This window comes from Nesoenas mayeri, assembly GCF_963082525.1.
Source record: "Nesoenas mayeri genome assembly, chromosome: 15".
NCBI lineage: Eukaryota > Metazoa > Chordata > Aves > Columbiformes > Columbidae > Nesoenas > Nesoenas mayeri.
In genome coordinates this window covers 15715264-15859442 of record NC_137559.1, presented here as the reverse complement: position 1 = coordinate 15859442, position 144179 = coordinate 15715264, and the positions used below count along the sequence as shown (strand labels likewise).

The following is a 144179-nucleotide window of genomic DNA, read 5'->3' as shown; positions in this document are numbered from 1 at the left end:
ACCATCCAGGCAAGGATGGCTCCCTCACCAATGTAACTGTTTATCACAGCTTGACATGAAGACCCCACTGCTGCTCACCTTAAAACCCATGAGTCTTCAAAGCCCTGGGACATCAAAGGCCCTGCCATTATCTCAAGAAAGAAGAGACTCAACAGCATAAATAACATTTAGACAGGAGAAGGGGTGGCAATGCCACGACAGAGCCATGCAGTGTGGCAAGGGGCTGGCTGAAGCCCCCATGCTGATGGCATGTGGTGTAGCTGCTCCCACATCGCTGGGTGCAGACTGAGTAATGATGTCCACAGCGAGCTCTCCATAAGTCTGCGGTGGGTCACAGCTCCTCTGCAAAAGCAGGTGGATCAAATGGAGTGACCAGAAAGGTGGAAGATCTGCAGGTTGGCTCTTGCTAGGCAGGGTCGCGGTGGGCTGTTAGGGATCAGCACTGAAGCGGAGGAAAGTCTCTGCTGGTTGTTGTGAGGAAAACATAAACCACTGCAGTTCAACTGGGAAACTGTGGGAGAAAGCATGGGGAGCAGGAAACCTTCTCTAAAACCTCTCATCCATGCATGCACTTAGCTTTTGGAGGCATCGCAACACCATCTGTTGGAAATGCATTAAAACTGACCATCCTGCCCTTCATGTTCTCAGCTGATGCTGAGACAGACACAGACTGACCGTGTCATGCTTACAGGCACATGCAGGCAGTTCGGGGATAGAAGCCCCAGTTCATCCTGGTGATTACCAACAGCTGGTAAATGTGTTTACCCCAGGGAAGGCAACCTCCTGAAGCCCCACCAAACCCAACATCCACCCCACACATGGGTGCTCCTTTCTGCTGCTGAACCTGGTAACTGCATCAATATGAAGACATAAATATGGTCCTCAGCAGTGAACTGTGAAACTAAGGAGACTCATGGAGAGAAGTGTCACAGAGAAGTCACTGCACCCTGAGCCCATGCTGCAAGCTGCACAGATGGCATGGCTCACGGGAAACTGCACAGCAGACAAGGATATATTTGTTCTAGGGACAAAATTTAACCTTTTGTGAGCCTTTGGGTGGTCCCAGTGCTGGACTTTACACCTGGAAATGTTGACATAGGTTAAAACGCCTGAAGGATGTATCCATTATGGCTTTCTCGCCTGCGATACAGCGCGGCAGACTGAGTGGCACAGAGCTCCATCCTCTCCCGCTAGCGGGCGCAGGGCCATTGCCCCAGCGAGGCAGTGGGGCTGCCAGAGCGAGAGCGCTACCGACAGAGAACACGCTCCAGCGGGGAAGCCAATTTGTTTGCTGACAAGGACACATGTTTGGATTTGGGCTGATCACCTGTTGCCCGCCCAGATAAATCTGAACTTTGTTTTCACTGAGAAAAACCTTTCTCAATGCTATATGCCAGCTTTGGGCATTTCAGAGCTGTGGATCCTCCCGCGGGGGCTCCGCTCCCGCAGCTAGAGCGCGCGCTCCGCTGGGCTTTCCTGCCCGTGTCCTCTGCTGTGCACACGCTGCGTCACTAGACAAGTACTAGTGCTTCTCCCACTCCTACCGCTGCAGTGGCAGAACTGGCCCCGCCGTGTGTCCGGCGGCTTGCTGGGGACATTTCTGTTGAAAACCTAATGGAAGAAACAGCTTTCCGAGGGTTGCATCTAATTAACTGGGGTGCTTCATGGCCTCATTCTCCCATAGGGCTTGCAGAGGCATTACCATATGGTTGCTGATAGCCATCCAACACGGGCTGCAGCAAGAGGATTACTGCTTCACCTGTTCCAAGTCAGCAGCACCTGAGGATTACCGGACAGGCAGAACCACAATGAACCTGGTGACCCTTCTTCTGCTTCCTTCACATCACCTGTGATGACACAGGCTCCATTGCTACAAACCGATTCCTTCTCTGCATTCATTTGCTGCCTGCCTTTCCAGTATTATCATTTTATGTAATTGGCCATGTCAGAAGAGCCCTTATGTAACCACAGCCACCCCAGGCACATGTCTTGAAACACATGCATGCCTCCACTCTCTGTCAGTTGCAATATTTTGCACATGGATGGATTCAACCCTTCTCCAGGAAATACTAAAAATAAAGAAAACATACTTGCAAGCATCAGGGACTCGCTGAGCTTGGCATATCAGTTTTTCATGGCTCTCACGGACAGTGTCTGTGTATTACAGCTCCAAGAGACATGTAAACAACAGATGTCAGTGGCAAAATAATAACTTGCTTTTCTCACAGCCACCTTCTCTGCATTCAAGCAGAGCAAGTTCTCTTAATGAAGAAGTGTTTTTCTAATCTTTGCAAGTGTACAGATCTGTGCACAAGACATCCATACAGACCAAGGACCTGTGCAGAGGCTTGAAACACTTCGGACAAAGTGATTTTAATCATCTAAGTGTTTTCATTGATTTTCCTGGGCTACTTGCATATCTAAATGAATGTGGACATTTGCATGACTGCTGCACAAAGGTTTACTGGCTAAAAGCATTGGCACAAGAGCTTCCCATGAGATCAGCTCTGTCACTGGCACAGGGAAGCATATTGACTTGCTCTCCACGCTGCTCACGCGGATCATTTGCAAGGGACAGAGGATCACTCACGGACAAAAGAAGCTGGAGCCTGTGGTGCGGTGGTGAAGTCAAGGAATGCTTTGGCACTGGCTTCAGGGAAAGCAAGATCAGGGTGCAGACAACTAAGGTCATGGTTTGTTTGCAAAGCAAAGTGACACTCATTCCACCTGATTAGTCATTGCAACCTTACTTCTGACAGCAATACTTCATTGTTTCTTTGTCTGTTCACCTCCTGACTCTGCTACTGCTCCCCATGCATCCCGGGCAGGTGTCTCTTATTGCCCCTACCATCAGTAACTGCAAAGGTACTAACTCCAAGTACATTCTAAAAGGAGCTGGGATCCAATCACATCTGTTAAACTGATTTTGGCTAAGAGCCCTCATGCACGTTCCTGAATGCTGAAGGCAAACACTTGTTTCCACCTTTTTATAGTCAGCATTTTATTTTGCAAGGCTCATTGTGACAGCTCTTCAATGCCCACGTAGGCTGCTAAAGTGTTGTCTGGCCTGAAAATCTTCCTAATTTATGAGACGATGTCAAAGTCTTGGAGCTATGAGGCTCTGCTGACATCAGTCCAGCTAATGATGGTCTTTTTGCAAGGAAATTGTTTTACTTTTCTCTTGGGCTGTGATCACAGGTTGTATTAGGGTTATTGATGGTGTCCATGGAGCCACCACGTAGAGTCCAATTGTTTACTAATCATTTATTCACATGAATGACTTGGTTGGCACAGAAATGACAGTGGTTTTCTCCTGTCCGGATGTGGGTTGAGCTGGGCTTTGGCCAGGCCTGGACACGAGCTCAGCGCCAGCCCTGCGGCACCGTTCCCCCCGACCAGCACTGGGGCCGCAGGGCCCAGCAGCTCAGGCCGTCTGGGCCAGGGGAGATACCAAGCACGTACCCCAGCAGCAATGCCAGGAGAGCAGGGACTTTTAAGACCAGGGATGTGCTGTTCTGTGCAGAGACGCTTAGTTTTGCTATTTTTAAGTTTTAAGCTAAATGGATGTCATTTGAGTAGAACTAGGTCAAAATATTTAATTTAGACTGTCCATACTAGAAAAGTCACCGCATTTGGGCAAAACTGTTGTGTTCCTGGTGGAAAAAATCAGTCAACCATGTGTTCAACACCCTGCCTCAGACACATGGATACTCAGCTTGGCACCTGTGGTTGATCTCTGGCTTCTGACTGTGCTGACATGACAATAATCCACTTCTTTGGCGTAATAAATAGCTGAGAGGAGGAATGCCTAACTCCAGCCCTGGCTGTGAGAGAATCCTCACCAGTCAGTATTTTGACAGGAAGTTTTCAGCCAGCTCTGGTGAAAAACCATGATGAAAATCCCCGTGAGCCGCACTTGGCTGTCACCTCCCTACCCCCTCCTGGCTTTTTCCCTTGGGATCGCTCACTGTATTACGAGCATTAATTAGTTAAGCTTCTCACACACTTCAAATGGTCACTGCGAGGTAAGCAGGAGAGTCTTGGATGGCTTCAGGCCCGGCTGGGCTGCAGTGGAGCACAGAACTGCTCCGAGCAGGAGGACAACACCAGGTGCCACCTGCAGCAACCTGAGACACCTCGCTGGAGCGTGGAATGATGGCGAAATTGGGGTCTGCACCCCGCTGTACATGCTGGGGAATTTGGAGACAGCTACTAGAGTTTGAGTGGGTCTAGTACCTTCCCACTTTCCCTAACCCTAAAAAGTGGACAGGCTTGTTCTAAACCAGCTGAGATTCCCAGCATGTATTTCATCTGGACATGTCTGCGACATGTCAGTGGTCTGAGATGAGAAATTTACCTGAAGCTTTAGTAGCTCATTGTTCAGGCCCAGCAGTAAGTTTGTCCGATAATATAATTCTGACAAAGTTACCTGACTTTAGAAGTTAAACTCCCTGGAGTAAGAGAACCACATTCTGAATGACTGGCAGGCTAAGCACCGACCTAAGCATCTTCTTCTACTGTTCAGACTGAGAGAAAACACATCATATGGTTTTCTTCTATATCTTTCCAAAGATAAAATTTTCTCACACTAGGTCTCAGTTAAGGCAAAGCGAATCTTGGGCAGAGCTTAAGAAGCACAATACAGTGCATGCAAAGCAAAACTCAACGCAAACTCAATCCTGCTTCTTTTCTAAAGTCTCCTGAATTCCCATCCTGAATTCCACATCTCTGCTCCCAAATGCACAGGACTGTCATGGGAATAAATGCACTGCATGCGCTGAAATGTGGTGTTGAGAAGGACTGTACGAGCAGTTGCCGTATTTACATTTGAAAAGCATAAAATCGCTGATACGAGAGAAAGTGGGGCTGGTTTATGTTCGAATAGCAGAAAAGTGAGTTGTTCTCCTACTTCTTCCTGAGGTACAATGTCAAGCACAAGCTGTGGGCTCTGTCTCAAACACGGGTCCCTCTTCAGAGAGGACTTGTCTGCACGGGGGTTCCACCAGCACAGTACATGGACACAGTTACTCGACTCTGAGTATTCTGGGGTGACATCTGGTGACATATTAGCACAGCAATGCACCAAAGCTCTTTCTACCAGAGAAGACTCCTTTCAGAGTGGAGGCTATTTAAGAAATTCATTCATTTCTGACCTCGCCACACAAGGAGTTCTAAGCAACTGAATAATTCTTACAACATCATCTCATCTGGGACCTGTTCCACTGAAATTCATAAAGACCAGATTAAGGCTCAGAAGCAGCTCTGGTGGGGATCAGCATTAGTTTAGTTTCACGGAGCTGAGGCAAGGAGCAGAGGTGCAAAGTGCCTTGTGCAGAACTTGCTGAGCAGCAAGCAAAAGGTTCTGAGCTTTTGTTTTAGGTTAAAATGTTTCATTTACATAATTTTTTGTGTGTATGTTTCAGTATGAAAAGGTCTCTTTGGGTTGAACAAAAAAAAATCACAAACAATTTAACAAACAAACCAACCATCCTTTGTGGTCACTCACCAGCTTCCCCACTTATCCCATAAACCCACCTGTTTACTCAACCCTGCTTTAAATGTTATCATGTGATTTTTCAGTCAGGATTTGGGCCATTTATTTTGATATATTTATTTACCATCTTCCTTTCCTTTCTCATGTCATTGATACCATTAGATCAAAGCATTGTGAGGCATGTTTGTGACACCAAAAGCCGGCAGATGTGCAAGTCTTCCTCAGCAAGCTTTGTCAGCTTCCCCAGCTCTGGGAAAGTAGAGCTGGGTCAAACCAACAGCACAGCTTGTTACAGCACAGAGCATCCATCTCTGAGGATAAATATGTTATGTGCATGCTTTTTCACTCTTACAGCATCATGCTCTCCAGCCAAATGTAACACTGCAAATAGTAAAGCAAAGCAACACTTTAGCCTGCTGGCTAAAGACCTTTATCTTCTGAGCTTACAATGACAAGCAACAGGGAAATGAAAATACTCTGTCTTGGTTTTGTTAAAAACAAGTTTCTCTTTTAGTGATTTTGCCTGTCAGCTAAAGCTTCATATGAGCTGCATTTTCCTGGAGAACCAGATCCATGTTTTGGTGAACATAGCAATGGAATGTGAAGTTATTGATCAGCATGGATGGACATCTCGGGAGAGGGGCGACAAGAAACAGGTGACCAAGAAACTGACCAACTGTATATAACATCCCATTCACCTGATACTTCAGATAAAAGTGGGAGATCACGAGGATCTCACCCTTTTTCCTTATGGCGACATTAGGAGAGGACCTTGCGAGTCGTCCCTGCGAACTGAGGCCAGTGACAGACTGAATCCAGCTCCGGTTGGCTGCAGAGTCCAGTCCAGGACTTCGGGTGCCGGCTCTGCAGTTGCTGAGACTTTCAAGATTGTTTTGTATATTTTGTATTATTTTCTCTATTCTTATTAGTAGCATTAGTAAAACATTGCAAATTGTTCCAACTCTCTCTGTCCTTCTTTCCCTCCTGATCGCCTGTGCTGAGTGGGAAGGGGGAGAGGGAGGGGAAAAAGGGGGAAGGGGGTGGAGGAGAGGAGGTTAACAATACATCTGCCAGGGTTTGATTGTCACCCCGCAATCTAAACCCTCGACATACTCTCACAAACCTAAACAAAATAGCGGTTAAACACAGGGGTTTTTTTCCATATGGGTATGCAAACCCACCTGCCAAATGGGAGAAGTGTAAATGTTAGTATGTACAGAGCTGCGTGCAGCACCCGGAGCTGTATTTGTAGCACAGGTGCACCTGGAGTGCTCCTGTTCAACCTCAGGAGCGGGGCCCTACCAGGGTGCAAAGTCAGAGTTTGAAAAGCCTTGAAGTGTCATGATACTTAAGAAGCTCGCTAACTAATCACAGTGCTACTTGTATACATATTTGCAAAATCAAGATATCTCAAATACACTTAGAGTTTCTGATCTACCGAATTGTGGCAGCCTGGCTCCTGCCCTAGTGCAGAGCTCCTGGTCCTGCCGAGTGACAGAGTCTGGGGCTGGGTTACAGGGGCCAAAAATGCCCCATTCCAGGGGTGCACACAGTCTGTGCACACACATCCGATTTCAACCAGAGACATTCTGCATGTGCAACCCTATTGGGATATCATTCTTTAAGTTCATGAAACTCAACTACTAGTACTTCTAAAACCTAGTATATAATTTTCTTCCTGTTCAGTTCCTTCATCTTACATCCTAAAGATGGAAAGGACGTTTTATTCCTCGCAACTGCAATATAAAACCCAAAGGAAGCTAGGAACCAGAAGGAGCCTGGAGGAACGTGGCTCGCAATGGCCAGGACTCTCAGAAACATCAGATGGCCTCCAAAGCCCTTTGTGTGGTAGCCAGGTTTCCAGCCTGCGTCTGAACCTGAACAAAATAAAATCCTCTCTGCCATGTAGGAGGAATGCCAGCTGGCCAAAGGGAGAGGGGGGGAAGAAAAAGGCCACATTTTCACAGCTATGTTTGAGAAGTAGATTGGGTAATAATAATTTAATAAATAGCCTCATGTGTGTGGTGGTACTGACTGACCCTTCAGAAGCTGCTGTCTCCTAGCAGGGCTCAGGCTCTTCACCGCCTGGCTGCGGCAGAGGACAACCTGCCCTGCCGCCACTGCAGGGGGTGAGAGCAAGGACCTGCCCCAGAGGCAGGAGGGAGCACTCTTGGGCTGCCCCTGCTCAGCAGGGTGGTGGCTCCTGTAGAGACATCCTGACAAATGAATGTCTCTGGTCTCTCACCGCCTCTGTGAGAGTGAGAGCAGTGACATCCTGCAGCGAAAAAAACGGGGATGGAACATCCAGAGCTTCGAATTCAGTACACCTAAACCTCTGCCGCGTGGTGCGATCCTGAAGAAGATCAAAAAGCTTCTGACCTTGAATAGCCAGGCTTTACCTGGAAAAAAAGAGAAAAAGAAGTCAACTTTCTTAACAAATTCAAAGTCAAACTATCAGTGAACATGCAGCCCTCTGTCTACCCTATTTCAAGGCTTGGCTGCGAGTCAGTGACTTCGTGAGCTGCAGCCAGCTGTACTTGTCCAAGTGTGTCCCTGGGGAGCCCCGGGTCCGGCTGCTCGCTTCTCTGCAGTGCCTTGATCTCTGTGCCCAAGCTGCTCTTGGGTTGTGTCCCTGTCTTCAGTCCCCTGCCCAGGTCCCAGATCTTCCCCTGAATGTGCTCAGCAGCACCCCAGGGAACACCCAATCCAGTCCCTGCCTTAAGAAACAAAAACGTCACTGGGTTAGGAAAGAAAGAAGGGCGGAAGGAAGGAAGAGAGAAAGAAAGAGAGAGAAGGAAGGGAGGAAAGGAAAAGTATACTGTTTGGCATGGAAGTTCTCCCTTTGAATCTCATGACTTCTGCGCTACACTGAAGTCCAGTCCCACTCATGATGTGAGATGGAGGTGACTCCTAACGTCAGGGTGGACACTGCTGCGCATTCCCCAGCGTGGCTGATCTTGCCCAGCAGATGCCACCTTCTTCCAAACAGCACAGCTCTGCTTGTGTGATTCCCCCCTCTCCTGCCCAGCCAAATGCAACGCTCCTGAGGGCATCTGCAAAGGACCCATCCTGCGTCCTACAGAGGTGCTTCCATAACACAAGACTCTTTCCTTCCTCAATCAAAAAGGCTTTGCTTTGACCAAATCGATTAACTGTGTCAGACCCAAGCCGTGAGCAAACATTCATCATCATCATCACGCTGAAATACAAGACCCAGGAAGGAGTCTTGACAACTCCACGACTGTTTTTTGAGGGGTGGGACAAGAGCAGGATCTGCTCTTCTCACTGTAATGGCCCTATCACCAGAAATATCACTAGGCCCAGACGAGTTTCAGGTGATGAAAACTAATGCAGCACAAGGAATTTCTTTTTGACCTTCAGTTCTCCCTTCTGCTGAGACACATCATTGCATTTCACAGCCTGAGCAGCCTCTCTTTGCTGCATCTATTTGAGACACGTAACATTTTTTGCTCAGACTCCTTCCAAAGCAGTACGATCTGCTTATGACTCAAACTTCAATGAAACACACAGCAAGGACCATTGAAGTAAATGTACATTGCAGGGATAAAATTAATAGGCTACATTTTTTAGTCTGGAATCTTTGTTTACACTCAAAAAACCAAATTAACTCATGTTATGTCTTAGTGCAGAGTAAATCTCCCAGCAAAAGAGCAGTTTTAAAGGGAATCTTTCTCCAGTGGTGAGAGAATATCTCCATGTGATCAATAAAGTGATGGAAGAGGCTGCATGATGGAGTGTCTGTGCTCCTCGGCCTCCACGGCACCTACAGACAACACTCCCCAACCATCTTCTGCCAGAATAAAGATTCCTCCAGGGAAATGACTTACTGAGAAGTGTGGGCGGATAGCAAGGGGATTGTTTTCTAGTTTTGCATTCATTAACTTCAAAAAAAACAGCATTTCAGGCAAAGTCTGGTATTCTCAACAAAGCTGGAAGGGGCTGTGGTTTCCCCACTGGTGTTTGTGAGAGCTGGTCCCAGGGTCCACCTGTGAGCCAGAGGTTCCAAGCCTCTTGACACCCAGGGGCCTTGGGCTGTTCTGCTCTTTTACACCAGTGAAGTGGGAGGTGACCCATGGGGGTGAAAGCGCCGCTGAACTGAGCCTCGCTGGCCCAAAGCGTCTCATGAAATGCATTTGCAATGTGATCCTAAATGCTTTGAAATGACCCTTTTCACTGAACTCTGGGGCATTTCACACAGACTCTAATCGCTCTGATTTGGGGTTTTTTTAAACCTGCCATTTACTTTCATATGAGACATCCAGGCAAAAGTTTGTAAGTGTCCAACCACAGGAATGAAGGGAAACAAGGTACCCATTTAACAAAAAATTCTAGTAAGAAATAAGAATATGGCCATTTTACACAAATTCAGTGCTGGGGATTGACTTGAGACATGGTCAAAAAGTGTTTCTAAAGTACATTAAATCTATTTTTTACAGATGTGAACTAAAAGGCATATGAAAATCATCCATTAAAAAAACCCATCTTATTAAAATTTCCTCTCTTTCCCTTCCCTTCCCTTCCCTTCCCTTCCCTTCCCTTCCCTTCCCTTCCCTTCCCTTCCCTTCCCTTCCCTTCCCTTCCCTTCCCTTCCCTTCCCTTCCCTTCCCTTCCCTTCCCTTCCCTTCCCTTCCCCTCAAGTGTTGGTTCCAGCTTATTTTGCTCTCGTTAAATTTACTGGAACTAGCATTTTACCCCACATCTCCACTGTGATGAGATCCTGGTTTCCTTTACATTAAAACTCCGTGAAATCTGGACATTTTATCAACAAGGAAGCTTTCTGGATTCTTGATCTAGCTCCTTTTCCAGGATTACCACCCGGGTTACAGTTAGATACAACAGGAATATCTCAGCGGTGTAATTTTCAAAGGCAAAACTGAATATTTAATCAATCAGCCTATGATTTTGTTACCGAGACCCTGGTGAGCTGCTCCATGGCCAGTAGGTGACAGTCACAACAACAAAAATCCCCCGGCAGCGCACAAAGAGAGGGTTTGTTCAATGCATTGCCATGATGTAAATGTTGTTTATTTGTTGACAAACACATAGACAGTCCATAACAGGGGGCAATATCTTTCACCAAACATGCCAATGAAGAGGAAGGCCAGCAAAGTTCTTACAAAAGCACTTACAACTCAAGCTCAGGTGAAACGGAAGTGCATTCAAGCATGACACAGTTACACTCAGTAATAACTTCAACATTTTGAGGAGGGAACAGAGTGTAGGAAATCTCCGGGCATTTTAGGTGATGGCAACGTTTTCCTTGCAGCAGCCCCAGACAGGGCTGTGTGCTTGGAGCACCAGTGCCTCCTGCAAACACAGGCAGGTGCTGGCAACACGGCTGCTGCTGATGACCGAGATGACTTTGTAGCAAAAGCTAGGAAAACATTTCCTTTGTTCATTTAGACACACACGTTTCCTTCTGGAATGGCTGCAGCTTGTTTAAAATCTAAAGGAACACAAGAACTGCTTGAATGGATCAGTCAGAACTGGGATGCGTGATTTAAGGGAAAATGAAAACCCATAGTGCATATAGAATAACAGAGCAGTTTGGGTTAAAGGACCTTCCCAGCTCCCCCAGTGCCCCCCCTGCCAAGACAGGGACATCTGCACCAGCTCAGGGTGCTCAGAGCCCCGTCCAGCCTGGCCTGAGATGTCTCCAGGGATGGTTCATCCACCACCTCTCTGGCCAACCTGGGCCAGGCTCTCACCACCCTCAGGCCAACAATTCCTTCCTCATGTCCAGCCTGAATCTCCCTCCTTTATTTTAAAACCATCACCCCTTGTCCTATCACAACAGGCCCCGCTAAAAGTCTGTCCCCATCTTTTTTATCGGCCCCTTTTAAGTCCAGAAAGGTGCACTAATGTCTCACGGAGCTTCTCTTCTGCAGCTGAACACCCCAACTCTCTCAGCCTGTCCCCAGCAGAGCTGTTCCAGCCTCGGGTCATTCCTGGGGCTCCTCTGGCCCCTCTCCAGCAGGTCCATGTGTGTCCTGTGCTGAGGACCCAGAGCTGGCCCAGCACTGCAGGGGGTCTCACCGGAGCGGGGCACAGGGGCAGGATCCCCCCAGACCTGCTGCCCACGCTGTGGGGATGCAGCCCAGGGTACAATCAGCTTCTGGGCTGCAGGTGCACATGGCGGCTCATGTGACAAAGAAATGTGTTGAGAGTGCAAACGAATATCACATTGACTGCATTGTAAATCTTGCATGCATTGCTTCTTGCTTGCCCTGGTGCTGAGCTCTGTGACTGGTAAGTGGAGAAGAGTCACTGCCTGTCCATATGGTGTTTGTCAAGACGAGTGATGGGGTGAACCGCAGAACAGGTTGTATTTATTACCAGTCCAAGATTTTTTAGTGGGTACAATGGTATAAAAGGTGTGTTCTTACCTTGTTTTGTCCAAGCTAAGTTGAAAAACAGGTATAATTTGGATTGGAACATAGATGTGACATCCAACACTCTGGATGGATGCTATCCATCCTGAGAGCACCTTTCTTTTGAGCCATAGATATTGGAAATTCTGGATTACATTTCTCCTTAATGTTTCAATAACACTTTCTTTCTCCTCCATGTATACATCTCCTTCCTGCCATCCATCTTTTGCTTCCTATTGATTTCAAGACTTTCCTTCTTCCGTTTCCCCTTCTCCCCACTAACTACATGTGGCCACTCAGACCTATTTAACTGTGGAGAGTGGACTCTGCCTTTGGCAGCACAAGGAGCAACGTGTGAAACCCTCTGCGCTTACAGAGAAATCATCTTGCAGCGCTCACACAAATCTCGGCGTCTCCTCAATGCTGCCAACCAATGGGAGCACCAGGATTTGTATCCTGCCCTGAGAAAAAGCAGGGCAAGTATTAGTCCAACTAATCATGCTGCAGGGATTTGTGTGATGAAAAGCACCTCTGCTTGGGGGGCAGAAACAGTGTAAATCAACCCGTGTGAGGAAAGGCTGAGGGAGCTGGGGCTCTGGAGCTGGAGAAGAGGAGACTGAGGGGTGACTCATTTATGGGGATCAATGTGGAAAGGGGCAGTGTCAGGAGGATGGAGCCAGGCTCTGCTGGTGACAACCAGTGACAGGACAAGGGGCAATGGGTGCGAACTGGAACACAGGAGGTTCCACTGAAAGATGAGAAGAAACTTGTTGGGGTGAGGGTGTCAGAGCCTGGCCCAGGCTGCCCAGGGGGTTGTGGAGTCTCCTTCTGTGCAGACATTCCAACCCGCCTGGACACCTTCCTGTGTAACCTCATCTGGGTGTTCCTGCTCCATGGGGGGATTGCACTGGATGAGCTTTCCAGGGCCCTCCAACCCCTGACATTCTGGAATTCTGTGTATTTCTGAAACCACACATCATCAGCTGGGCAAATCCATCCAGTAGCTATTCTCTTCTGTCGTGTTCATTATCGGGACATCTGAACACCCAGGAAGCGATGCCATAGCCTGGTCACCCTCTGATTAAGGCACGTGGTTTGTCTCAGGGTGTTCTTTGAGAGATCACTGGAAAGCAAACTGGTTTTGGGGCTGGCTCCGTCTCGCACCGCGCAGTCCCGCCTCTGCCTGCAGCCTCTGCTCCCTAATGCAAACCGGAGCAATGCTGACTTAATGATCGCTGTCACTTCCATGTGCCTACTGCTGATCTCTTAATTAATTATTCTATTTAAATTGCGCTGGCACAAGCACAGTTTCATGCTGGCAGGAGTCACAAATCAGTCTACCAAGTGAAAAGGTTCTGCAGGACCTCCATACAAGAGGAAAGCTGTTGGGGAAATACTGTTTGACAGTTTTTCTGCCTCCTCCTGCAGCAAGTGTGACACCTCCAGGCTTCCTGAAGGGAAAGAAGAGAACAGAGGATGGAAAGTGCCTTTATCTCAGGTTAGGACACAGAAAAAATTCTGAAATGAGGATGACAGTGTGTGGCTCTGTGGATTTGGCATTTGCTGATGGGTGAGTGCTCTCCACGTAGCGCTGCTGTAACACACTCTCTCTGCTGCCAAATCCTGCCAGGAATGCTGCTGCAGAAGGGGAAAAATGGTGTACGTACAGCAACACACAGCCTCTCTGTTTACCTGTTGTCATAAGCAGGACAACAAATATTGGAAAAAAAAAAAAGCTAAAAATCTGTTTAATGACCATGTGTGTGTGGTAGGAAATAGGAAGAGTAAAATAACTGAAAAGTGTTAAGTTTTTAAGTTGAGCACACCATATGCCCAGTGTAAAATAAATAGATAACATATGTATTCTCCACTATTTCGAAGATAAACAAAAGCACTGAGGTTCCATCTTTTTAAGTCATCTGCTCTGAGAAGTGTTGCACGGCATAGGCAGAGTTCTCCCTTCAGGCAGTTCAGAGATCAGAAGGTCTCCCCTCAGCTCCTGTTCTCCAGCTGAACCCCCCAGGTCCCTCAGCCGCTCCATCACACTTGTGCTCCAGCCCCTCACCAGCTCCGTTCCCTTCTCTCCACTCACTCCAGCACCTCAAGGCCTTTCCTGGTGTGAGGGGCACAAAACTGCCCCCAGGATTTGAGGTCTGGCCTCCCCAGGTCCCAGCACAGGGACGGTCACTGCTCTGTCCTGCTGGCCACACTAATCCTGATACAAGCCAGGATGCTGGTGGCTTTTTTGGCCACCTGGGCACACGCTGGCTCATGTTCAGCCGCTGTCACCAACACCCCCAGCTCCTTTTCCTCCAGGCACTCTCCAGCCGCTCTTCCCCAGCCTGCAGCGTTCATGGGGCTGTTGTGACCCAGGTGCAGGACCCGGCCCTTGGCCTTGTTGAACCTCAGACGGTTGTCCCAGCCCATCGACCCAGCCGGTCCAGATCCCTCTGTGTGGCCTTCCCACCCTCCAGCACATCAACACTCCACCCGACCTGGTGTCATCTCCAAACTTACTGAGGGTGCACTCGATCCCCTCGTCCAGACCATTGATAAAGTGATTAAACAGAACTGGCTCCAGTACTGAGCCCTGGGGAACAAACCTTGTGACCGGCCGCCAACTGGGTTGGACTCCATTCACCACAACTCTTTGGGCCCAGCCATCCAGCCAGTTCTTTCCTCAATGAAGAGTACACCTGTCCAAGCCATGAGCAGGTGGTTTCTCCAGGAGAATGCTGTGGGAAGCAGTGTCAAAGGCTTTACTGAAGTCCAGGTACACAACATCTACAGCCTTTCCCTCATCCACTATCAGGCCACCTTGTCATAGAATGAGATCGGGTTGGTCAAGCAGGACCTGCCTTTCATAAACCCATGTTGACTGTGCCTGATCGCTAGGTTGTCTTGTATGTGCCGTGTGATGGCACTCGGGATGATCTGTTCCATGACCTTCCCTGGCCCCGAGGTCAGACTGACAGGCCTGTAATTCCACAGGTCCTCCTGGCCCTTCCTGTAGGCAGGTGTCACATTTGACAGCTCCAGTCAACAGGGACCTCCCCGGTGAGCCAGGATTGCTGATAAATGATGGAAAGTGGCTTGGTCTGCACCTCTTCCAGCTCCCTCAGTACCCCTGGGTACTAAATCAGCCTTATTCGCTAATGATCCACTAGTAATGCTTGAGAGGGGCATTATATTTTCTATTCCAGCAGCAAAAGGCAAGTTGGGGAGGCCATTTCCTGTACCCGGCTTGTGTCAGAGCCACACAGAAAGATGGGGACAATGACTAAGATTTGCATTCGCTGAAGGGCTCAGTACATTGCTCCATTGTGAGCAGGCCAAGACCTCCAGCACGTGAGTTCTTGTGATTCACCCTTCCCTCTGCTCTACCTCTCTGTATCCAACATGACACAGAAAACTCTGTGTTTATTTATACACAAAAAGGTATTTGCTTGTTATTGTAGTATTTGGGTGCTTGGCTCAGGCTCCCAAGCTAGAGGAGCAATACAGATTGATCTGGTGAATCAATGTTTTTTACTCTCCTGCCAGGCCGGTGAGTGATTTTAGGCAGTTTGCAGCTGCTTCACCACTCACCACCTTAGTTTCTGTAAAATTATCCTGGTTTACTTTGAATAGCACATAGATATTGACTGATGCAAAAGTAGGGTATTATTGCTCACATGTGACTCAAATAAAGCCAATGCCTAAAACCCACAATCAACAAAGCAGAGAAATTGAGAGAGAAAAGAGCAGAAATGCAAAATTGTTCCCCTGCTTCAGCTGTTCCGCCACTCCAGCCTAAATACGGGCAATTACAGCCCAACCACACCATCCGATTTACTCCGTGTCAGCCATGCCGAGAAATTCAAACAAGCCCCTCCGGCATAATAAATGACATCTAACTAAACCCACGCGTTAGGATGAGTCTGTTTAAAGGTTACAGTTCTTCTGTGCTGAAGAGCAGAGGTTTGCCTTTGGGAGGCTCTGGACATGGAAACGTAGCCAGAAGGGCAGTGCTGTCTCACTCAGGGAGGACACGCATCAGTCGCTCCCTGCTGATAACACCATGTTAGATGTAGCTGCCCAGTTTCTCATTAGTGGTTTAAGTGAAAGCATAAAACCATGGAAGATTGTGGCAGAATAGCTGCCAGTCACAGAGGCATCACACAAATGTACTGGTTGAAAAGGCAAACAAGATTCTGCCGTTCATGAACATCATACGCTGAAGCTGACTGACTTTCCTGCCACAAATAACTCCTCCTGGAGCCTGTAGGAACCCTGTCCTGTGTGTAAGTTACAACTGCCTCAGAGTTGAACTGTGGAGAAGCTGGAAAGCAGGAGACTGGCTGCAGGTTGGGAGGCGGGAGGCAGATAGGAACGGTTCCCAGCATCGCCTTTGCTGGGCCTCATGCGCCCACAGGGCCTGCTCCTGGATTTTGCTGCATAAGCAGACCGCAAAATGTCACTTGCACAATAATGAGCCACTTAGCCTTTTTCTCTTCCAAATGTTTAGCTGCTTTCTAATGTAGCAGCAGGTTGGATGCAGGCACCCAGCATAGACTTGGTGAACATATCCAGCCCATTGCAAAATCCCTAACTGCCACAGGGCAGCAGATTTCCCAGCTCTGAAGTGCCAAGATCGGTCATCGGGGTGCATGCACAGCTAACGTGCCTGGAAGGCGTTTTCCTAACGCACACTGTCCGTGCTTCTCTCCCACTCATTTGGGCAGCACAGGAGGCACACAGAGCTGTGACCATACGTGTGTCCGACTGTGCAAGTTTACGCTTATAGAGGTGTATACGTGCCACGCTGCACATGCAGCTCTGTATGTGTGTGTGTGTGTGTCCGTACACCCTTGCCGTGTGGACGCCCTCCCCCCGGAGTGCAGAGCAGCCCTGCGCTTCCACGACCCCCTGCTGCCGAGGGTGCGCCACCCCCGGGGATACACCCGACCACACTGAGCGGTCCCGAGCCGCGCCAGGCTGTGCCGTGCCGAGCCGCGCCAGGCTGTGCCGCGCCGGGCTGTGCCGAGCCGAGCCTTGGCGGGGCGGGGCGGTGGGAGGGCGCTGACCGCCGGGCCGGAGCGCGGCGCGGCGGTGATCGCAGAGCGCGGCGGGCAGCGCACCGCACCGCACCGCACCGCACCGCAGCGGGGCCGGGCGCTCCATGATCCGCCGCGGGGGCGCTCGGCGCTGCGCTCGCTCCCCGTCGCGGGGCCGCCGCGCCGCCGGGGCCGGGATGTGACTTGCGGCGGGTGGAGGACAGAGCTGCCCCGCCACCCTCGGCAGCAGCCGCCAGCGGGTGAGTGAATGAGCGGGGGGGGGGTTGTCGACCCCCGGTCCCGGCTCCGCGAGGCTGCCCCCGGGAGGGCACAATGGAGCCGATCGCCCGGATCTGCTCCGTGCGCCGCCCGCAGAATTAGCCCGTGGCCCGTAGCAGCCACCAGGCTCGCTGTAGGACTCCGGGAGGGGGATTAAACGGGATATAGGGCAGGACGGGGGGGCTGGAGCAGAGGGCTGCGCACCGCGGGGGACGAGGGGAGGAAGAGCGGCGAGGAGGGCAGAGGAGTTGAGAGGCAGGACGGGAAAGGAAAGCGGGGCCAGGCGGAGGAGGGAGAGACTGGAAAAAAACGAAGAGAGAAACGAGCAAAGGGACAAAAGAGGCTGGAGCGGGATAGACACGGCAGGGGAGGCGGAGGTTGGAGGCGGATTAAGGGGAGGCCGGAGGGGAGGCAGCGGCAAGGAGGGGGCTGCTGCGCTCCGCACCCGCGCTCCTCCGGGGGTAGTTGCAGCAAAGCCCGGCACCTTGGTGCTGGTCTCCAGCTCGCTCCGCGGCGGGAGCTCAAGGGCAGCGGCGATGGGCTCCGGGCCGAGGGGAAGAGCCCGTTGTTGGCCCCCGGCTGCCGGTGGGAGGTGGGAGCCCCAGGCCGGGGTGCGCAGCTCCGGGGCGGTGCAGCCCGCAGCAGCTGCGCAGCGCCGGCAGTTTTCTGTCTAGTTAATAAAAAGCCCTGTCTCTGTATTACATCTCCCCAAAGCCAAACAGAGATAGGATTTAGCAGTTATGTGAACCCTTTGTTTACTCCTGACCTAAGGTTTATCCCAAGGCTAACAAGATTTTCTACGTGCTGAACCTAAACACCCAAGTTGGTTGTCGTCGCTATAGCGCCGAGTATCTATTTGTCAGTGATACGCGTGCCGCTTACCAGCAGCGAATATCAATGTTGAGGTGTTTTCTTGCTGCATCAGTAGAAATCAGGTGAAGAAAACCTATCTGTCATGACGCTATGATGAACAGAAACAGTCTGAGAATTAGCAAAGGAAAGATATTGATTGCTATCATTGATTGCTCTCAGTAGTATAATGAACATCTGGCATTATAATCAGAATCTGACCGAAGGGAATTGTAAGCACCTAAAAATTAGAAAGGTCATTTCATGTTATATTTAGCATTGCAAAGCATTTCTGAATGAAAACTACTTTTTCTGCAGGTCCTTTTTGGAGTGGGGTCTTGCATTCTGTAACTGCGAGGCTGTACATAGCATGATGTGTATTACACTAATGCAGGGGATGTCTAAGTCACTGCTGTATTTTTGCATACAAAGCACAATCGCACTATTAATTATTATTCTGGAAATACATCTCTTCACTAGTCTGATCTCGGCTTGGCTGTTGCTGCTCTGTTATCAGTCCTGAAGCTCATTCTTCAGATCTGATCAAAAGGAGCTGGCAGAGATCCCATGTTGTGATTAATTCCTCACTCACTAACATCTCTCCGCAACACTTCATGGTGGGGGCGGGTTTCTTTTGGAAATTGTACAGTGAATCAGTCTTCTGCATACATGTGGGAGAGCAGGTTACTATTTGTGCTACTATTGCTTTTATTTACAAAATTGTTTCTCTTCTCTGTGAGTGGATGCATCTTCCTGTATCAGTTGATTAACATTAGGTTGCTAAAAAGGGGAACAGATAATACATCCACCCATGAATAGCCTAACCTTAAATCTTTGTGTGGTTTCAGTTTTATCCTTTACATATAATGTCTAGCAGCATACAGCTGTAGCTTTGGACCAGGTAAGAGATACTTGCAATCTTTGGTTGGCAGACTTGAGCTATTGCAAGCCTCATTGATTTTTAACTGTGACAACTTTTTGATGAGAACTGTGAAATCTGTTTCTGCTCAGTTGTTTGTGATTGTACCTCGTACCCAGTGGTGCAGCTTTGTGTCTGCCATTGCCATGGTGATTCTACACCAGATAACATAGGGGACTTCACTCTGTGGGGTTATTGCTGTTGTCACTGAGAGCGAATTGAGGACTAAAAATTGAGGACTGGGTTTGCAAGCCGTCCTTCTAATTGTTTCCTGCTTTTGCCTGAAATGTCTAAGGCTTATTGATTCATTTTAAGTGTTTGTGATTGCTCTGCATTAGGGTACGTTAGGCTTAACTATTTGCAATGAAATATAATTTTGGAGGGGGATCTGGGAACAAAATAAAAGTTAAGTAAATCTCAAGTTGATTTTGTTCTGTGTGAACAGTTCCATTCAGCCATGCAGGGCTGTATCAGAGCTGCTCACTATATCTGTGCTGGAACGTTTCTGTGACATTTCTATATTCCTATTGCTGTGGCTCTCGGGAAATAGTAGAAGTGAAGTGCCAGTCAAACAGTGTTATTGTTACTACTGTGAGATTGCATAACTTTGCTCAGAGCTAATCTAGACACAGAGAGGTAACAATACTATTCCTCTACAGCTACTTATTTAGGGGATAGTGTGCAGATAGAACATTTTACTACAGAATCTCGAGAGACACAGGACTCTGCCATTCTACCACAGCACAGGCTTTTAGTTAAAAACCCCATATTGATACACTTTTCCAGAGCAATTTTTCTGACAAAAAGACTTTGTACTTTTCTCTTAAATTTATCAAACCTGCGGTTTCAGCTAAAGCTCTGGGGTTCCCTTGCCGAACCGGGGTGTTGTGAAGCATCATCCCTGTCTGTGCAGCTGTCTGAGCTCAGGAAGGGTTTGTGCTGGTACCATCATGGGGGTTGACCATTCACATTGCCAGTTTTTACCTAGTTGGGCAGAAACACATAGTAAGCAGGTTATGTTGATAACAGCGGTGAGGAGGAGATTCTTTCTTTGGGGGTTTCCAGCTTGCAAGCTTCAGCCAGTCTTCCTGACCTTTGGTGGAAATACAGTTCACACCACGAATACCTGTTGGCAGCCTTGGACATTCCTTGGTCAATACTGTAGCTAGCAGAGAGCTTTCTAAGAGAACCACTCTTTATTTCCATCAGTTGTCCCAAAAGTCATTCCACAAATGGAAGTAACTTGGGAAAATGCCTCTTAGTTGAACATCTCAGCATTTCCGAATATATATTTTGCCTGAATTCTCAATAGAGTTTGCCACAACTTAATTCCCTATTCCAAAAGGAGCCAATTCATGGAGGGGGAAATACTCAAAATTAATTGACCCTCCCTTACCGTGTCCCCCCCAAACACTTCCAAATAGGAAGAGGAAATAAATGATGGGCTGACAACATGACTGCTTACCCATGCAGCACCATCGCCATGGAAACAGACTGGCCTAGAATAGCTCAATCACATGAGGGTTACATGACATGAATAAAGTAACCAGAAAACTGGAAGAATATCTTAGACCTGGAGAGACTTGCGCTGAATTCATCGACCACCCAAGAGAGTAGCGCCTAAACAAAGCTGCTACTGAAGGCAGTTTAGTACAGGCATATTGTAATTTTTAAGTGTTAGGATAGTGGAAAATTAACATGATCCTCACTTGAGGGCTGTTTAGTGTTTCCAGTTTGGGAGGAGACATGTAGAATGAATTTTGAGTGATTTTCCGCATGGCCTTTTGAAGTTGGTACCAGTGGTTTGCAGCGCTGCCGTGGTAGATCCCAGTGGATTTCCTCCCTTGGCATCAGCAGCCACTGACCATTTCACACTTCTTAGGACATTTTGCATATTCTAAACAGTAAATGTGGAAGCTGGAAGTTGAAGTAGGAACTGCCTGTGCATAGAAAGAATGGCAAAATTACCATCAGAATGTTTCGTTCTAGTCAATTAGGTACTCATGAGGCAAGGAGATTTATTGAGCGTAACCATATTCAATACAAAAAAGAGTATGTTTTGCTGATGATTAGTTTTCTGTCTGTAAAGTCAGTGTTTTTAATGTGAGCGTTGTGACAGAGGCATTGAGAAACCTGTTGTACAAATCAGATATAAACAAGTAAATATGTTACCAAGTCACCAGAAAGAAAATTACAGCTAGGTAGGAAAAAAGAATCATTAGTCAAGAGCTGCAGGTCATGGCATCGTTAGAACATTGTGGCCCTTTCAACAGCGCAAGGATACTGTAATTTCTGGGGCAGGCAAAGATCATCGATTTCCCTTTTCCTGTTTGTCCTGTCCCTGATGACATTATTTGTCACACCTTCCACTTCTGAGATGAAGGTCTGTTTTAAGCTGGTTTTGTCTCTTGTATGAAAGAATACCATAAAGTCATTACACATTTATCTTAGCACGTTTGCTGTCTTGGTGCCTCTGGTAGGAAACAGCGTCATTTCCATCATCTGTCTCCTGGCAGAGGCCAAAAATGGGGACGAGTCATTGCTCAGTGAAAGGGTAGAAAGACATTAGTTTGAGGATTGAGATCCTCAAGATTGAGCTTCGATCATTACACAGCTGTAAACCCCATAGTTCTCAGCTGTAACAGATTCTGTGCTGCTTTGGACTGTCTAGCTAAATAGTTTTTGTATTGGTCACAACTGATAACAGTCAATGCAACAACAGGGCACCCTTACTCTAAACCTTTCTCAACTCTCATTAAACTTCTTGATGTTTTCACTAAATGCATTTCTGGTAATATCCTTAGCCGGGTAATCATTTAGGGCTGTTTGTCAAACTTACAGAAGCACTACCCATAGTTTCTCTGCTTCTCACTTTATACCTTCAACACGTCACGTGAGCTCTGTGACTGGCATTATTGCCTCTTTATATGGTGCTTTTCTTCCAGACAGTCATACCATACGAATGGGAGCCTTACTCCGGACATTTCGTGCCACTGAAGGTTAACAGCATCAGGTTTCGTGTCCGGTACGCGTGGTGTTTGCTGCCCTCACAGGCGGCTATCGCTGCGTCGCACTCCTCGTTGGAAGGAAACAATTTCAACAACCTCCCTTGCCCTGCTTTACGTAATAAAAGCAAATGCCATAAAGTCTGTCTTTTTAAAGCACCTAACCTGCGTTCTTTGCAAAACTTAGGTTGAGATTCTTCCCAGCTCTTGGTCCTGATGGTCCAGTGGGATGTGTTGTGCTCCTGGAGAGTTTACCGGGTTCTGGGTTTTGTTGTTTGTCTCCTTTGAATGGCTTTAGACTTGCGAAGAAACACAATGGGTCATTCATTTCTGATTAGTTGATTGATGACACTGTGTGTTTGCACCGTTGTCACACAATATGGGATTTCTCTAGCCAACTGTTCCCGTTTGTAAATGATATCTAATACCCAGACTTTGGAAGGGGGTGAATACTATAACTGTCTATTGACTGTGAACATGAAAACAAGATATTCCTTTATTTATTTAAAAAGCACAATGTTTATTTTCCTGGGACTGCTCTATCTAAAAAACAAAAACAAAAAAAAGTGGTTTTGACTCTGCCTTTATTCTAGTAAAAGGAGCAAGGCTGTGGAACAATCTAATTCTGATACGCTTGCATCATGCCCACTGCAATTTACACATACTTTAAGCACCTGAATTTGAATGATAAAGTACTGTAGATAATCTATTATTTTGCAACAGGATATGTAATTTCTTCTGGTTTTGTTTTAGGGTACTTGCATGGGCAGTGTTTGGAACCATTGTTTTCAATGAGTGTTCCTGCTCCAGCGGGGGGATTGGACTGGACGAGCTTTCCAGGTCCCTTCCATCCCTGACTTTCTGGGGTTCTGTGTGACACAGAAACGAGTCAGTTTGCATTGCAAGTCCAACGGGCGAGAACAGCTTTTGGGGAGGGCAGCGAGTGGGCTGCAAACCCAGGGGCTGTGGGCTGGTGGAACAAGCCGTTGTGAAACCCTCCAAAGGGAGCTGGAGCTAAACAAACCAATGTTTTGTTGTCTCAGACAGAAAAAATGAAAACCTACCCAGCCATCGGCTTCTTCCTCCTCCTGGTGATCAGCTACGGCTCTTCCGAGAACTCGAGCACGTCGCGGGGCTGCGGGCTGGACCTGCTCCCGCAGTATGTTCCCCTGTGCGACCTGGACGCCGTCTGGGGCATCGTGGTGGAGGCGGTGGCCGGGGCGGGCGTGCTGACCACGCTGCTGCTCATGCTGATCCTGCTGGTGAGGCTGCCCTTCATCAAGGAGAAGGAGAAGAAGAGTCCCCTGGGAACACACTTCTTGTTCCTTCTGGGGACGCTGGGACTGTTTGGGCTGACGTTCGCGTTCATCATTCAAGAAGATGAAGCGGTGTGCTCGACCCGGAGGTTTCTGTGGGGAGTTATCTTTGCTTTGTGCTTCTCGTGCTTGCTGGCTCAAGCCTGGAGACTCCACAGACTCGTTCGACACGGGAAGAGTCCCTCGGGCTGGCATCTGGCTGGTGTGGCAATCTGCCTGATGCTCGTGCAGGTCATTATTGCCACCGAGTGGTTAATCCTGACAGTCGTCAGAGATAACAAGTTGGCTTGCAGCTACGAACCGATGGATTTTGCCATGGCTTTGATTTACGTTATGTTCCTGATGGTATTTACAATGGGATTTTCTCTTTTCACTCTCTGTGGAAAGTTTAAGAAATGGAAGAAAAATGGAGTATGCCTTATTATAACACTTCTTTTCTCCATCCTGATCTGGGTAGCCTGGATGACTATGTACCTCTTTGGTAACGCTGCACTAAAGCGAAGAGACAAATGGAGGGATCCCACTCTGGCTATTGCACTGGTGTCCAGTGGCTGGGTGTTTGTTATTTTCCATGCCATCCCGGAGGTGCACTGCACCATCCTTCCATCACCGCAGGAAAACGCTCCCAATTATTTCGACACTTCACAGCCACGGATGCGTGAAACTGCTTTCGAGGAGGATATACAGCTTCCTCGGAGCTACATGGAAAATAAAGGCTTTTCAATGGATGAACATAATGCAGGTAAGAATTCATATAGAGGACTATATTTTTCTGTAGTAGCCAAGAAAACCATCTGTATGAGACATTTGTCAGGTGTTCAAAACAAGGGTCATTGCAAATGACCTTCTGGTAGTGTTCCCTTTGACAATTTTCATTAAGATATCACCTAATTGGGGGAAAAAAGGTGAACAAAATGCAATGCAGAAAAATACTTGTGCTTGGTTAAAAAGGTTCTTCTGCATGTTGTTTTTTTCACAAACAATTTCAAATGCGAAGCCAACACTGAAAGCCAAAAAATTCACTGTGGAAAAAAAAAAAAGCCTTTATTTTAAAAATAGTTTAAATGACATTTTTGTCATTATCAGTTAACAACATTTAATAAGAAATATTTTTTAAAACCCAAGAAAAAAAACCAGAAGTGCTCTTTGTTACAAAACTCAGCCTCTTGAGCCACAAAATAATTATTAACTATATTTCCATTAAAATGGGATTTAGTGCCACTTTTTGACAGTAAATAATGCAAAGTGGTGTCTGGACAAGTTCAAGGATGGTCTTTGTCCTGAAGGCTTTGACATCTGAAGTAAGTGTGCACGCAGGGCTGGGGACGGGCGCGTTCTGTGTGGCAGCTGCTGGGTGATGCGGATCTACCTGCGATGACACGTCATTACAGTTTTCAATGAGAATGTTCTCGAGTGGTTCCTGAACGGACCAGCAACAGCTGGTTCCTTGAGGGCACTAAACCCATGCTGAGTGTTTAACCTGTGTTAAGGTGCCCAGGATGTTTATGTGGGGAACCCTGGCCAGCAGGTTTCTGCAGCGTGGGCTGGGCAGGATTGTGGTGCTGGTCATGCTGCTTTTTACTCACTGGAGCTGAGGACTTTGGTGTCCCCAGCAGTGGTGGCACCTGGCTGTGGCAGTGCCCCAGGAGAAACCCCCCAGGAGAAGTTGGGGAACAAGCTGTTGGAGAGAGCAGTGTAGGGGAGAGGGACCTGGGGGTCCTGGGGACAGCAGGGTGACCATGAGCCAGCACTGGGCCCTTGTGGCCAGGAAGCCAATGGTACCTGGGGTGGGTTAGAAGGGGGTGGTCAGTAGGTCAGAGAGGTTCTCCTGCCCCTCTGCTCTGCCCTGGGGAGACCACACCTGGAATCTTGTGTCCAGCTGTGGCCCCTCAGTTCCAGCAGGACAGGGAACTGCTGGAGAGAGTCCAGCGCAGCCACCAAGATGCTGCAGGGAGTGGAGCAACTCCCGTGTGAGGAAAGGCTGAGGGAGCTGGGGCTCTGGAGCTGGACAAGAGGACACTGAGGGGGGACTCATTCATGGGGATCAATATGGAAAGGGGCAGTGTCAGGAGGATGGAGCCAGGCTCTGCTGGTGACAACCAGTGACAGGACAAGGGGCAATGGGTGCAAACTGGAGCACAGGAGGTTCCACTGAAAGATGAGAAGAAACTTGTTGGGGGTGAGGGTGTCAGAGCCTGGCCCAGGCTGCCCAGGGGGGTTGTGGAGTCTCCTTCTGTGCAGACATTCCAACCCGCCTGGACACCTTCCTGTGTAACCTCATCTGGGTGTTCCTGCTCCATGGGGGGATTGCACTGGATGGGCTTTCCAGGGCCCTCCAGCCCCTGACATTCTGGGATTCTGTGAAGCCTTGGGACGTGTTATCCAGGCACTTCATGTTCCTGATGTCTCTGGTTTCCCTGGGTTTGGTGTTTGCTCTGGCCATGGAGCAGACAAGGAGGGAACCAGCACTCCTGCTTGGCACCGGTTGGCTCGGGAAGGCGTTTTTCCTCTGTTTTAGCAGGAACTGGAAAGATCTCCTGGTATGGAAGCTTTGAGCAGAAAGGAGTTAATTCTGTGGGTGTACTATGAAGGGCAGTGTAAAACAAACGTAAAAATCACATGGATAAAAGAAAGGTTGTTTATTACTAATATTCCACTGTGTCCTCCATCCCCATTATATTAATTCCATAGTAAGATAACTGCAGTGGCTTCAGTGGAGCTTGTTTCTGACTAAGGCAGATCCAAGAACAAAATTGGATCTTTCACTCTGTATTATCCCCATTCACACATGTATTTTAAGAAAGAACTGGAAGCTCCTTTTTGATCTAATCATTCCGTAATTAAGTTTTTAGTGTAGTGGGTAGACATATGATAGCTATACAATCATTTTAGTGTGTATTACAGCACAATTTATGTTCTGTTTTAATATCTGAGTCTTATGCAGTACAACACAAAATAGATTTCCTTACCTGATGCCCTTATTAATATTTCTCTTTATAAATGCATGCCATTATTATGAATTATTTTTTCCTATGGCATGTCGGAGAAGGACACATACATTTTTAATAAATCAAAACTAATTAATTACTCCTTTTCAGCTGTTCTTAAGTACACACGTATGACAGCAGGGTTTGGAGACAAAACTTGCTAGTATGGTAGAGACTTAACGTAAATACAGGTAATAATATTCATGTTGCATATTGTGGCTCCTGAAGCATTAATTGAAGTGAGGTCAGTGCACTGATGGCTGTCAGTGGCCGGGCACCTGGAATCCATTAGCAATTGGCTCTCCGCAGGTATGTAGAGAATGTTCTCTTCTTCTATTCACTTAATTAACCTCAAGTCAAGAATTCATCACTAAGGGTCTAGAAATTAAACAAAGGGTGCTTTCTCAACGTATACTTAAGAATGATGTTTAAGAATGTAAGGGCTGCTAGTTGTAACATTTTGGAAGACATGATAACCAGAAAACACCTCTTAGTTCCTCGACTGTAATATTTGTTTTAGTAAGTAGTCAGCCTACAATAGAAACTTTTTCCATTAATTCTTGTTATTTCCATTAATAGTTGTATAAAGTAATTTAGTAATTTTGATTTTTTTAAAGATTCTAATCAGCATTTTAAGAATCTGAACAACCTTTAAATTATAGGTTCAAACAAGCGTATGTTCTCCTAGTTTCTTTCTTAGCAAAATGTAGCTCCAAGTTACACAGAACAAGAGCTGTTCAATTCCAGCAATTATCATTAAGCATTAATAAAGCAAACTGTTTTCAAGTCTGTTATTGAAACATCGTTCAAACAACACGCTAAGCTGGGATTTTAATATTCATATGATAGATGAGTTGAAATATCTGCTTAGAAGTTATTGTCACACCTGTTTCTGGTAAAGACGTTAGTAAAGTATAGCCTTATAGAGAGATTTCTTCTCTTTATGTGTACCAGCAAATACCAGTGCAATCCTTTATGTTTAACACACAATAAGAAGCCAAACAGAAAGAATGCTGTTGACCCTCAGATGGTTAAATATAATATACAAAATACCTCATCTAGTTTAGACATTTTCATCTTTTGCTCGCCGGGTCTTCCTCAAAAACACCTAATTTTAAAATACAGAGCAAGCGAGGGTCTGTGTGTATCTGAGGACAATGGGTGAGCATTTGTGGGGCTGGATTTCTAATTTCTGTACTAAATCAGCACCGTTATTCGTGTCCGTGCGCGGCTCCGGGAGAGGAGCAGCAGCATCCATTTCAGTCTCATTCCACACAGCACAACGATTTTAAATCCTGGCTTCGTCCGACTCTGTGCTCAAGTTCTTATAAACTTGAGCTCATTCACGATTCCGGCCAGAGTGCAGAATTGTAATTTGGATTCAATCGAAGAGGAATTGCTGCCGCAGGTGCCTGAACTGGCTGTGTGTGTGTTTCCCGGCTCAGGGATGAGCGTCACCCGCTGGGACGCGGCGCGGGGATAAACGGGCTCTGTTCCGCGGCCACGGCGGAGCTCAGTGGGGCCATTATTTACCCAGAAAGTGAAGAGAGAGTTTGTGCCAATCCCCACACTGGTTTAGAGAGAAACAAGTATATCCCTAACTATATGTATCTCATGTTCAGAATATACACCTTGAATCCAAACTTGCACTAAAACTAACGGAGAGACCGATGCATTTCTGGTATAAACACTTAGAAGGGCAATCAGTATCTCTTTTGCTTGAGTCATTTGCTATGTTTAAGCCATCCAAAAGCAATATTTACTTCATGTTTCTAGTTTCTCAGAGTAAATATAATCTGAAACATCTGGAAAACCCTTATCCACTGGTCATGCTGAAGTCATGCTCGGGGGGTGTGAGCATGCTTGCTGGCTCCAGCGATGGGTTGGATCTTTGTGCTCTGAGCTTGATAGGGAGCAAAATGTAGTATCATTTTACTTAACCCCCTGATAGGAAGCAAAATGTAATATCATTTGACTTAACCCCTTGATAGGAAGCAAAATGTAATATCATTTGACTTAACCCCCTGATAGGAAGCAAAATGTAATATCATTTTACTGAACCTTCTGATAGGGAGCAAAATGTAATATCATTTTACTTAACCCCACAGTACCCAGACCACTACAGTAAGCACTTTCCAAAACACGTTGCACAAGATCCATTGAAGGCTCGCTGATTGAAGACGTTGAGCTCCTATTGAAATGAGACTAAGCAAACTTCAAAGATTTGGTCCCATTCCACAGGAAACAGTTACTTTGATGTAAAACTGATTCTTCCGAGATCCCTCCCCAGCTGTGTAAGAACAGCCGCTCAAAAGCAACGGGAAAAGCAGGATGGCAGCAGGGAAGTTAGAACGGGTGGTCTCAGCAGCTGGGTGGGAAGGGAGCTGCTTGGGTGCCCTGAGGAGGTGCGGAGCGTTACTGGTGTTGCTGAGAACCGTGTCTGTTTCCCAACGCAGCGCTCCGGACGGCGGGATTCCGGAACGGCAGTTTGGGAAGCCGCCCCAGCGCTCCTTTCCGAAGCAACGTCTATCAGCCCACTGAGATGGCAGTTGTGCTGAATGGTGGGACTGTAAGTATCAAACTGTGATCGTTTGATGTGCAAACAAAGTCTGTGTTGATATATAAGCACCGCTAATTGAAAAACCTGCCTTTAGCTTATTCACAACAGGGGCAAAAGCTATAAATGAAAACTTGGGCAGCAAGTATGCATGTAATGCTTCCCTTCCCTGTAGAAAAGATGTGATTACAAAGCATTTTGCGTTTCTTTTCTTGGCTGTTGACATTTTGCAGCGTAGCTTCAGTGAACCGAGTTCTTTGGTGAGATGACATATTCAATGGCCCTTTCGAATTAAATTTGTGTTAAGGTATTTAACATAACTGAAGCGACGCAATTTCTAACCCGATTTTTTTCCAAGATGTGAGTTGCACAAATGTGTACAGGCCCATACATAACTTTAAATAAGAATCATCGTTGCAGGTAGTGGTCGTCTCTCACATATCTTCCATTTTCTTTTGAAATGTATGTAATTCTTTGTAAGTTACAAGTCTGTATGTCTCTGGGAAAGGGATTCTTAGAAGAGGGATATAGAATATTTTAGTGTTAATAGCATTGATTTTTCTCTCTTAGACAACAGTTTCGCATGCCGTTCTTTGATAGACCTGTTTTCTCCACAGCCTGGTTGTTACAAGAATGGCTTAGTGATCTGCTGCCAAACAGGCTTTCTAAGTGTTTCTCACATGCTGTGCATTTTGCACTTGAAGACATTTCATATAGCAGGCGTACTGCTGGAAAAGAGTTTTCATCCCCATATTTCTCATGCATATACATGCTGCTTAAAACATGAGCCAGAGTTGGGTTTTCTTTGTTTTGAATCATGAGCTGATTCCATAACTCAACCTCTACATTTAAAACCCAGTAACGTGAGGGCTCGTTCTGGTTTTAAATCCACAACGTTTTGGTTGATTTCAGTGAACAAGAGGGACTGAATACAAGGATTCTGCTGCCTGGGTTAGACAGTGGGAAATCAATAACTTGAATGAAATGAAAAGGCTTGTGCTTTGCTGTCCATAATGAATAACATCCTCCGAGGCTGCGATTTATGCCTGTGTTTGCTGATACCAGAATATGCAGCTCAGGGAACAGGCAGTTTAAGGATGAGATGCTAGAGAGTTTGTTTGGCTTGGTTTTGAGGTGGACGCAGAGGTTAATGCAGAACATCGGGTAGTAAAATGGGAGATGGATGTGTCATCATGCTTTTTATGGAGAGGTCAATGTACTGTGTGGGTGAAAGATGAGTTTCTCTGTATGACTTTGCTCTGGAATTACTGTCTGGAAAGCTGTCGTGTATGTGTAGCATGATAACACTGATTTCCGAACAGACTAGATCTCTCAGTTATGGGTTTATTGTCCTTATTTCCAGATACCAACTGCTCCGCCAAGTTACACCGGACGACACCTCTGGTGAGAGGCTGTAGGGAAGCAGAATCCTTGTTGCAGATGTTGTTCCCTGGCAGTGTGTCTTTGAGGGAGGAATCGTGACAGTACCAGAACAAAGCAGCAAAACATCCAGGAGCTTTCGAAATCCTACAGAGGATTTTGTCTCAATGTGAACACCACCGAACTGATAATTGCAAAACCAAAATTGTACAACTGAAGCTGAATCGAATTTAAAATAGAAGTAGGCACACCTTAAATGGGAAGGGGGGAATGTTGTATTCTGAAATGTCAGATATTCCCTTGTCTGTAACTAAGTGTGCAAGGTGAGGCTGTTTATGTTGGTTGCCAGTTGCTTGCAAAATACCCTCCTCTCACCTAAACCTACTTCACGTTGCCACGAGAAATTGCCACTATGGTGTGAAACCATGCGGGATTTCCTTCCATTCTGCTCCTTTTCCCTTCATTTCAAACGTCACGCAAAGTACCTTGTTTGCTTCATTATCGAGCCATACTGTACAGCCATGTGTGGCCAAGCACTGTCACTCTGTGGCAACTAAAATCCCATTACACTGTAGGCTGATGCTCTTCTCTTGCAAAAGCTGGTGCAGGAGATGCAGTTCTGGAGGGATGAAGGGTCTCCGCGTGCTTCACGCGCGTTGTGGAGCTCCTTGGGACAGAGGGACAAGCGCAGGCCCAGCGCAGAGGCCGCTGTCCCAGGTCTCCGGCCCCCCCGGGGCGAGCAAAGAGCCACTCGCATCTGCAGCGAAGCTTTGCAGGGACATTCTCTGCACAGCCGGAGCTGGCGAGAGCCGGGACCGGGGTTTGCTGGTTGTGATGGGGGGCGAAGGTGGGTGGGATGGTGCTGACCACCCCAGGAGATGCACAGCAGACGGGTGGACACGTCGCAGTCCCAGCCCTGGTCCCACCGCGGTCCCCTGGCCTGCAGCGGGCGTGCGTGTCGGTGCGGGCGTGCGTGTCGGTGCGGGCGTGCGTTGGAGTGCCCGGCCGGGAGAATCTCCGTGCTGGAGCTGGTTTGTTGTTGGGTTTGGCTTTTCTTTCAGGTGGTTTCTTGCCTATTCCTGCCCCTCCTCTCCTTTATTTTGAGCTGATACAAAGCTTTTTATCTTTGTTTTCTCTAGGTTATTTAAAAGGTTCCCATTGCCCATTGTTTGTGCCATGGTTTTTCGTTATGTTTAAGCAATCATTCCTTTATTTAACATTTAATACATATCGGACATTGAAAACATCATTGTATCCTCACTGTTTGGCCAGTGTTAACCATAGCTTTCCTCTATACTAAGAGCTAATAGTTTTTACTTGTGGCCATAGGAGACATATAACAATTAAACTTTACATATGCTGTAATAAAAATATATATTTTCAGACTAAAAAAAATATAGCATACAAATAACTGAATAGCTTAGTAGCTTCACAGAAAGAAGTTACTTGCTGTATAATGCAAAAGAAAGACAAACTTTTTATTTTTCAAGAGTCTTCCTGATTTTTCACGTACCTCCATTTCTACTGAATTAGGAACCTCGTCCTGCAGACTTTGCTCCCACTGACACCCGTAGGTCTACAGACAGGTACAGGCTGCAAGAGCAGTCCTGAAGTGTTGCACAGAGGTATATATGTGTATATATATAAAAATATATATACATATATATATATGGAAAAAGTATATACGGCCATTCTTGCCATGATCATCTTATGGGGTTTTATTTGAAAGCCGTTCTGTTCCCGAGGCGAGGTTTGGCTGTCACGCATGAGCAAAGGAGCGCTCCCCTGCCCTCCTGTCCTCGAGGCAAAGGAAGCACGTGCTCATTTGCCGGGTTGCTGATTCGATGCTGTAGGTAAGCAGGTAGGATAGGGATGGATATTGCATGCTATCCAGCCATTTAGAAATACATTTTGCTCGCTCGAAGCAAAGCTTTGATCAAATAAGGTAGTATTTAAGATAATGATAGTTACCCAGAAGGTGCATCATTTGGAACAATACAAACCTATTACCATCACTTTGCCTGCAGAATTTTGCTTTTAAAAAAGAATTAAAACAACATCAAACCTCCAAAGCTGTATTGTAAAAACATATAAGATGACCATGGCATAAATGGCAGGACGGCTTTCTCTTAAAAAGTTTATCATGCTACAACCAAGATTTATGAATTCTGATACACATTCTACAGACCTTGGACAAAATCTGTACAAGATATAGTCAAGAAACATTATTTTATTCTTCTAGATGTGACTGAATTGATAAATAGAGTTCCCAATCCTGATGAAGTTGTTTGGAATTTGTATATGCAAAGCTATAGGCAGATCCTACAAACTGGTCTCATTGGGTCGTTCCAAAATTTAAAACATCAGCAGGATTGGGTTTAGTTTGTGGTGGTGAAGGTGCTGGCAATAGATTAGGAGGGTCTTTATTGTCCAGCTTGATACAATTAGTAATAAGCAACTTTTTTTTTGGTAAGTCACTAATCTGTGATGTAAAATGCCCCAAATAAGACTGGAATTGAAGAAAGGCACCCTTATGTTAACTTATATTTTTGTTGCAGTAAACAAATTGTTTACTTTTGCCTTTTATAAAGTTACCTAGAACGCAGAGCATCTGTGAACAGCGTAAGCAAGCACAAGCTTTTCACAGTTCAGTTCATTCTAATTAGCTTTTATACTATAAAAGCTAGTATGTTGTCCCTTGATGGTTATGTGCTCATGGTGTTCCCACGCTAAAAAATGAAATCATAAAGCATCTGAAAAAACTCCTACCAAGCCAAGATTTATAATAACTGCCTTTTGATGAATGGCTGGAATAAAGGTCAAAGCCATACTTCCCAGGTCCTGTCCTGCTCTCGGCTGAGTTGAAGGTGTTTGGCACTTGCCAGGAAATACGTAGCATCTTCAGGAGAACACTCAATACATACAGCTGTTCCTATACACAAGGTACATGAAATACTATAGAACTAGACATTTCTGGTTTTTTGGTTGGCTTTGTTCAAGCTTGATGCCTTGGGTCTAACCAAAGGCCGTGCAAAAGGGAGCACTGTAGCTTTTATAATAAAACGATTGGATTATGCTACCAACTGACAGGATTACAAAGCAGGTGCTTTTTATTAATTGATGAGCACTAAAGCTCATTTTTCATAGATAATATATATTTATTAAATGTATTAATGCGTGTTTTATAACATACCCTTTTTTCCCCGCTGATTGTTGCATACTGGTATCGTATTAAGTACATCTTTAAAGGATTTTCAAGACAATCAATGTGTACCACGATGACTGTACATAAGTATACAAAACTACAAAGGTTGTAAAGCATGGGCAAATGTTTTATTTTCAAAATGCTGTTCTTAACAAGAATAAAGGCTTTACTATTTACTTACAATGTCTGTGTTAACTTGATGTTGAAATCCACCTGCCGTGGGGATATGGTGGGTGCAATTCTGCAATAGAAGCGACGTTAAGTGAAGGGAAATGGGCTCTTAGGGGCTGGGGCCACATTCCCACCTGCTCTGGCACCTCTCACACCCACCTTGCACCAGTAAAGGATCTGAGCAGCCCAATTCTTCATGCTGTGAGCGATACTGTTTATTCCAGTTGGCTCAGCAGTCGCCTGTGCTTGTGAAAAGGAGGGGACAGGTGACATGGCTGGGCTTGAAGAATGCAGCTCGGGAGGCTTCTCTTCAAATGGCTTGATTTTCCTGATCTGGTCCAATAATTAGCATCACCAACCAGGTTAAAAAGAGGGGTGGGCACTGGTCTAACTGCAAAGGTTGTGTAAGTGATGGGAGAAATCCACACTGAGCCCCAGCGAGAGCTGGGGGGTATCTGTGTTTCATCACGCTTTCATGCCAAACAACCAGACCTTTGTTTGGCTTGTATGGAATTAGTGGTAGAACTGCAACTATCTTCTCTAATTGTAAAATTATAAAGGCCTAAAAAGGACTATGCTTGACAAGACCGAGTTACAAAAATCATGAGGGCTCCTTAGCGGGGGGCCCAATCTGATTTTTATTCTGCTTGCACCTTATGTAAGTAAGCACACATACACAAGTTCGCTGAAAATGCCATCACTGTGCTCTTTATTTTACACTTTCTCGGCACATGTGCGAAGTGATAACAAAAGAGCCTTTGACTTGTTTTCCTGTGCAGAAATGCAGAGCGACTCTGGCTCCCATGGCCGTCAGCTGCAACCGCAGAGGCTCAGGGTGTCTGAAAATCAGACCGGTACGAGCGGAGCCGGGATTTGTGTCACAGCTCCGCACACGTCGCTGAGGATACTCCGGTTTATACTAATGAAGATTTTTTGCCTCAGGTGTAACGCTTGCATACATGTGTGTTTAGCCCCATTTATTTCCTCTGGAGTTTTGTCCCCGTCAGAAGAGCTTGCAAGGGAGCAGTCAGGAGCACACGTTAAACACAGACTCAAAAATTTTGGCTAGATGTGCACAATTCCATCTGTTCTAACAGAATTGTGCTCACTTACCCGGGACCGCGTTTTGTCTGGGCACGCTGGGTCCTTTGATTTACAACATCTCACACGTAAAACTGTTTCTAAATCAGTGCTACAAAGTTCAGTCCATGAGCGGTGTTTTGTGGGAGGGGTGAGAGTTAAAACCAAGATGCTCAGTGATTTTCTTCATGTTCTTCTGAGTCTTCCAATTTGCTTCCCACTGCAAACATACAAGATGAGACATGAAGTACTTCACTTTCCAAAGCATCCACCTAGACAAAGAAAAGCAAACATCCATACTTCCACAGCAAATGCGCTGTCGTTCAATAAATCAATAAACAGAAATCCCCACCCAACCCAAAAGATCTATTTCTTCTATGTGTGGTATTTTTGGGGGGAGTTTTGCTGAGTTGTTTGCTAGTAAGAAGTTATTGGATTGCTCAAAAAACAATGAAAGCAGCTCTTTGAGCTCTTTCCTTTGAAGAATTCTCACTGAAAGAAGTCATACACTTCACCTAGCATAGAAATGTATTTGCGTCATTTAGGACAACGAGCAAGGTCAATGAAGAATAGTTTTTCTATGTCTCGGTGGAAAGAGGAATGTTATCCATGTGATTGCAAAGGGTCTGCCAAACGGGAAAAATCAGTCGAGCAAAGAGCACAGGGTTGCTTGCTGGAGTAAACAATCCTAAGCGAACAAAAGCTCTACATAAAAGTCAATGTCCCACCCCCAGCGAAAGCTGTTTGCAAAGCTCTGTATTCTTTCAGCGTGCTGCCATACAGATTAAGCTAATGTTTTTCTTCTGCTGATACAACAGCCTGGTTCCTCAGTCTGCTGCTGTGATTTCAGCGGTTAGATTCTGTTCTTAATATTTTAATGTTCTACAAAATGCCTCTTAACTTAGCAAAATCTGTCTTTCTACTCCTTATGCTTCAGAAGGTGTTTCGGTGTGGCACACTTTTAACATCAAGCAAGTTTGTTGGGAGATTTATATATAAGAGTTGTGCTAGAGGCAAAGAAGGCCAGATGAGCCCCCCCCCCAAATCCCCTGTTGTACCTGCAGTTTCAGGAGAGCTTAGTTACCCTTCCACGGCATGCAACTGAAAACCAGCAAACAAAATCCTTTGGGTACGCAACCGGAACACCGGGCAGCAAAGGGCCCATGTGCTTGTTTAAGGTGCACGATGTGCTACCAACCTGGAAGATCTCAGCTCTTAGAAAACATGCAGGAAACTGAGGTATGATCCGAAACAGAGAAGAGCTTAGAAACCCAAAATATGACCGCGCGGGCAGGGTATGCCCCATCTTTTACAACAGTCAAGGCACAAGACGCTTCTGTTTTTTATAGGGCTGTATGGCTGGTAAGGATTAAAATCGCAGTGGATGAACTATTGCATGTGACTGAATGTCCCATATACAAAAGACCAACTACTGTGTTGGAATTTTACCGAATATTTCTTGATGTGATGGGGCTGGCCTTTGCAAATATTTCATAAAAATTGCAACGAGCTCCAAAGCCGCAGGGCTCACACACGCTGGTTCCTATTGAAACAAGTGGGTGTTTTAGGGGGCTGCTAGCAGTGCTTCTGCTCAGGAGCATCCATGTCTCATCAAAACCTGTGTTACTTAAGCATAAAGATTTCAAATCACATCACACGAGCCAGGAAGCACAGGTTGTCAGCACGAATCTGGATTTCAGGCAGTGATTTCGATAGCTTTTGACGTATGGTTGCTTCCTATGCAGACAGAAAAGATGTCCTTGGGATTCAAATAAGCTGGAAAGATGGGAAAAGAAGCTGCTTGGCTAAGGCTTTTCATGAGAAATTTCCCTTAGAAAAATGTATTTTCAGGCTGTGACACCTCAAGTTGAACTAACTAGCTTAAAATGTTTTGAAATGCCAGAGGAAGGTGTTTAGTATTAGCATAGTGCCCGTGAAGTTTAGAACAACCGATACTAGCCAGTATTATCCAGGCTGTTTCTTTCAGACAACACATACCTAAAACTGCCAATACAAACCACCAGCTTTCACCCAGGCCACTCATACGCTGGATTTTCACCACTTCAGTCATAGACGTTCTATCATTTGTTCAACAGAGCAAGAGAAAGACCCATTTCTATTGTATCATATGGGTCGGGGATGGAGGGATGGAGAGCAGGCCTGTTGGGAGGTTGGACATGACCCAGTGGTGCCCTGGGCTGCATCCCCACAGCGTGGGCAGCAGGTTTGGGGGGATCCTGCCCCTGTGCCCTGCTCTGGTGAGACCCCCTGCAGTGCTGGGCCAGCTCTGGGTCCTCAGCACAGGACACACATGGACCTGCTGGAGAGGGGCCAGAGGAGCCCCAGGAATGACCCGAGGCTGGAACAGCTCTGCTGGGGACAGGCTGAGAGAGCTGGGGTGTTCAGCTGCAGAAGAGAAGCTCTGGGAGACCTTAGTGCACCTTTCTGGACTTAAAAGGGGCCGATAAGAAGGATGGGGACAGACTTTTGAGCAGGGCCTGTTGTGACAGGACAAGGGGTGATGGTTTTAAACTAAAGGAGGAGATTCAGGCCGGACATGAGGAAGAAATTGTTGGCCCTGAGGGCGGTGAGAGCCTGGCCCAGGTTGGCCAGAGAGGTGGTGGATGAACCATCCCTGGAGACATCCCAGGCCAGGCTGGACGGGGCTCTGAGCAACCTGAGCTGGTGCAGATGTCCCTGTCATGGCAGGGGGGCACTGAGGGAGCTGAGGGGGGCCCTTCAACACAAACCATCTGTGATTCTATTTTCAGTTTCATTTTTCAAAAGTAAAGTTGAGCTTGAGCAGCGCAGCTCTCATTTTATCCACCTCTTTCCCTTGTCACTATGCACAGTTACGCTGGCAGGTTCCTACCGCTGCAGACCTGTGGTTGTGCTGTGATGGAGCCCATCTCTTGTACTTTACTCCCGCATGCCAGGGAAAGGTGCAGGGACATAACCGGGCAGGACAAACTGCCCGAGGACGCCCGTCCTGCAGCGGTGATTGCAGCGCCAGGACACACGCCCGCACAGGAGCCTGTAAACGCCTTCACTCCCAAGATGTGTGTGCAACAGAACGTGTGAACACGGTCCACAGAGAATACATAATCACTGATTTGAAGAGGTGAGATGTAAGATTTAAATAGAACGAACACAACCATGAATATTGCAAGCAGGATCACAGTCTTTCGTACAGTTTTAAAACATCGGCTCCTGTTTTTAGTCCTAAGATACAGAGCGAGGCCTTGATGTTATGGTGTTCATGTTATGATGGTGTCGTTTTAAAAAAAACCCAAAATCTCACATCTTACTTATTTCTGGTATTATGGATTCTGTCTATATAGGTCATATGGTTTCTACTGTCAGGACAGTTGAATCTGTTAGCACTATGTTTTAGTTTCATTACTCTTTTAATACAGAGCAAACCTGATTAAACTATGCTTTAGTCACACTCGTGTTCTAAATCAGAGGGCACCAACCACCACTTCAATAACAAGCGCAAGTGGAGACTGATTAATATCCTTGGAAGCGAGGTGGGGGCTGCTCTGAAGAGGTGAGCACAACTGTTAATGCCTATTTTTGACTTGCTACTCCCAGCTAGAATAAAGTTATCCATTAGTTTGTCTGCCACGTTCCTTGGAAATGCAGCTCATTTGACATAGTTTATCACGTATGTCTTGCAATGCTGAGGCACAGATGATGGCTGAAAGAAGCTCTGGCTTGGAATGCATTTGGATTTGCTATTTCAGTCAGCTCCTGGGAGTGGAATCATCAAAAATCTGCAAAATTCCTGTTAGACAACTGAGGACTGGCCTTTGTCCTATTCAGTTATGCATTAATTTCAAACATCTTTACCATCTATTTTGGATAACAGAGGCAATTTTCCCTCATCGTAAAGCACTAATACAGGAGCAGGACTGACATTCCAATTCGAGACTCGGTGGTTTCAGCAGAGCGGTGAACAAACCGTGACCTACTTTATACACTAGTGTGCAATGCAACGGGTCTGCGACAGGCGCTTATGAAAGGTTTATACCCCTGCACTCCCCACTGTGTTTATATCATAAGAACTATGACAATTACGTTTAGTAATTTAAACAGTTGAAAACAGTAATGAAAAATACCATAGACTCAGACTGCAAGATGAAAATCCATTAAAGAAAATCTATTGGAATAACTTATTAGGCTTAGAGTACTATATATATATTTAGTAAGAGTTTCACTCCAGCCTCCCAATGAAATGCCAAAGAAGCCTGAGCGGGAAACTGGAGCCACCAGCAATGTCTCTGAAATAAGAGCTGACTTTTAAAGAGACAGTTCTGTATGAAGTGTGTATAATTTTAGCCTCTTGCTATTGGAAGTCAGCATGTAGGCAAGTATTAGCGAAACCTGTCACTTCAGGAGATCTTCAGGCACTGGCCATAGGAAAATGATTTATTAAAAGAAGATCTGTTAAACAACCGAACAATAAACGGGACGTTATGTCCACAGACGTGTCCGCATGGAACGGTCAGAGGGGCACTCATCAGAAAACACTTCTGCAAAATGGATATAGAAATGTGATGGGACAAACGTTATTCTTCAAAGCAGCAATGGAGTTGGTGAAATGCTCGGTCTTCCCTCCACGACTTTAGAGAGCAAACAGTTTCAGGGTATTTTTTAATTCATTTAGGATTAGATTAGAGAAGCAAGATCTGACAGATAGGAGACACCCGAACAGCAACGTGCAGTTACAGAGATGGGAAAAAAGGGCTGAATGATCGTCAGCAGAATTAGTTTGTGCAATGCACCGTGCATTCCGTAGAGTCTGGCAGAAAGATTAAGAATTCCTTTGGATACATGTGGAGAGCATTTTTACAGTTCAAGGTGTACAAAGAGATATTGGAAGGCACAAGCCCTAGACAAGATGAACTGACATGAACAGCTGAGTTTAGGAGAGAACAGACGACACAGAATTAGATACACTGGAGACTATATTGCTGCTGATTATCCAAGGGTCCTCCAGATCACTCAGTGATCTGAGATTCATGAAGAGACACCCACAGAAACACAAGGCCCTAGACTGAGAGCAAATCCAGCATCTGATTAATGCATGTAAATAGTCAAGACAGAAAAAGAGAATGGTGAAAATAGAAAGCACTGACCAGAAATGGGTGAAATAATTCTGGAGCGCCAGGAAAAGTTCCCAGCAAAAAACATTTGGGGATTTAGAGGCAGAAGCCAACATGGGCAGAAACCCAGAACGCCAGATCTCCTTCATGACAACTACGTCTACACCCACCAGCCCCTCTCATTTCTGAAATGTTTCCTGCTTGCAAAATAGGATCGGTTTTGTAAAGCCACCAATGATATAAACCTTTACACAGACTAAAACAAATGAGCAGTTGAAAAGCAAAGGCAGTTCCATGGAAAAAGACGCCCAAGGAGTTGGAACTGGGACGAGCGGCCCCTGTGTTCTGCAATGTCACCCACCTCTTCACTGATCTCCGAATCATCATTCCAGACTAACAGTTCATGGTCTTTCTTTCCCTCCACCCCCAGCTTTGTTTTTTAAATCCAGTCTAGTTTTGCTGCAGGACGATTTGGAGCTTTGACTTTTTAACTGGTGTTAGTCTTTCCTCCAGGCTTTTCATGCATCTCACAGTTATAAAGAGAAATCTGGGATTGTGCATCTAAATGACTAACAAAAAACACCAACAGAATTTTCCAGAAAGATGCTCCCATTTTTTCCCACTGTTACCTTGAAAGAGGTTAAAAGAACTAAAAATAATAAGGCAAAACTCAGGAAGAATTTCTCCTCTCCTTTAAAGCAGAAAAACAAGCACAAAAGTTTCATGTTCATACAGTCACAGGAAAAACCAACAAACTGCAATTGTCTTGTTTCCATTACAAATCGTTATTAAAAACTGGGAGTGATGGGTAAAAGTGCAGCTTTGGTGCTGGAGGGTGAGTCCAGGTCCCTGTGTACACAGCTCAGAAGATCATGTCTTTTGTAGCTTATCCAAAATATCATCTTTCCTTTTTATTAATGTTTTCTTTTTCCCCAAACATTCCCCCCATAGCTTCAGAAATTAAACGCTACTGTCATCTTTAGACCTTTTCAAAGACGTCGGGGTCTGGGGTGTGGAGCAATAAAGCGGCATCAGCATCATGAGTCTTATGACTTTTAGTGCCACATTCTCAGCTGTTCGTGCCAAGATTAAACCTTCGGAAGCATCTCAAGCATCTTGAATGAGGCTTGATGAAAAGCACCGCATACCCGGCTATCGGCACTGCTCTCTGCTTGGGTTTTCCTTTTTTATAACAAAAAAGGTCTGTAATGTAAGCGAAGCCATATAAATGTGCTTTTAAATCAAAAGCCGTCGCATAGATAAACCCATTTTAAACCATTTTCACTGCAGTACTTTTGTCTTCAGAAAGATACAACCCACTACCTGTAAATACAGTAATGTCTAAATCAAAAAGCTGAGTCTAATTCCTTTAATTGTAGTGTCCTACTGACAGCAGGTGGCCTTCCACTTTAAACCTGCTTATATAGTTTGAAACAAAATCATTTGAGGAAATACCTTCAACATGTCAGATCTCAACATACATGTGTGTATATATAGGTTATTTAATATAACATATACATTCAAAGTGTAAAACCATGGAATCTGGGGAGGTGACCACTTACAAGAGCTTTATAATGACATTAATTGAAAAAATTAGAGATACAGTAAAAGACTAAATTAGGAACAAATCATTTTGTTAAAATCTTCCTAAAACGTGACTACTTTTCACCCACCCTTTCAAACCCAAACAAGCAAACTCTTGAATAAAACTGATGAACTCCTTACAGTTTAGAGCTGAATTTTCCTGAATAAACCACAGAGGTGCAGTCTTTAAGAAATCCATTTGCTATTCAGACTACGGCCAACATTATTACCTACATTACATTTAAAATAGATTTTTAAAGCCTCGTGTAAGACGTCCCATTTATATATACCCCGTTTTCAGTATTTTCCTTGGGAAACTACTCAAGCCTGCAAACAAGGATGCGTCTGTAACTTCCTTTCTGGCCCCATTGATAAGGATCCATTAGAGCACATGACTATACTCATGTGTTTGTTCGTTCATGGAGTGAATTCCAAGTAATTTCAGCATGTGGTCGTTTTGTTTTCTGGGAACTGAACTGAACATTTTTCCTTTCCTCAATTCACTCTGCTTTGATCTGATCTGATTGTTCGCTTCGATACGATTACATACAGCCGTCTTTCAAATGTACGCAGGCTGGACTGCCCCTGTTCAGCATACTGAGCTTTCACATCCTTCCTCATAATTCAGGTGGAGCCACATCCCAGAGCGACCGGCTGCATTTTCCTGCTTCTTGACAGTTCGCATCTGCTCCTGCTCGAGCGCTCCTCAAACACACGGCCTGTTCTCCCCTTATCTGCTGCCTCATCCATATTAGCGAGGATATCGCAGTGACAGAACGCTGAGCTCTTCAGCACGTTCCCCATTGCATCTTCCCAAGGGAAAATAGTCTATGAAAGAAGTGTTTTTAAAATCTCTCCGTATAGGTAGGAACTGCCAAAGGAGAAACACAGCTTGAAAACTGAACGGAATGTAAGGGAATATTCCCCGCTGTATCTGGAAATCATCCCCCACCTGCTCTGAAGATTATTGTCTGTCTCCATTTGCTTTAACTGGATTTTCCAGGCACCCTGTACATTCACTGTTGCTGAAGTACTTTGCAGAGCCCATGCTACGGGTGATCTGTAAGAACTTCTAGCTAATAGGGTGACAATTTTTTTCGCCATAAACCCAGGAATATCCATTTCTTTTCCTATGTTCCCTAAGAACAATGCCTTTTCAAAATTAAATTTTATGCAAGCAAGAAGAAAACAAATCCCTTAGGAAATAAAAGAGCTGCAAGTACTAGACTGTATACAGAACCAATTGTCTTTCCAGCACTGAAATCACTGTAACAGACAAAGTTTTGTTCATGTAAGCTACCAGTGAAGATTTAGGTATTTTCATTAAAAAGGTCAGCTATTCAAATTCCTTTCATTGTAGGACATACACTTTTCCATTTCCAGTGGCGTGTCATCAGTACTGCACCTACATAACGCACCGCTCAGCATCACGAAGAGCTGGGGTTTGGTCACTGCATGGAGCCACAGATCGAATTAACCAGGTCATTAACCAAAAAGCAAAGGCCTGTTTCACAAAAATATAACTGGAGCTACATGGGGTACCAGCTAGAAAACAAGAATCACAGAATCCCAGAGTGTCAGGGGTTGAAGGGCCCTGGAAAGCTCATCCAGTGCAATCCCCCCATGGAGCAGGAACACCCAGATGAGGTTACACAGGAAGGTGTCCAGGCGGGTTGGAATGTCTGCACAGAAGGAGACTCCACAGCCCCCTGGGCAGCCTGGGCCAGGCTCTGCCACCCTCACCCCAACAAGTTTCTTCTCATCTTTCAGTGGAATCTCCTGTGTTCCAGTTTGCACCCATTGCCCCTTGTCCTGTCACTAGTTGTCACCAGAAGAGCCTGGCTCCATCCTCCTGACACTGCCCCTTTCCATATTGATCCCCAGGAATGAGTCACCCCTCAGTCTCCATCACACAGCCCACTGTGGTCACAGCACCACTCCATGCTCCTGCCACCTTTGTCAAGGTGAGGAAATGACGATGCTGCTGGTGGGTTGGTGGTTGACTGATGGAAACACTTTTCCCCTTAATAAAAGCATATTTTCAGAGCATATTTTCAAAGTTAACTACTAATAAAAGTAATGCAACAGAGCTGAGATATAGTCCAGCTAGTCTATGAAGTCATCCTGCAATTTCCTTGATGATTCTGTGTTCTGTCCTACATGTTCCTGGCAGCTAACACTAAAAACTGCTTCAGCAGGACATTAATAATAGAATTATTTAGGTTGGAAAGACCCTCAGGATCATCGAGTCCAACCACAACCCACCCCAGCACTGGCCCATGTCCTGAGAACCTCATGTCCGTCTGTCCAACCCTCCAGGGATGGTGACTCCAGCACTGCCCTGGGCAGCCTGTTCCAATGCCCCACAGCCCTTTGGGGAAGAAATTGTTCCCAGATCCAACCTCAACCTCCCCTGGCGCAACTTGAGGCCGTTTCTTCTGCTCCTGGCGCTTGTTCCTGGGGAGCAGAGCCCGACCCCCCTGGCTCCAAGCTCCTTTCAGGCAGTTCAGAGATCAGAAGGTCTCCCCTCAGCTCCTGTTCTCCAGCTGAACCCCCCAGGTCCCTCAGCCGCTCCATCACACTTGTGCTCCAGCCCCTCACCAGCTCCGTTCCCTTCTCTCCACTCGCATTAATGAAAATTAGAACATCGCTATTTGTTTCAATAATAATGAACACATTTCGACATGCTTTCTGAAACCAGAAAAATAAATCAAGAATGCTTTTGGATCGTTAATTACAATCAGTTTACATTTCTAACTTCCTCTCAATACCCTTTTTAAATATCACACTGGTCAAGATTATACAAACGTAATTATACAAACATTCATAAAATTACACAGCGTTGCCTAAAACATCCCCCCGTGCAGGACAGCACACGCAGCATTGTGCTGCAAGCCACAACAAAGCCGAACCTGCCGGTCAGCTCGCAGTAAGCCAGACTTTGGCTGATCTTTTCAGGGCTGGAATGCTGATCTTTCTAGTAGTGTCAACAGAATCGCATTACTGCTCGAGTCAGCATTTCCTAAGAGCTATTTCGCAGCTCACCATTCATCCCCTACGCTGTTTACAGCATCTAATAAACAGGGTTAGAGTCATATACAGATTCAAGAGATCTGTCATTGTTATTCTTAACTTTGCAATAAGTTGCTGTATCTATTTAAAAATGTCTTCTTTTTCTTTTGATCATGAATCTCAAGGCTTTATTTGTGACATCTGAGTTTTTAGTAACAATAAATGCTTTGTCCTGCTTGCTGTGAAGAGCTCAGTGGTTTAATTAAGGGGGATTAATAGAATGAACTGAATTAATTAATTCAGTCAAACCAAATGCACAGAAAGGAAAGGTTAAGAAGCAGTTGCATTATACTATTCATTATTATGTGTGTGCTCACAAAATCCACTTCAGCGCAAAGTCAGCTGGGTTAGACTGAATCACTGGTAAAAGCAGTTTGTTGACTTCACAATGAAATCGTGTTTAACAACATTAATAAACAGCAGAATAACAACAGCATAAACAAGAGCAGCTGGAGCACTGACAAAATTAATTATGGCATCAAGATGAGATCGATAATGAAACCCCTGGACAGCGATTGTGTGAGCAGTGCAGCTGCTGCAGGAGCCATCTGCCTGTTTGATGGAGGGGTGCTCCTCAACTAACGCAGCGGAGCTCAGTTCAGGAACGACAGAAACAATGGGATAATATCAAAAGCTAATGTGATACAAGCAAGACCAACTTGCAAACTTGGAAAAAGGGCCATTTTACACCGTTCTTTGAAGCGGGGAAACAGCTGTGTGTCCAAGAGACCTCAAATAATGGATCTGATGAGAGGAAATCTCTATGAGAGGGATTTGGTTTTCATTTTGAAACAATTGGCAAAGGCGGCAAAGGAAATCTTATAGCTACATTTACTCTCCAAAACAATATAAATACAGTTGATAGAAAATAAAAATTCTCCAGAGACAGGAGTTTTTTGAATGAATTCAGCTGCCAAATAACACAGTTCACTCCACCCATGGCTCCTGCTTTCCTTAGTTTTGAAACCATTCTGAAAATACACTTGTAATTTTCACCTTAGGGGTCTTACATGCATGAATACTGTAAACTACGATAATCATATAATCATCTGATATCAGACACATCCTTTTTCACAGTCGTAGGTTGTAAATCTATAAGCTTATTTCTTAGAAATAAGCGGGAAACGTATGTATTTGTAACTCTTCACAGAATCACAGAATGGACTGGGTTGGAAAAGGCCTCAGAGCTCATCCAGTCCAACCCTTGGTCCAACTCCAGTCCATTCACTAGATCAGGGCACTAAGTGCCATGGCCAATCTCAGTTTCAAAACCTCCAGGGCCGGCGAGTCCAGCACCTCCCTGGGCAGCCATTCCAATGCCTGACCACTCTCTGCACAGAATTGCTTTCTAATCGCCAGCCTCAATTTCTCCTGGCAGAGTTGAAGCCCATGGCCCCTTGTCCTATTGCTGATGCCTGGGAGAAGAGCCCAATCCCCACCTGGCTAGAACTGCCCTTCAGGTAGTTCTTATCTTACTGGTATCGTGGGCAATGGAACATGTGAGAAAACCCGCCTTGACGAGATGCTGTAAGTGCTGACGAACTGAAAACAGAGAGTCTGAAACACAAACATTAGACTGCAATAATTTAAAACGAATTAGCAAGCCTGCTAGCTCGGCTTCCAGCATCACATTCAGGAATGCAACGTTTCAACAGTTAACACTGACAGAATTAAACACGTGTTGCCAACAGAAGAATTTGGCTTTTGATTTTTAAATTTATGATGAGATTAATTTGATCATAGTAAATTTGAATCCACTATTTTCAGATCTTCAACACCAGATCTGTTGATGTGTTCTTTTATAAAAGAGGAAGCCTACATTTTTTTGCAAAGTAAATTCCTAGTAAACCATAGTAAATAGGCTATGAAATCCCACAAAGACTTGAAGAAAACCTTGTTTGCTCTGCTAAAGTTTTTTAATGTATCAGTCAGGTCTGCTGGAAGACACCTTAAGCCTCATGGATTGTATTTCTAATCATTTTTGTACACTGTTACTAGTTACGACTTTGTTTAATCTTCTAGCTCTAAGCTACTAAAGCCAAGAATTCTGTTTCCCTTACTTCATACAAACACCCCATATATATACATACACATATAAATGCAGTTTTTCCCTGTTGTGATATATGGTTTTGCTCCTCAGAATGAAGTCTTTTCAGCTACAAAATATCCCTTAGGCAACTGCATGGGTTGGTAAATAAAATCTGAGCTTTTGAGGATTAAAATTGCAATATAAATATGAATAAATGCTTGGAAAATCTATGCAAAGCTTGTAACAAATTGCTCTCACCACTTCACTGTTTCAATGGATCTAAATAGCTACTCAAAGAAATCTATTGCTATTTGTATTAGTATCAGTACTGGGATCAATGCAGATTCCTCCTTATGACAAGAACTCTTAACACTGGGAACACTGGAACAATGTCAAGTATTTTTAAGTGTACACAGACAACCAACTAATTCTGCAAATGGAACTGGAAAAGTAGATTTATGCACTGGATATTTTCTAACGAACTCAGGGTACGTTACACATATAGTATAAATCTTGCAATGTTACAACGGCAGCAGATTTGACTGGACATGTTCTATTAAACAGCACAATGCAGCTGAAGCCAGCCGGCGAGAGCTTCATTCCAGCTCATGTATGTTCCCTACAGATCACGAAGAGTGGCTGTTGGGCACAAAAAGCACCTCCAACAGGAAAATGCTTTTCCTTGCACTTGCAAACATACAAACCACAAAATTATGCAGTAGCTGCTGGTGCAGTCACCATCTCTCGTCACAGGGAAAGCAGCAAAACAAGATGGAGCTGGAGGAGCGGCGGGAGATTTCCACACAGCTGGTGTCCCAGAGTGCATTTAAATATTGTTCCACTACACACAACAGAGGAAAAAATGTGTACAACAGCACCATGTATTGTGGTATTAAAAGATTCATACTATAGCTACTGAACCCTGCGTTCATTAGAAAACAGCCAGTGGAAATACCTACTTATCCCCTTGTGACTGCAGAATTAGTTGGTGTCAATCACTAAAATTGATGCAAGAGCTATAAAGCAGGAACAACCTTTCTGGCAGCTTCTAGCTAGACCCAACTGACCGCATGGAACTGCACCCGGACTGCAAACCCTGACTGCTCTTACATCGCTCAGGGCAGAGATCGGCCACCGAGAACACACCTGTGACAGCGCTGCGGGACTGAAGGACCACAGGAGGATGGTGACCGGTACAAGGTAATTTTTCACAGAATCCCAGAGTGTCAGGGGTTGAAGGGCCCTGGAAAGCTCATCCAGTGCAATCCCCCCATGGAGCAGGAACACCCAGATGAGGTTACACAGGAAGGTGTCCAGGCGGGTTGGAATGTCTGCACAGAAGGAGACTCCACAACCCCCTGGGCAGCCTGGGCCAGGCTCTGACACCCTCACCCCCAACAAGTTTCTTGTCATCTTTCAGTGGAACCTCCTGTGTTCCAATTTGCACCCATTGCCCCTTGTCCTGTCACTGGTTGTCACCAGCAGAGCCTGGCTCCATCCTCCTGACACTCACCCTTTCCATATTGATCCCCAGGAATGAGTCCCCCCTCAGTGTCCTCTTGTCCAGCTCCAGAGCCCCAGCTCCCTCAGCCTTTCCTCACACGGGAGATGCTCCACTCCCTGCAGCATCTTGGTGGCTGCGCTGGACTCTCTCCAGCAGTTCCCTGTCCTGCTGGAACTGAGGGGCCACAGCTGGACACAAGATTCCAGGTGTGGTCTCCCCAGGGCAGAGCAGAGGGGCAGGAGAACCTCTCTGACCTACTGACCACCCCCTTCTAACCCACCCCAGGTCCCATTGGCTTCCTGGCCACAAGGGCCCAGTGCTGGCTCATGGTCACCCTGCTGTCCCCAGGATCCCCAGGTCCCTTTCCCCTACACTGCTCTCCAACAGGTCGTTCCCCAACTTATCCTGGAACCTGGGGTTGTTCCTGCCAGATTTTTAATTTTTAAAAAAATAATTTTTCCTCTCTCTAACACATGAACAGCACAGCTGGACAGCTGTTTCCAGCCCCATCCCCAGCCTGCAGGTCACATCCCAGTCCGTCACGGCCACATCCAGCCCACAGAGGCTGTTCCAACGCAGATGGGTTGAGGAGCAGGTCAATCCTCTCCCATCAGCAGAGCAAGCGGCCGGGCAAATAATCCTAATTACACCCTCGTGCCTGAGCAATTGAATGATAACTCTGCCCCTGTCAGTAAAGCCTTGTCCACAAGCAGGGCAAAAAGGAAACATGTTACAGTGTCAATTCTTAAAGCAATGTGGCCTCATTTCCCCTGGCAATTATACAAGGTTGTTTGCATTTCCTTTCGTTGTTTTTTTTAAGAACTGTACAGGCCAACTTCTGCTATAACCAACTACATGAAAATGCCAGTAGAACTTTTACCAAATAGAGATTCCGCAGTGCAGAAATACTGTACAACAACCCGCCTGGTAAAAATCAGTATTTACATGCATAGCCAGTAGAGGTCTGATCCTGCCCTAGGAAACACAGTGCCCACATGCTGTCAGAGTCCTCTGAAATTAAGGAGCTTTGGCCCTGTATTGACTTTTTAATTGCCATGTTCAGCTATACAGGCAAATAACTTAAAGTAGTGACTGGAAAGAAACAGCCAGGCATTTCCATACATTGCCTTCTCACTCGTGATTCATGTCTTACTGTGTGTCCTATATCTTAATACAACTTGGAATACAAAAATTAAACACTTAATGGAAAAATAAAAACCATTAAAATAGATCATTTAATTCACGTACCTTTGGCTTCCTGCTTAGCCCAGAATTCTTTCACTCTTTTATTAATGTTTCTTTCCTCTCTCAACTGCTTTTGCCACTGACGTAGCTCTTGTATTTCACTATCACAGCGGACCTGGGAAAGGGAAAGCAGAAAATGCAGCTGAAATTATATATGTTCACGTTACCCAGGACGATGAGACAATTTGTTTCATGGGGCTGTGGCTGGGCAAATACATGACATCCATCCTTTTTGCAGGGCCTGGTATAAAAGTACAATCCCAGAGGTTTACAGTTTTCAACTTAAACAGATTTAAAACCCACATAATTGACAGACCACATTGAAAACATAAATATGCCAATTGAGGGATCATTTTGATTACCAAGGACTCCTGAGAACGTGATTGCAGTGAGATGCTTATTCTTTGAGTTAATTAAAATTTAAAGCATTATGCTGAAGGGTATTAGTGCCTTTAGAAAACCACAAGACTATAAAACCAACACAATAGCACAGCAGAGGAGCACCCAGGGTCATCCAGCAGGACATTTATTCCAGCAAACTGATTCACACCTGCTGCCGGCTGCAAACAGGCTCAGGGCAACCCCGGCCACACCATTTGCACAGCCAGGAGAGCCATTCATCTGTTATTTAAAGCAATTGGAATGCATTACACGACATCTATTCTTTGTCTGTCACCCCGATGAAGGACATAATTCTGCTTCTACATAAAATGACAACAGTCCCTCTATTTAAGTGGAATTCTTCTGTTATTGCTTTTGTACTGGTGTGGATCCTTCTGATATCAGAAAGAGCTAGCTTTGCATCAACAGCTTTTACCACTCTGCCACTTAGGCTTGTTCTAAGCAGGCTTTGATTAATTAGCAGCATGTTTTCTGCTCTATACCTCAGTGTTCCCACAATTACTGGCTCCAGTGCTGGGGGATCCAGAACTGCAGTGGGAAGGGGACATGCGGGTATTAAGCTGGGCATTGGGAAGTGATTACACTCTGGGAGTCACATTCAGATTACAGTAGAGTTATTAAAATACAGCTTTTATTTTTTTCTAAATGTTACGCATATAAAATGTCTTTATGTTTTAGGACTTAATGGCTAGTAATTCAGGCTGAGGTTGAATACATGGTGGAAACAAGCAGCAATAAGCTTGGTTTCTCCTGCCACATTTTTGCTTTCAGGAGGCCAACTATTCTGTTTTCTAGAAAATTTCTTATATTTATTTTATTCTAACATGATTTGGCACTCAGTTTGCTCTGTGATTTGAATTCAGTTAACTCTACTTCATCCCACTCTGGTTTTCTCCCACTTTCCTGAGATACATACAGACCAAGAGACTTATTTTTCCTCTAGTTAAGAAAAACAAACCGACACAACTTAAAGAAAATATAAATTATTTATCAGAAGTGTTCTTCCCACCCAGAACGTCTCCTCTGTAGCGCAGCTAAGAATGCAATACAGTAGCTGAGCTCCCACAGCACTTTCCAGTCCACTTAGGAGAAGACAACTTACTATATTTCAGATACCAGTGCACTGGTAGCACAGTAATACAATACAAGGTCACACGATCAATAAAGACAGGCAAGACTTTTACTCAGTGACTTGACATCAGACGCCTTTTAGGCCTCTAATAATATCCCATTATACTAATACAGTTCTGTATTATCTTATATAAAAGTCAGATAAAGTTCTTACAAGGTTGATATGAAATTTTAAACCTTAAAAAAAAAAAAAAAAAAAGTTAGTTTGTTACCAGTGATCTTCTTTGCAGCTATACAAAAAAATCTAAACTATACTAAACCATATTGAAGTGCTGGAGCAGGTCCAGAGAAGAGCAACAAGACTGGGGAAGGGACTTGAGCACAAGCCCTATGGGGAGAGGCTGAGGGAGCTGGGCTTGTTTAGTCTGGAGAAGAGGAGGCTCAGAGCTGAGCTCAGCACTCTCTAGAACTACCTGAAGGGCAGTTCTAGCCAGGTGGGGATTGGGCTCTTCTCCCAGGCATCAGCAATAGGACAAGGGCCATGGGCTTCAACTCTGCCAGGGGAAATTGAGGCTGGCGATTAGAAAGCAATTCTGTGCAGAGAGTGGTCAGGCATTGGAACGGCTGCCCAGGGAGGTGCTGGACTCACCGGCCCTGGAGGTTTTTAAACTGAGATTGGCCATGGCACTTAGTGCCATGATCTAGTGAATGGACTGGAGTTGGACCAAGGGTTGGACTGGATGAGCTCTGAGGGCTTTTCCAACCCCGTCCATTCTGTGATTCTGTGATTCTGTGATACTATACCATACAACACGATATCCAAAAATACAATATAATCCCAAACACAGGATAGTTTCTTTAAGCTTGCAAGAGAGAATAGAATCCATAATTCCCTATTACATGGAGTTGGCTTATTGGCACAGGAAAGGGTTAAGTGAATGCTTATGGGACCTATAAATGACAGCAGCAGAAAAGAGGCAGGAAGACAGAGAAATCACTTCCTCTAACTATAAAATCTGAGGAAAAATGAAGTGTCCATTTATAACTATGTAAGACATGTATTTTGGCCTGTGACAGGGCCACCGCAATCTCTGTACACTGAAAATGAAGACAGTGACTCTGAACAGTTAAAAGATAAAAGGCAAGTATAGTAGATTGTGTATACTCTCCCCAGATAAAAAACCAGTGACGGTATCGTGAAATACACAACAAAATACAGGGCTCTGAGGTAAAGGCATAGTCAGGTAGACACAAATACTCCAAAGTCCAACATTAAATCCAAGCGGTGAACATGAACTCCCAGAACAAAGTGATTTTTTAGGAAAGTGAAAGAAAAAGGAACATCACCTGCAGTAAAACAGGTAACGGGAGCTTGACAAAATACTAACAACGTGTTCCAAATATGCTTAACAGATTGTAATGTAGCATTGTGGAGATAATTTCTCAGCAAGTAATCTCTATTTTGTAATCAGAGTGCAGTCCTCCCACAGAAAGGAATATAAATTGGGATAGCAGAAGCACGCCACCTTGTAAGATATAAAGATTAACCTCATTCAATTCTGATTGAACTTTTGCTCAAACAATATTTATGTATAAAATAGCACTGAATATTTACATATTCCTGTCCAATTTAAATGCCATGATATTACAAGATTAAGTCAAAATAAACTACTATTATGCTAGGTGAGAAGACACGGCACAACAGCAGAAGGATAACACGCAAGCTTTGACCAGAGATAGAGAAAATGGTATTAATGAAAAATCCCTTCAGTCTAGACTAGTTATGCAAATTGTAAAGATTAAAAAGACCCCATAAAACAAATGGCACCGAGCACAGATTCTGCAGTAGAGGGGTGACGGAATAGATTTTCTTTTATTGGAAAAGTGCCTGGAGCATTTTTCATCAGGTACTGAATACCATCTCGGCCCACAACAGATTTTCAGAGTACTGATCAACGTCTTTGTCACAGAATCCCAGAGTGTCAGGGATTGAAGGGCCCTGGAAAGCTCATCCAGTGCAATCCCCCCATGGAGCAGGAACACCCAGATGAGGTTACACAGGAAGGTGTCCAGGCGGGTTGGAATGTCTGCACAGAAGGAGACTCCACAACCCCCTGGGCAGCCTGGGCCAGGCTCTGACACCCTCACCATGAAGAAGTTCCTTCTCATATTTAAGTGGAACCTCCTGTGTTCCAGTTTGCACCCATTGCCCCTTGTCCTGTCCCTGGTTGTCACCAGCAGAGCCTGGCTCCATCCTCCTGACACTGCCCCTTTCCATATTGATCCCCAGGAATGAGTCCCCCCTCAGTGTCCTCTTGTCCAGCTCCAGAGCCCCAGCTCCCTCAGCCTTTCCTCACATGGGAGATGCTCCACTCCCTCCAGCATCTTGGTGGCTGCGCTGGACTCTCTCCAGCAGTTCCCTGTCCTGCTGGAACTGAGGGGCCACAACTGGACACAAGATTCCAGGTGTGGTCTCCCCAGGGCAGAGCAGAGGGGCAGGAGAACCTCTCTGACCTACTGACCACCCCCTTCTAACCCACCCCAGGTACCATTGGCTTCCTGGCCACAAGGGCCCAGTGCTGGCTCATGGTCACCCTGCTGTCCCCAGGACCCCCAGGTCCCTTTCCCCTACACTGCTCTCCAACAGGTCATTCCCCAACTTATATGAACTTGTATGAAAAGACTGTAGGAAGCACTTTGTTGATGGCAGCCATTAACCAAAACAAGTATTTTTCTGAAATTTGCTTGAGATGAGGATGAATGTACCACTTTGATCATACTTCATTATCAAAAAGTTCTCATTATTCTGTACCTATAGCTTTTTTTTTCCCCTTTACACAAAACCCCTTACTGCCTGATCCACTTCTGCCGATTGCTGTGTGGGTTTGATATTGGCACACTCAGAAACAAGTCACGAAAAGACACGATGCTCAGTCAGTGAGTTCTATACCAGATCGACTCTGCTGCCCAGATCAATACGGATAACGAAACATCTCAGAAATGGTCAGAGTCCATAGGAGATGCGTCCAAGAAAAATAACTTGCTGTGATTTCTCACGCTCTGTATGACATTGTTTAAGAATAAAAATCTTATTTGATATTTGGGATAGTGTTGTTAAAGGCAAAACTATCCAGCCAGGATTTCTGATCTCTGATTTCTTCTGAAATACAACATTAAATCCAGAATCCTCCTGTCATCTTCCAGACCTGTGGCCTGAGATTGTGTGCTCTTTAAAGTGGAGCACACTGTTCCTGTAGCACCGTGCTATTCAATGTTATCACAATGTGTAAATGTTTATTTCAATAGTAGTGTTTAAAAGGTCCAAATTCTGTGAATTATAAAACAAGGTTTAATGAAAAAACATCAGGAAGGTGTTTAAAATACAGACATAATAATATCTTTAGAATGCAAAGCGTTCATTTATTACCACAATAAATCAGTGTTAGCTGACAGAGCTATTTATTTTAAAAGCAAATCATCTGAATTCTTTAGTCAATTTTCATACTATACTTTATCATTAACACAATGAAATCCCATTTAAGCTTCATGTTCTCCTAATTTACAAGCCTGAGGATAATGCGTTGCCCTATGTCTTAACTCTTTACTTCTGACTTTATATTATATTCTGATTTTAATTTTTCAACCGAATTTCTTTCAGCTCTAGCAAGCTAAAATATGCACCAACTAATTTTATAGTCTGAATTATTTTTGGCATCTCCTACTTTTTACAGCTACAGTTTCTCATGTCTGGGAACCAGTTTAGAAGGATAAATACTATTGTGAAAAATGTTAATACACAGAGCAAGGAAAGATAGTGCCCTTCAGAAGCTTTGGTGGGAGCACAAGATATCTGAGCAACCTTGCAGTGTTCAGCAAACAACCATTATTGGAGAACAGTTGCCTGTGCAATACGCCGCTGTAAGGACGCCCGCAGTGATACTGTCAGTGCTAATTACTGTTACTGTCAATGCCATCTCTGTTTAAAGAAAGAAAAAGAAAGGAAAACGAACAAGCAAAAAGCGTCGCAAAATTCTATCCATCGAGAAGATCATTTCAAGGTATTTCAGCATCTTTGGCTGCGCAGCACATTACAGCAGCCACTTGTATTCATGCTCATTAAAAGTAGTAAAGAACCTAACAGAGTGTCTTATACTGACTTCTATTTAAAGAACACCTGATGTACAGAGACATCTCACTGTCCATCACAATGAAATTACTGCTATATCTGGAGGCTATTTACAAGCTTAAATTTTGATAAAGGCAGTCAAGGACATTTCTTTGTCACCGCAGTCAAAGATATTTCTTTATCACCTAAATTTCGAGTCCACTTCTTTCCAAGGAGAGAAGGTGTTAGAGCCTTTCAGAGAAATATTTGACAAAATTTATTCAGGAATTTCAAAGTAATTTATTTCATACCCTAGGGTTAGCATGGCTGTTACCATCCAAAATAAGAGTATCAACCAATTTTCTTTGTATTTATTTTATGTGCCTTGCTTTTCCCCCTTAAATTGGGGATTGTGGTAGTGTTGTATTACCAGTATAGCTTGCAATGTCTGCTTGCCATTTTGTTTTCCCTTTCCTTGAATAACAGCCTTCGTGCCTCTCCTACATCTGCTGGCTCATTCTTGGTCTCAGTTTCTGCTCCTTCGTTTCTGTGTGTTTTTATTTCCTAACAGACCTCACCGATTTCCCTTGTGCATCCCCACGCTCACCCACACGTCCCTGCGTGAAGCAGAATAACACTCCGCCATTTAGCAACTCGCCAAAGATCAACTGAAACAATGAAAACTGCTCAGTGTTAATTGTACTTTTGAAAATCCAATTTCTGTGGGTTTTCTGCTGTTGAGGAAAACTGTGAGATTACATCAGTGTAAAAAAATCGCAGTCAGTAGGCATAAGGCAGAGCAACATCCAAAGCCAATGAACCGTGGAGGTTTCAGCAGCTATTTATAGTACCCCCTACTTAAAATTTATGTAAGGATTTTCCCTGGGGCTTTCACAGTCCTACAGTTTTCAACATCAAGCAAAATAATTATGGATTACTCTTACCCGATAACCTCTCCAGAAGGACTGAATTATTAGGCTTGCTTCTTCTTCTGATAGAAGGAGAGATAGAGGAATTGGTGGCCTAGGACTTAAAAGAAAAGGTTTTGTAAACAGACAGCCTATAAACATCAAATGTATTTTACAAAAAAGAGAGAGGTTGTTCAGGAGCTTGAAAGATACAATTTCTCATTGCTCTAAAGATAAAATGTGTAAAGAATATCTCCTTTCAAAATATATCCTGTCTTACGTATGCTACAATCACTTCTTTAAAACAATAACACGCACGCGGTGCATCAAGTGCAATAATCTTTCTTATTCTTCTACCCTGATTTCAGATTCCCATTATCATGGTAAGGCTTGAGGTGGTGGGTTTGGCATTTGTAAAGCAGAGGAGGTTTAGTGTGCATGCAACAATGAACAGACTTATGACATAAATGTTTATAACAGCTATTAAATCCACAGAATGTAAATGGATTTTAGTACATTAATTTATTTTACTTAAAATTAAAACGTACTGGAAAAAGTAATGACTATCCTATCTGCATAAGCATGGATCCATGTTTAGAAATGTCTAAACAAGTTATTAAAATGCTGAAATTTTACTTTTGATAGCATATACATGTTTTTTGGTGATAAAAGAAAGTACTATATATGTAAAGTCAACCATTTGAGACAAAATATAGAGTAATTTGGAAACATATTTGGTGATTCTGTTGTTACCAATTTTAATAGGAAACACTCTAACCTATAATTACAATTCAGCCATCATTAACAAAAACTCAAATCACTATATCAAATCTTGCTTCCCAGAAGCCGTTTTCTATGGATGTTGATTTATTTCTCTTGCATAATGAGCAGAAAGCATCCATTGGACAGGACAAGGCAAAATTAATTTCTTTTATAATAAATGTAATTTAAAACTAATGAGCTATAGGGGAATAGTGTTGCAGCTTATTAAAACAGCAGTTGTAGCCAGTAGACTTGGCACAGTGTTGGAGCCGCTCTCCCTGCGTGGCAAACAGATTGAGCACAGCTTGCACTTGGAACACCCCAAAATCGAGAATTTGGATGCAGCAATCATCTCCAGATACCTGAAAGCCCTGCAGGAACATTATTTATAATATTTATACTATAAAGACACATACATTGCAAAGACCATCAATTCACAAGCCATATCTTACTGGGTATGCTACAGTATACTTCTGAATGTAAAACAAACCAGTGTTTAATGAATGTATGAGATATTGAAAAAAGGTTCTTCACAGAATCCCAGAGTGTCACGGATGGGAAGGGCCCTGGAAAGCCCATCCAGTGCAATCCCCCCATGGAGCAGGAACACCCAGATGAGGTTACACAGGAAGGTGTCCAGGCGGGTTGGAATGTCTGCACAGAAGGAGACTCCACAACCCCCCTGGGCAGCCTGGGCCAGGCTCTGACACCCTCACCCCCAACAAGTTTCTTCTCAAATTTAAGTGGAACCTCTTGTGTTCCAGTTTGCACCCATTGCCCCTTGTCCTATCATTGGTTGTCACTGAGAAGAGCCTGACTCCATCCTCCTGACACTCACCCTTTATATATCTGTAAACATGAATGAGTCCCCCCTCAGTGTCCTCTTGTCCAGCTCCAGAGCCCCAGCTCCCTCAGCCTTTCCTCACACGGGAGATGCTCCACTCCCTGCAGCATCTTGGTGGCTGCGCTGGACTCTCTCCAGCAGTTCCCTGTCCTGCTGGAACTGAGGGGCCACAGCTGGACACAAGATTCCAGGTGTGGTCTCCCCAGGGCAGAGCAGAGGGGCAGGAGAACCTCTCTGACCTACTGACCACCCCCTTCTAACCCACCCCAGGTACCATTGGCTTCCTGGCCACAAGGGCCCAGTGCTGGCTCATGGTCACCCTGCTGTCCCCAGGACCTCCAGGTCCCTTTCCCCTACGCTGCTCTCTAATAGGTCATTCCCCAACTTACACTGGAACCTGGGGTTGTTCCTGCCCACATTCAAGACTCTACACTTGCCCTTGTTCTATTTCATTAAATGTTTCCCTGCCCAACTCTCCAGCCTGTCCAGGTCTCTGATGGCAGCACAGCTTCCAGTGTCACCCACTCCTCCCAGCTTGGTGTCATCAGCAAACTTGCTGACGGTCACTCTATTCCCTTGTCCAAATAATTGATTAATATATTGAATAACACCGGCCCCAGTACTGACCTCAGCAGTCCAGCAATGGACCTGAGAGGTCCAGCAATGACCTCAGCCAGCTCCCTCAGCACCTGCGGGTGCATTCCATCTGGACACATGGATTTATGGATGTCCAGGTTGCCTAACTGCTTCCTAACCCAGTCCTCATCAACCCAGGCAAACTCCCCCATTGTCCTGCCTTTCTCTGAGGCCTCAGCTCTACGGGGCTCCTCAGGACAGCCCCTGGCAGAGTAGACAGAGACAAAGAAGGCATTCGGTAGCTCTGCCTTCTCTGTATCTTCTGTCACCAGGGCACCCATCTCGTTCATCAGTGGCCTACATTGCCTCTGGTGTTAGTTTTATCTGCCATGTATTGGAAAGGGCTCTTCCTGTTGTCCTTGACCCCTCTCGCCAGGTTTAATTCTAAGGAGGCCTTAGCTTTCCTAGTTTCCTCCCTACACCCTCTGACAACAGCCTTATCTTCTCCCCAGGTGGCCAGCCCCTCTGTCCATGATCTATAAACTCTCCTCTTCCACTTGAGCACACCCAGCAGTTCCTGTTTAACCACGCAGGTCTCCTGGCTCCCTTCCTTGGCTTCCTACGTGTGGGGATGCTCTGATCTTGTGCTCGGCAGAAACAGTCTCTGAACACGAACCAGCTCTCTTGGGTCCCTTTATCTTCAAGCAGCCTTGCCCATGGGATTTCCCCCAGCAATTGCCTGAAAAGGCCAAAGTTTGCTCTGCTGAAATCCAGGGTTGCAATTCTGCTTGTTTTTCTGTTCCTGCCACAGGAGACCCTGAACTTCACCATCTCACGGTTGCTGCAGCCAAGGCAGCCCTCAACCTTTACCGCTTCAACCAGGCCCTCCTCGTTAGTGAGGATGAGGTCCAGCAGTGCACCTCTTCTAGTTGGCTCCTCCACCCTTTGCATCAGAAAGCTCTCGTCAAGGCACTGGAGGAACCTTCTAGACCGGCTGGCCAGCCGAGCAGTCCTGCCAACAGACATCAGGGAAGTTCAAATCCCCCATCACAACCAGGGTCTGTGACTGCGAGGCTGCTCTCAGCTGTCTGTAGGGGCCTCATCAACTTCCTCACCCTGATCTGGTGGCCTGTAATAGACGCCCACAATAGTATCACCCTTGCCAGCCTGCCCCTTAACTCTCGCCCATAGACTCTCAACTCGCTCCTCATCCCTGCCTGGACAACACTCAATGCATTGTAGTTGATCTCTCACATAAAGAGCAACTCCACCAGGACGCCTGGCTGGCCTGTCTTTCCTGACAAGGACACAGCCACCCATGAGCACATTCCAGCCATGTGAGCTGTCCCACCATGTCTCCGTAACTGCCACCAGGTCATAATCTCCTGCCTGAACACACGTTTCTAACTCCTCCTGCTTATTCCCCATGTTGCGCACATTGGTGTACAGGCATTGCAGAGAGCACGCCAGGCAAACTGATTTCACCCCAACTTCTTGTTGAAGATGTGTATGTGATTTGCTCGTGGACAGGAGCTGGGTTGCTCAATGGGCCTCCATGATCTTGCCACTAACACAGAACAAATTCTACTTGCATAATGTAATATAATTAGTAAGTCTTACATTTTCTGGCTAAAACATGCCATTTCTTTTGGAAATTTATTTTACAGTATATTATAGCTCAAGCTAGGAAGCTTGACAGCTTGCATTCCCCTTTCGCTTAATTTTGTTCATATTAATAAAGCTTCCTCTGACGAGCTTCTCTTCGGGCTCGGCTTCACCAGGGGATCATTTCGCCTTAGAGCACAATCTTAACTATCATCATCTAATGCTGCCCTGACTGCACCAGCTTAGCGCACGTACTCAGCTAAATTCATGTCAGCTGGGCTTTGGCCTACATTTATTTTAACATGAAAGAAAACCTTGGTCATTTTGGAAGAGCAGAAATCAGACAAAAATAAAAAGAAGTGTTTCCATTAAGCTGAGCAGTTTGAGCTCTGTGAGCGGTAATTAACACTTCTGCTGCTCAAGGGAAATCGTAAGTGCTGGACAAGCTTCCTGAGTTAATGGCTTCTTATAATCAGAGTTAAAACTATAAAGTTGGAGTGTGCTGGTTTGGCTGATAGGCTTTCATCCTCCCTTCTATTTTTGATCTTTTTGAGACCCAAAATTTAGAGCGAGAAAATCACAGGAAGACCTACCTATTTTACAGCAGCTATATCAAAGACATTGAACATTCTCTAAGAATGATTAATCTCCAAAGAACAAACTGAGATTTCTTGTAGCCTGCAAGGCCGACCCGAGCATTCCTTTGCTTTCATTTTCAAGTTATAAAAATGCCTGGTCTATAAAACAACTCTCAATTTGAGAAACCAATACAAAAATCAAGCAAGAACAGGACTTCATTTTCAGCATGGCAGTCAGGGGCAATATCAATCACTTCAACGGGGCAGCTTTAGAGAGGAGAAGTCATGCCAGGTCCAGTTTTGTCTGATAGAACATCCACAACGGGCTTCAGGTCAAATAAAAATAGAATCTCAGCAGCAAACGAGGATAAAAGGGAATATATCATTTGTGGCAGCAGCCAGCTGTGTGCCTCCAAGAAGGTTAAAACTGACAGCAAAACGTACACTAACTATATTCTGCTTCTTCAGCCTTTGATGATGCACAGTCTTAAAAGCCTACACATTAAATATATTGATACCTATTTTGATAGGTATGTTGTTTAAGGTCAGTTGCACCTGTAAAAGAGCATCAGTAAAATGGTTTTTAAGCACTGTATTTTACAAATAAAGCTTTACTGAGTAAAGTTAAATTCCACAAACATGTTTCTTGCTTTCTGAGCAAACTTGTATAGATCTCAATTATGTGAGACGCCTACTAATTATATTACATCATGCAAATCAAATCTGCTCTACCCATGGCTTGTTTAGAGCCGAACCAGTGAAATATCGCAGTGTGCAGAAAGCAATGCCTGTGCAAACCGGGCACATTGTGGAAAGAAAGAAATCAGTCACCCGTGCAAAATTACCCCTATTGGCCATCTGAGAACTGACAACGAAGTGAACTGGAAAGGCAGCTGAGATCAGCACATTTCACCTAATTAAAGTATTATGGGGGAGGAAGAAAAAAAATAATTAAAAAAAATCAATGTATGTATACACATATACAGATATTTGGCAAAAAGCCACGACTTCAGATTCAGTAATCATTTACAGACATATATATGGATATATTTATCTTAGCTGTCCATTTCATTAAAGCCACAATAAAGTTATTTTGTCTGTATCTGCACATTTCTTTTGGTACACACAGGTAGTTTAAACCACAAAATGTGTCCTGCAGAACTGATTGTTGGGTAAATAGCTTTATATAGAAAATGAGAAAATGCAGATAAATAAATTATTGTGAGCAAATGTTTCTTTATAAAATGTACCTCCAGCTGCTGTAAGCCCTGTAGAACATGCACACAGATGGATCTTCAACAGGCACAAAAATACTTATGCTTATTCCTAATCTAGACACATATACCATTCTCTTTTATTGGATGCAAGGGTTGAAGGTGAACTTGAACAATACCATCATTTATTAAATTCACGTGACTCTAGACTTTTATGATTATGATTCTTCAGAGCTGTGGAACTTCTTTTTTACTGTTTTCACATTTCTTTGATTAATATGCTAAAGAAAGTTGGGTAATGATACTCCCAGGATACTCAGAACAAAGACTCAGCCTGTTGATACCAAAAAATAACATTTAAGGGGGATCGGGCCATAAACAGGGATCGCTCTCTTTCCCTGTCCCTGCTTCAGGACATAGAATCTGGTTATTGCGATAGAATCATGGCTGGAAAATGCTGACAAAAGGCAACAGTGTTGCTCGTTAGCAAATTTACAGGAGTACAAAACATTCAAGGCTCTAATTCTATTTACTTGACTTGGCTCTATTAGCAGTTCTGAACGTAGCAACAGGGACATCAGTGTGTATCTCACCAAGTTTCCAGAAATTTCTGTGTCTTTCTCATTAAAAGTGTGGAAAGGCAGAGCTGCCCTTCCAGACACAGAAATGTCTTCTGTTCTCCTGGATGCAAAATGTAGATTATCAGTCGGTGTTGAGGTTCCTCCTCCTGCTTCTGAACATCAAGGATTCTTGAGGGATACAATATTTTGTCAGTGCTACAGGTAATATATTAATACAGAACCCCCTGGAAGATAAGGCACTGATACTGAGGCTTTGATTTACTGATGACACAGCAATTACTATAAATAGTAAAGCTGGAAACAAAATTCAAATTTTCCAAGCTCCTTCTGTTCAGAATGCTTTCCAAATTTAGACAAGTAACTGAAAAAGCAACACAAGAGTTTACTCCTTAAATCTGCAGCAACACTTATATTTTAACTTCTTATATTATACCACCCAACCAGTTGGGATAAGGATGTTTCCCATCACAATTTGGCCAGAGCTTTTTTGCCTATTGTCTCTTACATGTTCATAAATCCTGCTAAAAAATGAAAACTCCATTACAAATAAAAATGGAAATGACAATAAAAAGCATAGAATCAATGGCATTTTAAATGTGATATCTGGGAGGATATAATAATAAACTATTCATGACATATCCAGAAGGACATAATAATAAATTCTCTCATTTTTATTCTTATTTAATATTGCAATCTTTCACATTGCCCTAATAACGCCTACTTCATAAGCAATATTTGCCATTTTAAGATAAGTTCACAAAAAGCTGCGGTTTAATAATGATTTTAATTCTTAAAAGGCTACTGGTTTAGAGCATTTAAGAGCAAGCCTGTATCAATTTAGGTAAGACTTGGACACTTTGGTGTCCTTGTGGAGCTGGCACGACGTTATTCAGAGCAGGGGCACTAACAGAAGTTACCGGGCACTCAGGCAGTGGTATTTCTCTGGTTATTTCATGGTTATTTCTCTGGTTGGCAAAGCTGATTGCAGCAGCTCCTGCCACCACCGCTACCTCGTACCAGCTCTTTTGTTCTTGTCACCTTGCCCCGAGCCCTTCGTTTTAATCCTTTGCTTGTGCCAATACAAAGGTTTATCAGGTGAACCAGAGTGGAGAAATTATCTATATTTTATGAATAAATAGCTATACAAAGCCTCCTCGCACATGTTGGCAGAGAGATTTCCAGCTCCGAGTCAGGCTCCTGATCAGAATAACCACAGAGCCCACCAAACAGGTTTGTAGGCAGGTTGGTGTGACAAACAGGAGAGCACAGGGAACCATTTAGATCGGCTTTACTACCAGGAGAAACGTCTGTGAAACTGATCTTAGATATTAACCTTAGGTACAAACACCCATCCTCACAATTCAGTGGTCTCGAAACTGCCGTACTAACCGCTGGCTCCACAAAACGCTCCAGAAATGAGCACGACAGCCCCGCTGCCGTTCAGAACCAGCTCCAAAGGACAAAATGGGAACCTTGTTGGGAAGAGCCCAACTTTGGAGAAGGAAACTCTCACAAGTGTCCCACCGTTCACAGATGCCAAGTCGTCCATGTGTCAGAGATGCATCCCGACACCCCCGATCACGACAGGTGTTTTGAGAACAGCTGCTCACAGTTAGCACAGCAGTTTCTAGACTCTGTATCCTCAAAGATTTCTATAGTAGAAAACAGCATTGGAAACACTGCTTTGCTCCTTACGACGAAGATATTCATAATACTACCAGACTATCTGAATGCCCTGCACTACACAATTAAAATGCTTAAGAAGTCTAAGCTTATTTCTCTGTGAAAACTTCTGGTACAAAATCCCTTGTAACGAATACACCACCAAGTTAGTTCTTTGTTGCATGCACAAAAGGGCATTTAGAGGCACAATTGTAATGCATCAACGCTCTGTTACTTTTTTGGAATAGCAGGGAAAAAATAATTAAAGAAGAAAAGGTTACTCTGAGTTGTACGATAACTTACTGGTCCTTTAGCCAGTCGCTAACAAAAGGAATGGAAAAGAATTCTGTGAATGACTCGTCTTTCCTCTTCAGGTTCTTGCTGATAACAGAAAGAAAAACCAAGAAAACTCATATTAATTTAAATTTCAGCTACTCTATTTGCAAATTTTGCCTTTGAATCATTGAGTATAATTAATAGTAAAAGCCATGATTAACTTACTTGTATAACCACTCAGTTAGGAAGTCACAGGCAATAAATTTGGTCCTTTTTCTCTAAAGAGAGAAGATAGTTTCAAATTATTTATGGTCTTTGGATTGGTCACACGTTTTTACAGCTGGAATGGAACAGAAGCTGAATTGACTGCTTGCATTAAATAAAATATACATTACTTTGTCTGCTTTAATATTGCTATCACCAACAGTCAATGGCCCAGCCAAAATGTTACAAACTTTGAGAAATGCTTTCAGATCAAGTAAAAAGAGAAAATTCTACATATACTATCAATATTTGCTGCAGTATAGCTATCAGAAACGTCTCTGAATGGTGTTCTAAGTGGCAATCTATCTCATTGCAAAGAAATTAACAGAAGTCATCTGAAAATATGTTGTAAATTACTTGCCTTTTTGTTGGAAGTTCTATTATCGTACTTAAAATACTTGATCCCTTCCAAGGCACAGAAGGAACTCCAATGGAATATTGTTTCCTCCTGCATGGAACCAGCTTGAAGGTGTTGTGAATAAATACTTCAGACACATTTGTTTTGCTCAGACAAAATCCTCTGTTGGGTGGTGCAGAAAGGAAGGCAGAGCCAAGGCATGTGGTCGTGCACAACCACAGACACCATGGACATCATGGGGAATTGGGTAAAAAGGTCAAAACCTGGAGCTTTGGAGCAAAACATTTGTGCCCTTTACTCCCAATTCTCAGACTACTTCACCACCAAAGAGAATTTTGCAGAATGCTTTGCAGCGGGTTATCCTTACGGATTCGTGAAGTCAGTGCCTGTTTAGCTGCATGCTGGAAAACACGCTTTAAGTTCAAAGTTCAAAGTATGAATTTCGTTCAATACAGAATTGAGTAGGGCCTTCCTTTTCTTAGACATTTCCTCTCCACATTCCATCTCTACAGAGGGAATGTATCAATGAGAACAGGTGCTTATGCTGCTTATCACAAACCAGAGCAACCATTATGTGGAGAACATAATGTAGACTTCTGGTCGGAAAAGTGGAATCCCAGAATCCCAGACTGTCAGGGGTTGGAGGGCCCTGGAAAGCTCATCCAGTGCAATCCCCCCATGGAGCAGGAACACCCAGATGAGGTTACACAGGAAGGTGTCCAGGCGGGTTGGAATGTCTGCACAGAAGGAGACTCCACAACCCCCTGGGCAGCCTGGGCCAGGCTCTGCCACCCTCACCAGGAACAAGTTTCTTCTCATCTTTCAGTGGAGCCTCTTGTGTTCCAGTTTGCACCCATTGCCCCTTGTCCTGTCCCTGGTTGTCACCAGGTATTACTACCACTTTTTAAGAAAAATAGAATAAATACGTAATTGGAAGCTTACTGTGTGATGAACGACTTTATTCTACGCATTACCCTCACTACCTGTGTTTCTCCCTGTGCTACAATCTGATGCAAGAAGGACTGAGGAATGTGTACAGAGAGGCAGAACAAAAACCCAAAGTTCTCTGCATGGCTAATATTTTCAGTTTGGGGCACTGGCACAATCTGGTCTATAACTTCAGCTGTAGGTGAAGAAGAACAGGAACATTGGACTTGAGGTGCTGACGGATGTGAAGTTTGGAGCAAGACTGCATGGCATTCCCAGACAACACCCAGGAAAGCTTCTAATCTTATCCTCAGTACACATGGAGAGCTTTCTACAGGTATTTTAGATGTTACACGGACCGATTTTGGCTTGAACAGAACCTGAAAACAAATAGATTGTCCAGCTATTCTCAATCACTGCACAAAACTGGGTCCCTTTACTTAGTGAATTGTTTCAGAGAATAAATTCTATACCTTGACAACAAAATTCAATTTAATCTAGCAGTTGTCATTTAATCTGTTTTAAGTAAATTGCTTTTCCTTTGCAACAGAAAAAAAGAAATTAGAACAGTAGTATCAAAACAGTCATCACCAAAGGAATCAAAATTATCTTTCTTTATCCTTGTTAGATGCAGTGAACTTATAAGGGAGGAACTTGGTCAAGCTGAATATTTTCTTTATTTTGTTATTGTTTTGCCAGGAAACAGTTCACTTTGCTAGCGAATTAAATCATTACTTGCACAGCAGTCAACATTTACAGAAGGGAAAAAATGACATCAATTGACCTGCCTTTGACACATTCCTCCTGTGCTGCATGAATCAGGATAAACACAGGAAATATCTGCACAATGTGCATTGTTAATCCACAGATGTGTTTATAAACTATTTATATTCAGAATTCATTTTCCATTTTTCACTTTAAACGTGATCTGCTTGGTAATAATCATGCAGAAATACCCATGATCAGGAGATGGCAAAGTCATTAGGGGCAGGAGAACCTCTCTGACCTACTGACCACCCCCTTCTAACCCACCTCAGGTACCATTGGCTTCCTGGCCACAAGGGCCCAGTGCTGGCTCATGGTCACCCTGCTGTCCCCAGGACCCCCAGGTCCCTTCCCCCTACGCTGCTCCCTAATAAGTCATTCCCCAATTTATACTGGAACCTGGGGTTGTTCCTGCCCATCCTCGTTCTGTGGTTGCTAAGCAGAAGAAAAGTGAGAGTTATGCTAATAAAACCATTTAAAGAGTGTTCAGTTTTAATGCTGAAAAACAAATGCATTAGTAAGTTCTCATACGAGAAAAGATTAAAGAAAATAGTCACTCCCCTGGAGACATTTGACAGGATAAAGCACAGGAGAACTGCTAGGAACCTGTATCCAAACCAGCGTGGTCAGCAGGCCAAGGGCAGTGATCCTTCCCCTGTGCTCTGCATTGGGGAGGCCACACCTGGAGTGTTGTGTTCAGTTCTGGGCCCCTCAGGTCAGGAAAGAGATTGAAGTGCTGGAGCGGGTCCAGAGAAGAGCAACAAGACTGGGGAAGGGACTTGAACACAAGCCCTATGGGGAGAGGCTGAGGGAGCTGGGCTTGTTTAGTCTGGAGAAGAGGAGGCTCAGAGCTGAGCTCAGCACTCTCTAGAACTACCTGAAGGGCAGTTCCAGACAGGTGGGGATTGGGCTCTTCTCCCAGGCATCAGCAATAGGACAAGGGGCCATGGGCTTCAACTCTGCCAGGGGAAATTGAGGCTGGAGATTAGAAAGCAATTCTGTGCAGAGAGTGGTCAGGCATTGGAATGGCTGCCCAGGGAGGTGCTGGACTCGCCAAACCTGGAGGTTTTTAAACTGAGATTGGCCATGGCACTTAGTGCCATGATCTAGTGAATGGACTGGAGTTGGACCAAGGGTTGGACTGGATGATCTCTGAGGTCTTTTCCAACCCCGTCCATTCTGTGATTCTGTGAAAAAAAATCAGCAAGGGCAGCCTAATAGGTTTCTTTCATGTCCAATTTAAAAACAAAGCTTCTGCAGACTGTTCTCATCCTTATGTCAGTTTGAGGGCTGCAAATGGATCCAGCAGCTGGTGGTTTCTCTAGGTTTGGCTTTTCAGATTTTTGATGTGCACTAGACAATGCAAGAAAGACCATTTTAAATGAAGCACCTGGACAGCAGTGGAAAAGAACGCAAATATTCAGTTGTATGGCAAGCATTAAAAGCTATTGTTTTACTAGTTATTGTTCAAAAGCCGGAAGAAATGATGTCAGGGTGGAAAATGATCCTCTGACACAAGCTTGCTTTCCTGAATTGGGTTCCCTAATAGCAGGACATCTCTTCATACGACACATAAATCACTTAGTGTCTTTTATATAAGATGTGTTCATTTTTATGAAGCGTCTATACATTAGAAAATAAAGCAACACACGGACCGATATACAATCAAATTTCAGAACAGATACTTTCTAATTTACACACTATTGAAGTTCTGCAAAATTTCTCAAACTAAAAATAGACAAAGTAACCTTAGATTTGTCCTGAGTTTAAAACTGAAACGTTTCTAAGAAATCTCATATTTTTGTGTTAAGTGCTGGTTTATTGCCTTCAGAAAAAATGTAACATCTATCACGGGCTGTATTTTAAGCCAGCTGTAAGCCCTGCCTTTTTCCTATTAAAGGATATGTGCTTCCTTTAAAAAAAGGAATCAATATAGATTTCATTAAAAGTGTGATGAATAATATATATGTTCAATGTGTTCTTGGCTAGTTATTGTAAATGTGATGGCAGGAATGAAGATAATGATGTCATGCCATAACGACATGTAAATGAACCATCTTCCTATTTCACTTGTATTAATCCCGGATTATAAATATATATTCACATATCTATAAATCAATCCATTTATAGACACACACAAATCTTGTGAAGATTGGGCAAAAATTGAAATAACTTATTAAATGTACAGATCTGGATTTGCAATGTAAGTTTGGGGTACTCATGGTTAAGCTTTGTGTATTTTTACATGGACCTTTTACAAGTTGTTGTACAATGTCCGTTATCATACGTCGATGTTGTAATTGGAGAGGAGGTAGATCAAGACCTGAGATGATTAATAACCCACTAGTAACACAAAGTCCTCCTCACTTCGCTATCATTTCAATCTATAACTCCACAAACACAGACTGTATTCCTCAGATATGATCACGTAGAAAAATGGAGATACGAGATATTTTCATTGTCGTTTGTATTAATTGCTCTTTATATAATGTAGCTGCAAGTAAGAGAAGGCTCAGCTGCAGGCATAAAAATATAGAGAAGTTTTACATTGGAAAGTGTGGATGACAGGCAGAAAATAGGAAAGAAATAGAAAAATAATTACTTATACGGTTGGAGAAAATAGCAGAAAAGATGGAAGACCCCAGAGCTCCAGTATCTATTGCTGGGGGTCTGTGAGTGAGGCTCCGATGATACAATGAGCTCTATTTTGCACCGGTTCTAATGTCTTTTTAAACATTCCCTATATACAATTTACGCACACATACACTGAAAACAAATTTATGAAAATATATGACTTTTAAAATGTACCATTTTTATAAGCTCATTAATGCTTGATACCTTGCTTTCCAATTAAGTGGAATTTACACAGAATGTTAAAAAGCATCCTCTATTAGGATGCCAGATGAGCAAAAATAATGAGCAATGAAGTAAAATTCAAGTTCTTTACATCATCCTCAAATAGGTGAAGTGTATTAATCTGAAAGGAAGCCTGCTTCTCTTAAATACAACACTACTTAGGCTAGATACAACCAGATATTTACAGAGGGTTTGTTATGAGTTAGACTGTCATAATGATCAAGTGTGTGTAGCATGCAATCTGTTCTGAATTACTGGAGAAAACAACATTCAAGGCCAGATCCAAAACAACTCATGATATGTTATTTCATATTATTGTGGTTGCTTTTCTTGAAAAGACCAAATGAAGAAATAGTGCCAGTGAAAGAAAAGGCTGTGACTTCCTGAGAGTGATTTGAACTAAAGACTAAAAACTAACCTCAAAACACTTTTCCTTCTCTGCTTGATGCAGCAGCTCAGCCAGGCCGGGTAAGAGTACTGGAAATACGTAATACTCCAAGTATTCTCGAGGAGAACCTGAGCAAAACAGTCCAGCCGTCACTTACAGGTAAGCACTTAGATTTCACAAGAAGACAAATGTTACATACCATAAACTACGTCTCAGTCATTTTATCAATACCATTACAGCTTGAACTAAAGAGATTCGTTCAGTTCAGATATAGTCACAGATCTGTCTTCACTTCTCTTCAGCCAAGACAAGAAAAACTTGGGTAAATTTCACATTAAAGGTGCATCAACACAGCAGACACAGTGTGGCTCAGAGACACCAGTTTTAAATGAGGAAACTCAGATACCAGAGGCAGTTCAGCCACAGGAATGAAAAGCAACACGGACTAATTTGCCCCGACAGAAAGAGAAGTAAACTGGCCTATGCTGGACTCAGTGCTGTGACAGTGAGGCCACTTTTGGTATCTGTCCCCATGCCCTTTACAATCTGCAGGAACAGAGTTGGTCGTAAAACTGCAGATCTAGAGAGAGGGAAAAAACAAAGGTTGTATTTCAGTGGCGCTGTGATTTCTTTCTCATAATTACTTCCTACTCTCCAGATCCCTCAGGAATTTGAACGTGGCTCCATATACACAAATTTTGCACCTTGAGAGGGTGGCAGCTCTCTCTGAAGTTTGACTCCGCTTACACGAGGCCTCCTCACCCCCCTGCCCTCGGAAACGTGGGCAAAAGGAAACCTGTTTGGATCCCAGACAGTGGTTTATCGCCCGAAGTGCTGCCCTTGATTTAAAGCCAGATTGCCTGCCATTCAGCATTATTCAGGTTTGGTGTGGTCAGTAAAGCTTAAGCCATAGAAGTGTTCTCTTCTGGTAATGCTGCCGAAACATGGAATTTATTCTCAGCTTTATACCTTTAATTGGTTCATATACTGCCAGAAAATGCTGATAATTGGAAGGCCACAATATAAAAGCCAAGGGTATATAAAAGGACATGATATAAAAGCTGCTTCTGACTAGCAACAGGAATTCTTAATGAATGGAAGAGAATACAAAAAGGAGTTCTAAAATGAGTAATAAAAATACATTGCTGCTTGGTGAATTTTATAAAGTACAGACATGGATAAAAAAAGGAAGAACAAAACTTTAGAGCTCTTTCCATTGTAATTTGTAATCAGATAGTTTGAAAGCAGTTTTCAAACTCAATTGTCTCTATGTAGTCTATGGGTTCTTCATTATTAAATTAGAGGAAGAAATGCTCTCATTTCTCTGATTTTAGTGGCTAAAAAAAGTCATTTATTCAGAAGACAACAGAACTAATGTAACAGCAGGACAATGCCACCCATTTGTAATCACCAGGTGAGCTTTCTTCCCTTGGCCAAGCGGCCAAACTGGCTCCCCACGCACAGATCAGGGGACGCAGCACACAAATTCCACTTAAGAAAAGGTGTTGTAGCTGTTAATGATTTAAATGCAACAAATGAGAGAAGAAAAATCATCCCAGCAGGGTTCAAGATCATCGACTCCTACTTACACGTCTTGGGGTCGGGTGGTTCTGGGCAGGGCAGCAGCTGCTGGACAACAGGATCAGCGGCAGGGGCTGAATACGATTGTTCCATATGTGCCGGCTGCAACATTCCTGCCTCCAAAGACACCTCCTCGAGAGAAACAGAACCTATATAAATACCCCCATCAGACTGCAAAATAGCATAGATGCCAACTCAACCGGAAGAATCGTAAGGCCAACATAAAAAATACAGCATTATAATTTCTAATGTAAATATTAAATGTTTCAGTATTTTTTGAGTGTTTCAAAAGAAGGAGCTACACTTTTAAAAGTTCTGTATTTTCCAGCATAATAAAACATCCAAAACTAACAGAAGGTATGTGACTACTTTTAAAATAATATGGTGAGATACCAAAAGAATTCATTTTGCTGCTCTTAGAACTGCTGGGGACAAAGATTTAAAGTGATTTAAAGTGATTTGTCCTGGTTTTCTTTTCACCAAAATTTCCTAGATTGCATTTGTTTGGTTTTCAAACCACTCTGAACAGGTTTAATTCCACTAATTTCCTATTCACATGAATGGGAATCTCGTTTTAGGATAGTGCTACCCACGTTGCTTTAAATCAAAGGAATGATTTGGAATATTACAGTCGATGATTCACAAAAGTTATTTGCAAAATGTAGTTCTGCTTCCGTTTTATGAACAAGTCTAGTCTGTGGGTACCTATTTTTCATATTTAGTTATTTAAATGTTTCTATACCAGCCCTATGCAGATTTTTGGACTGGAATGACACTCACAGATGCACATTTTGATTCAGGAACATCTGGAAACGGAGGCTGTTCCGCTTCATACTCTGAAAGCAAAAAGAAATACAACATTTATCTAGAAGACGTTAGAAAGGCATTTATTTTTCTCCTAAACAAACATGACTTTCTAAAGGTTCTTATTCTGGTTTGAAGAAATAAAAATTAGTACCCAATATATATTTGTTTAACATGAAATCCAATGTTTTAAAACAATTGAGAACTTTAGAGCCTCTTGTCTTGGTTCAAGTCAAGCTCAAGGTGCTCAGATGCTTGTGCAGAATTAACCATTGTCTTTATTAGTATATAATAACGCTTTTCAACTTGAATTCCTCTATAATCAATGAAATCCCCTGGATGTTGCTAAGTATTACTGCCTCAAACCAACGAAAAACAACAACAAGCCGTACACAACTCACATAATGACTGAGTGAGTCAGGATATGAAAAGTAAAGGAGGAGGACGATGGACCTGATATGAAAAAACAGATTAGGGAATACAGAAGATTCATGCAGCCAAACCCAGCGGGTTTACCATTATAAATAGGGGATTTACGCGCATCGCTGTTCCCATGTGTAGTGCGGATGTCTCCACGCAGCCACGTTCAAATAAGCTACTTTATTCTCACATTAAAACCAGCCGGTTTAATGCAAAATACCTATGTGAAGGCACCGCAAAGTTCTAAGGGAGAACTGCAATGGAGCAGGAGCACCCAGGTGAGGTGACACAGGAGGGGTCCGGGCGGCTGGAATGTCCGCACAGAAGGAGACTCCACAGCCCCGTGCAGCCCGAGGCTCGGGCGCTGCTGCGGGCGCGGGACGGACACACGCACACGGCGCTGCTGTGAGATGGCAGCAACAAGTCACCAAGGCTGAGGGGCAAAGCGCGGCCGGGCCGGCGCTGCGTGCCGGGGACGTTGTTCTCCGGGCGGGCCGGCGCTGGGGCGGGAACGGAGCGGGAACGGCGGTGCAGAGCCCGCACCGGCCTGGGCCCGGGCGGCTGCGCGGGCGGCCCCGGAGAGCCGCGGTGACTGAGGCGGCGAGGACCCCGGTGACTGAGGCGGCGGGGGCGGCCCCAGGCCCTGCCCGCGGAGCTGCAGAACCCGCTTGAGGCCGGGGCCTCCCTACCCCAGCACTGGCAGCGGCGGGACGGGCGCTCCCACCTGCGCACACCTGCTCCCAGAGACGCGGCTGTCCGCCCGCCGCCATGCCCGTGTCCGTCTCCATGCCCGTCTCCATGCCCATGCCCGTGTCCATGCCCATGCCCGTGTCCATGCCCATCTCCATCTCCATGCCGACGCCGCCCCGCGTTACCGCAGCAACCGCTCCGCCAGCCCCGCGGGGCGGGGCGGCCGCGATCCCTTCCGGGTCGGCGGGCGCGGCTGCACGTGTGCCGCGGCAGGTGAGCGGGGCCGCCCCCGGGCACACCGGGATCCGCGCGTTCCATCCGGGGGAACCACCGCAGCGGGGCGGGGGGACCCGCGGGCTCCCTGCGCCGGGAGGGGGGTCCTGCCCGGCGGTTCCGACCCGGCCCGGGGGCTCCGCGGGCTCAGCAACCCCGGAGCGACCGCCCGGCCCATGGGCGCTGCTGCTGGTTGTGCAGGTTCATTGAAGGATTTTGTCAGGGTGCTGGTTGCGGTCGGGGTGGTGAATGTTTTCCTAGCAGCTGCTCCGTGGCTGTGTTTGGGATTTAGCCCAGATTCCAGTGTAAGTTGGGGAGCGACCTGTTGGAGAGCAGCGTAAGGGAAAGGGACCTGGGGGTCCTGGGGACAGCAGGGTGACCATGAGCCAGCACTGGGCCCTTGTGGCCAGGAAGCCAATGGGACCTGGGGTGGGTTAGAAGGGGGTGGTCAGTAGGTCAGAGAGGTTCTCCTGCCCCTCTGCTCTGCCCTGGGGAGACCACACCTGGAATCTTGTGTCCAGTTGTGGCCCCTCAGTTCCAGCAGGACAGGGAACTGCTGGAGAGAGTCCAGCGCAGCCACCAAGATGCTGAAGGGAGTGGAGCATCTCCCGTGTGAGGAAAGGCTGAGGGAGCTGGGGCTCTGGAGCTGGACAAGAGGACACTGAGGGGGGACTCATTCCTGGGGATCAGTATGGAAAGGGGCAGTGTCAGGAGGATGGAGCCAGGCTCTGCTGGTGACAACCAGGGACAGGACAAGGGGCAATGGGTGCAAACTGGAACACGGGAGGTTCCACTGAAAGAGGAGAAGAAACTTGTTGGGGGTGAGGGTGGCAGAGCCTGGCCCAGGCTGCCCAGGGGGTTGTGGAGTCTCCTTCTGTGCAGACATTCCAACCCGCCTGGACACCTTCCTGTGTAACCTCATCTGGGTGTTCCTGCTCCATGGGGGGATTGCACTGGATGAGCTTTCCAGGGCCCTCCAACCCCTGACACTCTGGGGTTCTGTGAAGGCCCTTCAATCCTGTGGATTTGTCATTGATTAAAATATAGAAAACCAAGTAGGAATAAATAGGTTTCTCAGCAGGGAGGTCACCATGCAGGTACCAAAGGCTTCTTTGCCGTAACATGCTCAAGGCATAAATGTCCTCAGAAAGGGAATGAACAGCAAGAATGAGAAACTGCAAATGGAATCTAATTCAAGGTAACAACTGAGGTGCCTTGAGAGGGTCTTGTAATGTTAAGCGGGCAGTAAAGTGATGTGGACTTCACTCTTAAATAAGGGAAAAGTCACACATATGTGAAAAACGACCTTAGCTATAGTTAGTGATTTATATGTGTGTATGTTTTGTCATTTGGGGGAGATTTTGAGAGGGCAGATATTTGTGTGAAAATGTCACGCTCAGCAGCTGTCAAAGAGACAAATGCAGAGCTACAAGGTAACTAGGACAGCAATAAAAGACCAAAAATCCCCCTTGACCGCTCCGGTAGGGCATTTTCTCAGTGCTGCAGGCAGCTCTGGTTCCTCCCATCGCGGAGCGCGGGTTATGAAACTGGAAAAAGGGTGTTGGGATAATGACATGGTGGGAGTGCTTTTAGAATAAACGAGGCCCCAATAGAGCAGCACTCGTGTCTCCTGCTGGAGCAGCGCGCTAACATCTTCGTTTCATTTTTCAGAATGATAATAAAGAAAAAGGGAAAAGGAGTTCCTGAGAACCCCATACAGAAAAAGAAAAGGGTGAAGAGTAGCAAGAGCCAGCCTGTCATTGAAATCAAGAAAGGTGTTCAAACTGACACTGGAACTGAGGGTGAGACAAAAACAAAGGTACGGAAAAAGGAACAATTAAAAGAAGATGAATGCTTAGACCAGTTAGAACTGAAGAAGAAGAAGAAGAAACACAAGAAAAAGAAAGTTGGCTCTAAATTACTGAAAGAAGCGCGTTCAGAAGGCTTTGTGAGTACAGAGAGCCATCCGGATTCGGAACCTCGAGAAGAATCGCAGGAACTCATTAAAATTCTCAAAAAGAAGAAAAAGAAGGCCCAGTGTCATTGTTCCTTATCGCTGGAGAACAATCAGAGCAGAGGTGTGGAGCTCTCACATCATGCCACAGCTGGTACCAAGGAAAATGAATTTGCTTTTAAACGAAGCAGACAGAACGTTGCTTGGAGTTTGGGGCTGGATGGTGAAGTAACTAAGAAAAAGAAGAAAGGCGTTTTGAGTTTTTCATTAGAGGACGGTGAACATAAACTGTGTGAAAAAGCTCATAAAAAGCCACACAAACACATTTCACCGGAAAAAGCTTTTAGGGGTGAGAACCATGGGATAGAGATTATCCAGAATGATGGGGAGAGTTACGTGAAAAGGAAGAAGAAGAAAAAGAAAGATAAGTCTGCCTCCTTTTTACCACTGACAGATAACCAGGAGGACATCAATGGAGTTCCCAATAGCCCCACGGCATTAAGTGACTTCAGAAAAAGGCCAAGAAAGAATTCCCAGGAAATTACATGGACAAATACAGAGGAAGAGGAGACTACTGGGAGTGTTAGAGAGAGCAAGAGGAAGAAGAGAAGCAAAGATGTTTGTTCCTTACCATGTGAAGGTGATCGGGACCGTGGGCACAGAGCTCCTGACAAGCAGCTCCCAGCACAGGGAGACGCTGAGTCTGAGGAAAAGGAGCTTTCTGGGAAAAAACACAGAAGGGATATCGTGGATAATAACGAAGTCATCAAGAAGAAAAAGAAGGTTCGGAAAGAGGAGGAGGAAACAACATACTCAAACGTTTCTCTAAACAGTGCATCTAAAAGCCAAAAAATAATGCTACTGGAAAGCAATAAAAAGAACAAAGAGAGGGGAATGAAGCGAGCGGAGTGTGTCACAGGGGATGGGGGAGATCAGGTGCTACGCGATAGTAATCGTGTGCTCTGTGACAGAAAAAGGAAAAGAAGAAAAAACGAAGTACTGCAGGACTTTGCTGAAGATCCAGGTTCAAAAGCAAATACACAAAAGATCGAAAGAGAAGAGGTGGGTGATGAGGCGCTGGTGAGTTGTGAAAGAGCGCGGGGTCTGTGCACCCTGAGCTGCGGCACCGGCGGCTGTTCAGGCCAGTCCCTGTTTGCGGGTGTTGTGTCTGCTCAGCATGGGGCTGCACCGGGTCAAAAGGGGCTCCTCTGGGTTTTGGGAAGCGGGATCAGCTCATCTTCATCAGCCACCAAGATGCTGAAGGGAGTGGAGCATCTCCCGTGTGAGGAAAGGCTGAGGGAGCTGGGGCTCTGGAGCTGGACAAGAGGACACTGAGGGGGGACTCATTCCTGGGGATCAATATGGAAAGGGACAGTGTCAGGAGGATGGAGCCAGGCTCTGCTGGTGACAACCAGGGACAGGACAAGGGGCAATGGGTGCAAACTGGAACACAGGAGGTTCCACTGAAAGATGAGAAGAAACTTGTTCCCGGTGAGGGTGTCAGAGCCTGGCCCAGGCTGCCCAGGGGGTTGTGGAGTCTCCTTCTGTGCAGACATTCCAACCCGCCTGGACACCTTCCTGTGTAACCTCATCTGGGTGTTCCTGCTCCATGGGGGGATTGCACTGGATGGGCTTTCCAGGGCCCTCCAACCCCTGACACTCCGGGATTCTGTGATCTATTGATTTTGACACCTCATAGTTGTGAAATGCAGCAAAGGATTGTTTAATGCCCACTGCTGTGGTCATCCAGTGTTTTGATTGTGAAAATGTCAATATTACAACTAACAGCAAGTATTCGCACAAAAAGAAAATGAGTATGTACAGTCATAGATGTTCTCCTGTCCCTCCTGCTCCTAGCAAAGCGGCAACCCTCCTAAAATATAGGATTTTAATACCATGTCATTTAACCTGAGCAGGTTGGTAACTTGAGCATCACGAGTGCATCTAAGCCTGTTTTTTATACTTCCCTTCAAGCTTTTGCTGCTGTTGCTGCTGCAGGTGCATAGTGTGAGAAACAAGAAGGAAATTTAGCCAAAATGTGGTGCTTAATTTGGATGAAGCTTCAGAGCAAATCTTAAGAATCTTCATTGCAGCCCAGGCCTAGTGCACCGATGTATACATTTTGATAGAAAAATAGCAGGGGGCAACCTAAACTCAAATTCTTACTTAAATATAAATCTCTGCAAGAAAAGAGAAACATTTGAGAGATGTGTAAATGGTAACTGAAGGTCCGGCCTGTTGAAGGGAACCCCACCCCACCCCACCCCATCTCATCCCACCCCACCCCACCCCACCCCATCTCATCCCACCCCACCCCACCCCACCCCATCTCATCCCACCCCACCCCACCCCACCCCATCCCATCCCATCCCACCCCACCCCATCCCATTGTCCTGCCTGTTGCCACTGCTGGGTGGAACAAACACAGAGTAGAAGATTCGAAATACAGAGGTTTTGTCTTTGATTTTTTTCCCCCAAAATTAGACTACTAAGATCTGGGTTTATTGCTTTTAATTTTTTTTCCTTTTTTTTTCCCAAACATTCCTTTTTTTTTTAATATATATGCTTAGGGTCATATTTTAAAGCTATTTAAGTCCCTAATGTTAGCATCTGCGTGCCCAGCCTCTGTCGTCAATAGGGGTCAAGCTTTGAGACACTCAGAAATTCAGTAATTATGCGTCTGTATATTTAGGTGCTTATACAACTTTGATAGCAGCTCATTACAAGTCATTAGCAGCTGCTTTTAATTTTCATAGGTAATGGGAAGCTGCGCTCTGGTTGGTTTTTATCCAGCAGAGGGGAGGTCTGTGGAGCGCACTTCATGGTGTGCAGTTCTTTGTTATGCACTCACATACGCAGTTTCTTCGTGTTCTGGGGAAAGCTGGCTGCTTTCTGGGCTCTAATGCTAATGATTAAGTACAGATTTTATATAAGCAGGTTCTTCAGCCTTTATGGAGATGCATATACATTGTTCTCCACAAAGCTTTGTGGTGGGATTGTCTCTGGTTGTCAGTGATTCGGTGAGCAGGTGTTTGGGGCTTTCTACTTAAGTTTTCTTCTTTTGACCTTTCAAAAGTGGTTTTATTGCTGGGATGCGTTTTCTAATTAAATTGACATTGCCCTTTTGAGACTGTTAGACATTATTTGGGTTTGCACAGCTGCTCACGTTCTGTGGAGGCGAGATAAGCCTGACGGTGACGAGTGAACTTGCAGGATGGTGGTGACAAGTTACAACAGACAGCACAGCAAATGCTGCGCAAACCATCGAGGAGAAGGGTGTAGAGTGACGTGTTAGCAATAGGACAAGGGGCCATGGGCTTCAACTCTGCCAGGGGAAATTGAGGCTGGCGATTAGAAAGCAATTCTGTGCAGAGAGTGGTCAGGCATTGGAATGGCTGCCCAGGGAGGTGCTGGACTCACCGGCCCTGGAGGTTTTTAAACTGAGACTGGACATGGCACTTAGTGCCGTGATCTAGTGAATGGACTGGAGTTGGACCAAGGGTTGGACTGGATGAGCTCTGAGGGCTTTTCCAACCCCGTCCATTCTGTGATTCTGTGTGGTTTGGTTTTCCCTCTTCAGCTCTGTCCTTTAATAATAAAAAGTAATTCATAGAAGACTGAAGATTGGAGCCATCCCAGGCCAGGCTGGACGGGCTCTGAGCAACTTGAGCTGGTGAAGAATTCCCTGTCATGGCAGGGGGGGCACTGGGGGAGCTGGGAAGGTCCTTCAACCCAAATTATTCTGCAATTCTAAGTCTGGGTGAAGCAGTTCTAGAGAAACCTCATTCTCGCCAGCCCAGAAGACACCGCTGTCGTCAATGGCTGATACTGATATTGCATTCAACTATGTTGTAGTCCTGAACCATTTTCTAGTCTTAGTGTGTCACCCATGCTGCCGTGTGCCTTGAAAACCCCTGTTGGGCTCGTGCAGCAAGCAAAAGACTCAGTTTTTAAAGAAAACGTGGAGTGATACCCACTTAATACCAACGACTGATATTTTTCCTGTTGGATGGTGTTGCATTCGGGGTGGGTGGAGTGGGGAGAAGCCAGGAATCGTTTAATTGGACACCGTCCTCCTGCCGCCGGATCCTGTCGCGATGGTTTTCCCACTGGTTTTGATAGATCTGAAAAGACAGGACCAGGCCACCTAGAAGTAAATCGGGGGTTGGTTTTAGCTTTTCCTTTTCACCCAAGAGAACGAGCTCCTGATTGCAGACGGTGTCCTCGTGGTTTTTAACGGTGCGTGTAATTGTGCGCGTGTGAAATCAGCTTATAAAAGGCAGCTCTGGAAAACAAGGTAAATCATGGAGGGCTTTAAATAAAACTAAACCCTCACAAAAGGTAACAGCCGCTTCTGCTGACAGAAGCACGTTACACATCTTTTCCTTGTCTTGGTATTCCCTGGCTATTTCATGCTTGGATTACAACGTTATAGCTCTATCCATAGATCTTCCCTTTGGCCACCTTTGCCAGGCTGGTCTAAACTTACGGCTGTAATTTATCACTGTCCTGGACTTGTCGCTGATCCCATTACGCCGGATGCTCAAAAATCTTCCTTAATGGGAAGCGTATTGGGAACCATCATCTGCTCTGCATTTGCACAGAGGGAGGGAGCACAACGCAGCTGCCTCTTGGTTGTTCTTTTTCTAAGTGGCTATTGGGATCAACATGTCTCAAGCTTGGCCTGTGGTTTCAAAGAGCCATTATCTTACCACATTTTTTTTTAAGTTTTATTTATGTCCCTTATTTCTTCCCTGGGGACAAAATCTCTCCATAGAAATACACTGGTTTAACTGGCATTTCCAGCTTAGATCAATTACTTCTCACTCCAGAACAGTACTGCTGTATTGCTTAGTATTTTTCCTACTTTAATGGTCAGAGCTGTGTAAATTCTAATTAACCAGAATGGATAAAAATACTCATACATGCTTTTTCCTGTTTTACAGGAACATGCGGATGATGTAACTATTGTGCAGGAGAAGAAAGGAAACTGTGATGAAGTTAACATAGACAAGGTATCCTTTGTCTTAATTGTGTGAGATATGAAGCAAGTCAGTATTTAATGCACGCATAGAATTTATAACAAAAATCTGCCTTGTTGCTTGTCTACACCAAGATTTCCCTAAATAGAGCTCTGCTTAAAGTGTGCGTTGCCTTCCAGGTGTGGAGTCCAAAATATATAGCCCCAATCAATATCAGAAGCTTATAGTAGTTTATAAGGTTAAATACAGGTTTCTTTGCCTCATGTCGATGTTGTCAGCTTCAGTGTAGCTGTTACCTGCATTAGAAGATTAAACATAAACCAAAGTATTAATCTAAAATACCACTTGAAAAGTCCCAGTTGTTGTGCTGAGTGTGTCAAAGGATCACGTGCAACTTTTAAATTATCCTTGCGAAAATTTGAAAAGAAAAACTTATTTTATTCTTCCCTTATCTTTTCCTTGCGAATTGAATTAACCGCGGTGTAACGGGCAGGAGATAGCGTCTTGTGCTGTTTTTCCTGTGTGCTAGGTGAGGCGGCAGGCTCTGCAAGAAGAAATTGATAGAGAATCGGGCAAAACTAAGGTTTTCAGTCCCCAAGCAGAACAGGTACGTATGAACCTGGATGTGAGGGAAATATTGTGTCCCAGAGCACGTTCGTGCAGAAATCACTGCAGTGTTTTGTATGTGGCCGAGGAAGTTGGACACAGCCACACGGTCACGCTAGAGAATGGGGTTGTGGGATCCCAGGGGCGTCTGGGAGCTGAGCAGTGAGTTCCCACAGCAGCTGGTGTTGTACGGAGCTCTAATTCCCATCATCAGGCCTCAAAAGCAACAGTTTCTCTGGAGAAGGAGCCACAACAAATTGCAACAGAAGCACTTTCTGCTTGCTGTGAAATATAAATAATTGTAGGCTGTGGGACAGCAGTCATGGGATTGTATCTGAATTCTTACCTGGGAGATTTCTCAGACATTCAGAAACGGACGCACGGGGAAAGGTGAAGGGATGACAACCGGTAACGTGTGTGATACTTACAGTCAGTCCTCTCCAAACTTTGACCTCTTCACTGCAGCCTTTGAAAGCTGATTCTTGACTCTTTGCGGCCTGCTCAGTCCGTCTCCTGACAGCTTTGCAGTTCACTTACCAAAATCACAGGGTTTGACGCGCCATCATTAATTTTGCAGCTGTGCAGATGTGTCCCGTTCCAAAGGGGGACATAAATGTATATATATGTGTGCTTGCATCTGTATCACAGACCTGGGCTTATACGGCAACTTGTCTTTGAGTCAGCTAAAAATACTCAAAGGTTATGGGTAGCTTTCTTTTAACAGCAAGTATTCTGGCCTGTAACAGTGAATGATACTCCAGCGTTGCAATATTGTGCAGCATGCCGTGTGTAGTGTTGGCAGCCCGGTGCAGAATGGTTGTTTCCATGCAAACTACAGCTGTTCAGTTGGGAGGATTTCAGCCTTACTTAACCCCACAACTAAATTCACAGTTTTTTTCCTTTGATGTAGCCAGCTCAGTCTGTTTAATTAATGATCAAACATCCTTCCATTTAATATCACCCCCCAATTTTGAAGGAAAAATGGGGAGTAGCAGTCCTGCCATAAACAGGTATAAATGACCGCAGAGCTCCTGGCTATGGCTCAGGAGCCAAATCAGATCCTGGAATAATGAAGCCTGTTGTTAGGTAAGCCAAAAGTTCAGAAACGTTGTCCTATATGCTTTGTGATGTATTTTGTGTTATCCACAGTTCTGCTTGTACTCGGACAAAAGAAAAATCCTGAAAATTGTGGAGTGAGTTATTTCAGTACCGTGCAGGGCAGTTAATGCATGGGAGGCTTTAAGCCAGACGGAACGGTGTCCCCAAAATGAACGTAGCAAGACCCTGCAGCAAACAACAGTGACCTGACCAGGCAGGAGGGAGAGGACAAGATAACAAGTGACAGGGGGAAGAAGAATTCAGTCTGACAATTGTCTGAAGGGAACGGAAGCGATGGGGCAAGGTCTGGCTCTTGGGACTGGGTGGATGTTGTCCAGAGAGCAGAACAGCTGAGATGTCCAAGGACAGAGGGAGGGAGGTTCTGAAAGTTCATTGATTCCAGGTTAAATGAACTGAAATGCTAATGAAGATGCGCTCAGGCAGCTTTTGTCACATCCTTTGGGAAGTCTTCCAGCCTTGTCAGCCCTGGCTTGCCTGCCTTAGTCTCGGTTTTATTGAACTGTACTGTTTTTCCTCACAGGATACGAGGTTCGGCCAGTGGAGCACAGCTGCTTTTCAGAGTCCTGAGCAACAACTGAAGTTCTTGAGGTTGATGGGAGGCTTGAAAAAGGGCTCCGCGCCTCCCCGGGATCCCTCGGTGGCTGCGCACACGGCGACCAAGGCCCTGGGCAGGAACGGGCAGGACGAGCTGCAGCGGAACCTGGAGATGCAGTTCCACAAAGCAACGGAGCTGAAGCAACACAGAGGAATCGGGCTTGGATTTCAACCTGCTGCCAACAAAAAAGCATACATAGACAAATACGCGTCCAGGTCTATAAAATTTGAAGATTAAACCTCTGAAGTAATAAAAGGAAAACTCAGCAGGCAGTTTTTGTTTTCTACATATTTTTGCTTGAAATAAAATACAAAATGTTTACGAAATTTGATTTATGAGGCACTTTTAGTACAAGTTTTCAACTGCATACGCTGGATTTTCAGCTAAACAGTTTTTTAAACATTTCCAGTGTTTTCCACAAAGCAAAAGCAGGTATGTGGGCAATGCCTGCAACAAGTTGAAACAGTAATTTGTTTAAAAAAATGATGTTTTCATAAACTTATTTTTAGCTACATCTCAGTGATTCAAAAGGACTTTAGTGTTCTGTAAAATCTTCACATTTTTACACTCTTAGTTCTACAAAGTGAGTGTTTTACTTGGAAGAAACTACTGGTGCACCTACAAGTTTGATGAGGGGAGACTTTTACCTCAGAAAGCAGTTTCTTCAATATTAGCATCGTCATGACAATAATGGATAGCACTGAACATCCTTCGTATTTTAACTTTCCTCTGGAAGTTGGATTTTCAAGCAGCAGCTGTTACCTGTGAATGAAGGTATTGCTTTCTGGAAAGCAGCACCCAATGTATGGATCCTGACTTCCTAAATTATAGAGAGCAAGGTAATTTTAACAATGTGTATGTTGGGCTCATTAGGCATCAATCTGAATGAAATTTGTAGCCTTTAGGTTTTCAGACAACCTGCACTTTCACTGGCTTTTCAATGAGTACAAACCATGAGGCTGCAGCTGTGTGTTTTGCTCAAACTCCAGCGTCCAAGGCCGCCTGTCAGTGTTTTCCTTGATGTTACAAAAAGACGGTGCAAAACTGTCCTGGATGTTATTACTGGCCATGCTGTTTGTTACGGGAGAGCGTTGTTAAGCTTTATGAAGCTCTGGTTCTAAGCAGAACACAACAGCATCTCAGCCACAGCTGCTGCAGGGCAGCAGTGGCTGATCCACAGGGGAACCCAGAGCCGGGTTCATGGCTCTGCTTACCCAGCTCTTGGTTTTTCTGCCAAATTAGCTAAGATCACAGGACGTCAGGGGTTGGAAGGGCCCTGGAAAGCTCATCCAGTGCGATCCCCTCATGGAGCAGGAACACCCAGATGAGGTTACACAGGAAGGTGTCCAGGCGGGTTGGAATGTCTGCACAGAAGGAGACTCCACAACCCCCTGGGCAGCCTGGGCCAGGCTCTGCCACCTTCACCCCGAACAAGCTTCTTCTCATCTTTAAGTGGAACCCCCTGTGTTCCCGTTTGCACCCATTGCCCCTTGTCCTGTCACTGGTTGTCACCAGCAGAGCCTGGCTCCATCCTCCTGACACTGCCCCTTTCCATATTGATCCCCAGGAATGAGTCCCCCCTCAGTGTCCTCTTGTCCAGCTCCAGAGCCCCAGCTCCCTCAGCCTTTCCTCACACGGGAGATGCTCCACTCCCTGCAGCATCTTGGTGGCCAATCATCTTCACACCAACTGATCTACTAAATTTCTTGCTCTTTTAAGGCAAGCTCACTTACCACAATAGACTCTTCAGTGCATCGTTCCACCTGAAATCAGCCACCTCCAGCCAAACACACACTGGACAAAACAACAGTTGGGTCCAACGTGTTTTAGGCAGCTCCTGAGGGAGAGTGAAGATGATGCAGCAGCTCCAGCTGAGGGGTTTGCTATCGAACCACTCCTTAAGCTGAACTTTTGCTCTAACGTCGAAATAGGCCCAAAGCAGGTATTTTTGCAGTGTATTGTTAACTTCTAAGCTTGATGTTTAGAGTTTGCTCCTGATAACTAAGTACAGTTTTCTGAGCGATTTTTGCTCTAAAGAAGAGCAGTAAAACATTTGAAAGCATTTCTCATGGCAGTCTTGCATTAATAAAGAAACCAAAGTTACACTGTGAGACAACAGGCAAATGCATTAACAAAGAAAATTAATAAATTAATAAAGAAATATTAATAAAGAAACCAAAGTTATACTGTGCTCAAGAGACCACAGGCAAACACTGGTGCGTGCACAGGACCAAGGACAGTTTACATGGCCCTGAGTTTCCATCTTGTAGAACCTGTATCATTAAAATAGCTACAACTGAAGGTTGGAAAGGTTCAGTAGCAAGTCAATACCACTTCATAATTATCTTGTATTCCTGCAGTTTTACTCCGCTTACGTATATACCAGGACCAGAGGTTCGGTTCTTTACAACCTTAACACAGAATCCAGATTTTACATGTACCTGCTTCAATAACCACCAAGGAGGTGAAAAACATGCAACAAGAATGGTTTAATAATTTGAGTGGTATTTATTATCAGCTTGCTAACTCCTTAAATACATGATTCTAGCAAAACCGATTGCTCGATTAGCCTTAACAAATACAGCATTTTGTGCAAAAATATATCTTGTATCCATAAGGATTTAGCTCATTCAGATGAAATACCACTAAGCAAAACCAGCAGTAGATGCGAGGTCTCAACATGGTTCCTCACGTGGGACAGAAGTAGCGAGAGTGAGATTTATCAGCTGTAATAGCAGCACATGGAACTGAGGTCCACAGGGTAAGGTGATAAATTTGTATATACAAAGAAACTCTCCCAGAACAGATGAACTGCGTATTGTTTTATTCGGTGACGCTGAACTTTGCATACGTTTCCATTTGCCTTGCAGACAGCACTTGAATATTCCTTCAATTTTACAAAACACCGCTGAATTAAATGAAAGCACGAACATGTCTGTCAAAATGTATTGTAGAAATCAGAGCAGTGACACCTTCGGCCATTCTTCTCTTTTATTGGAACTGACCGAACAATTGTCGTCAGCGTCCCAAAGCAGAAGACAACTTAGTAGGATTATGACATTGAAATGCTGCTTTCTACGCAGGGGAAAGATGATAATGCAAGTGGGATGAAGTCTGGAGGTTGCGAATTGATCCTGCAGCTCATTTTCTGCCTTTGTTGTTAAAATGACAACAGATGAGATTTTGAGAGGCTTTTGCAACCACAGAGGTTCAAAATACCCTTTACTGCATCTAAATCAGCATTTGAAATAAGAATAATGTAGTGGGAAAACTGGAAAGAGAAATTCAGGTTAAATTACCGCACTCAGAACAGTTTTACCTGTGTCCAAGTAAACCCATCACACTAAGATAAATCACAATACACTGAACTCCTCAGTGAAGGTCTCTCCTGTGCAGGTGGGTCCTCGGCGAAGCGCCGTCAGGTGCGGGACTGCAGGGGAAGCCGAAGGGCCAAGTCTGTGAAGTGGCTCATTTCGGGCTGTTTGCTTCGCCTCTTGATGTATTCCAGCGTTTTCACCTGGGTATGAAAATAAAGACATTCTGAGATTTTTAGTGCCTTTGTCTTTTCTCATTTCAGGGTGTTTTCATGGACACTCTCATGCTTTTCTCTAGATTTTAGTGGCCATGCAAGCGCTCGCGTCGCTCCCTCCAAGCTCGTCACCATGTGTGTCTTTCTCAAAGGCTCTGGCGTGCCCACTTTCCCAGCTCGCACCGTGCAATTGCTGTATTGCTCTTGAAACGCTGTATTTCTCTTAAAGAGAGTTTTCTGTACTGAAAAGTTATAGCATCCAGCATTTCCATGTTCCTTAATGTGTGAAATATGCTTCAAAGTGCTAGAAAGATACAAACCACTTGAAATAAGAGAAGCAGCCTATTCATTAAGAACCATTTAGAAATTGAGGGGGGTATGCTTTCTTTTCTTTCCCTAAGAGAGTAACTTGTAAAGAGATTTGGTTTATTCAGATCAATAAAATGTTACCTTTTCCCAAATGAGGAGCTCAAAATATCGTAAGAACCAACATTTCTCTGCATTATCTGTTCTCCTTACCATAGTCTTGGTGTCAGCAAAGCCGTGTTTCTGAGCAAGATTCCAGAGGTTGACCGACAGCTGGTTTAGTTTGTTGTTTCGCAGATCCCCGTGAGCTAGAATAGTGTTAAAGAAGTAGAGCGCCAGCTGGCTTTGTCGCTTTAGGGTCTACAATGCAAAATAAAATGCCTGTATTACCACAGAGTCACTCCAAAATATCCAGTGTAACCTTCAAAGAGCGGGGGGCAAATATTCGTCATGTAATACAGAGCAATAATTGCAGATACAAGAACACGGGCATGGTTTTCACGTTCCATTCAAATTGCAACAAGTAGCGCGAGTCTCGAATCAACCCGGGTTGCCATAAATGAAATGATGGCACAAGAGTCTCACACGGCTTCGGCACAGCACAGTCCGGAGCTCCGACACATTTTAACTCAAGGATCCCTACAATTGCATAGAAATCGCCCCCTGCACAAACACATCACCATATATATCACCATATTATATATTCTATATTTTTTTAGAGAAACCATGATCATAGGTCTAGAGCTGCAAGCTCTTTCCAGCAGTCTATTCTACTTTCTTTAACCAAAGACAGTTTTTCCCTGCTCTTCTTTCACTGCAATACTGGTGATACCAACAGATTTGACCATACCTGCAGTTACTTTCCCTGAACCCTGGGGGGTTCAGCTGGAGAACAGGAGCTGAGGGGAGACCTTCTGATCTCTGAACTGCCTGAAAGGAGCTTGGAGCCAGGGGGGTCGGGCTCTGCTCCCCAGGAACAAGCGCCAGGAGCAGAGGAAACGGCCTCAAGTTGCCCAGGGGAGGTTGAGGTTGGATGTGGGGAACAATTTCTTCCCCAAAGGGCTGTGGGGCATTGGAACAGGCTGCCCAGGGCAGTGCTGGAGTCACCAGCCCTGGAGGGCTGGACAGACGGACATGAGGTTCTCATGGGGCAGTGCCAGGGGTGGGTTATGGTTGGACTCAATGATCCTGAGGGTCTCTTCCAACCAAATGATTCTACAAATGGAAAACAAGTAATTAAAATGCTACTGCAGATTCCGCCTGTTCCTACAGAACAAGCTCTAAAAGGCTAACAGGACGAATTATTATCGGATGCATCTGAGCTGCAGTATTTGTTTATAGTGCTTTGCTGCAGCTGTCCCTTGTTTTTCTTCCCCAGACCGCTGATCAGAATGCAGCTCCACCGTGCACAGAAACCCCATCGCGGAGCGGTGAGCGGCGCACCGTGGGAACGAACTCCTCGGTTAGCACACACGAACACACCGCGCTGGGAGAGCAAGTCAGAGGAAGGACAAGGCTGAGGCAGGAGGGAAGCAGCGATTTCTGCTCCCCATGGCACCGCTGCAGCCACGCGGCCCCTTGCCCTGAGGGACTCCAAGCAAATCCATTTCCCTGCCCACCACCAGCAGAAGAGAGCTCAGATACTCGTCATCAATGAAACCTCACACACTGAGCTGTCAGACCTCCAGGTACATGTGGAAAAGGAGAAAGCCATGCTGCTAAAAGAGCTGGCTAACTAAAAAAGGAAAGCATGCCCCAAACTAAAAGCATCAGACCACTATGGTGTGTATGTGACCCACACGGTATATTTGTACATACGTGACACATCAGAAACTGTGCGTGCACACACGTACGTGCACACGCGATGCCCGAAGCTGCCCAAGACCCCAGAGTTCCCTAGACACTAAATGAATGACACGAAACCACACAGAAGACAGCTCTCCCTCTAACAGTCACCTACATTAGCAACTGCCATCCCAACAGCTCCAACACCTCTTTACAGGCTAAAACTACATCCATCATTTGGGACGGCTGAACTGTACTCCCTGCACGATGGAGAAATACAAGTGATCCATCTAGTCCAGTAGTATGAACACAAAGAGCAAAAACACAACTCAAAACCCACAAGTTTTGCTTAAATGTAACTGTAATATTTCTCTTGTAGGACTAATATCCTTCAGGGAAAAAACAGACACAGCAAACAGCCAGCTGGTCCAGGTTTTGCCAAAACATTCACAAGACATCCCACCACATCACCATGTATCCTAGATTAACTAAATCATCTATATTACCTATTTTTTTTTTCCCATTGACCATCTAATCCCTGTGTGTCTGCTGCTGAACTTTAAAGAGGTTCCTGGGAATTGCTTGGACGTTTCCTTGTGAGTAAAGCTGATGACAATAAAACAAAGAATAAATGACATCGTCCTAGAACGTGACCCCCTTGTGTCCCAGCCCCTCCACTGAAGTGCAGAGCAACGTCCAAAGGTCATATAGAGTAACAGGAAAAAACCAGGATCTTGCGCATAATGGACCATGTAACCGTGTATTTCACAAAATTCTGGCTAGCGATTCAAATATTCATTCCTGTCTTTCAGTGATTTTTGGCAGACATGTATGTCACAGGGATACCTGGAGTCGTCTGTGTGTTTAGATAGATGATTCTTCCGAATGTGTGTCCAGCCTGCTGCTGCTCCATGTGTCGCTTAAAAATATAATACAATTATCATAATTCTATAATTATATAACATATAAATATATAATAACTGGCTCCGAGCCGTGTTAACAGCCCGGCTGTGGCAGCACAGAGCTCGGCAAGGGCTGTCACGCTCCTCCAAGGCACCAACCACACCGGTCTAGGCCAAGTCTCCACACTGATACAGCACCTGTTTGCTGGTATTACCCAAACCATTTAGCCCCAAATTAATTCCAGCACTACTGTAATGCTGATGGATCCCAGGGATGTAAGCACCTCTAGATACTCCTATAGAAAGCTGTGACAGGCAGCCTTGCCTTTCCTTTAAAAGCTCTCACCCTTTGGGAACCTTCTGTCATCTGTCAGTTCACTGGAAAAGATCATGAGCTGCACGGGACAGACCAGGTTCTCAGCTTCCTCATTGCACAGCTGTCCTAACATGGGATAAATTAAGCACCCAGCACCACCAGCAGCTGAGAGAAGTTCATTTATTATGAAAGGAAATAATGATTAGAGAAAACATCAAGAACCAAGCTGCAGCTAGCAGCTCATACACCACCCAAGTGGATGCATGTGCTCTATCTCACCACTCCTCTAGCATGCTGAGATGCTCACAAGTGCCTTTTTTGGGGTTTTTTTGATACAATCCTTGCAAGAACAGCCCAGAACCTCTGTCTGGAGCGCCCCGCGGCCGCTCGGCCTGCAGTGACTCACCTCTCAGTTACAGCCGCTTCAAACAGTTTACTCCCAGTTCTGTCCTGGCACCTGGCTCATCCCTATTTCAGAGTCCTTCATCAATTTTTAAAGCTTTCAGTATTCACAGTGCTGCTCACATCACTTTGATTTCCCTCTAAAATAATCCAGGAAAGATGTGCTCCATGTGGAACATGGAGGACCAGAGTCACACCCAGTAATCCTGCTGTAGGCCATTAGTAGAATCCTAATGTACTTCTCTTTGCTTTCCACCATTTACCAAGTAATTGACAAACACGCAGAAACAACGTTCCCACCCAAACTACTTCTAAGTCTTCAATCTCCGCCAACATGCCAGAGACCGAGGTGTAATAAAAGGATTCACCTGGGAGTTTGGGCTCCCAGACATAAAGCAGCGAGTTGATCTGCACCCACCAGCATTAGCAGCCCCTCAAACACCTGCTGGAAACCGCAGCAGGTGGGTTCCCCAAGAGGAGAGAAATGTTTAACCACCTTTAGAAAACCTTGGCCAATGACATAAAATCCTTCAGGACAAGTCACCTCCATTTAACGCACACCCCCACACAGAGAACTCCGTCCAACTCTTCTCATAGTTTGGTATTTAAACGCATGTGAAATCAGCTGAAGCTTTGATAAGTTTATATAAAATTAAAAATCAGTTGTGCTTAAAGGAGAAGCCTCAAGAGTGTACACAGGGATTTCTTTTTGCTGCTCCATTCTGGATAGTGACTGTGCGCAGCCTGGTGTCTCTTGTATGGTAGATGGGCAGACTGCAGTGGACACAACAACACGCTCTTAATATTGTGTGGTGTCTGAATCAAACATATTGCATCCGGACAAGGGCCAGGGAGCAGCAAGAGGCATTGAGATTTCTAAGGAACCTGGAGCACAAGCTCAGTCTCCCAGCCACCCCCAGGCTGAGATGATTCACTGGTACCTGCTCAATCAAACCTTACACAGCCGCCTAGAACTGAAAATCTCCATCCAAACACTGTCACACAAATGAAGCATTCTCTGATGTTGCAAAAAGACCATGCTGTGTTAACATAACATGCATTGTTCTCTTCCAAATTGCCATTGGGAGGAGTGGCTGACACTGGAAGCTGTGCTGCCATCCAGAGACCTGGACAGGCTGGAGAGTTGGGCAGGGAAACATTTAATGAAATTGAACAAGGGCAAGCGTAGAGTCTTGAATCTGGGCAGGAACAACCCCAGGTTCCAGTGTAAGTTGGGGAACGACCTGTTGGAGAGCAGTGTAGGGGAAAGGGACCTGGGGGTCCTGGGGACAGCAGGATGACCATGAGCCAGCACTGGGCGCTTGTGGCCAGGAAGCCAGTGGTACCTGGGGTGGGTTAGAAGGGGGTGGTCAGTAGGTCAGAGGGGTTCTCCTGCCCCTCTGCTCTGCCCTGGGGAGACCACACCTGGAATATTGTGTCCAGGTGTGGCCCCTCAGTTCCAGCGGGACAGGGAACTGCTGGAGAGAGTCCAGCGCAGCCACCAAGATGCTGAAGGGAGTGGAGCATCTCCCGTGTGAGGAAAGGCTGAGGGAGCTGGGGCTCTGGAGCTGGACAAGAGGACACTGAGGGGGGACTCATTCCTGGGGATCAATATGGAAAGGGGCAGTGTCAGGAGGATGGAGCCAGGCTCTGCTGGTGACAACCAGTGACAGGACAAGGGGCAGTGGGTACAAACTGGCACACAGGACGTTTCACTTAAATATGAGAAGAAACTTGTTGGGGGTGAGGGTGTCAGAGCCTGGCCCAGGCTGCCCAGGGGGTTGTGGAGTCTCCTTCTGTGCAGACATTCCAACCCGCCTGGACACCTTCCTGTGTAACCTCATCTGGGTGTTCCTGCTCCATGGGGGGACTGCACTGAATGAGCTTTCCAGGGCCCTTCCAGCCCCTGACACTCTGGGATTCTGTGATTTTGGTGAAAGCATTTTATTGCATGAAAAATTCATTTTCCCTTATAGCTTTTAAAGGAAACGAACCAATAAAAACCGAGCATCATCAGAGGCTTGTTCATTGAAATAAGCAGCCAAGCAGATGAATAATCAAAGGTCACCAACACAGAAACAACCCAAATGCCATAGTGATTTTGTGGTCGGTTCTACTTTAGCTCAAATGGAGGTCTCTTTGACAATATTCTTGTTGCCTCTTCCCTCGGCAACAGCAGCTTCCTCAAAAAACTATTCATTCTCACAAAACCATTTTTATCTAAGTCTCTCAAGGACATTTACTCAACAAAGCAAAAGAAATGCTCCCCGCTTTGTAAATAAGGATTTAATTATTCTAGGGCCGTAGAGGCAAAGGCTGGGCAAGGTCCTATATCCATGCTGCTTGGCTTTAAATCCAGTTTCCTACACAACAACTGCGTCGGTGGAATAACACAGGATCTCATTACTCAAAGTATAAACTTGAAAGCAGAAAAAAAATCCTTTCAGAAACCCCAGATTTCAAGCCCTACAAACATTCCCACTCGCATCCTCCATATAGCAGTCCAATAACAAAAAATCCTCAATATACAACCCACAGCCCTGATAACTCTGTTGAAAACCCCTTGCAGTAGTCCCTGGACAGTCTTAGCTGTGTGAGAATGGTTGTTTTCTGCTGTTATTGTTCTGAAAAAGAACTGCTGTTCAACGTGGTGATGTGTACAGTGATGCAGAGGCATTTCAACAAAGGGTTTATTCATTCACACAACTGCTCAAGGGGGGATAAACAGAACGGGAAAAGAGACAAAAGGCTAAAGAGGTATCACTTAACACGTTGTGTATTGGCAAATGCTACAGGGTACTGTGCAATCAAGCTACCTAAAAAATTCCATTGAATGAATCATCCCCTGGCCTCCTGTGTCAGCCTACGAGCCCCAGGATTTGCAGGGAGGAAGCTGGGGGGTTCATGCTCAGAAACAGGTACATCAGCAGAACACTAAGTTCTCATTATTTCAGTAATACCGAAAACGCCACTCACCCGCCTTTCCTGTACCATCCATGAAGCTACATCTCTCAGAGCCTCTAAACTCCAATCAAGAAACACAATAAGCTGCCTGGAGTTTATTTTATATTAAACAATATAACCCCATCCTAAAACCAAGGTAAAGCCAAAACGCCTTTCCCCTCCCTATGCCCTGCTCTCCTCACTTCATCCGAGCATCTGGGGTGCAAAACTTTTACCAATTAAAGGTGGTTTCCACTGTATTTTACCCAGTAACAGACTGTGAATTCTCATTTTGCCCATTATAGAACTGGACATTTCAGGCTACTGTTCACTTTGCTGGCAAGAAAATACAGTTTATTTACAAAGAGAGAAAGGTGAGAGCCAGGAGGAAACCTCAGGAAGGACTGACAAGACTTCAGGCACAACTGCACTGCGAGGGAGGGACTGTGGCCCTGTCTCCAGTTTTCTAGCTTAGCAGTAATTGCAATACCAGCATCACAGAGCTCATTATAGGCGGAAAAAATGGTTATCCCACACTGAGCATCGTATTTCCATAACCAGACTCCACTAGAAGCCAAGCCAGTTAATTTAAAGCTAACATGACCCTCACTCTGTCCTGCGGCAGCGTCGCGTTCTTGGCTGCATTGCCAAAGCTGATCCCACAGAGTGGGATGTACGGCATATGGCTAAGGAAGAACTTCAGCCAGCATCTTAAAAACGGACTATCATTGCTACATGATCTCTCTCACATCATTAGGCCTTTCCACCACAAGCCTGACTATGTGATTGACTCACTTTTTTAACAAGTACCATTATTAATACTCGATTCCATCTCATTGTAAGGTTCCTGGAGCTTTCTAAAAGGCCTGGACAAGAAGGTGGTCCATTTATTCAACTCCAAAGTAATTTGGGGTTTGTATTGAATCAAGCTGGGAAAGAACATACCTCCTCTTTTCCAAGGGTTTTCAGATGATCCAGGATCTGCGCTATCACCGTTTCACACAGTTTATTAACTTCAGCCAGGAACTTGGAGTCTCCACCGTACAGGGCATCATTGGAATCAACTGCAGAGAGGAATTCAGGCTTAGGTCTGGCTGAAGAGCTGAGCATTTGTTTGCTACTGAAAACACCAGCTATTTATAGAAGACCAGCTTTGGAAGTTATAAAACGACCCACCTCCATGAGACACACAGAGAACAATCTTGGTGAGGTGCCTACCGCTTGGTTGCCCACTTGAGTTTAGAACAAAATACTTGTAGCTTAAAGCCAGTCCTGTATGCCTGGTTCAGAAACACAGGCTGGACTTAAATGCAAAGCAACATATAGTGTCAATTTTCCCTCTTCCCACACAGACGGACTCGCTGCTCCCATCGCTTTAGAAGGGCACGGCCATCGCCTTCAACAGCAGCAGGACTGGGGAAACAGTCTGTGTTGTACTTAGGGAATACAACAAGATTTTGAAAGGAAACTGCATTTTGCTCTCCTAAAATAAAACCTCGACTACCTCAAAGTCACAGAGAGAAATCCAGAAAGGGTATTTTCAATTTCCAAGCCCTTGAAGGATTTTTTGGGGGGAGAGCACTCTTGAAGTTTTCAGAGCTTATATAATCGTGATTTTAAACATGTGTTTGGGCCTCATTTATTTATAATATTTTAATAAGAAGTTACAAGAAATGTGTAAGCTTGAATGTATTCTGGGTAAATCAGAGAGTACGTAAGATAGAAGGTGATCCTCTGTTGTCCAGTAAACTCCATTTTAAGAAGCTGAAGTACATGGTCCACCTAGAAAAAAAATCACCATCCAACTACAGGTGAAAAATTACTCATTTGTATTTCCACGCTTCTCTCCATTGAAATGTAATTAATTCAAATTTCTCTTCTTGGGATTACGCAGTTATTTTGGTCATTAAAAAATAGAATGAAAGAGAAGGCAGCTAAGCCAGGTTTCCTTCCAGGATTTGAAGAGCAGATTTACTACAGAGTGGTTGTTCAACTGACAGCTATTTTCTGTGCTGCGAACTGCAAGAGATACTCCTGTAATGGTTGGTAACTCTGACAGACTATTCACCAAAAGAACTGCAGAATATATTCCGCCCTGAAACCCCTGTGCCAAGAACAAGCCAAACCAGCTTGGCCTCTCAGACTAACCCATCTTGCCAGTGCGCTTCAAAAGATTCAATTAATACTCTACCTTGATTTAGTCACTTCTCATCAATTAGAAGGCAAACACTCAAATTTTAGACCAACCAAAATGTTCTTACAAAAAGACTACAGCCATTTGATAAAATGCAAAAATCTTTCTTCTAGCTATTCACATGATGTTTGTAAGTTAACCCCATAGTTTCCCAAAGCAAATACATTGGTGTAAATAACGAAGACCAGGCATCACATTCTGAAAACTGGAGTTGTTCATAAATGTAACACCAACACTAAGTATAAATCAAGTTCACACTTTATCCTATAAGAAAACCCTCCTTACATATGGAGTTCTAATATTTACTTGAAAAGTGCACAGTTCTACCTATGTGCATCAAGACCACCAGGAACAAACTAAATGAATCACTCTGCGCAGATCCACTTCAAAGAACGGACAGCACGACTCTTTAGCAGCCGCCTCCTGTGGTTATTTTAAGCTACAAGGTCTGGACCTGCATAGGAGAACAATCCACTCTGTAAGACTGACTACCACTGATCTTCATCAACCAGTGACAGTCCTACCAATGGCCTGGTGGCAGCAAGGCCCCAGAGCTCCCTTCTGCGTTACCTTTATCTACATGGTAGATATACGCTTCCTGAGTCACTGCAGACAGCAGATGCAAAACATTAGTATAAATCCTGACTTTGTCATCGCTGTTATCCTCCCAGGTATAATCCTGGATCACATTTAGTAATCCTCGCACGAGAAACAACACTCCTTGTTCTGGATGGTCCTATAGAAAAGAAAAGAGAAGTCAAAATGAACAACACAACAAGCCGAAAACAAAAGTGGGGCTGCTGGCCGTCATTCAGGGGTTTAGAGACACAATATTAGCTCGATAAAAGCAAAAGCTACAATAGAGTTAAGCTGACAGCTACTTTTCTGAAGTGTGCATCCTGCAGATCCTTCTAACAATGTGTTCCAGGTTCCTTCTAAAATGCCCATTTGACCCACGGTCATAAACTTGATCTAGGCAGCTTCTACAGGCAAACTTTGAAATGCTTTGTTTTCTAGTCACAGGGGAATAGTACAAAATTAACTGTCAACTTCTTAACAGCTAAAATCGAACACACTGGGTAGGATTTTATAAATTAAAATAATGTCAGTAAGCTATAGAAAAAAGTATATTACTCATATGAGTTTCAGAAGAACACCTACAATGGGAAGTAAAAGTCACAGATAATGAGCAATCTTTTAATAGGAATGGAATATATAAAAAGATCTGCTTTACATAAGCTATGAGTTTTTTCAAGCTAGCAGTTTGTGCAATGATACCAACGCATCTAGGACAAACCACAGCCCACTGGGGACATCCCCTTCTGAGCTTGTATCCTGTAAAGTAAATAGGAGAAAAAATTGTGGAAGCTAATTTCTGAATCCTGGTTATTTCATCGCAAGTTCTTCTTCACTACTGAATTTGAGAGGCTGGATCTCCCTCCTTCCATCACCTGTGACTGACACGAGTCATTTCTTTGAGAAGCGTCCAGCTCTGATGTAGCTTTCTGCAAGGTTTTACTTGTGCTGGCACTGAAGAGCAATGACCGGTCACAGTGGCCACCAGCCCGGCCATGGGCCAGGGAGCACACACTGCTCTGCCGACGGGGATTCTGGCAGCTGTTAGTGGAGGGAGGTAAAATCTTCAAGCGTCAGGTTCTCACTGCAGGGAGATCTCGCAGTCAGAGGCCTGTCTGTACTCTCTATGGTCAAAGTACCTTGGTTCTACAAGCTTTATCTCAGCTCCTCCATATTAGTTTACATCTTTTGCCTCATCTTTTAGCTGTAGCTGAAAATACTGGAAGGACAATTATATGTATATCTCTACCTAAGCTCGACAATTGGTTAAAAACTGGAAGGGTGCACAATGGTAGTATTTTGTGAAATATTCATCAGAAGAGGAAGGTTATGCCAAAACGCGTCTTCTAGTTATCTTCACTCAAAAGATTGGACAAAGAAACTAACTGAAACTAAAAGAAACTGCAGCTCTCAATTTTCCCCCTCCTCAGGTTTAAAACCACCACTTGTGGCTCCCTGTTCTGCACTGGGCTGAGGGGTTTTACGCAACGGGCAGAGCAGTTCAGCTTGCTTGTGGAAAACCAACCACCGCACCCTCAACTCCGCTCGAAATTTTGCAAGGGGCAAGTCAAAACAGTCTCGTAGCCTATGTGCTATCAATCCATACACAACTTACCGGAACTACTAACAACGTGGAAAAAAAATTACAAAGGAATTCGAGGAGGAAGGCATCCGAAGGGCGCATCTTCCCGTCGACGTTGATCGTTCTTGGCACTTCAGAAACAAGGCTCACTGCAGCTTTGAAGAAAGCATCAGCTACAAAATAAGAATAAGGTCGCTGCATTATCGCTCCAGCTGCGCTGGCAGCCGTGCCCGTGTGATCTATGATTGCTTCGAGTTTGTTTCAAGCAGATTAAAGAGAATGAACGTATGCTTCACTGCAAAGAAACTCGAGACTCAGCAGTGAAAATCTGTGGTAATTCACATGATGCTGTTTATTCCAAAGAAGTTCCCACATCACTTCAGACTTCTGGCATGTGGAGGACAGGGAGGTGATTCGGGACAGCCAGCACGGCTTCTCTGAGGGCAGGTCCTGCCTCACCAGCCTCGTGGACTTCTATGATAAAGTAACTACCTCAGTGGACACAGGAAAGGCTGCAGATGTCGTCTGACTGGATTTGTGTAAAGCTTTGACACGGTCCCCACAACATCCTGCTCTCTAAATTGGAGAGGTGTGGATTTGATGGGTGGACTGTTTGGTGGGTGAGGAACTGGCTGGATGGTCGCACCCAGAGAGTGGTGGCCAATGGTGCAATGTCTGGATGGACACTGATAACAAGTGGTGTCCCTCAGGAATCCATAGTGGGACCACTACTGATTAATATCTTCATCAGTGACATAAACAGTGGGATCAAGTGCAACCTCAGCAAGTTTGCAGGCAACACCAAGATGAGTGGTGCAGGTGACACTCCCGAGGGACAGGATGCCATCCAGAGGGACCTGGACAAGCTCAAGAAGTGGAGCCACGTGAACCTCATGAGCTTCAACAAGGCCAAGCGCAAGGTCCTGCACCTGGGTCGGGGCAACCCCGGTATCAGTCTGGGCTGGGGATGGAGGGATGGATGGAGAGCAGCCCCAGGGACGGACTTGGGGTGCTGGGGGGTGAAAGATGGGACATGACTCGGCCATGTGCGCTCACAGCCCAGAAACCAATGGTGCCCTTGGCAGCATCCCCACAGCATAGGCAGCAGGTTTGAGGGGATCCTGCCCCGGTGCCCTGCTCTGGTGAGACCCCCTGCAGTGCTGGGCCAGCTCTGGGTCCTCAGCACAGGACACACATGGACCTGCTGGAGAGGGGCCAGAGGAGCCCCAGGAATGACCCGAGGCTGGAACAGCTCTGCTGGGGACAGGCTGAGAGAGTTGGGGTGTTCAGCTGCAGAAGAGAAGCTCCGGGAGACCTTAGTGCACCTTTCTGGACTTAAAAGGGGCCGATAAGAAAGATGGGACAGAGTTTTGAGCAGGGTCTGTTGTGACAGGACAAAGGGTGATGGTTTTAAACTAAAGGAGGGAGATTTAGGCCGGACATGAGGAAGGAATTGTTGCCCTGAGGGTGGTGAGAGCCTGGCCCAGGTTGGCCAGAGAGGTGGTGGATGAACCATCCCTGGAGACATCCCAGGCCAGGCTGGACGGGGCTCTGAGCACCCTGAGCTGGTGCAGATGTCCCTGTCATGGCAGGGGGGGCACTGGGAGCTGGGAAGGGCCCTGCAACACAAAATGCCTGTGATTCTATGATTCTGAAACTATAATTCTTTCTCCTTTGTTTAACAACAGGACACCACTGATTCAAATATATTGCATATATAATAAAAGATACACATAGCACACAATGAAAAGTTGACTTATGTAAATAAATACTTATGCCAGAAGAATGGGGAATCCAAAGCAGGGGGAAAAGTGTATTAGGTCATGCTAACTTGTTCACAAATTCATTTCCGAAAGGCTGTTAAAGTTATAACTACATATGGACAAAAGTAAAATACTAATACTAATACAGGACCAGAATCTGAAGTATTGCTGGTTACCGAGATAAAATGATTCTTTCCCAGAATCACAATACAGGATTTACAGAAACCATCCACCATTATGGCCTTAGCAATATAGCTATTAAGAGGTTTTTCATAACTTTTATATCTGTAATCCTAGAGAAACAAAAACCCAACAACAAAAATGAAAACAAACCCCACAACAACACCCACTAGAACATTTATCCCTCACTTTATTAAGCTAATACCCCAAAATTAAAAATAACAGTATTTTCTCTCTCACCCTAGAACACCTCCTGTATATACTAAGAGTTCACACGCACAAAATAATCCAACAGTGACATTCTTTTGCACTTTCTTGGCTACACTTCAAAATATCCAAGTATCCAAATCCCATTCAGGTTATTTAGCCATATATTTCAAAGTACCCTTCCGAATTCATACTGTGTCTTGATTTTACAGGAACAGAGGCTGTTCAAGTTTTACCAAAGAGAGAATTGCTGGTGAAAGCCAAGAGGTGATCCATGGCTGGCAGGAGATAACCATGGACAGGCGTGTGTGGGCATTTCCAGGAGTGCAGCTTGCTCTGGAAAAATTCATTTGAGCACATGAAACTCCAACCAAATATAGTACCAACTGGTATCTAATTTAGGCTTATGAGGAATACCAGGGAAACATGTGCTTTGGAAAAACTGTCATTCTTCTGACTCTTATTTCTTTTCAGCACACAAGTGCTGAAGCCCTTCTGAACTTCTCAGTGCTTAGAACGCAGATCCCTTCATTCAAACATCATGCTTGCTTTTACTCTGCACATTTCTTTTGAGGTGAATGCTTTTTAACATATAAGCTTACACAGCCTACCCAAAGGAAGGTAAGTAATCCTTCTCTGAGCTTTATTAGAGGAAAGCAGCAGCAGATGTTCATTCTCGCACAAGTAAATGAATCGCTGTCACTTGCACAGTTGCCTCAACAGGAAAAAAAGTGCGTGCCCCACATCACTATGTAACCAAAACATGTGGCCAGACAAAAGAACACACGTGTCTCAGAAAACAGTGGGCATACCAAAGCGCCCATGTCTGTGCAGAGAACACTCCTGCCTTCTGCAGCGGTTCCCTAGCGGGACAGCAGCACTCCGTGCAACGAGCAGAGCTGCCGCAGCTCAGCGGAGCTCACCTGTCCGCGGCCAGCGCACACACACACCCTGCGCGGAACTTCTGCCCCAGCACACACCCCATCCTCTTCTCTTTGCTGTGAACAACTGCCCTGCGGTTTGATTCAGTTTCGTGACCTGCTGTTGCTGCAAATGAGAGCTGCCTGCTCAGCAGGTGAAGCACCATCAGAGACTGGCCATCCTGGGTCTGCTCGGCCTGGAGGAGACTGAGGGCAGAGCTCATGGGCTGCAGGTTCCTCAGCAGGAGCAGGAGGGGCAGGGTGAGCTCTGCTCTGTGACAGTGACAGAGCCCAGGGAACGGCAGCAGATGTGCCAGGGAGGGGCAGTGGGACATGAGGAAAAGGTTCTTCACCCAGAGGTGCTGGACACTGAACAGGCTCCCCAGGGAGCTGTCACAGCCCCAACCTGACAGTGTTCAACAAGAGACTGGACAACGTGCTCAGACACACGGGGTGACCTGTGGGGTGTCCTGTGCAGGGACAGCAGTTGGACTCCATGATCCCTGGGGGTTCCTTCCAACTCATGACATTCTATGATTCGACAAGGCAAACCAAAAAAAGCAATAAAGCATAAAAGCAATTAGTTGCTTTTTCTATTAGAGAGATATTTTACTGAAGTAAATTCAAATTAATGCAAAGGTTTTATTACAGAGTTTGCCAAACACTAACTGTCCGCAGACACTGCCACCCTATTCACTTGCAGATTGGTGTCAGAGTTGGCATCACACGCTCTGAGTTTGCAGGAAAGTTCCCTAAACAGATTGTCACAGAAGTGCTATTTTCTTAGCAAGAATTAAATAAGCATCGTATTTAATTCTGAATTACACTAATTGTGAGGTTATGCAACAGTGCTTTCTTTTAAAAGTCAAATTATAAAGCTATTACTGTAGAGATGTTTCAAGAGACTCACATACATACACCCACTAAGTCTTGCATATCCAAGTCGGCACTTCCAGTAACGCTCTCCTACAGAAAAAGCAATATATCTACCTCCATATGTTTCTACATATAAAAATGTACTTTACATTGTATTTGCTGCATCTATGATAGTCAATTAAACTGTACTAATATAATATTTCAGGCAGGCAAAAAACCAAGGAGGAGCAAAGCCATTAGAGATGGGGAAACAATTAAGCTCCTTAAGTCCACCTTCAAAGAGCAGAAGGGTCTGACATACCCACACAAACTATTTTTAGTCACGGATACAATTACACGTGGCTACGTCCACCCAAAGGACAGAACCGGGGACCATGCACAGCGTTCCCCGCTCCACATCACCGTCGTGTTCTACAACACTGTCAGCTGCATTTCAACACTCCAAAGATTCTGCCTCCGCATCTGACAGATGTTGGAAATTCAATGACGCTTTGTACTCCAGTGCAAAACAGTAACGGGAAGCAAGCATGGGATTTTTTGTTGCCCTTTTATTTCCTGTTAAATAAATTAACACATTACTGTTTTGACAACCAAGCACTGAAAACATTTGGAACAGCTCCTCACATTGGGGGAGTTTTGCCACGTTGTTGAAATATGTTTTTCCCTTGAGCTATTGAACATTAAAACCCTCTACTCATCACTTCCAACCCAGAAACTACAAAGAAATATTTGAAGTAACCAAGATGAAATAAGAAAATGAATGTGCTGCTGCTTGGTGAACTGGAATGTACTATGTTAATTCATACTACGAATTAGCTGCAGATTAAAAGGTAATTATGTGGATGAAGCTCGCTAGTGCTAGTTTTAGGAATAGCTTGATTATAGATTGTTAACAAGGTGTCAGTACTTGCAGACAAAGGCCTAAGGGGAAGGGAAGATCATACAGTATGAGCAAGAACAATGCATATAAGATATGTAATCAGTAAATGCAACGCCCCCACCCCTAAAAACACAAACAACAAAAAACCCCTACCAACCACAAATTTCAGCCTGCCTCTCTAAACTCTATGTAAAACCTAAAGACTGCGAGGTACAGTTTCACCTGCTTATTATGAGGTGATAAAAAAACATCTCAACTGAGCAGACACATGGAAACACATGATACAGCACTCAAGAATCAATATGGTTTTTGCAGACAGAAATGATTCCTGAGAAGTCTCTCCAGATAAGGAGAAAACTCAATAAAGGATGGGCTGGAGGGTGGAAGGAGCGGGAATAAGAAGGTTTCACAGGGGAGTGAAACAATGGCCACGTTCCTTAAGGTTTTGTAGAGACGTGTCCGTGGGATGCGCTGGGGGGCCGGTGTGTGCAGCCCAGCCCGGGCCGGGACTGCAAAGCGCTGCAGACGGTTCTCATGCCTCCGAGCGAGAAAGCAGCAGGTGAAATCTAATATTAGTAAGGCATGTGAGGAATGAAACAGCCCTTGCTATAGCTATAGAAAGATCAGCTCTAAATAGGGTATTCGCACTCACGAAAGATTTTTGGAGTCATTTTAGACGGTTTCCTGAAAACTACATCCCAAACAGCTGCCGAAAAGGAGGGCAATGATAAGAATCATTAGGGCAGGAATGGAAAGCGGAGCTGTCACTGTGCTGTACATATAGTGTGTGCATTTACACCTGGAATATAGTCCTGATCTGCCCATTTCCAAAAGGATAAAAATATTATTAGAAAGGTGCTAAGGCATGGAACTGTTTCCTTATTAGAAAAGACTACACTGACACAAATTCTTCAGGAACTTCTCAACTCCATCGTAGTATGAAGAAAATGCACCAAGGAGGAGTGAATTTTTCACAGGATCACGAGCAGATCAGCTGCATGCACTGAAACACCTTTAAAAACCACACAGAAATAAATCTCCCAGGAGCAGATCTCCAAGTAGCATGTAACTTTGGAACTCACTGTCACCTGAAGTTAAAGGCCAAAAAGTATCATACTGGAAAACAGGAGGTTCCACTTAAAGACGAGAAGAAACTTGTTGGGGGTGAGGGTGTCAGAGCCTGGCCCAGGCTGCCCAGGGGGTTGTGGAGTCTCCTTCTGTGCAGACATTCCAACCCGCCTGGACACCTTCCCGTGTAACCTCATCTGGGTGTTCCTGCTCCATGGGGGGATTGCACTGGATGAGCTTTCCAGGGCCCTTCCAACCCCTGACACTCTGGGGTTCTGTGACTCTTTAAAGAGGAAGCACGTGCACATGCTCTCGTGTGCCCACTCCTGACGAGCCGGCCCATCAGGGACGGTTCCTTTCCGATTCATTTCTCTCCCCGGTTTTAAACTGATTTAGCTACTTTCAATCAGCCTGAAACAAAGGTTACACACAAGGCACAATTGCACTTCCTAACCTAATGCTATCGTTAATTGCACACTCTTAAAGCTTCACTTTACGCTGCATTGATTTTAGTAGATCAGCGTCTAATTGGCATTAGTTAACTCTCTTAACTGACTGGATGTAAATTTGCAGTTATGAATTAATTACTACTTCTCATACACATGAAATGCATTCGAGACACAGATTAAACTGTGCTAAAAGTAACTTTCGAGGACACGTTATGTGACTGAAATACGTCACAATATGCAAAGACAGTTCACAAAAACGTCCCAAGACTGCTGTCACTGTTGCTTAACTGGTTAAGACATGCTAAATTAGTCATGCAAGTGACATGTCTCTGAATACAAATTATGCCCCAAATAGCTTTTCTACAGAGTAAAAAAGCGTAGAAACATAACACCTTGGTAAGCGAAGTGAGTTACTGAACACCAGAGCTTTGCACATGCTTCAACAAAGGCTGAAATGGACCAAAGGCTTCTCTCTCCAGCTTGTGGGTCTGAAATGCAGGAGAGAGCGCTTATGCATTTTAGAGACTGAGTTCGTGGTACTTTGCATATACCTGGTACCTTAAAAGATTGCGAATGGGGACCCTGTTAATTTATCAGTGTCGTGTGTCCACCTGGCAAACAATAGCCAAAAAACCTGACAATTGTTGGGGTGCAGAGTCTCACTCAGAGAAGACTTGAATCACAAAAATAGCGGAAAAGCAGGTTATAAATAGAAAGATTATTAAAGCACAGAGTTGGTCCCACCATGGGCAGAGCATAGTCCTCAAAGACTGAACATTACAGAAAAATTGCTTTGGATTTGCTTCCAACAAGAGATGCACAACAACACAGCAACAATAACCAAAATCGACACAAAAGAGAAGGTAAGCTGGTCAATTAAAAGGCTGCTGGAAGAAAAAGCGAGTCCATTTTTGGTCAACTCTGTTAACCTACAAAGAAACTGCACAATCCTCATGGCACAACAACAGAGCTTGCAGATCTTTTATTTGCACAAACTACTTGGACACAACAGGCAGCTTTACTCTAAATCCCTCGGCTTTGCTACACGGGCAGCACCAGGTTCAAAACAAAGAAATGCAACTGTCACCCAGTACTAAAAAGTCTTAATCAGCATCCTAAGGCGGGTTGTTTGTGCAGCTGGAACTCACTGGTAAATGCAGAGCTTGGCAAACAAGCTCTCGTGAAGAAGCACGGAGCTAAACCAGAGAATTAACAGTCACAACAAAAGATGATGTAAAATGATCCAATTTATTACTCTCACAGCTCCACTGAAAACTTGGAAAGGAAGAGCATTTGCCAACAGAAAGCAGACATTTAAAGTCAGTATTAAAACTGCAAAACAAAGTAGGATGAAAGCACTTTAAAAAAGAAAGATACTGCAAACAGTTAAAAGCATGAGAAGACTTTCAGAATAGGTAACTGTCTTCCATTTGTGACATGAACAGGAATGAGATCAGATTAAATGGTGACACAGACTTAATGCTCATTCTGGTCCCAGAGCAGCTCTGATTTTTTTTCCCCAAAATCACTTTTTGTGACAATTTCCGATTACTTACACCTGAGCTAACAGGATGGCTAAAAACTGTACCCAGGTGCTGGTTCAATCAGTAATTCAGATTAAAAAGAGAAAACATATTGTTCGCTCTTCATATTATCTGGTATCACTCTATTGTTTCACTTTGATACAGGGGCATCTTTTCTTAGCTAAGCGTTTACCACACATGTGCTTCGATAGCAAGTTTCTGGTGTCATTGACCTATGTTTTAATTCTTTTCCAGCTCATTACAGGGTATTGTCAGCCTGTGAACCAGGTGAACTATTTTCTTTTCCCACAGTTATAATACAGCACATCCTTTGTGATTAAAGCGCTTGTATCATTATGCAAAAGAAAAACATTCCACACTTTTCATCATTTCTAAGTAATTTAGGTCAACCTACCTCACAGCTGTGTCAACCTGAGTCGGCTGCCTCGGTTATTTAGATCACAGGGTTAGTGTTGGAAATGAAGAGCTGCTTTCATATGACAAGTTTTCACTGTAACAGTGCTTGAAACTGGCCTGTATTTTAATTACATTATAAATATATGACTTATGATTTCAACTAAGCTATTGTTCACAGCTAGAAATATTCCCGAAATAACAGAACCTTTAAGTAGACAAATTCGTGCCTTACCTTGTGAAAGGCACTGATTTGCCAGAGCAACCTGTCCGGAGTGTAGATACAGATTAAGACGTGTGAAGATACCGCTCAGAGATGGAATCGTAATGAAGCAGAAGGCAACGCAAGCCTAAAGCAAATTAAAAAATGCAACTTAAGAAACTTCCTAACTCAGAGTTATAGCAATCACAACTGATTTTATACACAGTAAATCAGTTTTGGGACAGACTTTCAATAAAAGGCAAATATTACGTGAAGTCCAAAATCAGCAACTTCAAATTTCTCAATATTTCAATAAATATAATGCTATTTATTATTATTAATTATTATTATGAGCAGATGAGCTCAAAACTTATTCTGTGACTCTAGTTCGTAGAGTTCTTCACTCCTCAAGTAACCAGCTTGCAGGTCATGACCAAAATTGAGCTAACAAGGCAGCCAACTGGGCCTTGGGGACAAACCCCGTCAAACTGGGAAATCAGGCGCACTGGGGACGTTTGGGGGGAAGCAGATCTGGTGTGGGGTGCTCCAGCTGCTGTCGTTACCACGGAAAAGAACGAATCCTGTCTGCAATTGCTAACCTAAAGATAGGGAAATCCTTTCACTTTTAGGTCAGTCTGACAAAGATCAGGGTGACTTTGCAAAACTCCTAATCAGCTCTTCAGTCAGAGCCTTGCAGCTTTAGACATTTCGAAGCCCGCACAATTAGTTGAGTCTCGCTTTAACACAGAACTCAAGACTGTTGGATAAAATGACATTTAGCTGAATGTTGCTCACTATACACTAAAATGATTATTTAATGCAATAGGCAAATGTGTAACCAGTTGGCTCTTTAGGACTGTCCTGAGTAGGGATAAGTTTTTGTATATCATAGAATCCCAGAATGTCAGGGATGGGAAGGGACCTGGAAAGCTCATCCAGTGCACGGAGCAGGAACACCCAGATGAGGTTACACAGGAAGGTGTCCAGGCGGGTTGGAATGTCTGCACAGAAGGAGACTCCACAACCCCCTGGGCAGCCTGGGCCAGGCTCTGACACCCTCACCGGGAACATGTTTCTTCTCATAATTAAGTGGAGCCTCTTGTGTTCCAATTTGAACCCCATTGCCAGCTCTGCTGCGAGAGGGGTGTGTTTGCAAGGAGGGGCGGACAGAACAGGTGACTAAAACTGACCAACTGAGTATTCCATCCCATACGCGTCATACAGCCTGTAAAAGTGGGAGATTGCGGTCGGTATCTGAAGAGGACCCTGCTTGTCATGCCTGCGACCCCAGGCCTGGTTCCAGCCCCTGCAACCCTGATTCCAGTTCTGGTTTACTCTGAAGTCCCACCCAGGATTTCTGCGTGCCTGCCCTGCAGCTGCTGGAGTGACGCCAACTCCACATCGGGCAACCCTGCGCTACCCTGGGATATTCAAGATTAGTTTTAGATATTTTGTATATTTTCTCTATTCACTAGCAGCATTAGTAAAGCTTTTAAAACCTCTTTTCCAACTTGCAAGACTCTCTTCCTTATCCTTCTATCACCTTTTCCTATGTGGAGAGTGTGGGGGGGGATTAACAGAGAGCATCTGCCACGGTTTATTGTTGCCTTGCAAGAAACTTTGACAACAACACATGAAGACGAAAACTCTTAGTCGCTACATTTCAGAGAAGAGGGGAAGAGAAGTGACTGGCAGAGCCTGTGCATCGTTCAAAGCTCATCTGCCCCTATCTATAAAGGCTCAGAGGCACCTGGCCCAAAGGGAGCACTTGGTTTGAAACCCAAATGCTGATTCCAGCTGAACTTTCTAGAATTCACACCAACGCTTCTCCAATGAACCTTCCTTTGCAGAGGGAGTTGATCTTGCTGCTCTTTAACACAGAGCTGCTATTACAGGCTTTGGGACTTCCTTTCTCTTAAAGGGCAGCATTTGGCTTCAGGGAGTAAAGACCAACGGTAACAAGAGAAAATGAGACTACAAACAGTGTCAAAAATTACTAACATACTGTTTTTGCAAAAATCATAAACTGAGATGGCAGCAGATAGTATTATTGCTAAGAAGGCAGGAGCAAAGTTTATTAGAGCCAGACGTACCCTGACAAAGGCAGCAGTCTTTCTGGAATGATTTCCTTTCATCACCTTTCTCGTTTCCATTGCTAGCTGGTTCACAGACTACAGATAAAAACCAAAAGCAAATCATTACGGAAAATGCACAGATTTATTAGGACAGCAGCAAATAACAAAACCGCCGGTTTTACAGCATGCATTTAAAGAATAGAAACCATCAAAAGGGACCCCAATATGGTGTGCCCTCGCTGGAGTATTTAGTTTTTACTTCGAGAATTTGGTGACTGGGCCTTAAAGCAAATATGATTCAGAAGGTTTGTAAAGATAGACTTGATTTATTCAAGGCTTTAGCTCATCCCTTGCTTCCCAGCTATAGTGCTGTCACCGGCTCCTCCCTGCCATACAGATCATGATTTATAGCTAACACACTTATTAAAAAATCAAAATAATAAAAGAATTTTAGAGAAGAGACAACGTTGCAACGGAATGAGAGGCAGCTAATGCTCACCTGACATGTGACAGAAAAGAGATTAACCTTCCCAATGCCAGCAGGACTGTGCCTGCATCTGCAGCGAGACAGTCTGATCTCTGCTACATCAAGGATTATACAAGAGACAACCCAAATTATGAATGCACTAAAGTGCCGCTCATTTGATTAGACGTGAAGTCTCTTGCAAGACAGCCAGTTTTATTTATTGCAATGATACCAAACATGCCTGTCAAGCAAGAACTTCAGAGAGTCTGGGGAGATAAGAGATCAAAGTATACCCTAACAACACCTGATAAAAAGACTTCAAATTTATTTTGACATAGACCAATAATCTGGGCAGGGAATGGGAGAAGTGCGAATATATCCCCACTTATTAAGATGGTGTAAATAAACTGCAGCTTACATGAATCAACTGGATTAGAACCGGCTCCAGATTGCAAAACATTGACCTGGCTTCAACATAGAAACTCAGCTGTTGTTCAAAGTCACGGCCGAAAGAAACCTGGAGAAGACAAAAACACCAACATTTTACCACTGTAGGCCACTAAAAATATAAAACTGCTGTTGCCCATTCTCTACATGATCTTCTGCTTTACAGATCAAGTCTTTTTCAAGAAAAATTTAAAATCTAGATTTGTGAAGTGTTTGCAAACGAGCAGAACTCTTGATTCTTTACAGAATGGGGACAAAGGCCTGGTGTCCTTCACACACTACAACCAAAAACCACCACGAACCCCACAACAACAGGAATAGATCCATGAATGTGCATTCAGACTCATGTCATTTCTAGCTGCTAAGAGATATCAGCATTTTCCTACCTAGATACACCAGCAAGAAAAGCAGCTTTTCCTTGAGTTTGTGTAATAAATATATGCATATATAGCACGGCAAAAGTCTGCAACCTTGCACACAGGCAGGAAAGAAGTCAAACCAAGCCTGGTGTGAGAACACCCAACTTCAACCCTCTAGATTTAAAAGAAAACCAAGTGCTGTCAGCCGGAGTGTCTCAGCTGTCAGTTAAAAGCCCAGCGAGAGGACCAGTCTTCAGGCAGTCTACATTTATGTATTCAAACACTTTCTTTGTAATAGAAGGTCACATTATTTGTTATTTCTCAAGCCACAAGCAAAAGAGATTGGACATGGCACTTTCCTCTCTTTGTGCAACTGCTGATTGTGGAGTCCTAGTTTCAAAAAAGCTTCCCTAAAAATATACAATTTGCACAAAAAAGCCTGACTGTTACAACTGCTTTTCCCTCTATACCTTAATGTGTGCTGGTTTAAAATCTGTAATTACTCATTTTGCTACTATGGGATTTTTTTTCCCTTAAACCAAGGCTATAAAGCCACATCAAATATTATTCGATGTGGGAAATCCTCCTGAAGGAAATTATACAACGCTATACTGCATATAAAGGTAAACAAAGCAAAGTTCTATTAAAAACATATTGAATAGCAAATTATCGCTGAAGAGAAAGCAACAATCCATAGAAAAATTCATAGCATTGCAACAAAGAACGAACAGGACGCGCAGAGACAAAGGCTGTGAGCTCTGAGGATGTGACAGAAAAGCCAATGTTGAGAGGAGCTGCTTAGAGAATCAAAAAGGCTTGAGAGCAGCTCCCTAAACCAACCTGACATCTCCAACACAACAGGCAGGAACAAAAGATTTCACTGGGATAAGAGGTTGGCAAATTTATTTCAAGAAAAAAAGACAGCTGCAGTTTTGTGCGACTATTAAGTTGATGCCACAAATTATCTTCTTTGTAAATTAAGATAACTTGTATGCTCTTCTTATCTCTGTTTATCTTCATTTTGTGTTTTTTAAAGCTGGTATTGGTTTCGTTTTGAGCTGGACAGTGGAACCTCACTGATAGAATCACAGAATGGACTGGGTTGGAAAAGCCCTCAGAGCTCATCCAGTCTAACCCTTGGTCCAGCTCCAGTCCATTCACTAGATCAGGGCACTAAGTGCCATGGCCAATCTCACTTTAAAAACCTCCAGGGCTGGTGAGTCCAGCACCTCCCTGGGCAGCCATTCCAATGCCTGACCACTCTCTGCACAGAATTGCTTTCTAATCTCCAGCCTCAATTTCCCCTGGCAGAGTTGAAGCCCATGGCCCCTTGTCCTATTGATGACTGCCTGGGAGAAGAGCCCAATCCCCACCTGGCTAGAACTGCCCTTCAGGTAGTTCTAGAGAGTGCTGAGCTCAGCTCTGAGCCTCCTCTTCTCCAGACTAAACAAGCCCAGCTCCCTCAGCCTCTCCCCATAGGGCTTGTGCTCAAGTCCCTTCCCCAGTCTTGTTGCTCTTCTCTGGACGCTCCAGCACTTCAATCTCTTTCCTGAACTGAGGGGCCCAGAACTGAACACAATACTCCAGGTGTGGCCTCCCCAGTGCAGAGCACAGGGGAAGGGTCACTGCCCTTGGCCTGCTGACCACGCTCTTTTTGATACAGGACAGGATACCATTGGCCTTCTTGGCCACCTGGGCACACTGGTGGCTCATGTTGAGCTTCCTGTCCATTAGTCCTCCAGGTCCCTTTCTGCCTGGCTGCTCTCCAGCCACTCTGTGCCCAGCCTGGAGCGCTGCAGGGGGTTGTTGTGGCCAAAGTGCAGGACCCAGCACTTGGCCTTGTTGAACTTCAGTCCATTGCAATCGGCCCATTTTTCCAGTCCATCCAGATCCCTCTGCAGAGCCCTCCTGCCTTCCAGCAGCTCGACACTCCCTCCCAACTTGGTGTCATCAGCAAATTTGCTGATGATGGTCTCAATCCCCTCATCTAAACCATCAATCAAGATGTTCAACAGGACTGGACCCAACACTGACCCCTGGGGGACACCACCAGTGACTGGCTGCCAGCTGGATGCAGCCCCATTCACCAGCACTCACCGAATCGGTGAACCTCTTTGATACTGTAATATGCATGACTTTAATTGCTGTTTAATTTGTAAATACTTACCATACACATGATTTTAAAAAGTAGCAGAAAAGATGATTAAATAAGCAACATGCGAGTCAGAGCCGCGGTCCCTGCCCAGCCCCGCATCCCCACGTCGCACTCAACCATCACTCACCATTTTGATGAATCCATTTATCAGAGCCGCTAACGTTCTTTTCTCATCCTCAAGCGTTAGTGCACTGTAAGACAATTTATATGGTAAATTTGAGAATACTGCTTATCTGATTTACCTGTAAAGGTTCAAAGGATACATAGTAGTTTATATACTGTTATGTCAACATAACGTATTTATTGCACAGTAAGACCACTAAGCTCGTCATTTTACTTACAAAGCAATACAGCTGATTTTAATATGAATATCACCAAGTCAACCAGGCACCAATTTAAATTCCAGATTAAAAAATAAATTAAAAAAGTAAAAATTGCTAAGAGTGCCTTTAGATTTTACAGAAACTCTAATTTTGGCACGAGGAGAAGGAAGCCGAGCTCATGTTCTTTACTGCAGCAAGCAAAGGGCTTTGGACCTGTGTAACATCATGAGTAGGAACTGATTACAGAAACTTAAAGAAATCAGTAAATCTATTTTTATAAGAAAATTATGCTATTTTAGTTGGAAAGCTTTTAAAACGCACTTTAAATGTTATATGGAATAGTTAATGTATTTGTTTTAGAAACAACATTAGGTTTTGGTTTGGTTTCTTTTGAAGATTATCACAGCTCCCTATTCTACAGCAAGAGCCCAAACCTGATTTGAAACAAATTTACATCGCATGAAAATCCAATCAGTCAAACCTGTTTCACTGAGAACAGATGAGCAAAAGGTTAAATTACAATTAACTAATACAATTTAATCCTTTTACTATTACATACTTGTCTCCAGCTTTGACCTTTAGTGCATCAATGGCCAATTTCCCAGCTCAGACACCAGATGGGAAGAGAACAATAGTTTTATTATACAAATTCAGTAAAGAGGGAAAGAAAAGCTCGGCATGATTAGCTCGTTAGCACGCTGCCAATCAAAGGAGTCAGCTGACGCGCTCTGAGCGGCTCAGCAACTCCTAATGAGATCTGCGGGTCAGCCCCAGGTTTCCAGTTCAGCTCTGAACGGGCCCCCCCGGCGCACAGGCCGTTCCTGCACCAGCTGGGCGGGATGTAAAAACAGCCACAGGAACCACTGTAAGACAGTCAGAATTCACGATTTGACACAAGAGAACCAAGCTCACCATGTACACCGTCTCAGCTAAAAGAACTCCTGCGTTAAGGGGTTTTAAGGATCTCAGTAAACTACCAAATTGCTTTGGCAAAATGTCAGCGGAAGCACCAAACATGGATTGCCAGGAACGGCTTAATTTCTTTTAATAAGCTGTCTCAGCTTCAATATCATGTTCTATTTAAAGGCTGACGTGGCTTTTAGTGCATCATACAGCCATGTAAGGTGCTTTGGCCCCAAATAAAGCACTCTAGCTGGTATAAATTGGAATTACGTGCCAAATCTTTATTGGCAATAAATCTTGCATCCATGGCATATCAAGGTAGAGAAAGTTACGGTTTCCTGCCATTCTGAGCGGCTCTGGGCTCAGGGTGCCAAAAGAAATTGTGCTCTTACAATTCTACTCAACCCGAACCAGGGAAAAAAGAAAAGGAGAGTTTTGCTCTTAAGGTTTAAAATTTGCAGCATTGTGATTCTGGGTCTATTTTCAATCAGGCACAGAGTTCTGTGTGTTTTTTGCGAGTTACGTCCAATGCACAACTGTGTTCCACATTGCACAGCTGCCATTCAGAGAGTGAGGGTGCAACGGGGCCCCCAGTATCGTCAACAGGTCAGCACTCAGAGTCAAGGGGAAAACAAGAGGATTTAGGGGAAAGACACGGATGGATCAAGAGCTTCTGTTCTGGATTCTGTTCTGGTTCTAGAGAGCTTTCAGGTGCCCTTTTAAAGATTTTACACCACTTTGTACGGGCTGAAAAAAGGGGCCCCCAAAAAGGTACAACTGAGTATGGCAATCTGTGCTTTCATAGCTACATATTCACTTAAATCTCAAAAATTGTTTTTTATTCACTATAACTCAAAGACTACATTGGTTTCACTCTCAGGAACGTTTTTAAAGTTTGGGTTGTTTAGTGTCTCTGCTTCACTAGAAAATTCTACAAAACCATTGCTACTTTCCTATTAAAATTCTGCTTCAGTATTAAAAATAAAGCAGTAATTACAGAGCAAATGGTACGTGCTGCCACTCCACCGCACAGCTCTTCCCTCACCACTAACTGGATCCATGTCTTAATCCAATGTGAAACAAACAGCCTCAGAAATGTGAAACTGTTCACTGAGCAGCCCAACTTTGCATTAACAATAGTTATTAGTACGAATAAACTTAATCTTACTTCACAGAATCGTGCATTGTCTTGCAGATATGCAGAAGAGCGTTGAGTATAACGGGATCCTTTGTAGATTCCTGCTGATGCCTATAGAATTTTTAGAAAGAGTGATGAAAAATCCTGCTCTGTCAAAATGAAAAGCAATGAATAGAATAACGGTGATTTAATGCATCATTCCAATCATCTGCATTGCATGACACTACAGAAGTTTTATATTCATTTTTTACCCAACGGAACTCCAAGCATCACATGGCTAATAGATGTACAGTTCCAAAAAACGTCAACCAAGAAATATTATCTTAAGACACGGAGCTTCACTGCCAAACTGCACAACCTGACTCCTTAAGGGACGCAACAAGCTGGACACATGATACCAAGAGGCAATCTCAGAACGTCCAAACAAAGCAAGTCCAGATCTCCCAAGAAGGGATATAATTTCTCAGCTACTGCTGGACAGACAGGAAGGACAAACGTCCTGTTTGGGAACAGAGGCATCATGCAGTGAGCACTGAGATGACGAAGGCTCTGCAGCAGCTCTCATGCGAGCAAAGGCCGAGAGAGCTGGACAGTCCAGCCTAGACAAGCGCAGGCTTGGGCTGGGCTTAGTGGCGTGTGCCAATACCTGATGTCAAGGTGAAATAAAAAAAATGTTTTGAGGAACCTGTTAATGATTTGAAACGGACCATTTGATTTTAATTAATACAGCATTTGAAGATGAAGCCTCATCTTCTAACTTTGTTCTCATCTGCGGAAATACTCGTTTTTGTATAACACAGAACAGAGCTTGTAATGAGAGAGCGTCTCTCTCTTCCTCCATTATACCAAGGTAACAGGTCAGTGCTACCATATCAGCTGGAAGATGAAATAAATGTCCTAAACCAACTAAGGCAATATAAAAAAGTTCAGAGGACAATTATTCTGTTAATCCACAGAAGTCAGCAGCAATATCATTACTTGGATTTCAGCTTTTTTTGTGAACAGTCAGTCAATCAATAGATTAACAAAATCGACACATTTCCATTTTCCCATAGGCTGGAACACCTTCACAAATACTACATACTACACACCCACCCTAGCAAGCTTCCACCACATTCCCCAGCCCCTCCAGAGTGCGTTTCATATCAATATTCTCCACTTACTTAATAAAAGATTCCATAATGCACTTGCAAACCTCCACTCGCACACTTTCCTTCTGGAACATATCCAGGAATGGCAGGAATTTCTCCTGAAAGTATTAATATGTAAAAATTAGGTCTTTTGCAAACAGCATGCTAAACCAATAAATATTTGGAGTAAGTTTTAGAATCGTAGCTGTTTTAGCTAAAATTATTTTAATAGTTTTTGAAGGCAGTAATTCATCGTGAAGGATCAAAGAGTGGAACAAATGGGAAAGCACCAATGGCTGAAAGGTGTATCAGTTTATTGATTGCAGAGATCCGGAATAAAACACTGAACTGTTTGAATCAAACGTTGCAAATTTTTTAAAAATGAATTATATGCTTGAAACACCTTAAGATCACAACAAATTCCTATGGGGAAAAAAGGTAGGATATTAAAACCAATGAAAACAGGCCAGACACCAGCGACCCTTTTGCATGTATCCAGGGCAACTTCTCAAAGTCCAAGACCTTCAAATTTTCTTCAAAGACACAGGTTTAAGTTGTGAAGATACTGAAATACGTTCTGTACCACCTCAAGAATATAGCAAGGGTAAGTTTTTCAGAATTATTTGGGTGATTTGTGAACAAGACTTGACCCCAGATCTACAGGGTGAGGTTTGAATTTCAGCTGGTCTCAGTACTTGGACACCTGCCCTGTTCTTCTTTCTGTGCCTCAGCCTCTGATCTCGCCAAGTTTCACTTGGTTTCAGCGCCAAACTTAAGCCCTAAAAGAGCATGTTAAGTAGATATCATAACACAGAAACAGCTACTACACCAACACACACAAATGGTGTTTTATCTTCCATTGATTGTCACCTATGGCATAGCAAGAAACAAACTCGGAGAATCTAACAGCCTAAATATTCAAGTGAGGTGAAATCTCTTGCAGAAGCAGCACAAAGCATTTCTTCCTAAAAATGCATTAAACAGTATCACTTACCACTGAAAAAAGCAGAGAGAAGTCATGGATGTAGGTAATGACTTTCTGAATAATTGACTGCAGCTAAAGCAAAAAAAAAAAAAAAAGCAGAGGGTTTATTGTAATACAAGTTGAAAATTATACTGCCCACGTCAAAGATGATTCTTCTCTGGTTATTCATAGACAACTGGGCTGGAAGCCACTTCAAGCATCATCAGCGGAATGTCTTTCCCCAGTGCAAGACCAGCTCGAGCTCTGCTGTTCCAACAGGAGCTGCTCTGAAGACCATCATGGTCCACAGAACTATGAACAGAGGCTTTATTTGTACCTCAGTTTTTAGAGTTAGGTAGATTTCTTCCACCTTACAGTCTGCATGTGTGCCAGCACTCCAGACTCAAAAAATCCCAACTAAACAAAAAACCCTGAAGCGGTTTGTTAAATCTTGTTTTGTAGGCACTTCAGCTACCTTCCAAATAACCACAAAAACCGTCTTCTAGAACCTCTTCTACTAACCCGTATCTCACCTGGCGTGCAGGATCAAGAACCGGTCACAATATTACACTGGCACCTTATTTTGTGGTTTAATTTGTCTAAACAGCCTGCCATGAGTGCTGGATTTCTCCAGCACGATGCCGCTGTTGATGTAGGAGTTAACTATTGCTGCTTCTAAACACATAAATCATACTGGTTTAGTATTTCTCGGAACTGAAAGATTGATGAAGGAAAAGGAGAAGGAGAAGGAGAAGGAGAAGGAGAAGGAGAAGGAGAAGGAGAAGGAGAAGGAGAAGGAGAAGGAGAAGGAGAAGGAGAAGGAGAAGGAGAAGGAAAAGGAAAAGGAAAAGGAAAAGGAAAAGGAAAAGGCCCTGTCGGGTCTTGCCTGGATTTGTCAGGCTCTTTTGAGCCGTGTCAATCTCTGTCAAGCCTTGTTGGGCTCTGTTGGGCCCTGTTGGGCCTTGTCAGGCTCTGTTTGGCTCTGTCGAGCCTTGTCAGGCCCTGCCAGGCTCTGTAGGGACTTGTCAGGCTCTGTCAGGCTCTGTCAAGCCTTTTCAAGCTCTGTCGGGATTTGTCGGGCTCTGTTGAGCCTTGTCGCGCCCTGTCAAGCTCTGTCGGGCCCTGTCGGGGTCTGTCGGGCCTTGTCAGGCTCTTTCGGGCTCTGTCAGGCCTTGTCAGGCCCTGCCAAGCTGTGTTGGGCCTTGTCGGGCCCTGTTGAACGCTGAACTGAAAGACTGAAAAAAGCAGGTACAAATCACAGCATTACACTGTTCCCAAAGGCCTGCCAAATTCTAGCCAGTGTTTTAGAGATATTTTGTGGTAAGAGACATCAGTAATGTTTAAGAATTAATTTCAGCTAAGAAAACACACATCAGATTTTTACAGACTTGGCAAAAGAAATTCTTTACCTGTGGGTAAGCATCTTCAAATGCTCGATCAGGGGTCATGTGTTTGATAACATCGGCCAAAACTGTACTGACCTCTCGCTTCTGTGTAGCGAAAACATGAGGTTACACAGCACAATCATGAAATCAGCACATAAATCAAGTCACTGAAAACCAACTGGATCATTTCTTTCCATTTGCCAAAGCACTGGCCTTCTGCAGAGCTCTATTTAAGCCAGGAACTTTAGCCATAGCTCCAGTAAATCCCTACTTAAACTGGTCCATCTGCCATTAAAATAAAAGGATAAGAAATACACAGGGCTGGGGAGTGGTGAAGACTCCTTCAAACCTGCATCTTATGAACCTGTTTGTCTCTCATGAAAGGAAATACATTTTTTCATTCAGCCCACACGCTTAAACTGAATAGTCATAGCTTTTCCATTTTTAAAATGAAACTGCTAATATAGTCACTTAGTCTGTATTAGAAAACACACCATGGAAACAAAGTCATTTGCACCTACCGTAAAATGTCTGCATGTGTACTCCACCCACACTTCAGCACAGTTGATGTAATCCTAGAAATACATATCTTATGATTACCAATATTTACAAGATGTTGTAAGTGCACTTGCAAAAATTACACTTAAACGAATTAACTCCTACGGTGTGATTCATGCACTAATGACAAACCTCAGAAGTTGCTTATGTAGAATTACAATATGCTTCAGTAGAGCTCACAAAAGCTCATATAAAGATATTACTAGGTATCATATTTTTTGGCAACTGCTTGTATCTAGAAAAGGTAAGCATGCTAAGCGTATGCTTACTGAAAAACTGGCTACAATTCTGCGCTAAACACAGAATCAGTAGTGAAACAGAATGGACAATAATTTACCTGTGGGTTCTTCAGCTTTGTTATAACCTTCCAGGCTTCATTTAATATTTGAAGGCGATCATTTTCAGGAGGATCAGCCAGTGCCAAGTTTAATCCCAACGAGCAAAAGAGGAGATGCTGAAAGTTATGGACAAATTGTAAATTAAAAGCAGAAGATGCATGTTCTGCTCTAGCCGGGACACTATGCAGAAAGGTTTTTTTGATCAAACCACCTTTTATTTAAATGACGTGAAAGTTACAAAGGTGACTAAGAGTATAAAGAACTCTGCCAGACAAGGAACAGGAATTGTTACAAATTAGGTACAAAAAAGTTACCTTGGGGAATCCAGATTCATCGCACTCTTTAATCATGCCAATAAAGTCCATCGATCTCGCAGCAATAAACTCCGCTCTGAACGCCGACATCACTGAATTCAACAGCAAAGCGCTATGAGAAACAGAACACAGATCAGCGTGGAAACCCTGCTGTCCCTTCATTTACATTCATTGGAACTTCTCAGACTAACAACTGTCCAGCATCTATTCTAATTTCTTTTAAAAGGGCTAAAAGGAAGAAAAAATCCTCAGAGATCGAGCTTGCATTGATGAGGGGTAATAGTGCATAAGCAAACCAAGATAACATGAAGCCATCAGATAAGGAAAAGGTAGCCCAGGCTGCAGAACACTGTTTTGAAGCCATCATTTTACCAGAAGTTTATTAGAAAGATCAGATAAACCAGCAGATAAACCTCTCTCTTTGTAACTACAGTTCAGAGGGTACTTTGGCAGGGCAAATCCCTACTGAAGTTTTTCCTCACTGAATTCAAACATATACGCATTGTAATAGTCAGATTTCTCGCAGCTGCATTGTTAGGATTAAAATACATCCAACCAGTCATTACTATATGATAACTGGTAATGACACACTTAGATATTTAGGATTAACCATTCAGACCCATATCTGTGTAATAGTCAAGCCAAAGTTACCGATGGAAGCACAAACTCATTGTGTCACTGTAAAATAGGGAGATGCGGGCTGGCGCTTTGCACCGCAATGGCTGCAATGTGCTTCATGGAACATCCTGAGGTTAATTAAACATTTATATACTGATGCGTCTTTCTTTGTAATATTTTGACAGTCATGAGGAGACATAAAAACACAGAACTCCACTTTAAAAGAAAACTACTGTGCTTTATAGATCTGCTAAACCAGATCATTCAACTTCTCAATAAAAAAGACGTGTCCCCAAAACATTTCTTTAATAAAACACCCTCATTATACTCGTCATTTTGTCCTTCCTTAAAGAGCAAACAGGCACAAAGAGGAGGCATCTAGCTCATCTTTACAATGAGCTAAATGCTAAAACGCGACTGAAAGATAAATTCCACAAAACACATCAACATATATACAAAATAACTAATACAGCAGAGTACACGGATTGTTTTTACCCCTATTATACTCTGATACCATAGCATCTTCACATTGCATTTTTAAAATGGCATTTGCTTGCGCTTCTTAGCTTGGTCACAGGATGCTAATGCTGGTATTCCCCACAGAAGTAATTAATGCATTTTAGCTCCTCGGCCACTGCAGAACTGGACTGTGCAAAGCTCATCAGAGAAAAACGAGCTGCAAACCCCTCCGGGAGGCAGCCTGGCCAGCAACAAACCCACGGAGAACACCTTCTGTGGCCGCACCTTTGGCTTCGGAGCCAAAATGCAGCAACCAAGTTAAATTAATGAACTTTTACTCTACAAGTAACCTAGCATATTTTTCAAATTCACATCTGGAAAAGAGATGTTCGTTAGGATGATTTAGTAAGGTACTGGGAGAGCAAAAGCTACACTATACATCCCAAAAGCGTTTTCAAAAGGGGAGAGAGAACTCTATTACAGGGACCCATGGGTACTCATGACAGACTCATATCTGCAGAGAATTAATGCAATACTTACTTGTTCCCCAATTTTTTGCATCTCTCCATCATCTCAGTGAGCAGAACCTGGAAGAATTATTTTTTCAAGTTAGTGAGTAGAGACTCCACAAATATATTCTGCTTTATTTATTGTAGTGAAATCTACTAAAAGCTGTTTTAATTACCTATCCGATCCATCCCAATAATTCTGGTTTATCCTTTATTTATAACACAAGAACACAACTGTGTAGTACAACATAAGGCACACAGGCATTTGGATTTTATGGAAGACCCTTCAGCCATGGCGTTTGTCCACAGAATTCCTGTTTGCCAGTCAGGGCAGTTCCTGAACATTACTGAACACAACAGGCGGCTGGGATTCAAACAGCCACAGGTTACTCCAATCATCTTTATGACACAAGAAACTATTGAATTCAGGAAACTGAGGTTAGCTAAAGGACAGCGAAAGCAAACAGGAACACTGCTGATGTATTTGAAGCTGTCTAGCGTGAGCTTTGTAGAAATGAATGTTCTTCCTGCAGAGAAGAGAAACAAGCAGGCGAATCCAGGCTCTTTATAATAATCTCCACACTCAGATAAGTACTGACTGAGGGGTTTTTAACAGGCAAAATTAACCCTTCACCCCAGCGCTTCCTTACCGCGCTTACTTACTTCAGGAGCACGATACGCAATGCACTGTAAAATCCAGTCTATAGCAGGAGAATAGAGAGTCAAGTACAGAGGGAATTCCACACATTGTACTACCAGCTGATTCTGAACCGTATCCCCGTGAATCTGTTGTAATAAAAGACAAGAACATATCGCTGTGAAAATTTAATAAGAGCTACGGTAAACTGCACACAGTTTGTGTATGAATGGAAACAAGAACAGACAAGATAACAAAGATACAGAGACATTCTGAAGCATTTCTTGCATACTGGGGAACAAATATCAAGCTCATAGCATTTATAATTAAAGTATGGAAACACGCTGAACAGTTTCAGCTTCTCAGAATGTACGTAAAACTTCCCAAACTATATCTGGGTACCGGAACATCCCTAAATCTCGATTCAAGAACTTCAGAAATTTTTAAAAGTACACGGTAGTTTGGTTAATGAGTATCTTCATGTGATTTTGCAAATAAAACCCCTATTTGCTTACTTGTTTAAAGGTTAGAAGAAAGTCAAAGAAATTTTTGTTCAGGCTTTCTTTGAGTTGCGGCGCCACTTCCATGCCAATCTGTAGTAAAAGACAGAGAAAGATTTTATCTTCATCCATCACCTACGATTCTACTTGAAGACAAAAATGCATTTTCTGACAAAATGAAGCAAGGATCCCAAAGGAAAATATGAATATGACTCCCAAGCACATGCAATTCTTGCTGAGTTCGGCACAAAGTTGAAGCATCTCGCATGGTCAGCTCTTAATATCACTTTTCTTTATATGTCAGTTCCTTTCAAACCACGGGGCCAAAGAGAAATGCACCAACTTGCTCTGTCTCTGATTCCATGTGTTTATTCCCATATTTTACTACGCTGTGATTTATACAGATTCTACAGGTTTCCTATTCAAGAATTTATATTTTTAAAGATCTATTGCATTATCTTCACGGTGGAAGTATTAATATTGTATTATTGTCGGCAGATGGAATACAGAAGATTAAATGCTTTCCATTCCAATAAGCTTTCTTAATTTTAAACAAAGATCAGGATTTTAACAGCTAGTATTTTATTCCAAGAAAATTTTCACTATTTATTTCGGATGATCATCTTTGTGGACCAAAAGGAGCATGCTAAGATCTTACTACCTAATTGCAATTACTAGATTATTCATCCTAACAGCTCTATCATTATGCATCTCTTTTAGCTGTAACAGGAGCAGTAAAAGGTGGATCGTGCATACAAACTGTTTCCCAAAAAACCTTCAGAAACCTTGCATTATGTAGCAGAAATGATCAGGCCATGACAAAAATGTTGCCATTACTCTGTTTCTAGACTCAAATGAACTAAGCAGCTGTCCTGGTTTTGCTAAAAACAAGTTTCTCTTTTAGTGATTTTGCCTGTCAGCTAAAGCTTCATATGAGCTGCATTTTCCTGGAGAACCAGACACATGTTTTGGTAAACAGAGCAACGGAATGTGAAGTTATTGATCAGCATGGATGGACATCTCGTGAGAGGGGCAACGAGAAACCGGTGACCAAGAAACTGACCAACTGTGTATAACATTCCATTCACGTGAATACTTCATATAAAAGTGGGAGGTCACGAGGATCTCGGCCCTTTTCCCTTTCCCTTTTCCCTTCTGCTTATGGCGACATTAGGAGAGGACCTTGCGAGTCGTCCCTGCGAACTGAGGCCAGTGACAGACTGAATCCAGCTCCGGCTGGCTGCAGAGTCCAGTCCAGGACTTCGGGTGCCGGCTCTGCAGTTGCTGAGACTTTCCAGATTGGTTTTGTATATTTTGTATTATTTTCTCTATTCTTATTAGTAGCATTAGTAAAATGTTGTTAATTGTTCCAACTCTCTTCTCTCTGTCCTTCTTTCCCTCCCGATCGCCTGTGCTGAGTGGGAAGCGGGGAGAGGGAGGGGAAAAAGGGGGAAGTGGGAGGGAGAGGAGGTCAACAATACATCTGCCAGGGTTTGATTGTCACCCCGCAATCTTAACCCTCGACAGCAGCTCATCTATCAGAGCAAAGCAAAAGTCAGCAATGACTTGGAGATGCAGGAATTCATCCATGAATAGCTACACCAAAAGCATCCTGGGCAGTTTATTCAAACGTAACATATATATCAACCCTGACCACACTCATATTTCACAGCTGGTTTCACCCAGGTACTGCTAACTAGCAGCCCTACCATTTTCCAATTACAGGCAAGATCTTTGCCACTCCTTCAAAAATGTATTTCACAAGGTTTTTTTGCCACTGTTGGTGACTTTTGGAATCACTTTAGTGTCTCTTCTTTGGTAAGTTTATCTTGGCTGGGCTGCTGAGGATAAGAACGCAGCCAGAAAACATGCACTGTCCCAACTCTATTGAGCGGCTCTGCTGCCACATCCACCCCGGCGGGAGGAGGAGGGAGATCAACACATGGACAGCGCAGATGTAACTGCGAAAAGCAGCACCCAGCAACCCCACAACAGTCCAAACTCTCCTTCCACTGAGGTCCCTCACTTTCTGCCCTTCCTGATGATGAAAAACTGCCGTAAGCTGCCAAAATTAAAAAAGTATTTTTACTTATTATGAACACTTAAAGAAAGAATCCCCATTAATAAAACAAAAGAGAAATCTCCCTTTTTTGGTTTGTTAGAAGGAATAGACAGGCTGCTGACTACTTCACACAAAACCAGTAGTTAAAAGAAGTTTTCTTTTAGTAGCAGAGCAGCAAGTCTCTGATACAGACGCGTCCAAACGTTGCCTACCCTGCACAGGTACGCTCTGGCATAGACCGCGACCAGTGGATCTCCGATTCCTCTAATCATAGCAGTCAACCGCGGGAGACATTCCGAAATCCCCCTGTTCAAAGGTTTCAGAAATGAAAATGACATTTAACAATTGATAACAGAATTATACCTCCCAGAGATAACTTCAGTTGTAGATTGACAACTGAGCGTGAGTTACAGAATCACCTACCAAAATGTGAAGCACATTAGCACAAGATTTTATTTCAGAAGTAAAATTTTATGTGAATAGTAACACATAGCCTATATTTCAATGGCAGTATTTGCTGTTAGTGGTTCAGACAGGCAGGTTGGATGTTTGGCTTGTAAAAGACAAGCACAGACACAATCTCCATCTTTTTGCCATAATAATCTCAACAATGATGCTTCTCCCTCCACCATCTGTAGCCACTGGTTTTTAATTTGAAAACTCCTGATGTCACAGTCATACGTGTATTTCACAACTGCAAGCACTATGGTATTCCAAGTTGTACCACAGTTCACCTTGAATTTATTCTATGGCATTCTCACCAGAAGCTCCAAAACCCCTCTGTACTGCTTCTCCTCAGACCTATTAAGACCCAACCCACCATTAACCATGAACTTGGGTGCTCAACTCCTAGAATTAAGTTTCTAAGCCTGCCCACTCACTTGTTTCCCACACTTAACACGTACTCTTACATTTTGGATAGGAACTTATTGCACTTCAGTATTGCCGCTTCCACATAACTAAAATGAAACCAAGTTAAGGAACGAAACTAAGACGCGTGTAATTTCAAACTACAAAACCAAATTTATACACCACATACACACTGAGCAAACTATTTCAAGGCCTTCTGTAATTAACCTTACTACACTTGGTTGATTTTTACTACTTAAGTACAAGATTTTTGTTGTTTCCCAACTTCTCACACATCAGTTCTACTTTCTTACTGCCACGCTGCTCAGGGCCAGTCATTCAGCATTCAGTTTAGTAGGAAACACACAGTCTGAAACAAAGTCAATCTAAGCATCAGGTTGCCGTGGGTTTTACTGAAATAAACACGTTCATTTCGTGACAAGCCTGTGAAACACCCGCAGACACACTCGCAGAGTCTCACTTGACAAGGATACAATCTGGGAATGAGTTCTCTGATGGAAGCAATCTTGAAAAACCAGTTTAAGCACGTTTCTTTAGCCATATCGTTAATGCAGTCTGGAGAAAAATTATCTGGTGAAAAAAAAAAACAACAACTCAGAAACGGTTACGTTCTTTCTGGAAACAAGTCATTTTCATTCTAGATTTAATGTTATACTCTCTTTCAACACGAAATTAAGCGCATCATAACAAACACTGGGCAATATGTCTGATTCTCGGGTCTCTCCTGCAGCAGTAAGAGCTGATACAGACAGCGGGGACAGTGACGAGAGCTGCCCTCTTGCATTAAGGAACATTTCAGAACTGGAAGTCAAGCATTCAAAGCTCATCTCAGAGTTGCTACTTGGAGATCGAACCTCTTCTTGAAAGCAGAAATTGTAAAAAAAATATATAAATCTCTAACAAATGAATACATATAAAAGAGATTTCAGCACTCAGATTCTTTACTTTAAAAGGCTATTATAATTTTTGAAGAATATTATTTAAAACAATATTGCAAGAAGTAGGAAATATTAAACACTGGCAGAACACTTGGGTTTGGATGCTGAAGCCCTAAGGCTGCAGCGCAGCTCTGTCCTCGTGAGCTCTGGGACTGCTGGAGTCAGTGGCGGCAGGAGAAGGTGCCACCGCGGGCGGCACAGACGGTTCTGAGGCCTGCACTGTGTTGGGTTCACTGCTCCCCTCCCCGGGACATGGGGCAAAACCAGCTCCCCAGATCTGCCCAGGGCTGAGGAAAGATGGCTGGGAAGGACAAGTCCCTCTCCTCTCAGTGATGCAGCTACACAAGCGGCTTCTGTGAATGTCCGCTGACAAGCTCCTTGTGACACAGGCTACTGTTCCTGCCCAGGAGATGGGAAGATCCTGTTCCACAGGGAGTTTCACACAGAATCCCAGAGTGTCAGGGGTTGAAGGGCCCTGGAAAGCTCATCCAGTGCAATCCCCCCATGGAGCAGGAACACCCAGATGAGGTTACACAGGAAGGTGTCCAGGCGGGTTGGAATGTCTGCACAGAAGGAGACTCCACAACCCCCTGGGCAGCCTGGGCCAGGCTCTGACACCCTCACTGGGGAGAACTTTCTTCTCAAATTCAAGTGGAACCTCCTGTGTTCCAGTTTGTACCCATTGCCACTTGTCCTGTCACTGGTTGTCACCAGCAGAGCCTGGCTCCATCCTCCTGACACTCCCCCTTTCCATATTGATCCCATGAATGAGTCCCCCCTCAGTGTCCTCTTGTCCAGCTCCAGAGCCCCAGCTCCCTCAGCCTTTCCTCACACGGGAGATGCTCCACTCCCTTCAGCATCTTGGTGGCTGCGCTGGACTCTCTCCAGCAGTTCCCTGTCCTGCTGGAACTGAGGGGCCACAGCTGGACACAAGATTCCAGGTGTGGTCTCCCCAGGGCAGAGCAGAGGGGCAGGAGAACCTCTCTGACCTACTGACCACCCCCTTCTAACCCACCCCAGGTCCCATTGGCTTCCTGGCCACAAGGGCCCAGTGCTGGCTCATGGTCGCCCTGCTGTCCCCAGGACCCCCAGGTCCCTTTCCCCTATGCTGCTCTCTAATAGGTCATTCACCGACTTATACTGGAACCTGGGGTTGTTCCTGCCCAGATGCAAGATTGCAGCTACAGAAGCAGCTTCTGTGAATGTCCGCTGACAAACTTCTTGTGACACGGGTTTAAATACCATTGCTCTGCTGTTCCTGCCCAGGAGGTGGGAAGCTCCTGTTCCACAGGGAGTTTCCAGCTTCCCAGAGCAGAGAAGCCACATCAGATGTTGGCTGAGCACAGATGTTCGTTCTCATCCAGGCCCACAGGAGCTCTGGTCCTGCCTCGTTCCGCTCGATTCCCCCAGGACGAGAGCGAATGTCGAGCCTGCAGTCCCAGGGCACAACCTAGCGCCCCGCGACCGGGGACATGCCCCAGTACCGGACAGGAACTGTCTGCCTCCACAAACCTTTGTGAGAACAGCTTATCAGAGCTGCCCCCACCACAGCTATTTTAAGTATTTTCTGTAAGTTTATTTCAAATTTAAATATTTGTTGCTTCAAATCCTCTGGATTTAACCGCAGCCGCATGGTACTGCTGCACTGCCAGCTAAAGTAAGAACGTTTCATATTTCAAGAACATGCACTTCATACACTCTGAAATGCAAGGAAAAGAGCGTATTTCAATGGAATGTTCCGGTGCCTTCCTAAATAAGTACTTCAATTTACATTCGTACCATAAATGTCAAACTTTTACAGTGTTTTAGAACTCCAACTGAAAAGGGGGCCCAAGTTAAAAAGATCGTACTGACCACCTGCTCCTTCGTCCAAAATTCTTCCCCATCAACAGTTTCTGGTGTAGCAACAAAAACATCTGTTTACCAAAAACCGAGACTCTCAGCTTTGTCTGTATATGCTGCACAGTTAAAATGTAAACTTGCATAAACACTGTGGTGAAAGCTATAAGCAATGGAGTTTAGTCTGTTAAAACTATAAATTACTAGATTTTTTCATAAGGAATAGCGTAGCATGAGTCCTATTAAACCTTTCTCAAATCAGTTCGGACGTGATTTTTTCCAGCAGCACAGTAGAAACGAACCCAAACTTACCCGGCAAAGAGACATGATTGTCCATGCACATTGACAGAATTCTTTCATACACTAGCTTCCCTGTTATAAAAATAAAAAACCAAATAACATTCATAACGAATGAACAAACCGTAAACCACAAAATGTTGATGCAAAGGTTCCCTCTCTAGAATACACTGAAATCAGCTGGAAAACCTGCCCCAAACACTAACAATGTGCTGCCCTCTAGTGAGGCTGCATGTTCAGTGTGAATTCAGCACTTCCCACGCTATAACCCATTTATTTCTCTGGCTCCGTCCCTCGCACAGCAGGAGCTCCCAGACCCGCTGGTGTCCTGTTCGTGCCCAGTCTGGATATTGTGTTGCCTTCAGCACTTTCAGTAAGTAGGAAAGAGCACAAACACCTGAAAAACAGCTGGATCTGTATCATACCATATCCTCTGAAACATCAAAATATTCTTCGACTTTGAATGCCGCTGTAAATCTTTCCCGTAACACAGCAGAAAACTATGAGAATCGCACGAGGTGGATGACAATTTCATTTAAAGGATCATTTTAAACTCATTGAAACAGATTTAAAAATTCAGTGAACTACATTGTGATGACTTCATAGTCCCTATTCAGCTAAAAAAAAACTTGTATTCTTCAAACATAAACAGAATGAAATATTGAGTCAAGAAGCTGCCAACCCCAAAATATTTCCATAACAACGAGTCTGTTTTAAATTTTGAAATGCAGATATCATGATTTTCCCAAGGTTTTGTTCTAGATATTCACTAATACATAAAGCATAGACCTACAAAATGAAATATTTTTACTTTAAAGACTTCACTCATGAGAGGTTTTGAAAAACTATGTATCACATTTATACTACTGGTGTCCAAATGGTCATGTTGGAAATACTCCATGTTAGAACTGAGAGTCATTTGAGCACTTTTCAGACAAATGTGATGTTTTCTACATTACAAAAAATTAATTTTGTCTTATTAAATATTGTGTAGTGAGTCTAGGACATGAGGTACTTACCAAAAGTATCAAGGATATCTGTAATTAAAACAAATTTACTTGGATAAAACTGGATTACTGTTGTGTCTGAAAGCAGCTTAGAACACTAGAAGAAAAAACAAAAAACATTTTGAGAGGACAATGCAAGTTTGTGGTTTTACTCCAGACAGACTGGAACAGGTGGAAATAACCAACACAGACTATCCAGCAAAAAACATCAAAGAATCTCCACATTACATACCATGGTACTCTCTAGATTGTTGAGGTTATTGTTCATTTCCAGCAGAGCCGGTCACAGACCTGTATTTTTGTTGCACAAGGTAATCTGCAATCCAGAATTTCAGCTGACCACGCAGATCACAGAATCACAGAATGGACTGGGTTGGAAAAGACCTCAGAGCTCATCCAGTCCAACCCTTGGTCCAACTCCAGTCCATTCACTAGATCATGGCACTAAGTGCCATGGCCAACCTCACTTTAAAAACCTCCAGGGCCGGTGAGTCCAGCACCTCCCTGGGCAGCCATTCCAATGCCTGACCACTCTCTGCACAGAATTGCTTTCTGATATCCAGCCTCAATTTCCCCTGGCAGAGTTGAAGCCCATGGCCCCTTGTCCTATTGCTGATGCCTGGGAGAAGAGCCCAATCCCCACCTGGCTAGAACTGCCCTTCAGGTAGTTCTAGAGAGTGCTGAGCTCAGCTCTAAGCCTCCTCTTCTCCAGACTAAACAAGCCCAGATCTGTGCATTTGTTCAGACAACACCAATTCTCTCGCAGCAGGAGCACAAAAAGGCGCTACTTTTCTACACCAACTTTCCAAAGGGCATTTTTCAGTTTCTCAGCATGTCTCTGAGCATCCGTATCAAACCCAAAATGTGATGTAGACTAAAGTAAGAGAGAATTTTAAAAGTTGAGCTGGTGAGCTCTCCACCAGGCCTTTGCGGCTCACAGAACAACTCAAACGTTTGGAAAGAAGCTGCCCCATAATGTCCCACCAGCACCCAGTGTGACCACCGATCAACACATTTGAAAACACATCGGCCCACTTAGCTCCAGTATCACTGAATTAAAAGTCCAAGTAGTAAACACGTCCATTTATGATATGCATTCAAAATACATGCTGAGGAATGAAGACATTTTTAAGACATTTAATTAAGCTATACTTTGTTTTCCAAGATGGTGCAAAAACCACAGGCTGAACTGAAGGCAAAAATTTTGATGGGAGTTTATTCACAAAAAAATCAACTCCCACCTGAAGAAAACAGGCAGAGGAGTGACTGGGGAGAAAAATCCACATCCTCCCTGAGCCAAACGCAGCCCTTGAGCACGAGTCTTCTCCAGTCTCTATCTGAAGACTGACAAGTACAGTGTTCACAGAACCCCAGAGTGTCAGGGGTTGAAGGGCCCTGGAAAGCTCATCCAGTGCAATCCCCCCATGGAGCAGGAACACCCAGATGAGGTTACACAGGAAGGTGTCCAGGCGGGTTGGAATGTCTGCACAGAAGGAGACTCCACAACCCCCTGGGCAGCCTGGGCCAGGCTCTGCCGCCCTCACCCCCAACAAGTTTCTTCTTCCCTGTGGCCTCTGTCCCTGCTCTCCTTCATCAGCAGACAGCGCTTCAATCTTGATGGAATAAAGTTCAAGTTTTCATGACATTCCAAAAATGCAGGAAGGAATCTGATACCCCACAAGCCCACTTTGTTCAAGCAAGAAAATCGTACCATTTGAACGTGCTTAAATGAGGGGCATGCTCAGGCTTTTTGCTTTACTGCTAAGGCAAGAGCATCCACGACCAAACTTCCAACCAAAGCAGACCCTTCCCTACTTACGGTAAGTCAGTCACCTTCAAATAAAGGTAATTTAGGAGCTGTTCAGGGCCTACAAATCCTACCAGCGCTTAATTACCACCCTTATTAGAGCTCACATACATAATCACCTTACTGCAGCTTACTCTAAGCTTGCTTAGCTTCTTCCATTTTGATGAGTAAAGTCGCTCGCAAAAAAGGCACGTGAGGAATTCACGTGCTATAAATTCAGGCCCTGCCTTAATGACCGGAACTCTCCGGCACTTCAGCCCCTGTAAAACTCCTGCACAGAGCATGACAGCTGCATCCCCAGGTGCCAACTTGTGCCTTTGGTTTTTGTAATTACATCTTGGGTTATTTTCATCATTAGTTCTTAAGATAATTCTAGCGTTCAAATGATACAACACATACATCATCACAGCTTGTTGCCACGAAACCTGCTCAGTTCTTCAAATGGTGTTATTTACTAGGAAGAACCACAACAAGGAAAGTTCAGTCAGGTTTCTACCCTCTCTTGCTTTATCAATATAGAATTATTATTAGCTACTTATAGTCTTCTTTATGCATTTTTTAATTCATGTTAATTACCCAAACACCCATTTAACTCTTTTCAATTAGTGATGAGCATCTGCAGCACGAAGTTTAAGTGCAAAGGGAACACCACATAGACAATACTTTAAGAGAGACAAAAATAGTCACTTTTGATACCACCTTCCTATAAGGAAGCACTGAATCCCATCTTAGAAACTTCATTATTTCACAATAATTTGTGAAACCATTTGTAAGAGAACATATGAAGGTATTAGTGCATACATTATCACTGCGTATCAGACACTATATATACACATATTAATGCATTGTAAATACAGTATGTCCATATCCCTTTTCTTCTCATCCAAAGACTTTTAATGTTGTATTCTCTTTCACTAAAATATTCACACTTCATAATGCTACATATGGATTTTTCTTTAAATAATAGTGCTGATTTCATAGTATTACAATAGAACATTAGTCACCCTGGCTCACATATAATTTTTTAAAATCATTTCTGTTTATTTCCTTTATTGTCTTTACCACAATTTAAGCTGAAATTACTACAGTTTTCACAAGAGTATCCAGCATGACAAAGCAAAAACAAATCCTGACTTTCTATAACCCCACTCGATGACTATTAGCATTACATCAGTTCTAGAGCTTTGAAGGATGGTACATTATCTCCTCTGGCCTTTTTGCAGGGCCAAGCCAAACAAAAGAGCAGCTGATTGCCCTATTTCCCCTGCGCCCCTCAGAGCCGCGGGCAGGTTTAAAAACACAAAGCCCACATGCACACACTTCAAAAAATCTGCAGTTGTTTCCTGTAGCTTGCGAGGGTCCTAAATCAGATTATTCAATAGTCAGTCTGGATGGGGAAAAGATGATGTTCAAAAAGTCATTCTGGTATTATTTGGGGTGGGAGGAAGCGGCTAGAAGGGAAAGGAGAGGGAAGGAAAGCACTGATATCACTGTGTGTTATTTATTCTAACTACCCCTAACGAGGTAAAATTTCCACATCTGTCATCTGGCCACTCTCTTTAATGAGAATTCCATCCCACATGCCCTAGTCAAAATCAATACATAACTACCGAGTTGAAAGTCCAACTGTTGTCAGACATCATAAAACTCTGAATGAAATGTGTTTCGGTGAAGAACAGATGAAAATAATTGGAAAATAATAGAAACCATTCGTTCCCCAAGAAAGCAATCGGACAAGCCGCACCACCAAACTTGCCGGTTCTGTACAAAAACGTACAACTGACCTGGATGACTATTTTCAGAGCTTTCACCTTCTGATCAGAGGACCAAGCATCCTTTAAAGATTGGTTCAGTTCTTCAATTCGGTTCATGTAATCCTGTTGAGTCAAATTCAACAGCTCCTTTTGTGAGCCCTGGCAAGAAAACACAAGCCTATTAAGACCAGAGGGAGGGAAGGAAGGAGCGTGTCATTATTATAGAGCCAAATGGCTCCAGGGAAGAAGAAACCCCACAAAACCTACTACAGAATTCCCTAATTCTCCCCTTCTCACCTTTTGGGGATCAATATGGCAGGTGTTTGGCACAGGAGTGTGTCACAGCTGCCTTGGTTTTCAAGAGACATGCTGGTTGTCTGTGAAGTCAGCAATGCCAGACTATTTCAGCAGAATCTACTCAGGTGTCATTAGTGCACTAACGCTGTCACGGACGCCCCCCGAGGTTAGTTTAAGGGACAACAGGGTCCAAAACAACTTGTATTAAACCGGTGAGAAACAGGGTTTAGCCCTCCAAAAGTGACTTGAATACAGGTTTGGATATTGGTTGAGGAAAATTATTAAGGGGCAGCAACTAACACAACAGGAGGTCCACAGAGTGCACGCACGTGGCTTCACCAGAACAATGCCGGAGCCGCCCTGAGTCCGGGCAGAGCCCACACTTGCCTGAGCACGGTGTGGGGTTATTTTAAAGGGACACACGTACTCGTATTGAGTACGGAAAGTGTACACTCGCGATTCTGAGAGGGGAAATTTATAATACACTCCCAATCCTGTGAGGAGAGATACACGTGCAAATGTGCACGGAATATTACACGTGCTTATGTGAAAACACGGGAGGAAAATACACTCGCGATTCTGCGAGGATTAATTTGTACACGTGCTCGTATTGAGCACGGAAAGTACGTGTGCAAATGTGCACGGAAAGTATAAATACACGTGCAAATGTGCACGGGAAGCAGATACACTCGCAATCCCGCGAGGGTTAGTTTTACTCACACCGTGGCGCAAGGCAAGCGGAGTCTCCGTCCCGGGGGCAGCGGCTCCCGGCGGCAGCGGCTCAGCTCGTGCTCCAAGAGATCCGCGCAAGGGGCGGAGTCTCCACGGGAATCCCGTTTTTATAGCCTGATCAGATCTGACTGTGGGCATTCCAGAAGCTTCTCTGCACCCCACACTGGCTGTGGGTGCCCCTGAAGCCTCCAAACATCCCCCACACTGGCCGCGGGCGCCCAGCGGCTCCCTGGCACCTCTGCGCTCCCTTCTCCTGTCTCTTAACGGCCCCGGCCAGGGGCTCTGGGGCCAAACAGAAGCAGCTGTCAGGCTCAAGCAGCAGAGAGAGGGAGATGTGTCTGCTCCTTCCATAGCGAAGGAGGGAGGGGGAGAGAGAGGGGTTTGCATTCCACCACAAATGCTATACATAAGCAGAATAGTACCTATGCAGGAGCAGCATCAGAACGAAACGTTTTGCCAGCAAATTTGTTGACAGCAAGAAATATTTTGCTGCGTTTCACCCTCAGTAAGAAAATTAAACTATATTCATTTCGTGCTCAGTACCAGAGCATTCCTGTGATGTGTCTTCACAAAGATCTCACAGACCTTATAAAAGATTACATGTAAAAAATAAACTAGTCAAACACTGAAAGCAGAAATAATTGTTTAAGCTTTAGAACCAAACTGACACAAGAAGAAAGTGACTAAAAATGCATTTAGAAAAATCAGGAGGTGGTTCTGGAGTCGTCTTCAGTAGAAGTACGAGTGACGTGAAAAACTACCTTCAGGACCAGTTTTGATGAGTTTATCAATCTGCATTATAGAGCAGATTTTGTAATATCTGAGAGTCTAGAAGCAACCATCACTACAAGCAATCGCAGATGAAGAGAAAAAATGCAAATGCAATTACAGTTTCACAAAAAGTTACATATTTCCTTATGATAAAGTGTCCTAACAGAATCCAATCCTTTATTTGTGACATCCCACCTTGAGAACTGTGCTGGCTCAGGCAACCTGATGTTAGTTAAGAGGCAGAGGTTTCAAAACAACATGACCCAAACCAATTCTAGAAGTACAAGACAGGTTCAGGTTTTAGGAAAGTACGTTATGGCACATCTCATCTTTGCACAATAAATACTGCAGGTTGAGAGAGAACTTGAGTACTCAGTATTTCTATCAAGCACCTAAGTGTTAACTGCAATGAAGCTCAGGTGGACAGTACGCAGCTTCTGCAATGGGGGCAAAGAAAATTATCAGATATTAAGATTATCAGGCTCCCTAAAGTTTTATAGCAGCTGCAGAGCCTACACAGTACCAAGGCACATCAACACTGGTAGAGGAGGTGAATTTTTGAATCACAGTTTCTAGCACTACAGAAATATTAATCTGACTGAATTCTATAACAAAAAGGATTGAAACTGCTAGAGAAGTCCCACGGAAAGTATATATTTATCTAAATACTACATAAGCACGTGCAGCATCAGGACGTTCCTAAAAGGTTTAATAAAAGATTTTTATTTCACATATTTATTTCGCTTTTAAAATGATAATGTAATTGGAGCAGAAAACTTTCTCACCTCTTCCAGATCGTCCAGTTCTTCTAACCTTGTCCTTACTTTTTCAGAAACTGCTGAACCAGTAGTTGCAGCTTTTCCTGTAAAGAATTCTATGGTGAGTTTCTTTAACATTTAAACACTTGGATTTCTAAAGGGCAACAAACCCAAAGAAGCTTGACAGACTCAGAGAGCTCGTCAGCTGCCAGGACAGAAGCGCTTTGATTCATTTGGTGACTGTTCCTGAAGATACATGTTTAAATGCACCTACAGTTCATTCACTTTGTATAGAAAATTACAACTAAGCAGAATTGAATATAAATGTATTTTCTTGCAAGTTTTGCTGGTAAAGAAAGAACCACTGGATGGAACCATAGGACAATTAAGGTTAGAAACGCCCTCCAGAGGTCTGTGTCCAACTCTCCCCCTCAAAGCAGATCCAAGTTGGGAGTTACAAGAGCTTGTACAGAGTTATATCCCATCAATTTAACAGTATCTAAGGACAGAAATGTCACGCTCTCCCTGGACATCCTGCTTCAGTGCTTGACCATTCTCATTCCAAAAAAGTTTTTGCAGAAGCTGAAATGCTGCATGTTTAGTCACATATAAACATTCTGGTTTACTGTGCAATCAGCTGTAACTATTAGCCCAGATTTGCTTTGCCAGAAAACACGATAAAATATTTCGCATTTGGTTCTTTTTTGTAGTAGAAATAATTTCACTTTCATGTAAAGAGAATAACTGAACGAGTTCCCAAGGGCCTTGTTTGCTTTCCCTTGCAGCAAGCACAAGAGTTGATAAACACGATCCTCAAAACACCATTGCTCACTGCAAATGGAAAAAGGCTTCAGGCTCCACTGGAAGGCACTGAATTCCATTTCCTTCCACAATACACAATCACAAATTCATCAGCCTACAGGAATACAAGACAAGGTGGCTGGAGGGTTTGTTTTCAATAATTATTTGAAGTAAAAATCCGGCAGAAGTCTTATTCACAAAACAACATAGATCCAAGCGTATCTCAGAATGGGGAAGCCAGGAAAACACATTGCAACTGTTCCTGACCACAAACCTGTCGCTGCACCTGACCTCAAGCAAAATCTGTTACTGTTAAAGAAACTGCTCACCTTTTTCAGATCCCATGTACAGATTCTGTGAAGAAACAGCAAAAGAAGACTTTTAGAAAGCTTCCAAGAATGCACAGGGTAATCACACTGCTAATTACACCTCTAATCATTTAAAAAATAGACATAAGAGCAGAAGTTATTTGTATTGTTACAAAAAGACAAAGTGATGGTTTCTATGAATCAAGAGAATTTGGACTTGGTTCCAAAACAATAATTATAAGTGAGAGCTTGAGGCACAGCATTCTGCAACATTAAACCTGAAATTTAGAGGCGCAGTATTTACTCATTGTGTGATTACAAAACAGCAGCCTCCAAAATCCATTAAGTATCTAGTCCAAATATATGAAACTAGAGAAGCTGCCACTTACAATAGAGAGCTTCTCTGTTGTTGTGTATCTAGCGAGGATTTCACCACGCTTGCTTGACCACGGTTCAAAGTCACTTCCCACTGGTGAGCTATCATCTTTATCCCGTTTCTTTCGTGTACCATCCTACGAGGAGAAAACAGTCAAAAGCTAAATACGAATCTGGAAAAAAAAGAGGCGGCTGATAAAGGTCAACTTCACATGCCAAGCGCTAACTGATCATTTCCAAAGTTACAATATTTTTTAAAAATCATATTTAAATACGTCAACATAAACCACATAAGTAAATTAAAAAGAATACATAATTCTATTAATGCAGTATATTTCCTATTTGTATTAACCTCCTAACTGGTCAGACAAATATCACAGAATCACACAATCGACTGGGTTGGAAAAGACCTCAGAGATCATCGAGTCCAACCCTTGGTACAACTCCAGTCCATTCACTAGATCATGGCACTAAGTGCCATGGCCAACCTCACTTTAAAAACCTCCAGGGACGGCGAGTCCAGCACCTCCCTGGGCAGCCATTCCAATGCCTGACCACTCTCTCTGTAAAGAATTTCTTCCTAATATCCAGCCTAAATTTCCCCTGGCAGAGTTGAAGCCCATGGCCCCTTGTCCTACTGCTGACTGCCTGGGAGAAGAGACCAATCCCCACCTGGCTAGAACTGCCCTTCAGGTAGTTCTAGAGAGTGCTGAGCTCAGCTCTGAGCCTCCTCTTCTCCAGACTAAACAAGCCCAGCTCCCTCAGCCTCTCCCCATAGGGCTTGTGTTCAAGTCCCTTCCCCAGTCTTGTTGCTCTTCTCTGGACCCGCTCCAGCACTTCAATCTCTTTCTTGACCTGAGGGGCCCAGAACTGAACACAATACTCCAGGTGTGGCCTCCCCAATGCAGAGCACAGGGGAAGGATCACTGCCCTTGGCCTGCTGACCACGCTAGTTTTGATACAGGACAGGATACCACTGGCCTTCTTGGCCACCTGGGCACACTGTTGGCTCATGTTGAGCTTCCTGTCCATTAGTCCCCCAGGTCCCTTTCTGCCTGACTGCTCTCCAGCCACTCTGTGCCCAGCCTGGAGCGCTGCAGGGGGTTGTTGTGACCAAAATGCAGCACCCGGCACTTGGCCTTGTTGAACTTCATCCCATTGCAATCAGCCCATTTTTCCAGTCTATCCAGATCCCTCTGCAGAGCCCTCCTGCCTTCCAGGAGGTCGACACTCCCTCCCAACTTGGTGTCATCAGCAAATTTGCTGATGATGGTCTCAATCCCCTCATCTAAACCATCAATCAAGATGTTAAACAGGACTGGACCCAACACTGACCCCTGGGGACACCACCAGTGACTGGCCACCAGCTGGATGCAGCCCCATTCACCAGCAATCTCCAGGCCTGGCCCTCCAGCCAGTTCTTAACCCAGCAGAGAGTGCGCTTGTCCAAGCCAGGGGCTCCCAGCTTTTGCAGGAGTATATTATGGGAGACAGTGTCAAAGGCTTTGCTGAAGTCTACATAGACCACGTCTACAGCTTTCCCCTCATCCACCAGCTGGGTCACCTGATCATAAAAGGAGATCAGGTTGGTCAGACAGGACCTGCCCCTCCTAAACCCATGCTGGCTGGGTCTGACCCCTTGTCCATCCTGAAGGTGCTGTGTGATTGCATTCAGGATGATCTGCTCCATAACCCTGCCAGGCACCGAGGTCAGGCTGACAGGCCTGGAGTTGCCAGGGTCAGCTTTGCAGCCCTTTTTGTGGACTGGGGTAACATTGGCCAATTTCCAATCAGTATATCTTATCTTATCTTCCAATCAATATATCTTATTCAGGGCTGGCTCTGTGGTTCTGGGGTTTTGGGGGGGTTGTTTTCTTTGGTTAGTTGGTTGTTGTTTTGGTGTTGGTTTGTTTTATTATGATTTAGTTGAGCAAACTGCCCCCAGCGTTACCGTGGTAGCAGCAGTAGTCACAGGATCTGCAGCTGCTGCAAATAATGACAAAGGGTCGGTACCATCCAATACACTGCTCAGCGGATCCATCACCGAACTGGAGGAAGAGGAGGAGGTAGATGAAGTACTTCCTTTCCGGTTCATTTTCTTGGTCTTGGACTCAGTAACCTGAAAGAAAAGTTCAAAACTATTAAACAAAAAGGCCTTCTCTTCCCCCTATTTTCTTTAGTAAATCTTCGAAGTATGTGCTACATAAATCATGCTGTTGCAATGAAAGCAAGAACCAACCAACCAAACTATTTTTTCCTTCCAACTCTAGGTCTACAGAACAATAAGAATTTCTTTTTAGCATCCTCATCTATTTCATCCCTTTCTTGCTATTTGGTTTCCTCCGCCAGACTCATCTTCACTTTTCTTGTCCAATACTGGAGCCTGTGCCATTAAACCCACTCTGGGGGCCTCTGTCTCATCTCCCCGCTGCTCATTTATCATTCATTAGTGTTCGACGCTCATCTCTCCGAGCCTGGATTCTTTTTGTACAACCACGTTTTTAAAAGCCTCTCATACATTAAAGAAACGATAAATGTTTTAAAGCATACAGCTGACTGGAAGTTAACCCAAACCCAAATCTTACATCAAGCAATTACGTAGGTTATTGGTAATGCAACTATTTGATTTTAAACGTATCCATTATTCAACATTTAATGCAATAAAAAAACCCACAAGTTGCACTGCTATTTTTGTCAGAAGGAGACTGTTCTTGACACATAACAGCACCAGCAAATTTCTGTAAAGGAGAAACAGAATAAAACTTGATGCCTCTAAAATAAGAGGCCACCAACACAGAAAGTAACTTCACTGGTATCACCACGAGCTTCGAAGCTCCTTTTAATTTTAAAGGAACAGAAGTAAAAAGAGAAACAAAGTCAGTTTTAATTCATGTTCATTTTCCAAAAGCTCAAAAAGAAACTCACTGTAATGGGTTTTAGTGGATGGTAATCGCCAAAATCCAAGGGTACAGCTTCCAGTTTGCACACTTCAGCTTCCGAAACATAGTTTCTGGATCTCGCGTGCCTTCAATAGCAAGAGTAAAGGGAAAGTCTATATGCATATCAATAATAACGTACTTATGATCAGAGAAACATATCCTATGTCTATATAGATGCAAGCATATTTACACAAAGAAATACACACTGAAAAATAAGTCAATGCAAAGATCAAAACTTCTCTACAACTAAAAGTGAAGAAATTGGACAGTCAGCCATTCGGCTGCATTCTGTCCCTAGAGCTGGATTCTCTGCCCTCCCATCGGACACCACCGGGACAGCTTAACCCAGCATCTGCATGTGTGTGCTGGACATTATCAAACACCTCTTGAAAGTGAAGAGTCAGAGTGGAGCAAAAAGATAAATATGAAAACACGAGGGAAGAAATCAAAGCAATTGCGCTCGGGTGCAACGAGGGACCGCACGGACTAACTCGTGTCGCTGCAAGCTCTGCCCTGAGAGATCTACTGCCGTCTGCTCACTGTGCGCACAATAAAAGTTGCACAACTGAAATTATAAGAAGAAAATCTCTAAGTGCTCATATGGCTGAACTGTGGATAAGTCCTTGTAGAAAAGCCTTGCCTCACCAATTAAAATTAAATATGTCATTAAGTGAAACAAATCACAAAAATGTATGTATTTCAGGTTTTATTTTTAATCTGATATTAAGAGAGAACTGTGAGAATGATGGACTCCAACTCTAATTAAAAAAAAAGACTTCATTCCAGAAAAGAGCATAATAAAACTGTTTGAGTAAAACAACGTTGCCATTACGAATGAACAGGAACATACATTTGTCCATCACAGTTCAAGGATGCTGCTCGTTTACAAAACCATTCATCCTGGTTTTAACTGCTCAAATATAGATACAAATTCATCTTTTAAAGACTTTAAAGCACATTTGGCAATGTAGGAAGGCCAAAAGAGGGGAATTAAAATTTTTCTAACTAGAATCGGATGACAAATTTCAAGAGACTTCAAGAGTTACAAACGCTTTATGTTTCTGACAACACATCAATATATGAAATTAATCCCTTTTAACTGTATAGAGCGGTAGGAATGGTTAAACAGGAACATGTCTGGGACGTGCAGAGCAGGTAAATGTTCTCCTGGTTCACCCAGGATCCCGAGAACGTTTATAGCACACACCAAGGCCCCAGCTGAAGGAGAAAAACCCGTGGGTACAGAAAGGTTTCTTTAATCGGACTCAGAATCACAGAATCACAGAATGGACGGGGTTGGAAAAGACCTCAGAGCTCATCCAGTCCAACCCTTGGTCCAACTCCAGTCCATTCACTAGATCAGGGCACTAAGTGCCATGGCCAATCTCAGTTTAAAAACCTCCAGGGCCAGTGAGTCCAGCACCTCCCTGGGCAGCCATTCCAATGCCTGACCACTCTCTGCACAGAATTGCTTTCTAATCGCCAGCCTCAATTTCCCCTGGCAGAGTTGAAGCCCATGGCCCCTTGTCCTATTGCTGATGCCTGGGAGAAGAGCCCAATCCCCACCTGGCTAGAATTGCCCTTCAGGTAGTTCTAGAGAGTGCTGAGCTCAGCTCTAAGCCTTCTCTTCTCCAGACTAAACAAGCCCAGCTCCCTCAGCCTCTCCCCATAGGGCTTGTGTTCAAGTCCCTTCCCCAGTCTTGTTGCTCTTCTCTGGACGCTCCAGCACTTCAATCTCTTTCCTGAACTGAGAGGCCCAGAACTGAACACAATACTCCAGGTGTGGCCTCCCCAATGCAGAGCACAGGGGAAGGATCACTGCCCTTGGCCTGCTGACCACGCTAGTTTTGATACAGGACAGGATCCCATTGGCCTTCTTGGCCACCCGGGCACACTGTTGGCTCATGTTGAGCTTCCTGTCCATTAGTCCCCCCAGGTCCCTTTCTGCCTGACTGCTCTCCAGCCACTCTGTGCCCAGCCTGGAGCGCTGCAGGGGGTTGTTGTGGCCAAAATACAGCACCCGGCACTTGGCCTTGTTGAACTTCAGCCCATTGGAATCAGCCCATTTTTCCAGTCCATCCAGATCCCTCTGCAGAGCCCTCCTGCCTTCCAGCAGCTCAACACTCCCTCCCAACTTGGTGTCATCAGCAAATTTGCTGATGATGGTCTCAATCCCCTCATCTAAATCATCAATAAAGATGTTAAACAGGACTGGACCCAACATTGACCCCTGGGGACACCACCAGTGACTGGCTGCCAGCTGGATGCAGCCCCATTCACCAGCACTCCTAATGAAAACAAACAGCATATGAGACACATCTTTCCCACATAAACTAACCCAAGCTAATTCCACTCCTACTCAGAAACTTAACTCATTAGTAAGAATTGAGCAGTGCCAAGCAGCCAGCTCTCCTATAGATCGTACAACCCCCCCAAAAACAAGGTTCATTTTAAAAAATTATTAAGAATAAGTCTTATTTACAGCTGTGCTACTCCAAGAAGAAGTTTTGACATTTAATGAGACACAGCAGAGCAAGAGTCCAGTGAAATCCATTTGTTTATCCCTTTTGATTTCTCGATCTCCAGCTCCTTTCCTTTATACACGAATAGTCTCTTTAATCTACTGCTGTCCCCCAATTCAACGATTCTCCTTGCTCACTTGCTTCATGGGTTAGTTAGCATCTGGATGAAAAATCTTTCAAACTCCTTCTGGCCACCTGATTTTAACATTTCTCTTACTCTCTTACAGTTCTGTCAGTATTTCCCTACAGCCCTTCACAGCTATTCCCACACCAAGTCGTCCCTGGCACAGCGCTCCAGCCAAACTCAGCCCTTCTCCAGGGCAAGTACGCACGTCAAATACACACATGGGGATGAAGAAGAGCTGTGCACTCTGCAAATGCCTCTTTTAAAAGTACACCTACAATGTGGCTATTCGAGAGATAAGTCAGCTTGTAACACAGCTAATATGGGGGCAAGTTCAAGCACGTTCTGCCGTTCTGTTCCGCTTGCTCTGCAGGGACAGATGTGACAGATGTGACATCCCCTGCTCAGCAGCAGCACCTTACAAGAGGAAACAGAAATAAGCCTCAGGCCAAGCCAGGGCTTCATCATTCATGCAAGGGACGCTCCTGCCTGCAGGTGCCACTTTAACAGCAGAATTCCATAGGAAACGATCATCTTGCCAATACTCAGGCAGGATCGCTCAGCAAAGCAGATTTCCTTGATGATTTTGCAAAACCAGGTGTCCTACCTAACAGCAAGCACATGGAACAGGGCAAAAGCCCCTGCTTATATCATCCTTATCCTGGCTGCAAATTCCCTCCCCTGCTCCGCATTGGTTGGGACAGGACTCACAGACCACCCGATGCTTCCCAGAGGTCCTGCCTCAGTTTACCTCTCTCACGGCTCCAATTCTAACAATGCTCCCCTTATTTATGATTTCTGGTTTAGGTCTGGTTTCTTGGCTCTCTGGCTAACCCTCCCCCCAGCTTAACTTTTAACCACAAGAATCAGTTTGCATTCCACGATTAGTGCAAACAGGCTTGGTTTCCCATTCAAGGTCTGATAGCTGATGGCCCTCAGTCTCCCCAGCTGGGGTCTGGCCTCAGATCCACAGCTGGGAAAACAACATTCCTCCTTCAATGGCTCCGTACAACTTCCACCTTTTTCCACACACAAGCATCGCTGCAGTTGCCATCACTCTGTGCCTCTTTATTTCTCCAAGGCCACTTCTACATCAGTAGCACCAGGCTATTTATTAGACTGCTATCTCATTGCTGCCTCACATAAAAATTCATTGTCAGCATCCCTACCATGCTGCTTTGTGGCTGCATTCCTCAGGTTTTCATTAGATTTTGGTACTACTTGAAATTCAGAAGTTGCAGCCACATTTATTCCCTTCTGTGCCTGCAAAGTCACTGACCACGTTTGGAGATTCCATTGAAATCGCTGCACTTGAAGTATCAACAGTTCCAACAGGCAACTAATGAGCCATTTTGCACACTCGGATTTCCTTAGCTACATAAATTCAAGTTTTAAAGTATTTCATACCCGAGTTAATTTCTTTTAAAAAGTATAGCTCCCATGGTCATTTTTTTTACAAAGCACCAACTTGTTTCATTAATGATGAAACTCTTAAATCCACAAATTATTTACACTTTAGTTTGCTCACACATCAATAACATGAAAAAGTGAGACAGATGCTTTTCAGTGGGATAATGCATACATATATATACATAGTGAAAACTTTTTAGCAACCTAATACTTGAATAGCTGCATGTTACTTTGTTTCACTCCACATGAGGTTTGATTTCTAGTTTGCTCAGGGCTATAACCCATCAGTCACATAAGAGCCTGGATAAATTCGGTATGCTAAAAGAACACTGGCCTCAGGACACCAAGCCCTCCAAAACCAGAAAATCAGCTCATCTGTAAACAAGGACAAGTTTGGAGAAAAATGAATTATGAACACATTTTGCTTTGCTCTGTCAGAGCAAGCACCTATTTTATCCTTCCCTTCCCTAACAAATATCAGCCTGTACATCGCTCCCTGTCCCACGCAGCCTCCTCAGCCACACACCAGGTTTTTCTGGAGAAATAGTGCACATCACTTTGAGCTGAATTCTGCTCTGCTGTCTGTAACGCGTAAACACCACCTCTACTCCTAAAGAGCCCGTGAGAGACAACTAACAGAAGCTAAACTGTGCTGGTAAACCCAAATTCACGGTATGAAACCTTCACAGAATCCCAGAGTGTCCGGGATTGGAAGGGCCCTGGAAAGCCCATCCAGTGCAATCCCCCATGGAGCAGGAACACCCAGATGAGGTTACACAGGAAGGTGTCCAGGCGGGTTGGAATGTCTGCACAGAAGGAGACTCCACAACCCCCTGGGCAGCCTGGGCCAGGCTCTGACACCCTCACCCCCAACAAGTGTCTTCTCCTCTTTCAGTGGAACCTCCCGTGTTCCAGTTCATATCCACAATAACCAGGCACCGTGCCCGGCGAGGCCTGAGGGAGGAGCCGCAGCGCCCCCGCGTGGCCGCGCCGGCCCTCGGAACGGGACACGGGACACGGGAAACACGAACGCCAGCAAAGGCCTCCGGTCCCGGGCCGGGACACACACCGCCCAGGGGCCCTGACACCGGCCCGCACCCCGGGCAGCCAAAACCACCGAGCGATAAACCTGATCTTCGGATTTCCCCAGAGAGGCGGCGAACCGCGCTGCCGGGCCAGCGGAGCCGCGGCACCCAGAGCCCCCGCTCCCGCCCGCCGCTCACCGAGGCTCCAGCGGCCCCGAGCCCCGCGGGAAGCAGCCCCGGGGGGACGAGACTGCCCCAGCCCCGCAGCCCTCGTTCGCCAGGGCCGCCTCCCCCGCGGCCACGCTCGGGAGGTCCCCGAGCCGCCCCCCCTCAGCGCCGCGGCCCCGATCTGCGGGAGGCGCCGAGGATGGCGGCTGCCCCCTCACAGGGCGCGACAGCCCGCAGCCCCCGCGGAGCCCGCAGCCGGCCTTGCCTTGCCCCGGCTCAGCCCCCCGGCCCGGCACAGAGGCGGGCAGAGCCTCCCGCAGCCTCACCAGGGGAACGCGGCCATCTTTGCCGCCCGTCATGTGGCGCCGCGCCGGGCAGCGCCTTCCGCCGCCATTTCCCGCCCCGCCCCGGGCAGCGCCCCAGAGCGGGCGGCGGCCGCGGGAGCTGCGGTGCGGGCCCTGGGCGGGAGTGCGTGAAACGCTGCTGGGGGCGGTGCCGCAGCCAGCGGCGCCTGGGGACGGGTTTGAACCCACTGCCCCTTGTCCTGTCCCTGGTTGTCACCAGAAGAGCCTGGCTCCATCCTCCTGACACTCCCCCTTTCCATATTGATCCCCATGAACGAGTCCCCTCTCAGTGTCCTCTTGTCCAGCTCCAGAGCCCCAGCTCCCTCAGCCTTTCCTCACACGGGAGATGCTCCACTCC

The 144179-nt window shown here is 44.6% G+C and overlaps 4 protein-coding genes across 4 annotated transcripts; 2 read left to right on the top strand and 2 right to left on the bottom strand.

The window, feature by feature from the left end:
* Positions 1-23016: 23016 nt before the first annotated feature.
* On the top strand, positions 23017-30242 carry GPRC5B (G protein-coupled receptor class C group 5 member B; the record flags this gene model as incomplete). Its single annotated transcript, XM_080353934.1, has 3 exons — positions 23017-24032; positions 28734-28846; positions 30198-30242. Exons 1-3 carry the CDS (start codon positions 23027-23029, stop codon positions 30240-30242), a joined length of 1164 nt encoding a protein of 387 aa, XP_080210060.1. The 5' UTR covers positions 23017-23026.
* A 4601-nt stretch (positions 30243-34843) lies between these two features.
* Positions 34844-72929, bottom strand: IQCK (IQ motif containing K; the record flags this gene model as incomplete). The annotated part of the gene is made up of 9 exons (XM_080353991.1): positions 34844-34890; positions 49216-49327; positions 55735-55819; positions 63824-63901; positions 64022-64074; positions 69385-69482; positions 70944-71064; positions 71716-71771; positions 72884-72929. 9 exons carry the CDS (start codon positions 72927-72929, stop codon positions 34844-34846), a joined length of 696 nt encoding a protein of 231 aa, XP_080210117.1.
* A 1865-nt stretch (positions 72930-74794) lies between these two features.
* Positions 74795-82615, top strand: KNOP1 (lysine rich nucleolar protein 1; the record flags this gene model as incomplete). Its single annotated transcript, XM_080353990.1, has 4 exons — positions 74795-76156; positions 80023-80091; positions 80588-80665; positions 82304-82615. 4 exons carry the CDS (start codon positions 74795-74797, stop codon positions 82613-82615), a joined length of 1821 nt encoding a protein of 606 aa, XP_080210116.1.
* A 3069-nt stretch (positions 82616-85684) lies between these two features.
* VPS35L (VPS35 endosomal protein sorting factor like) lies at positions 85685-138310 on the bottom strand. The gene is made up of 30 exons (XM_080353933.1): positions 138215-138310; positions 137241-137408; positions 135304-135426; positions 134936-134960; positions 133833-133909; positions 131278-131406; positions 127699-127783; positions 126695-126754; positions 124079-124175; positions 123647-123694; positions 122948-123041; positions 120689-120766; positions 120200-120322; positions 119568-119614; positions 117951-118062; positions 117636-117752; positions 117262-117315; positions 116765-116845; positions 115386-115448; positions 114425-114510; positions 113292-113372; positions 111025-111088; positions 108355-108453; positions 107489-107566; positions 105429-105543; positions 96947-97086; positions 95326-95491; positions 93507-93625; positions 86427-86573; positions 85685-85895 (listed from the first exon to the last, which is right to left on the bottom strand). Exons 2-30 carry the CDS (start codon positions 137382-137384, stop codon positions 85797-85799), a joined length of 2751 nt encoding a protein of 916 aa, XP_080210059.1. The 5' UTR covers positions 137385-137408; positions 138215-138310; the 3' UTR covers positions 85685-85796.
* Positions 138311-144179: the final 5869 nt, after the last annotated feature.

Excerpts from the sequence above, each read along its gene's own strand:
- VPS35L (XM_080353933.1), bottom strand. The coding sequence starts at position 137,384 with ATGAACCGGAAAGGAAGTACTTCATCTACCTCCTCCTCTTCCTCCAGT. Across the intron at positions 124,176-126,694 it reads CAATCATGTCTCTTTGCCGG|ATAATTTTTCTCCAGACTGC; the intron begins GTAAGTTTGGGT and ends TTTTTTCACCAG. Across the intron at positions 119,615-120,199 it reads TTGCGTATCGTGCTCCTGAA|GTTCTGCTCACTGAGATGAT; the intron begins GTAAGTAAGCGC and ends TAATTCTTCCAG.